This window comes from Chelonoidis abingdonii, chromosome 4 (genome assembly GCF_003597395.2).
Source record: "Chelonoidis abingdonii isolate Lonesome George chromosome 4, CheloAbing_2.0, whole genome shotgun sequence".
Classification (NCBI taxonomy): Eukaryota; Metazoa; Chordata; order Testudines; family Testudinidae; genus Chelonoidis; species Chelonoidis abingdonii.
In genome coordinates, this window is record NC_133772.1 from 31,803,707 (window position 1) to 31,938,544 (window position 134,838).

At 54.1% G+C, this 134,838-nt stretch overlaps 10 protein-coding genes across 26 annotated transcripts in view; 5 read left to right on the forward strand and 5 right to left on the reverse strand.

Annotated features, from left to right (window-relative positions):
- The window catches only part of VWCE (von Willebrand factor C and EGF domains), a 15,205-nt gene extending 13,231 nt beyond the window's left edge, over positions 1–1,974 (reverse strand). Inside the window, exons 1-3 of the mRNA XM_075065013.1 lie at positions 1,749–1,974; positions 659–753; positions 60–149 (exon numbers count right to left, since the gene is read on the reverse strand). Coding sequence (XP_074921114.1) covers positions 60–149; positions 659–753; positions 1,749–1,858 — 295 coding nt within the window. The 5' untranslated portion in view covers positions 1,859–1,974. The remainder of the gene's footprint in view (positions 1–59; positions 150–658; positions 754–1,748) is intronic.
- Positions 1,975–11,218: 9,244 nt separating this feature from the next.
- Positions 11,219–34,299, reverse strand: DDB1 (damage specific DNA binding protein 1). The gene is made up of 27 exons (XM_032776415.2): positions 34,088–34,299; positions 33,423–33,571; positions 33,144–33,260; positions 30,016–30,237; positions 26,036–26,150; positions 25,825–25,922; positions 24,153–24,311; positions 23,584–23,667; positions 22,564–22,680; positions 21,938–22,040; positions 21,642–21,717; positions 21,452–21,560; positions 21,084–21,262; positions 20,833–20,996; positions 20,630–20,737; positions 19,919–20,126; positions 19,272–19,367; positions 18,836–18,947; positions 18,019–18,142; positions 17,485–17,649; positions 16,867–16,961; positions 16,523–16,693; positions 15,600–15,709; positions 15,186–15,355; positions 14,319–14,421; positions 12,148–12,271; positions 11,219–11,954 (listed from the first exon to the last, which is right to left on the reverse strand). Exons 1-27 carry the CDS (start codon positions 34,146–34,148, stop codon positions 11,871–11,873), a joined length of 3,423 nt encoding a protein of 1,140 aa, XP_032632306.1. The 5' UTR covers positions 34,149–34,299; the 3' UTR covers positions 11,219–11,870.
- On the forward strand, positions 34,299–44,289 carry TKFC (triokinase and FMN cyclase). 2 transcript variants are annotated; one of them, XM_032776399.1, is made up of 18 exons: positions 34,299–34,347; positions 35,081–35,172; positions 36,036–36,225; positions 36,562–36,672; positions 36,764–36,945; positions 38,116–38,194; positions 38,594–38,683; positions 39,099–39,133; positions 39,210–39,294; positions 39,370–39,459; positions 39,917–40,033; positions 40,498–40,617; positions 41,329–41,466; positions 42,092–42,198; positions 42,471–42,574; positions 42,781–42,814; positions 43,136–43,225; positions 43,828–44,289. In XM_032776399.1, exons 2-18 carry the CDS (start codon positions 35,167–35,169, stop codon positions 43,987–43,989), a joined length of 1,740 nt encoding a protein of 579 aa, XP_032632290.1. In that variant the 5' UTR covers positions 34,299–34,347; positions 35,081–35,166; the 3' UTR covers positions 43,990–44,289. The 2 variants fall into 2 exon arrangements, with proteins under 2 accessions (XP_032632290.1, XP_032632291.1); XM_032776400.2 differs by lacking the exon at positions 34,299–34,347 and having other exon boundaries at positions 35,090–35,172; positions 41,332–41,466.
- Positions 44,290–47,068: 2,779 nt separating this feature from the next.
- Positions 47,069–59,576, reverse strand: CYB561A3 (cytochrome b561 family member A3). Of its 8 annotated transcripts, XM_075065015.1 has the most exons (7): positions 59,263–59,281; positions 58,799–58,858; positions 51,725–51,931; positions 51,426–51,634; positions 51,160–51,314; positions 50,328–50,484; positions 47,069–49,759 (listed from the first exon to the last, which is right to left on the reverse strand). In XM_075065015.1, the coding sequence occupies exons 3-7, from the start codon at positions 51,906–51,908 to the stop codon at positions 49,745–49,747; spliced, it is 720 nt and encodes a 239-aa protein (XP_074921116.1). In that variant the 5' UTR covers positions 51,909–51,931; positions 58,799–58,858; positions 59,263–59,281; the 3' UTR covers positions 47,069–49,744. The 8 variants fall into 8 exon arrangements, with proteins under 8 accessions (XP_074921116.1, XP_032632292.1, XP_032632298.1 ...); XM_032776401.2 differs by lacking the exons at positions 58,799–58,858; positions 59,263–59,281 and adding an exon at positions 59,351–59,576; XM_032776407.2 differs by lacking the exon at positions 58,799–58,858 and having other exon boundaries at positions 59,263–59,378.
- On the forward strand, positions 59,502–66,358 carry TMEM138 (transmembrane protein 138). Of its 2 annotated transcripts, XM_032776410.2 has the most exons (5): positions 59,502–59,600; positions 60,884–61,148; positions 61,852–62,023; positions 65,238–65,313; positions 65,626–66,358. In XM_032776410.2, exons 2-5 carry the CDS (start codon positions 61,021–61,023, stop codon positions 65,736–65,738), a joined length of 489 nt encoding a protein of 162 aa, XP_032632301.1. In that variant the 5' UTR covers positions 59,502–59,600; positions 60,884–61,020; the 3' UTR covers positions 65,739–66,358. The 2 variants fall into 2 exon arrangements, with proteins under 2 accessions (XP_032632301.1, XP_074921117.1); XM_075065016.1 differs by lacking the exons at positions 59,502–59,600; positions 65,238–65,313; positions 65,626–66,358 and adding an exon at positions 65,015–65,121 and having other exon boundaries at positions 60,935–61,148.
- A 1,808-nt stretch (positions 66,359–68,166) lies between these two features.
- On the forward strand, positions 68,167–73,577 carry TMEM216 (transmembrane protein 216). The gene is made up of 5 exons (XM_032776414.1): positions 68,167–68,231; positions 71,037–71,138; positions 71,645–71,737; positions 72,149–72,350; positions 72,887–73,577. The coding sequence occupies exons 1-5, from the start codon at positions 68,219–68,221 to the stop codon at positions 72,900–72,902; spliced, it is 426 nt and encodes a 141-aa protein (XP_032632305.1). The 5' UTR covers positions 68,167–68,218; the 3' UTR covers positions 72,903–73,577.
- A 325-nt stretch (positions 73,578–73,902) lies between these two features.
- LOC116822495 (fascin-like) lies at positions 73,903–83,476 on the reverse strand. Of its 3 annotated transcripts, XM_075065018.1 has the most exons (7): positions 82,669–83,476; positions 78,382–78,631; positions 77,707–77,988; positions 76,247–76,365; positions 75,538–75,694; positions 74,751–74,921; positions 73,903–74,144 (listed from the first exon to the last, which is right to left on the reverse strand). In XM_075065018.1, the coding sequence occupies exons 2-7, from the start codon at positions 78,500–78,502 to the stop codon at positions 73,945–73,947; spliced, it is 1,050 nt and encodes a 349-aa protein (XP_074921119.1). In that variant the 5' UTR covers positions 78,503–78,631; positions 82,669–83,476; the 3' UTR covers positions 73,903–73,944. The 3 variants fall into 3 exon arrangements, with proteins under 3 accessions (XP_074921119.1, XP_074921120.1, XP_074921118.1); XM_075065019.1 differs by having other exon boundaries at positions 74,755–74,921; positions 78,382–83,476; XM_075065017.1 differs by having other exon boundaries at positions 78,382–83,476.
- Positions 83,477–84,416: 940 nt separating this feature from the next.
- On the reverse strand, positions 84,417–106,005 carry CPSF7 (cleavage and polyadenylation specific factor 7). Of its 5 annotated transcripts, none has more exons than XM_032776394.2 (10): positions 105,949–106,005; positions 105,480–105,593; positions 94,914–95,132; positions 93,814–93,917; positions 93,165–93,310; positions 90,876–91,281; positions 90,464–90,582; positions 90,215–90,383; positions 89,850–90,023; positions 84,417–86,530 (listed from the first exon to the last, which is right to left on the reverse strand). In XM_032776394.2, the coding sequence occupies exons 2-9, from the start codon at positions 105,531–105,533 to the stop codon at positions 89,855–89,857; spliced, it is 1,386 nt and encodes a 461-aa protein (XP_032632285.1). In that variant the 5' UTR covers positions 105,534–105,593; positions 105,949–106,005; the 3' UTR covers positions 84,417–86,530; positions 89,850–89,854. The 5 variants fall into 5 exon arrangements, with proteins under 5 accessions (XP_032632285.1, XP_032632284.1, XP_074921121.1 ...); XM_032776393.2 differs by having other exon boundaries at positions 84,417–86,586; positions 105,949–105,982; XM_075065020.1 differs by having other exon boundaries at positions 84,417–86,586; positions 105,898–105,958.
- A 43-nt stretch (positions 106,006–106,048) lies between these two features.
- On the forward strand, positions 106,049–109,048 carry SDHAF2 (succinate dehydrogenase complex assembly factor 2). The gene is made up of 4 exons (XM_032776396.2): positions 106,049–106,106; positions 106,207–106,430; positions 107,937–108,046; positions 108,754–109,048. The coding sequence occupies exons 1-4, from the start codon at positions 106,083–106,085 to the stop codon at positions 108,876–108,878; spliced, it is 483 nt and encodes a 160-aa protein (XP_032632287.1). The 5' UTR covers positions 106,049–106,082; the 3' UTR covers positions 108,879–109,048.
- Positions 109,049–115,299: 6,251 nt separating this feature from the next.
- On the forward strand, positions 115,300–127,123 carry SAXO4 (stabilizer of axonemal microtubules 4). 2 transcript variants are annotated; one of them, XM_032776389.2, is made up of 13 exons: positions 115,300–115,729; positions 116,633–116,750; positions 117,212–117,365; positions 118,763–118,891; positions 119,240–119,303; positions 120,833–120,936; positions 121,512–121,571; positions 121,976–122,062; positions 122,628–122,759; positions 122,848–122,942; positions 124,039–124,203; positions 124,299–124,386; positions 125,146–127,123. In XM_032776389.2, exons 1-12 carry the CDS (start codon positions 115,417–115,419, stop codon positions 124,384–124,386), a joined length of 1,509 nt encoding a protein of 502 aa, XP_032632280.1. In that variant the 5' UTR covers positions 115,300–115,416; the 3' UTR covers positions 125,146–127,123. The 2 variants fall into 2 exon arrangements, with proteins under 2 accessions (XP_032632280.1, XP_032632282.1); XM_032776391.2 differs by lacking the exon at positions 118,763–118,891.
- The last annotated feature ends 7,715 nt before the right edge of the window (positions 127,124–134,838 follow it).

The window sequence follows — 134,838 nt, forward strand, 5'->3', positions numbered from 1 at the left end:
ATGAATGGCTCTGACTGCAGATAAAGGGCAACAAGCATTCAGCGAAGGGATCTGGTTACCTGGGCAGGTGATGCCCTGCTCTCCATCCCGGCAGGAGCAGACGTTGGGGGCGATGCACCAGCCACTGCCACAGCCAAAGGAGCAGAGTGCTGTGGGAGAGGGGCCGGGAGAGAAGCCAGTTAGGACACAGAGGGACCCCTCGGTGACATCTCCACCCGGGGCAGCAGCTCTTACACACGCAGCCTGGCATGGCCCAGTAGGAAGAGCAGGCACTGCCTGGAAACAGCCCCTCAATCCCCTGCTGGACAGACAGGCTGCAGAGCCCATGGGAGAGCATTGGCCGCTGGGGGCAAGGGATGGTGGGGACACATGAAGGAAGCAGTTGGGGGGAGGAATGGATCTCTTGGGGAAGCAGTTGAATACAGCCCCCTCTTGGCGATGGGAAGAGGGGCAGGAGCCATGATGGGCATTTCTCTCATGGGTGGCCTGGTCAGCAGTTGCCATTACCACCACCACCACCACCCCCTCCCCCCAGATGCCATTGTGCCATGGAGAGGCAGAGTACCGGGCACATAGGGGGTTAAAAGGGGAGGCGCTGTCTGTGCTGCAGGTACCAGGTGGTGGTGGTGGTGGGTCATGGAGGGCACAGGATACTCACGCAGAGTGCACTGCCCGCTGGCTGGGGATGGCATCCATCCGGGGCAGCATCCACTCCCAAAGCCAGAGAGGCAAACATGCGGCCCCACACGGTGCCTGGGAAGGAGAGAAACATCAGATTCTCTGGGATGGGGCTTCAGGGTGGCGAGAGCGACCCCACAACAAAGGTGAAGGGGGGATATAGGGAAGCATGGGAAGGACCAGCTGCCCCTACCCCTTCTCCTGCTGCAGATGCAAGGATGACCCCTCTAGGCAGGGACTCAACTAAAGCCCCAGTGGGGGTTAGCACCAGGCAGCAGGATGCAAGGCGTGGGGTTTCTTGGCTTTGCATGTTCCCTTGAGCCCCTGCTTTCCCGAGGCTGCGACTCCACCAGGGCCCCACTGGGAGCTGCCTCTAGGAGACAAGAGTCTGAGCTCTATGCTGGGGAACAGGGTCCTGGGACTGACATCCCCTCTGCTCCCAACAGGAACTGCTGGGGGAAGGGCAGCCTAGGATTCCCTCATTCTTCTCCCTGCCCTGGCAGGGAGCAACAGCGCAGTGACACACACCCCAGAGCAAAACCCAGGCGTGTGACCTGGACAGACAAGCAAAGGGGAAAGGCACAGACAGACCCACAAGGAGACAAGACACTGAGAGGTACAGCCAGACAGATGCACACAGGGCATGAGGGCGGGGCATGGCGATCACACGTGGACAGACACAGGCAGGAGGACTGAGTGTTCCACACACACACCCGGAGCAAAGGCCAGGAGTGTGCCCCGGGCTGACAGACGGATGGGAAGGGCAGAGCCTGGGAGGAAAAGGACCCGAGCCTTGTACACCCAGGACAGGCGCAGGGCAGCGAGCCAGAGCCAGGCGCAGCGCTCACACGCTGACACGCCCCGCGCACGGCCGCACGCCCAGGGGGCAGCCGGACACGAGGCATGGTGCACACACAGCGGCGTGCGGGACAGACGGACCCCGAGCTCCCCCCTCCCCCGGGGGCGGCGGCACAGACAGACGCAGGCGCTGGGGCCACGCTCTGCTGCCTGGCTTGACCCCCGCGGCAGAGGGCGCCTGGGACTTGGCTGCTAGGGGCTGGGGTCGGTACCTGTCCGCGGCAAAGCTGTGCGGCTTCTTCCTGCCGGGATAGGCGCTGCCCGGGCTGCCCGGGAGGACCAGGGACACACAGGCAGCCCCCAAGAGCAGCCCGGCCAACATGACAGGCGTGGCCCGTCCGGAGCCCCTTCCTTCCTCCCGCCCCGGGCCCTCGCCTCCTCCCCCGGCGGGCTGGGGGCGCCCCACGAGCTGGGGACCCGCGCGCACCGATGCGCCACCCCCAGGGCGCAGCTCTCCGGGGCCCCCAGCAGCGGGCGGGTGCGAGCGAGCGCCGGAGCGAGCTTCCCCCTCCCCACGGCGGGCAGAGGCACCGCACCGGGGGAGCAGCAGGAGTGGGAGGGTCCAAGCCCAGCCGCCCTGTCGCTGGCAGGCGTGGCGGGGGGAGGCGCAGCACCCCCTCGTCCGCTTTCCCACATCTGGCACGGCTGGCTCCGGCTTCCCCTCCCCCTGGGCTGCTTGCCCAGCCCTGCCTGCACAGGGACCCACGCGAGATACACGGCTTCAGGCCTGGCGCCCATCGGGGCTGAGCCAGCTAGGTATAGGCTGTGGGGGGAGCGGGCACTGATCGGGCCCCAGGCAGGCAGGGGCCAGGGTGCCCGCCTCCCCATGGGCTGACAGCATGTGGCCTGATTTTCATCTGTGTAAATGGGGGCTGCTGCAGTAAAACCAGGGGACCACTTTGCCTGACCCTCCTCTTTTCTTCTCTTAGGAGCTCCCCCACCCCACCAGCAGCCTGAACCACTGGGCCTAGGAGCCCCAACACACCCACCTCTCCAGCTGTGAGAGGGTGGTGTTAATGCAGCCTGGCACTTGGGGGTCACAGCACCACTTGTGTTTGGCCCACCCAGGACCCCAGTTCCTCTGCCTGTGATAAAGCAGGCACATGATGTTTCCAGCTCAGGCAGCCAGGATTGTTAGTGTAAGGCAGTGGTTCTCAAACTATTGTACTGGTGACCTCCTTTCACATAGCAAGTCTCTGAGCGTGACCCCTCCCCCTTTATAAATTAAAAACAGGTGTTTTTATATTTAACACCATTATAAATGCTGGAAGCAAAGCAGGGTTTGGGGTGGAGGCTGACAGCTTGTGACCCCACATGGAATAAGCTCATGACCCCCTGAGGGGTCCCAACCCCCAATTTGAGAACCCCTGGTGTAAGGGGAGGGCTGGGATCAGGGCCCCACTGTGCCAGGCAATGTCCAGACACACACTGAGAGACCGGCCCTGCCTGACTGAGATCAGGGCCCTTTTGTGCTAGGAGCTGCCCAGACTCCAGATTTCCTGCCAGAGGCAGGATTAGAACCTAAGCCACCTGCATCCATCTCCCCTGCCTCGCAGTGAGTGAGTGATAGAATTTAGGATCTCCTCCTAAACAGGGGGTTCAACAGCCTTCTTTCTATAACTAATCTCTGCCTGAGATTCCAGCCAGGGAAATTAGGCCCATAGTACAACAGGTGATTACACCTAGCTCTGGGGAGCGATTTGGAAGGAACTAGAGAGCTCTGTAAGGGGATACATTGAAACCAGAGGCCTGCTAGCATTCTGCAGTGGGATGAAGGATTCTGCAGCATTTGAGTGTGCATGACTGCACAGCTGCCTGCAAGACCCCTGAGCTGGCCCCCTCTCCTTTGCATGGGTCAGAGAGCAGGTCAACCTCAGTGAGCTGTAAATAGAAACTGACATTGTGCATTGGGCTGCTCAGCTAGAGATCACACAACTACATAGGGAAAAACTCCTGAAATGCAGCCACCTCTGGCGTGGAACAGGGCAGCTCATTAACAGCAACGCTGCACAATAGGTTGGCACAGGAAGTGAAGGATCTTGGAGCCTGTTGACACAGCAGAGAAAATTTAGGGAGCAGCCCAACTGGAAAATGGCCAGAGAACTGGGATTAACACACCTTTGACCCTGCAAACACCACAGCAGGACTGTCAGCAAGCACAAGCAGATGGATGATCAGTGTTCTGTTTATATTCCAGTAGCACCTCGAGGCCCAGCTGAGATTTGGACCACATTACGCTCGACACTATACACATCATACGGGATGGTGCCTGCCTGGCAGCCCTTGCAGCCTAAACTGACAAGACACAGGGTGGGAGGAGAGGAAGGATTATCACTCCCATACAGATGGGGAACTGAGGCACAATGACTTGCCCAAGCTCACATAGGGAATAAACAACAGAGCTGGGAACTGACCCCACATCTTGTGAGTCTCACTCCACTGCCCTCCCCCCTAAAATGGCACCTCCTGCCCCATAATTACTTCCATACTAACACACTTTTGAGCAGCATCTAGATTTTGCTAGACTGTCTCCCATTCAAATGCTGGCTAGGCTTGACCCTGCTTAGCTTATAAGAGCCAACAGAACACACAGGATCCTTAGAGCTCAGTCCAGTACAGGTCAAGCACAGCATGTCAGGGGGCTGCAGAATCCACACGAGAACCCATTCTTGTTTTGAATGGTCCCTTCTATGGTTAGTCGTTGCTGAGCTGTGCAGCATCTCCCTCTTTATAACAGATGTGTCCAGCACAATGGGGCCTGGTCACTAAGTGCCACTGCAATAAAACTGTTACTAAAGATAAACACCACTTAGCAAGCAAGCTGCTGAGTTCCTCCAGAATTCATTCGTACAAGTGACCTGCCAAGGAAATGCTTAATGGCGCTTTTTTCCTTTTCTAGCTTGTTTGCGATGGATAGAGGTCTGAAATTCTTCCCCATTGCCACTGGGTTTTGCACTAGAAATTCACATCTTGTCTCCCCTGAAAGACTCTATGGATCACTGAAGAACAGGGTGGTTGGATAACATCACAGGTACAAAGGATGTAACAATTGTAGAAGTGGGGGGGGGGGGGTATGCAGACTGTTTAAAGCTCTATTTAATTCAATTACCCTGCAAATATTTGGGAGCAAAGATAATTCAGTTCAATAAGGATTCAAAACAAACAGACAACATAAAATTCCTTTCAGGCCCTCTTCTTAGCATAAAGGGCAAAAGCCAGACTTATTTCCCCACACACACTTTTAAAGAATAATACTTGGAAGATTTGGGGGCCTGATGAGTACTGTTGAGTACAATGGCTCATAGAGAGCATTGAACAGAAGCACATTTCCCAGGCAGCATTTTGCAGTGTAAGGCACGTCCCCTCATTTGTGTGCATTTAAAGATCTATCAGTTGTTCTTTATCGACTCAGCTTTCATTTAAAATAAAGGGGAAGTGACCAGCTATCATTGCAAAGAAAACCTCCAAAACATGATCTGTGCATAACTGATGTGGCAATAAGTGCCAGAGTTTGCAGAGAGCCTGAAACAAGCGCTCTGAAATGTGGCTGCCCCCATCATTTCAAAAGGCACTCACTGAGATGCTACTAATGATGCCTTAAATGTCAATATCATCAATTCACTGCTCAAAGCACATAAGGAAGGAGAGGAAACATCACATTAACATCAACAGTGATGTTTCACAATGCACAGAGAGTGCATGCATTGAAGATGCAAACATTAAGATGTGTAGCTAAGATGTATGGCAGAGCTGAAGCTGGGCCACAACTGGTTTTATTTTCCTAAGGGGGAGAAGGGGCTCAGTTTCAGTCATTTACAAAACTACAAAAATGATAAAAACAATGAGGACTCCATTGGCACCTTAAAGACTAACAGATTTATTTGGGCATAAGCTTTGGTGGGTAAAAACCCCACTTCCTCATTTTTGTGGATATTAACTAACACGGCTACCCCCTGATATTTTAAAGAAAAGACCTTACCCCAAGCAACAGGCATAGCAACCATGAAGAAAACAGGTCAAAGGTCATCGTGGGGAGGGAAATGCAATGATCAAAAGCCCGAGATAATAAAAAAAACAACCAAAAAACCAGGCTGAGAGCAATCTGACTGTCTAGGCACAGAATCCAGACTCATTTCAAAGGTTCATGGTCCACTTCTTTCTATCCCTAAACATAGCCTTTCTAAATAAAGACATTTCCAAATATGGGCTTTTTAATAGTAGATTTTTCAAAGACACAATGGCAGGGCAGATCTGGCTGAAAATTTCAGATTTGTAAAACCAAGCCTGCAAGCTTTTATAGAAGCTCATGTTTCAGAAACACCACCTACATCTCTGTCTGCTCATCCCTCTTGGTTAGGTGATATGCACATGGGCTTTTTAAATTAAGCTTCTATTTTGAGGGGTTATTCATATGAGAGTCCAAAGGCACCAGCCAAAATCAGTATTCCATTTTACTAGGCACTGTACACACAGTAAAAATCCCTCTGCTTGAGATCTTACAGTTTAACTAGTGGGAGAGAAAGCAGTAGAGGTGAAGAGACTTGCCTAAAGTCTGAACTGGGGAACAGAACTTTGGCTTTCTAGGCCGGTGCCCACCCTGCTAGCCCATACTGCCATCCCCAGGCAGGCTTAATACTTGGCATTTTTCATCCAAGGATCTCAAAGCACTTATTAAGCCTCACACTACACCTGACCTATTAGCGCCTCTCCACAGATGGGGAAACTGAAGCTAGCAGAGACTGCAACTTATCCAAGTCAACAGAAGGGGTGGGAACAGAACCCTAGACTCATGACCTTCAAACCATTTCTTCAGGGAGAGCAGCTAGTCCCTTTGCAAGTCGCCTGTTGTGAAGCTACTTAGCAACTCACTACCCAAAAGGGTATAGCTTCCTCCTAGGTTAAGTGGACCCATTTTGCCTGCCAGGGGACAGCCAATACCCATGATCTTGCTCAGTGCCAGCTGAACATCTGTAAGCAGAGTCAGAATGAGCTCTACCCTGACATCTGGTGGTGAATTATAGCAAGTGTGGAAAAGAATTTCAGGGACTGATCTTGTTTGCATAGGCACACTCACCCCACCTAGCATAGCCCATGGCAGCCTAAAATGGTCACTTTGACAGCTGTGGGATCCTCAATTTCTCTGTTATTGGGGCAGGAGGAATAAAGTGTTGTTACCCTGATTATGTGAATGAGGGACTATGAACCTGTTTTATGACAGAGGAGCTCACCATCAACTAGTATGACTCACTAGACAAGGGAGCCAAAAGCCAGTGAATTGAGAGAGGCTAGGGATTGTTATGTATATGGGCTTCTTTTGAGGGCCTGGAGCACCAATTGCCCAGCCTTCTTTCTCCACTGTTAAAGAGCAGAGCTAATTTTGATTCTATTATGAATCTACCTAGAGACTGCTAAGCTGAATTCACTTTAGGCCCATGGTACACCCTACTACAAGCTGAAATCACTAAAAGAGCTAAACTTACTGAACTGAGTGCAGTGTTAACTAGTGGAGGAGCCTGAAAAGCTATTGCTAAGCAGCTAGCAGAGCTGAGCAGTTTGCAGGATGGTTGGAGTGGCCTATGGAACAGTAAGTGGAGCCATTTGCGGGATGGTTGGAGCAGCCCACAGAACAGTGAGTGAAGTGGAGCAGTTTGTGGGATGGTTGGAATGGCCCACGGAACAGCGAGCAAGCGGAGTGAAGTGGTTTGTAGGGACAGCTGGAGTGGCTCATGGGTCAGCTGGAGGAGCAGTGCAGCTGGTGAGGTGGAGCCAGTTATAGTGAAGGTTGCAGCAGAACTCCAAGGAGAGGTGGGGCAGTTGGCCTCAGCCCACGTAAGGCCCCTTAACACCCTGTGTGTGCCCCCATTTCCACCCAGGCTGGTGGGGGGTAAAACTCTGCAAATAAACTTTTGAACTCTGGGGCGGCACTGAGGACTTTGGGGTGATTGGACTTAAGACCCTGAGGGGAAAAGGACATTGCCAAACGTATTTGGGGGTGGGTCTTTTGCTCACGGATTATGTTATGAATCCTGTTTGTGGTATTTCCCCAATATGATGCCACATTGTTTCCCTCCTTTATTAAAAGGATTCTACGACTCTCAGACTCCGTGCTTGCGAGAGGGGAAGTATTGCCTCCTAGAGGTGCCTGGGGGGTGGTATGTAATTGTCCCAGGTCACTGGGTGGGGGCTCTAGCCAGTTTTGCATTGCATTATTGAAACGGAACCCCTGGATACTGAACCCGGCCCTTGTTGCTGCCAACTCAGAAGGGCAAAAGGGTTACACACCATTGGCAAGCTCAGATCTGTGCAGGGACTCCTTGAGAATAGCTTGGGTGTGATTGTACTATCCCTTTAGCCAGCCAGCTATACTGGTCTCAGAAGCCTTCAGGAAAGCATCTAAGCCATGAAGCAGCAATTGTACAGCTACACTAGATAGGGCCTGGTCTCTGGGCAAACACTATGCATGAGGTTCACAGTACAGAGGCACAAGAACCTGCTGACCTAACAGATCTAGGAGAGTAGTTCCTTTCTATCACCTGCTGCAGAGCCAAGAAACTACACTTTGTTTCTTCAGGCTCAAGTGCCTCTGTTGGGTAACCGGGGACAGCTCCTGCTGTGTAATCAAATCTTGGTGAGTGTGTAAGTGATCAGGAATGGTTAACCACTCTCAGACAGCCTGGATCACAGCCAAGGTGCATTATAGGGGGCAGGTGGAGTGAAGTAGCAAGTTCTAAACCACTGCAGGACATGGGCAATCAGAACAGATAGGAACAAAGATCTGATGAGTTTGCCATCACTTACAGCCGCCAGAGTAGATAGGACCAAGGGTCTAATACAGTGTGGCACCAGATCAGATACCAGACTAGAAAGAATCACCGGTCTAATCCAGAGTGGCAAGAGCTAGAATTAGGGTGACCAGATGTCCCAGTTTTATAGGGACAGTCCTGATTTTTCAGTCTTTTTCTTATATAGGCTATTACCCCCCACCCCCTGACCTGATTTTTCACATTTGCTGTTTGGTCACCCTAGCTAGAATACTAATGTGGAGGGGACAAGCAGGCTGAACTGGGATGGAGGACTCCTATGTTCCAAAGATTCACTTTATAATATTGGAGATACCAGGTGTATGAGGTAATATCTTTTATTGGACCTTCTGTTGGTGAAAGAAAACTTTTGAGCTTACACAGAGCTCTTCTCCAGGGCTGGGAAAGGTACTCAGAGTCACAGCTAAATAGGTGAGACAGATTGTTTAACACAAGGACATGGGCGGCAGGTATATAGGCAGGGATAGGCTGTGCCTTCCCAAACAGCCTAGAATGGTCCTACCCCCACTCTGCCCCCAAAGCCGGCTGCCTCCTGCAGTTTCCACTCTGCGTTAAATGGCCTGCCTCCAGCAGGGAATCAGAGGACTGGTGCGGGCGCTGCAGCAGTATTGCCCAGCCTCCCAGAGCTGGCCACAGCACCTGAAGCACCGGGGCTGGGGCCTCACCTCCCCAGCAGCCTGGCACTGGGGCTGCCATGGGGGTTCTCTGGGCTCCAGTTGGATCACCGGCCACCCATGCACACGGAGTTCACGTTACAAAGGACCATTGACGGTGAAGTTGGCAGTTAAGACCTATGCAGTTATAGGACAAAAATGGGGGTTAGTGGGTTGTAGAGTGTTGTAATGAGCCATAAATCCAGCATCTTCGCTGAGTCCATGATTTTTAGTGTCTAGCAAAGTTATAAATGTAAGCTCCCAGGTTCATCCTTCAAAGGCGTTGTGAAAATTTCCTTTGTGGGTGAGGACAGAGGGGTCAGCTATGGAGACACTGCTTTGTGAAAAGCGTTCTCTGATGGGAAAGATCGTGTTTTTGTCTTTTATCATTTTTCTGTGTGAGTTCACACATGTCCGAGTCATATGTATCAGGGTAACATCTACAGTGCCAGAGATCACGGTCCCAAAGTGCACCGTGCTGCACATACTCATAGTAAGAGAGAGTCCCTGCCCACACACTAATAGTGAACAGACAAATGGAGAAAGGAAGGATTGTCATCTCCATTTTACAGAGAGACTAAGTAACTGGGCTGAGGTTACATGGGCAGTCAGTGGAGTGGAACCCAGGCCTGCCAAGCCCCAGCCAGTGCTGTAACCACTAGACCATCCTGTCCTCTGCAGAATTACTTTTGCCCAATGGATTGTTTCATTAGCTTAGGGGAGAAACACTGACTGCTCTGCTGCCTGACCCACACCCCTCCAGATCTGCTGTCACCAATTTCCCATGGGAGATACTAACAGCAGAGTCCCTGGCCTCACACTTCTGCCAATGTGCAAAGAGGTACTGGAGCACAATGGACCAGCCCCCACGCCACACTGAGCCACTCACAGTTCATTATTTCATTCACAAGCAGCAAGACTGGAGGGAGATGGGCTGCTGTGAAAGCAGTTCAGTTTGATAGACAAAGCTATTATCTCAGCCACATGGTGACCCACAGTAAGGTGCTGGGGTGAATCTACAGAGGAGACAATGCAAAGTGAGCCAGGACTAGGTTAGGGCAGGAGTTCTGGCACCCTCCTCTGAAGCATCTGCTGCTGGCCACTATCAAAGAAAGGAACACTGGTCTGAGCCAATCTGATGATCTCATTGTTCCTAACTGCAGAGATACTTACACTTGCTCATGCTACTGGGAATTGTTGGCACAGCTTCCAAGCTGGGGAGGACTGCCCTTTCAGGCATTTTGTCATGGGAATATACTGCTCCTCTGCCCCCCTGGCAGCAGACTGAACCCGAGAAATTCATCCCACACAGCTTGGCATGAGACAGCCAGAACAGTAAGCCAAGAGGCAGGGCAGGTGGGAAGCTCCTTAATAGGTGCAAAAAGGTGATGGTGAAACTGTCCTTTCAATTCTATAAAAAAAAAAAAATCCAGGGATTCATTGTCAAAAAAATGGGGTTCTCAAACTGGGGGTTGGGACCCCTCAGGGGGTCACGAGCCGTCAGCCTCCACCCCAAACCCTGCTTTGCCTCCAGCATTTATAATGGTGTTACATATATAAACAAATGTTTTTAATTTATGGGGTGGGTGGTCTCAGAGGCTTGCTATGTGACAGGGGTCACCAGTACAACAGTTTGAGAACCACTGGTCAAGATCATTCCCATGATAACCTTAACTCTGCTCTACAGAGGGGATGGACACATTCTAGAAAGGTCTCCAGGTCTTACTTTTCCCTTGAGTATTTGGGTAACATTGGAGCACCATACGTTTAGGTACATGCCTAGATCTGTAAGAGCATGCACAGTAATGCCTTCAAAGCACTCTGCACGAGGCAACACCCACATTCCTCAGTATGAAGACAAGTCTGAGATGACTGTCTCCAAAGTGCACACACAGAAGAATGCATCTGGGAAAGGTCCTCACCTCCTTCCCCAGAATCTGATCAAGCCACTCAGCTGCTCAGCTCTGTCCAACTTCCCCTGCAGACTGTGTGTGAGCTGAGATAACCAGGGGGAAGTTTAAGCCCAAAAGGATCATTTCTGGACAAAGCTCAAAGCAATGGAGTACAGGGATGTGGAGTGAGAGTTCCCTGTGGAGCATAGCAGGGATATGGCTCCTGTAGCAAAAGCCCACAGAGCAGGGAGGGCACAGCACTACAAATCAGCCCTGTGGCAGAACGGAGGGACAAGGAGAAGGCAGGAGCCAGATCTTTCCTCTTGGACTCTACTTTATTTGGTAAAACTCAAACCAAACCACAGAGATTTCACTTTCCAGACCCTTCCTCTCTGAGCACGCCACAAATCCTGTGGGGAGAGAGAGGCCTTCTCTACCCTTTGAGCTTCACCACCCAGACAAACAGGGCACCTCCAAAAGCCAGCCTGGTATCTCCCCCATCTTCCTAGCACCAGAGAAAAGGCGCCAGCCCATCCTCATTACAGAGGCAGAAGGGGGTGCAGGAGGCTTCCACTTCAAAACACACTGAATCAAAGAAAATCAAATAAAAAGATACTAAAGACAGTGAACGAGTGAGCCACAGGGGAAGTCCAGGCAGGGGTGACCCTTCAGCCAAGCGCTAGCAGTTATCCAATGGGAGCAATTGGCCATGACCAGTCCTGGGTTGGGAGCCAAGGTCCACAGGATTGGTGAACCCAAGCAGGAAATGACATGACGCCCAGCCAAAATCACATCCCCAAGTCCCTAGCGAGATGGCTTCAGTTCAGAGGTTCTCCCCTTCCACCTGGGAAAATAATCGCAGCCTCTGGTGTCATAGTGCAACTGGCTAGGGACCCCCTGGCTGCAGGTGGGAAGAGACTCCATATTCTACCATGGAGGAAGATGCTAGGAGATGAGTCCGAATCCTATTAATGGATCCGGGTCAGCTCCTCCACGATCTTTATCAGGTCATCCACGGTGGCCTCTCTCTTCATGCCACTGCCATCGTCAATCTGCAACAAGGGACAGATGTGTTACAGCAGCATGACTGGGGGGAGAGGAGGAACACAGCTCCTATAGAAGCACCCCTGCATGGACCAGGGTGAAGGAGTGCCATTCAAAAGACTAGTACCAGAGAATAGTTTCCCAAGATCCTCTGCTGCTCACCTGGAACTGACTGATTCTCACACCCGGACCCCATCTCACCTGTAGGTTTGCTACCACCTCCTGCATTTTGGGCCGGCTGATGTCCAGGAAGCTTTCGATCAAGTCACCGTCAATAAACCCTGTGGCTGGCTCTGTCTTGCGCTCAGTGTGAAATGATCTCCAGGTGCAAGTGAGAGTCAAGGAGCAAAACCCACTTAAACTGCATCATCCTTGGACTCCCTTAAACACCACTCAGAACAGAACTCCACCCCCAGGCATGCACAGCAGCTTCGCTGGACACACTGCCCTGCTTCCCACACATACATGCTACATCCACGACCAGTGCAGCATTTGATTTACATCACGGCCCAGTATTTGAGAGAGAGAGAGAGAGAGAGAGACTGAGACTGTGAGCTCTTTGGGGCAAGGACTGTGTGCCAAGCCCAGTGGAGTCCCTGACCCCGACTGCAAAACACCACACACGCTGCCGGCTTCATCCTGCTACTCTGCAGAGCAGGTCACAACATTCCCCCTACCCACTGGTAGAGTCCCTAGCACAGTGGTCTCCAACCTTTTTTTATGCACAAGATCACTTTTTGAACTTAAGATCAACCCAGAATCTACCTCACCCCTTCCCCAAGGCCCCTTCCCTTCCCCAAGGCCCCAGCCCGCTCACTCCATTCTCCCCTCCCTCCGTCGCTTGCTCTCCTCCACCCTCACTCACTTTCACCAGGCTGGGGCAGGGGGTTGGGGTGCTGGAGGGGCTGCAGGCTCTGGGCTGGGTCCAAGGGGCTCAGAATGTGGGAGAGGGCTCCAGGCTGAGCCTGGGGCAGGGGGTTGGGGTGTAAGCTCTGGGAGGGTGTTTGGGTGCAGGCATCATATGGTCACACTGCACCTAATCTTGTAGAATCCACTGGACATTTCATGAGTTTTACTTTTTATTAGTGTCATTTGTGAATTATAGATCCAATATCCTTCAGGGATTGCCACAAATCAGTGTAACATTCTCAACTGTAGGGTGTGCATTGGCTGAGCCTGGGGCAGGGGGGGTGGGCTCTTGGGAGGAGTTTGGGTGCAGGAAGGGGCTCCGGGCTGGGGCAGGGGGTTGGGGAGCAGGAGGTGGGCGTCGTTGGGAGAGTTTGGTGCAGGAAGGGGCTCGGTGGGGGCAGGGGGTTGGGGGGCAGGAGGGGTGGGCTCTAGGGAGGAGATTGGGTGCAGAAAGGGGCTCCGGGCTGGGGCAGGGAGTTGGGCTGTGGGGTCTGGGAAGGAGCTCTGCCTAGGGTGCAGGAGGTGGTGCGAGGTGCATGCTCCAGCCAGGAGGCGCTTACCACAGGTGGCTCCCAGTCAGAAGCGCAGTGGGGCTCTGGCAGGCTGCCTGCCTGCCACAGCCCCATGCCGCTCCCAGAAGCGGCAGGAGCCCGGGTGGTGGGAGAATTTATGGAAGTTCATCAGATCTTTGTGTAACTGTGACCCACTGTGGTGAGCTCTGATCACTTAGACATGGTGTCCCTGGCACCTTGAGCTTTGGCACCAATACCCTAGGGCAGTGGTCACCAACCTGTCGATCACGATCAACTGGTCGATCCTGGAGCCTCAGCCAGTCGATCGCAATTTTGATGGAGTGGGGAAGAGGATCTCTGTGCACTGCCCGTGCCTGCAAGCACCATTGCCGCAGCTCCCATTGGCCGGTTCCTGAGGATGGTGCTGGGGGCAGCCCGCGATGCCACCTCCCCTCTCCCTTCCCCCAGGGGCCACAGAGACATGCCAACAGTCAGCCCCTTCCAGGAGCGGCATGGGGCCATGGCAGGCAGGCAGCCTCTGAGCTCAGCTGCGTCGCTGGACTTTTAGCAGCCCGAAAATTGCGATCAACTGGCTGAGGCTCCAGGATCAACCAGTTGATCGTGATTGATGGGTTGGTGATCAAGCTTGAAGTGCCAGGGACACCATGTCCAAGTGATCAGAGCCCACCACAGTGGGTCAGACTTACACAAAGATGTGGTGAACATCCATAAATTCTCCCACCACCCAGGCTCCTGGAAGTCACTCTAGGCTTTGGCTCATCAATTCATGAGTCAGCATTCTAGCACTCGCTTTGTCAGCCTCTATCCCACTCATGGCACAGCCTAACATAGCCACAGTTTAGGTGACTGCCACTGTAAAGGCACCTTCATTGCTAAGCTCCTAGATCTGCTCGAGAAGGTGGCACAGAGCAGGAGGATGGGGAAGGATATAAGGAGTGCTCGATCTTGCCCACACTCTTGATGACTTTATTGAGTCTGTTCTGCACATCCAGCAGGAGGTTGTACCAGCTTTCTGACAGTGACGTCACCAGCCCTGCAAGAGAGGAGAGGGCAATTGGGGCAGGGCTGGATGCAGCAGTTTCCTGCCAACCCTTGGACCACACTGTTGCAGCATCCAGCAGGCTGGGAATAGCAGGCTCTTGCCTGGCAATTAATGAGTAGAGATGGTCACAAGTGCTCCCCCCACCCAGGAAATGTAAATGGAAGTGAAAAAAAAATCACTTTCTTGCATATTTTCCACAGAAAACTTCATTTTTCAGCAAAAATTCAAACCCAGAAAGATTAAAATCCAGAAAACTGGTGCCTCTCAGGAGCTGTGGTTCAGGTACCTTATGCTCCCATTCAATGTAGGCCAGGCTCCCTGATGAGACTACATCTCCCATGATGCACCACAATGTCCCCTCTTTGAGAGGGATGGCAGCACATCATGGGACACGTAGGAAGGCTGGGGAGCCCAGCCAAGGACACAAGTGGGAACATGAGGAAACTACAACTCACATGAGGCACCGTTGCAGCATTTCTAAATAAAAAATCCTATTTTTTTTTTAGCAGAAGTATTATAATTGCCCCCAAAAAATCAAAATTTGCTGGTGAGAGCAGACACTGTGCAAATATTTTAAATTTTTCATCAAAAACCAATCTGCCCAACCCAACTAATGGCTCCAGGAGGGCTCTGCTATTGAATCCACTTTAGCAGCTTTCTTTCAAGGCCCATGTTAGTGACTCCTCCAGGATCTGAGATCCCACACAACAGCCCTCAAAGCAGGGCGAGAGGCAGCCGCGGAGCTCTCCCCTTACCGATCATTCCGTTGACCGTGCCGAAGAGCACCGAGCCCTGCGTCGGTGTGGAGGTCTCGCCCAGGTTCTGCATGACCAGGGAGCCATGGCAGAACACGTTGACAAACTCCCCCAGGTGGAACAGCCCCACTTCCTGCAAGTGCTGGCGCTCCTCGTCAGTCGTGGCAGCGCTGAAATGCAAGGACCCTGGTAGGCAACGGGGTGAGAACACAGAGCAGAGGCACGAGAGACATGTCCCTCTGCACACAAGCACACTCCCCACCCCAGTACTCTGAGCTAACACATGCACCTCCCCACAGCCACATTCCACACACAGAAGAAAGGCAAGTCCTACCAGTTAACACGCACCTGTAAAGGAAGGGGACGATAAGATGTACCACCCCACCACCATCATCACGCCCAGACCCAGCTTACCTGTCCTTCTGGCACACAAACAGGTTAAAAGCATTCTCTGCTCCCAGGAAGTTGTCATCGTCTAAGATCTCCACGGCACTCATCCAGTTTGGGTTGAAGTCTCGAGCAATCTTAAAGGAGATGACAAATACCAGGGGAGATCAGGCCCTGCTGTGAGCCCCCAAGTGATATCCTCATGAAGCCACCCTGCCCCACCCAACACCAAGGTTACAATGGCATGGGGGGATCCCACCCAGCTCTCTGAGCCCAGTGATGAAGTCAGGTGGAAGGAGAAAGCGCCAGCCCATGTCAGAGCTAGAGGAAGGAGGTTTGCACATTCAAGAGGCCCCTTGGAGGAGTAGCAGGACAGCACAAACTCCAAATAGTTGATGGGATCACGATCTCATTTCCCCAGGAGAGGGACTCTGTGCCAGTTTCCTGCAGATGTGGCTCTTTCTGGAGAAGCCTAGGAAGGTGGGGCCTTTGGATGAAAAGGCAGACTGATCCCTAGGAGGACTATACCAGAGAGCCAGCTACCCCAGCAGCACATTCCCTACCCCGAGCACGTAACAAGGATCCTGGCAGGGCAACCCATGTTGCTTGTGAGGGGGGCTGGTCTCTCATCAGGACACCTTGTACTACCAACCTTGCATCCCACCACTGGAAGCCAGGACAACCCACCTCGTGGCCCCATGGAAGGCACTGAATCAGAACCAGCCTGTCTCACAGCGGCCCACAGAGATCTGCCAAGGAGTGGCTTCAGTAGATCCTGTTCTTAGGGACACTGTGCCTCAAAGGGAAGCCCAGCTCTGTTGGCTCTCCTCCGGACAAACTGCCCTCTCCTCGCCCCACAAGCTGCTCTCCCTTTCCTGAAAGTCCCTTGCTGTACCACAGGATCGAGACCCCCATCCTTTGGATCACCCTGGGTGGAAGAGTATCAATACCTCCTCAAAGTTACCCTCCATGGGCTTGTAGGCAAGAAGCAGGACAGAGCGCATCAGATCTCCAACCAGGATGAAGTCCCCTTTGATCTTCAAGTAGAGAGCCATGATGTTATTGTAATGGTTACACTCTGTGCGCTGTTCCTTCTCTGCCGTCCACTCATACAGACGCACCTGAGGGAACAGACGTGAACCAGGGCCAGCACACAAATGCGAGAGGCACACAGCAGCCCAGAATAGCCCAGCACACCAGAGCTCTAGAGCTCTTTCAGTCTCGTGGCTGAGCAGCCTCCCAACTCTGGAAGAAACTCTTCCCTGGGATATCCAGGGCCTTGCTGGAGCCTTACCGTGCTGTTGATGCTGGCTAGGAGCTTGCCGTTGAACTCCACCATGGAATACACAGCCCCTTTCACTTCCTTCTCAGCCAGACTCTGCAGTTTCCCTGGAACACACCAAGAGACTCTTTGGTTACCCTGTGTCCCCCAAGAGCAGCTACAAGACCCTCTGTGGAACCCAAACAAGATGCTCTATTCAAGTCTGTTCTCTCTCTAGAAAGGATAAGTCCATTTCTCAGCCAGTCTGTGGGCAACTCCTGGCCCAGTGACAGTAACGGAAGGATGTGAGCAGTAAGACTGGAAAGACCATGGGATTCAGATTCTGGTTCCAGAAGGAAGTTAGGGTGAAGGATTACTGTGTCCTAATGGGAGATGGGGAGAAGTTACCATAATTTAGAGGTTGGTTCACAGCACAGCAAAAACCCCGAAGCAGCAGAACAGCCTGGGGCCACAAGCTTTCTCATGGACAACTGGCAACCATCTGTCAACAGGCCAGTGAGGGAAGCCAAAGTGCCTGTTGCAGTGATGTCCATTCCCAATCCTCTGGGATTAGGTGGTGACCTCCCTCGGATGATTGGAGTGCTGCCAGGAGAAGGACCTGGTACAGGAACTCAGCCTTCTCCCTCTTACCATCTGAGTAGTGGAAGACTACAATGCGACCCTGTTTCGGCTCAGCCTCCTCAGGATACACCATGGCTGTGCCCACAATGAAGTACGTGTTGGGGTCCTTGCCCAGCTTGCAGGAGACCAGGCTTAGGGCGTATTCATTTTGCAGGAACTGGTGAGCGTGGAGCACTGGGCATAGGAAAGAGAAACGCAATTGGGTTGTGACCAAGAGCCCCCTCCCCTCTCATGCTACTGGACCAGCCTATCAAAAGGAATTAAGTGCCTGCTCCATGTGCCCAAGTGACAGAGCCAAAAGCTGTCCTGGAGAGCCCCTCTTTTCCAGCCTGTGCTTCTGCTTAATATAACCCCCTTGGCCTTACACTCAGCCCTCCTCCAGGAGTCCCCATCCTTTTGCCTTTCCTTCTGATAAAGCCTCTTTTTCACAAAACTGCTGGTCTCATCCACGCCTCTTTGCCACATGTGCATTGCAAGGGAAAGTGTTCAGCAGGTGAGCTGGGCCCCCTCCTGGGGGCAGAAAGGAGTATTTGGGGCTGGTACCTTCAAAGGTGTGCTGGTCTATGATGAGTAGATTGTGCACCTCCACCTCCTCTCCGAAGGATGTCTCGTGCGGGGCGGTGCTGCTGGAAAACAGCTTGCTGGAGCTGACGCTGCTGGACAGGGCCTGGGACAGAGAGCGAGCGATCACACCCTCAAGCTACTCGCAGCGGCCTGGCACACTGGGAGAGCAGAGAGGCTGAATGAGAGAGAAAGCTGGAAATACAGGGCAGGGAGAAGAAGATGAATGAGATCCCAGACAAGCCTCTTGGCCAAATGGGCCACTGACGTGGGGGAACATTTCTTCCCATGGGAAAATCCAGATGCAGTTGCTCAGGGGCACATTAGCACATTGGACTCTTCCTCAGAGAGTCTTCTGAAGCCAGACTGATGGAACAGCAGAACAGAATTCAGGCTAAGGGACACACAGAATGATAAGATGGAAGTTTCCATAGCAGTTTCTGAGAGGCCCTTTGTCTCAGACATGGAGAAAAGGAAACATCCCAGGATGGATCAGCGATCCCATCTAATGAGCAATCTGAATGGTAAGGCTGAGAGAAAAAGGGAACATGTAGCAAGGAAAGCCGTGGAGTCTGCTAGAGATAAAAAGATTCAAGAGTCTAAGACAAGAGTCCCACCCTCCCTCCTTCCCAGACTGCCATGGGGTAGGGCAGTGGGGTCCATATACTCAACCTTGGGATGACAAGATGGCCAAGGAAAATATGTATCGCCATTTGGCTTGAAGAGTCATATTTCCAACAGCTGCTTATCCAGCAGCCCAGCTCTTAAGCCCACATACCTTCCCAGAGCTTCCTCTCACCTGGGTGCTGGCACTGGGTCTCAGTGCAGTGGTGCCCCCACTGGCATCCTGCACCTCAATGCGACTTGAAAGCACGCCAAAGCACTGAGAAACCTCCTGGTAGCAGATTTTCCTGCAGGATAAATAGAGCAAGCTGTGTGGGCAAGGACTCCTCAGGGGGAGGGGGAGACAGCATGGTTGAGGCTAAAGAGAACACAGAGCCTCCTGGGACACTAGGTTGTCATATTGCTCAATTCCCAGACATTTCCTTGCTACAGTCCCCAGGCTGCTCTCAGAGTGCCAGCCACCAATCTCATTGATTCATCCATCTCCCCACTTCCACACAAAAGTGGAAAGGTGGAGTGGCTCCTCTTTGGAGAACAACGAGCTGTGCTATCGTCCTTCCCCACTCATACACAGGGTGCAGACCCAGAAACCGTAACACCCCGCTGCTCACCTGGGTGACTCATAGAGGGGAACCGTGCGGATGTGAAGCTTCTGGATCTCGTCGATGGTGCCGATTGTCAGGGTGCTGTTGTTGGCTAATGCCAGACTGTAAAGAAAGGAGACAGTCAGTGATCAGGCTTGACTAGGTGCCCAGAGAGGAAGTCACTGACTCCAGGGCTCTGAATAGCTAGGATGCTGGGAGAACAGCCAGACTGACACAGCACTGATCTCCTGATTCTAAGGGTTACTGGGACCCAGCCTGCGCGGGAAAACCCAATGCCAGTATATGGGGAGGGACAAAGTAAGCAATGGCAAGTGTCTTCTCGTTCAACACCATCAGGGCAGCAAAAGAGCTGGATTGATTGTGCAAGTGAGGAAGAAGAGCGAGTCTGATAGCGTCTAGAAGGAGGGTTTCCCTTTCCCATTCTCCATGCAGCTGCAAGCTGGCCTGTAGGTATAGTGCTCACTGAACATGCCATCATCTTCCACCTTCTTGTCAGCCAGGCCTGAGCAAGGAAGGCACGTGGGGGCGTTGTGCCCTTCAGACACTAGATCAGGTAGAAGGATGTAGCTAGGAATCCTCAAGACATGCTGCTCCTTACCTCACTTGGGCCAGTGCAGAGTCCCCTCTGGCATGGGGGGGGGGAGCATGCTCACCTGTCAGGGTAGCCATCCGAGTTGAGGGGACACATGTAGTTCACCTCCTTGAGGTTGACGTTGGAGAAGACCAGCTTGTGGTTACTGCTGTAGATCACAGTGGGGCGGTCAGAGCAGGCAAAGACATTGGTGGTGGAGAGTGAACGGAATGTTCTCAGGACAGTGGGCTGGGTGCCCAGCGTCACTTTCTTACGGTCACTCAGCAAACCTATAGTAAGGGAGCAGCAGTGTTAGGAGCTGCGCAACCAAAGGGGATGGGAACTTTTGGAAGAGTGGGATTAAACCACAAGGCACACTGGCTGGAGGCCAGAGGCCACATGGAGGCCAGAGGCACTATGCTGTCGGCAGAGGGTGGCTGTCAAAGGGTCTGACACAAAAAGCCACCTCATGTCCCCTCCAGGAGAGGGAAGAGTAGCTCTCCCTCAAAAAGCAGGCAAGGGCTGACCCCCTCCTGTAGCAGGAATCCTGATCACATCGAGTATCTGAACAGAACCTGCCCATCAGACTCTCAAGGGATGTCAGGGTTGTTACAAACTGGAGAGACCCCTGCCCTGTCGGGGCGTGGCCTGACCAGAGTGGACAGGGGTGGGGCCATCATGCCATGGAGCCCAGCCCACCTGGGATCAGAGAGAGGATTCAGAAGGGGGAGAACGGGCATCTGATCAGTCTCGTCCCCCTCAAAAACCAGAGAAGGAGGGGCCATGTACCTACCCGTCTCAATGCTGAGCCCAAAGTAGAAGAGAGCCCCATCTCCCAGGGCGCAGAGGAGATAGTGGCTGCTCTCAAAGGTGGTCATCAGAATGGAGCGGGGAATGATCTCTGTGGGAGTGGGGAAAAAGAGAAGTTCCCATTAAGTGTCACACACAGCTTTGTTCACTGCTCCCAGTACAGAATGCCCCGCAAGCAGCACCTACCTCCTCCCAGCATCTCCTTGTGCAGCAGCTCAAATGAGGGCAGCTTTAGGATGCGGGCTGAAATGTCAGTCCAGAGGCCGATGGCACATAAAGGGGACATGCCATTAGAGTCCCCCAGTGGGGTGATATCCAGGCAGGCCACCTCGTGCTCCATCTCAGTGCAGCTGGCAGGCAGGCAGGAAGGAAATGGACAGGTCAATAACCAGGCTGGGGGCCAGAGGAACCAGACAAGGCAAGGGGATCACACCCACCTTATTTGCCTGAGCTCCTGGGGCTGGATCTCCAGGTAGTAGAGTGCTCGCCCCACAGCCACCACCACCTGGCTGCTGTTACAGGAAGCCACGCTGATGTTCTTCCCCTTGGGCTCTTTCCATTCACTCACCAGGGCTTTGGGCTCCTGAGTGACCAGCCGCACGGAGGCAGAGGTGATCTGGAGAAGCAGGAAACACTCCAACTCAGACGCAGGGCACATTCACCCTCAATGACACTCGGCCCAGGTGGAATTCTGCCACCATCCCCATTTCTGGGAGCTCATTCTGTAGGCCTCCTCCCATGATACCTCACAGCCCTTTCCATTCCAGCCAGAAGCCCCCTCCTCTCTCACTGGCCTAACCAGTACCTGGATCAGTTGCTGATGAGCCACATTGCCACAAAAGAAGGTTTGCTGATCATCCACAAATCCTGTCAACTCAGTTTCCTCCACTTCCTCCCCGTTTAACATCAGAACTCTACAAGAGGGAGAGAACTCTTTAACTAGGTGCACAGCACACAACCCAGAGCCTGCCCCAGCATTAATCCCAGAGCCTTACCTGGTCTGGCCGACGAAGGACAGCACCAAGGTGTTGTCGGTTTCATGATGTGAATCTGATCTCAGGGGCCATAGGCCTGCAAAGGGAAAGAGCCCACTATTACTCAGAGTAAACATCTCATCAAAAAACTTAGTAGATGCCCCTTGACACACCCCATACCCCTGCCCAGCCTGCATGCAGGACATGTCCCCCAGTCCCTTCTGAAGCTGTGGGTCACAACCACACAGACTTGTAGAACAGGCTGACAGAGCTGAAGGCTGGCACGTATGCTCTGTGCTCCCAATGGATTTACACACCTTTAATCCCTGGCAGGTCGATGCTGGCGTGTTCATGAATCCCAATCCCGTTTCGGATGATCCTCAGGGAGCCCTCCTTAAAGGCACCAGAGCACGTGACCAGCTAGAGAGAGCAGATACCCATTTACATTCCTCCAATTCCTCCCAGCTAAGGTCTTGGGGTGGGGGTGGGGTATGCGGGGTCATCTCCTCCCACTATGAGAAGAGGCATTCAGGTAAGGGTCTTGGTAGAGGGAAGGGGTCTGGTGTCCCCTACGTCCCAAAAGAAGTTCTTTGGAGGTGGCTCATCACCCTTTCCCCATCCCAGAGTCTGATCCTCCAGAGCAGTCTCATGGAAGGGCTAATCTTCCCTCATGAGAAGGGATCCACAGGAAGCACCCACCTTAAGACCCCTGCTTTGCACTCACCAGCTTTCCTCAACAGATTTCAAAGCACCACCATTCGCTGCTCCCAACACAGAATACCCCACAAGCAGTACTTCCAGCATCTCTTTGTGTAGCAGCTCAAACAAGGGCAGCTTGGACGCCCAGCATGGAGCACAGTCTATTCCCCCTTTGCAGTGGGCATGCCCCCGTCTGGAGCAGATGCACTCAGCACTAACAAAGGGAAGGCCGAGCCATTATTACCTGCCCTTGACCCTGTCTCTCCAGATCCACCACACACATGTCCACGATGGGGCCCAGGTTGGTGAAGGTTTCCATGGCCACTACATAGGAGCCTTGTTCATTGCTGTCCACGCTGAGCTGTGAACACAAAGTCATTAGCTCCCAAAGTAAATGCAGGGAGCACCCAGAGGTGGGCAGCAGGTGGGGAGGGATCTGAGCTGTTAGCAGATATTAAACTCCCATAATGCTTTGTACATAAGTCCCAGAACACTGTGGGGCATGAATCAAAGTGCTGGTATTCTGTATCTATACACCTAAATGTTCTCTGTACACAGGTTGAACCTTGGTGTGTGACCAAAAGTGATGGAATGTGTGTAAACTCTTGCTATGATCCTGTCAACCCACACAAAAAGTCATCAGATATCTAGGAAACCAAGAAAAGAGATCACTTGTGACTGACGAAGGATATTTGTTATTGCAGGTGTGTTTTGTGATTGATAAGATGATAAACTATTGAGATGTTTTTAATTCATCAGGATTTGCTTGTTGTCAGAGACATTTTCTGAAAGAACAACTTGGTTCAAAATACCTATGGGCTTATCAATCACGTATCCTGAAATACCATAAAGGAAATTTACAAGTAATTAGGCTATTGAAAAAGGAATTCCTTTGTTTCTCTTTGTAAAGACCCGTGGCACATAAGGAGCTGAGGTTTTGAGACTTAGTTGAGAGTGAAACAAGAACATTTCTGCAGATCAGTTTGGTAACGTACAGCCTTCCTTTCTGTATTCTGTAATGTGCTATATCAATCCTTAACTAATAATCTGATTAATAAATACTGACTGAGCCTGTTTATTAAACCTCTTATCAATAACAGAACCAAACCTCCAGCAAATAGAGCAGAGAGGCCTGTGAGAGGCAATGGGAAGCAAGTCAGAGGCTCCCCTGACCCATCCACGCCTCTTGGGATCCAGCAGGGAGGGGAAAGGTGAACAAATGTGGCTGTAGATAGAATTAGAACAAGAGAGGGCTTCTTCTCACCTTCACGAGCTGGGAGTCCCCAAGTCGAGAGCCGACAAAGACAACACCATTATCTAGGTAGGTCAGGCACTCTGCAATGGATGTCTAGACGAGGAGACAGATGGACCAGTAGGTTAGGGGGAAAGAGGCCTGTAGCAGATACACAATTCAAGCCCACTGGAAAGCCCCAGGCCAGAGGTGGGCCCCCTACCCTGAAAACACAAATCCCAAACTCCAGCTCCACAGGAAAGCTCCTGGAAGGCGGTTGAGATCCAGAGCCTGAAGGAAAATCCTTTTAGAGAACCACCAAAGAGTACACGCTCCCTTAAATGACAGACCAAAGCACCAGCTCCAATGCAACCTGTGAAGGTGGGGACGCTAGCAAAGGACCCACACTTGGTCACTCCCACACACATCCTGGTGCCTCAGGAGGTTCGGAGCTATGAAAATGGCAGGGAATTAAATCCCACCCCATCCCAGTGGAGACTCGCTTCCCTCTATTTAAAGTCCCTGAGCTGTGCTTGCAGCTCATGAACTCCCCAGCAGACAGAGACCACACATGGCACAGCAGCAAGGGGGAAGAGTGCTACCTCTCCAAGCAGCTCCACACGCAGGTCCTTCAGGCTGACCGTGCCATCCATCTGCTCTTCCTTCTCCAGAAGCAGCATGAAGAGACGGCCCTCCATATCCCCCAGGAGGTAACGGGACCCATTGGGATCCACACGGTTGTGGCACACGATTGTACTTTGCTGCAGAGAGAGAAAGAGGTTGGAGTTACTGGGCCCCCTAGCTTGGTGTTCAGGTCCCAGCAGCCGCCAATGCTGGATGTGTCAGAAGAGTGAATACACCCACAATGCACCTGGCCAATGGTACAATCCTGTGCGAGGTGCTGAAATCCCCCAACCCTTGTGGCAATCTTCTCGCTCCTTGGGGCAGTGATTTGACTCCCCGCTGATTATATTGTGCCAGTGACTATATGTGAGTCTGTGGTGGAACTTCCCCTTTATCAGCTACTCAGAACTGTCTCAGGAATTACAAGTCAGGCTGAAACTTCTTAGGCCTATTCTCAGCTCAGGAGCAACCCCCTCAGAAACCCTCATCCTGCTGACTGAGCACTCTCAGCAGATAAATTGTCCCGATGCTGTTTTGGGCCCATACAGTTGCATGCCAGCTTTGTCTCAGGACTCTGAACAAGTGGTTTTCTGAGTGACAGATGCTGCCCAACTTCTGGTCAAGACATTTGGTTTGGGATTTAATGGCATGCTCCTGCAGCCCTTACCCAAGCAAATCTCCCATTGACTTTCAGGGCAGATGTGCCTGTGCTAGGGCCGCAGGACAAGGCCCTGAGAGACTCCCAGGCAGCATGTTACTTTTCTTACTAAGGCAGCAGACATCAAAGCATGGACCTCCAAAGAGCCTAAGCTAACAGCCTGTCAGACACTCAAGTCATGATGCTGTATCTATTTCCCAGAGATCTATTGCCACATTCTAGCCTATTGTTGTCTCAGCCTTCAAATGATCTTCTCATCATATCTCTGCTTTTCTTTCAGTCTAACACATAGTTACTCCCCTTGTTGCCTCTGTGATCTAGTTGATGCTTCCTGTACAACTTGGGCCAGGAATCATACTCCTCTGATTAGGATCAAATCCCCTGGCTCAGACACCCCACCTGGGCTCCCCTCTTCCCAAACCAAGCATTTCCTCACATACAGTGTTGTATTCAAGCTTCAGATCTTTCACTGCTACAGATCCTACCTTTGCTGTGAGCTTCATTCAGCTACATCTCTGCTTTGGCTTGAATCAATGCCCGAATCTCACAGTGCCACCTAATGTATTTCTTTCTCTGAGGCCCCAGGAGGCTTTTGGCTTTACTGCATTCTACCCGGCACTCAAAGCAGAGAGGAGACCCACCCACATGTGGCTATAAGGGGACCAGGCACACGCCTTCTTCAACACAGAACACATCCCTCAAATGTCCGAAGGCAGGGATCAACAACTGTACCAGACACTCATTCATGCACCTAAAGGCCACATCCCTACATTGTCACATGGGAGTAGAGGAGTCCCATCCCACAGATATGCAAGGGGGAGAGAGCAGTTTAAAATCCCAGCCTGGAGACTCCTTAGTGCAGGTGGACCTTAGAATTTACGACACGCAGTACCTAGGCACAATATGGAAACTGAAGTGCAATGGAGCCAGGCTCCAAGAGCAGTTGTATCCATGACCCTAGGGATCAGCATTCTAGAAAGAAACTCTTTCACCTTTATGATGGGTGGGGCTATAGCCAGATATTTATCGCCATTGTGGTAGGTGATGGACTCTTGCCCAATGATGATAGCTCCTCCAAAGGGCTCGGGCACTGCAGAAAGGGAGAATGCAGACAGCCTCGTTAGAGAGTACCTGTAACAAGGGTGAAGCACCGCCACTGAAGCAAGATGTAGTAGGTAAGATCTTCTATAAAGAAGAACTGACCTGCAATTACCATGGACGCTTCTGCTTCTACATTCTCCTGTTTCCAGGGACCCTTGTTGAATTCCTTCTCTCGCAGGGATACCTCGTACGTTTTGACATGGCGGCCCTGGGGATCCTGCAGAAAGAGAAGCAAGAGAAATCACCGCCACAGGCAGACAGACGTGTGTGTGTGTGTGATCATGAACATAGTGAGATTACTTGCAGAGTAATAAGGAGGGTGCAGGGCCGTAATGTCTGATTAGGGGCCACAAAACAGCAGGAAGCATGGAGTCTGCCCCTCCATAACGAGTATCATGTTAGAGTGGAAATGCTTAAGCAATGCCCTAATCACATTATCTGATTCTCTCAAATATAATACTATTTTCTATAACCTTAGCTGCATGTGCATGCAGTACCTTTTAGAGCTATGCTACTTGACATGCCCAGAAGGCAATGAAAATACAGACTGTCTTGTTATATTTCACTATTTTCTTTGTCACAGTTTCTCTATCCTGACAGTCTTTTTAAAGTCGCCTCTTCTCTCATGATATTTATGACAACACTCATTATTTGTACTGCAGTAGCATCTGGAGCCCCAATCATGGATCAGTCTATCGTACTAGGTCAGATGTAGGCAACCTGCGGCACGCGAGCTGACTTTCAATGACACTCACACTGCCCGGGTCCTGGCCACCCGTCTGGAGAGCTCTTCATTTTAAAATGTTTAAGAAGCTTCATTTAAAATTAAAAGTCTTGTTTACTTTATATAGAACAACAGTTTATATATTACAGACTTAGAGAAAGAGACCTTCTAAAAATGTTAAAATGTATTACTGGCAGGCAAAATCTTAAATTAAAGTGAATAAATGAAGACTCGGCACAGCACTGCTGACAGGTTGCCGATCCCTGTACTAGGTGCTGTACAAACACATAATAAAAACAGCACCTGTCCCAAAGAGTTACAGTATAACAATTTGAGAGACAACAGGTGGATACAACAAATAGAAGAGCACATGGTAACAATGAGATGATACTGGCTAGCATAAAAAGCAGTGGTCTCAGCAGACCCACTCTCTGACCATTATCCAGTTTAGTCATGGACTCTGCTCTTCTATTCAGCCAGCAGGGCAGCCTTCCACAGATGCAGTTTAGGAGATCAGGCAGTTAACTAACACCCTAACGTAGCTGCAAACATGCAAGCTAGTGTGACAGGCAGCATGCTGACTGAAACACCAGAGGGACTGAACCAGCGACCTCCGAAGTTAAAATTGACCCAGAGGCTCATGTTCTGAGTAGCCGGGCCTGTAACAAACTCATATCCCCTGTGGATTAGGCACAGGGAGGGTCATGTAACACACACTGACTAATGTTTATTTGACACACAGAATAGTGCTCTGTACTATCAGGTTACAGAAAACCCACACAGCACTATTATTTCAAAACTGTATGGGATCCAGGAACTACAGACTGTATTGTAATGATGCAGGTGCCCAAATGGGCAGAGTTAAGGTTGTAAGCATGATTCTATTATGAAAAATGACTTTTCTTTTTTTTTTTTTTTGTCAAAGGGCACTGTTAGGCTCTCTGTGTACTCTGTCCTGGCAATTTTCAGATCCAATCAACAGTTTCTAAGGAAAAGATATTTACAAACTGCCTGCTCTGCAAAGTCAAAGTTAAGCTGGGTTCTTTCTGGCTCACATTTCAACAAAGATTATGCAGCAGGAACTTAAATCACTCGGTTGGCAATGCTCTAACTCAAGTCGTGTGAGCTGGATTCTCTTCTGACTGTGCTGGCAAACCAGTGTCAACCAGAGTAAAGAGCAGTAAAAACTTAAGTTTATCAGTAAAGCAAGAAGCAATTACAAGAAATACAAATGGGGAACAGATCTGATTGTAAAGCCGCTGTTTTAACAATACTTTTTCAGAGTAAAAATGCATTTTAACTCTGGCATGTCCTTTCAACTGGGATGTTTTCTTAACAGTCTTTCTTATGTAATTTTATTCATATTTGTGGTATCTGCCTTTGGCATTAAAAAAAAGAAAAAGGACACCCACCAACATTTAAGAACATGCACTGCAATTCTGTTCAGTCCAAATTCTCTCATTAGGATAAATAAGTTTAGAGAGAATTAGACACGAAAAATAAACTTGGAAACCTCTCCCCACCTACATGCACACAATGCAGAGAGACAGGAACCAAACCAGGAACCAAACCTGAATTAATGAGTCAGACAGAATGCTCATCTCACTCTGCTGCAAGGGCAAAATTTACTGTGCTGCATTAAGTGTTTTTTGGCAGACACAAATCAAACCAACCCTCCCTTCTTATACCAGGGCTGTTTGTTTATTATAATCAGGGCATTCATAGCGTCACTCAATCAGAAATGTTTACAACCCCTAGGTCTGTGGAAACAAAGCCCTGTTTTGCTACTGTCTAAATGAAAGACCAAAGTCCCCTTGTCTCTGCTGCTTTGGGAGAAAGTGGCATGTTGTGAGTACAAACCTGGAATTCCTGACTTCTTACCCAGGCTCTGACATGGACTCTATGAGCTTGGTCAAGTCACTGCCACTCTCTGCCTCAGCTTCCCCATCAGCACAATAGGGGTAATGCTTTCCTAATCTCACAGGGGTAATTTGCGCTTTAGAGAGTGTTGTGTAAAGGCCATTATTTATACTTATTGGCTTTAAGGAAGCCACAAACATCCCAAACTGGGTGCAATGCTTACACAAATCCCATTGCTGTAGCATGTGTAAGTTTTATGGAGCACAGACATAATAAAAGTATTTCAGGCAAATGTCATGACGGAAGGGTTCAAAATCACTGTGGTTACATGGACATGCCCTGAAGAGGTCATCGCTAAAGATGAGGAGGAAGCTCAGGCTCCCTTAGCCTCTCTGCTCAGACTTTGGCCTCTCTGCTCAGACTGCCAACAATTAGCACACTGTGGCCTAGCAGACAGCCCACTGGACTGGGAGTCAGGAGACATGGGTTCCATTCACAGTTCTGACACAGACAGAGCATCTCTGTCATGTCTCTCCTATGTGTCTCAGGTTTGCCCCCTGTAAAATGGGGATAATGTTAGTGACCTCCTTTGTAAAGTGTGCAGATCTACTGATCAAATGCACATTAGAAAAGCTAGATTATTATTATTATTATTACTACTTGTGCTCATGACTTTTATGTGATCTAGCCATTAAGAACTAAACTGAAGCTACCAAACTCATTTCGCCCAGGCACCAAGAAGCCATCAGACAGCAATGACTTTCAGTCAGTATCTATCTGCCTGGGCTAGATTTGCACTGGCAATGTAAAGACAGAGGGCTCCATGCCCTCTCACCAATTTTCTCATTCAGCCAGCCCACAGGAGTTGGTTTGTTTAGAGATGTGTAAGTGGAGATTTAACAGTGCTCAGAAACGTTCCCTTTGGGAGACTATCCCAACAGTAAGACAGGCTTGAGGCCCCTACAGAAATGAAAAGTAGCCCTAACTTATAGCTGAACAGGATTTACTGACTCCTTGCAACAACTGAGAAGGAGGCAGATCAGGGCCCAACATCACCTTCTATAAAGAAATAGCCAGAGCCTGTAAACCCAACCTGAGCTGCTCTCAACCTACCCAATGCATGCTGAGAGACATTTCTGTTAACCATTTAATGAGGAAAAGTCATATCTGAAGCACCAGTCATCCAAGAATCTCAATGCTCCTAAAGAGGGAAGACTTGACCTCCCATGGAGTGCTAATACCCATGTAGCACAGACAGAGAAAGCGAGGCAGAGAGAGGTGAGGTGGCGTTCCCTAGGTCACACAGTTAGTCAAGTCCTGACTCCCAGCCTCTTGCTCTAACCACTAGACTACAATGCTGCTTAGCACAGGTTCCAGGACAGCATAAATGACTTGGACAATTACAAGGACATTCAGGGGCTCCAACTCAGACCAGCACTGCCCAACAATTTCCAATACCCTCCATTCAGGGACAACTCAAGGAAGTCATCCAGGGTACCTGGTAAACAAAGCAGATGGTAGGAGCCTGGCAGCCATAGAGGAACTTGACATCGATGACCTGCAGCTCCTCCAGGCGGATGTTAAAGGCCTTTAACTCTTTGTTGTCCCTGTCCAGAGGAATGACCTTGAAGAGGCCATCATAGAGCCGCAATCCAATCATCCGACACTCTGGGTCAATGATGCCAATTATACCCGTTTCTGAGGGCCGACCAATGCGATCCTGGGAGAGAAGAGACTACTATCAGAAAGAGACCCAAACAAAGAAGCAAGAGAACTCTCAGTGAGATCAAGAGACAAGGTCAACATCCCACAGCTGAGAATGGATTTCCTGCAATCTATTTAATAGGCTTTAGCATATTATCCAGCAAGCAAAAGGTGACTTGGGTATTCCATGTCCAAAGTGGATGTCCTTTCCACCAATGAGCCATGACTTCCTCCAAAGATAAACAGCCAGCCTCAATAACTAGACTCTTAGGTTCCTGTAGCACAAACACTTCACAGTCTCTTTTCTAGGGAGGCAACATGGCTTAGTAGATAGAGCACTGAACAGGCACACACAAGACCAGAGGTCAGTAACCTATGGCATGCGTGACAAAGACAGCACGCGAGCTGATTTTTAATGGCACGCTGCTGCCTGCCAGGACTCCAGCGTGCCATTAAAAATCCTGCCTAGCCCAGCGTGCTCTCCTCTGCCCTCCGCTCCCCCTGCAGGGGCAGGGAGCAGAAGCATAGGCATGTACACAGGGTGGGCAAATGGCCCCACTCTCCCGGTGTGGCAAGCCTCAGGGTCCGCGCTCCCAGGCCGGAGCGTCCGGCCAACAGCAGCAAGCTGCCAGCCCCTCCCCCACATCCTCCTCTCCCCTGGAGCCCTGCCACCGCGCACGCAACGCTTCGGGGGCCGGGGTTTCATGCTCCCGCGGGGCAGTGTTTGGCTCCACAGGGAGGCAGACACGCTCCCTGCTCAATCGGAGCCCTGCCAGAGCGCTCTGAGAGGCAGGGCTGCACAATCCCACGGGGCAGTGTGTCTGGCTCTGCTTGGAGCCTCATGGTAAGGGGGCCAGAGCTGGAGGGGTTGGATAAGGGGTGGAGGCAGTCAGAGGACAGAGTGGGTTGGAAGGAGGTGAGATCCCAAGTGGGGTGGTCAGTGGCGGGGGGGTCTCTGGAAGGGACAGTCAGGGAGCAGTGGGGGTTGGATGGGGCATGGAAGTCCCGGATCTGTCCAGGGGGGGGGTGGATAGGGTTCAGGGCAGTCAGGGCCAGAAGGAAGGAAGGTCTGAGGGACACAGTTAGGGTGAGATTCTCTGGAGGGGTAGCAGGGGACAAGGACGGGGGAGTTGGATGGGTCAGGATTTCTGGGTTCGTCAGGGGCGCGGGGAAGCAAGTTAGATAGGCATGGGAGTCCTGGGGGTCTGTCTGGGGGCAGAGGTGTGGATAAGGATCGGGGCAGTCAGGGGACAAGGAGAAGGGAAGCTTAGATAGGGGTTGGGGTCCTGGGGAGCAGTTAGGGGCAGGAATTCCAGGAGGGGGTAGTCAGGGGACAAGGAGCAGGGGGGGAGGTTGGGAGTTCTTAAGGGGGCAATTACCCAGCCCTCTGCCCTGAGCCCTGACCCCCCTGCTCACACACACCCAGCCCTCTGCCCTGAGCCCCACACCTCTACATACCCTCCAGCCCTGAGCCCTATACCTCCTTCATACACACCCAGCCCTCTGCTTGACTCCTTCACACTCCCCCACAAAACCCTAGCCCTGACTCTGGCACCCCGCCCCCACATACCAGACCCCCACACCTCATCCATCTGCCACATCCCCACCCCTTGCACCAAATGGGCTCCTGCACCTCCCCACCACACACACATTCCCACCTGCACCCCTCGCATCAAATGGGAGCTGCCCAGGTAAGTGCCCAACACCCAAACCTCCTGCCCCAACCCTGAGCCCCCTCCCTCATTCTAGCTCCTGGCCAGATCCTTAACCCTCAGCCCTGTGCTCAGTGCACTCCCACCCTCACCTCAGTGCAGAGAGAGGAAGAGAATGGCCAGAACCAGGGAGAAGGTAGGTACCCACTGTATGTGGGCAGGGCCGGGACCCCAGACTGACAGCGGGCTGAGCGGGTACAGCAGCCGGGATCCCAGCTGGCAAGATACGATGGATAGAACCGCTGAGTGGCAGTGGGCTGAGCCGCTCAGCCCACTGCTGGTCTGGAGTCCTGGCCGCTGGCCTTGCACAGCCTGCTGCCAATCTGGGGTTCTGGCTGCCAGACCCTTGCCAGCTGGGGTCCAGGCTGCAGGCCCTGCTCAGCCTGCTGCCGGCCTAGGCAAACAGAACCCCCGACCACAGCGGGTTGGTGGCATAAGATCAACATTTTAATTTAATTTTAAATGAAGCTTCTTAAAAATTTTGAAAGCCTTGTTTATTTTACAATACAACACTAATTTAGTTATATAATATATAGACTTATAAAGAGACCTTCTAAAAAACATTAAAATGTATTACTTTCACGCAAAACCTTAAATTAGAGTGAATAAATGAAGACTCGGCACATCACTTCCAAAAGGTTGCCGACCCCTACACAAGACCTGTGTTTTAATCCTATGTCTGCCTGGATGGCTCAGACATGTCACCAACCCGTGCCTCAGTCTCCCCATCAGTAAAATGACAATAATGATGCTTACCTCTTTTATAAAGCACTTTGAGATCTGCAGATTAAAAAAAACTATCTGAGACCTAGGTATTATCTGTAGATCTCTTAGCACGTTACAGGTAGCAAAACTGTGGCACACAAAAGCATCTTGGCCAAGGACACACTCAGCAACTTACTGGCAGATCAAATCTCCTAACATCCAGACTTGTGCTCAATCCATTGCATCACAGCTGCCAATTATACTTCAAGATTTGAAAACAGATGAAAGGTGCTTTGGCTTGAAAACTGGTGAGGAGGGTTTTGTCTGAACACTAGTGTAAGAGACCAGGCACAGACACAGAGTCAGTTGCAGAATCAGGACCTTGAGTTGCAAGCTCCACAAGGCAGAAACTTGTAATTATAGTTTGTCTATGTCAACAGCAAAATAAAACCAGCATTCACAAAGGGAACCCACCAGCCTTTTCTGCACTGCCCACCCAACTTACCTGCACATTGCCATGGGCTCGGGTGATGATATCAATGCTCTCACCACTTTGCTTGTACTCAAGGATACAGGCATTATATTTGGCTGTCAGGATGAACAGCAGGTCCTTACTCTCACCCTAGGAAGAGGGAACATGCTTTCAGGAAAACTCCATACAAAGGAAACCCATCCAAACTCCTGGCACTGAATCAGAATGAATTTCACTCCTCATTCCACAATCTCATCCCTTCAGCACCCCAGTCGGCACCATACCCCACCCACCACCAGGCACCACACTCACCTTTGGGTGGAAAAGCTCCATGACTGCGATCTTGCCATACATGCCCACCTCCTTGACAGGCCGCAGCCCCTCTGCCGTGACCACATAGATCTCAAGGCGGGTGTTCTTCGCTATCAGCAGGTTCAGGTCCTCCGAGGAAGTGAAGTGCCCTGTGAGATAAAGCATCACAAGGCTGCAAACCAAGGGAGCGAGCCAGCAGCTCCGTCTCCCCAGAGGGGCTCACACTACACCTCAAACACCCCGCTTATTCCCTCAGCGCCCTGCTCACCCCCTTAACTCCACTTGTCCCCACTCACCCACTTGCTCCCCTAGCACCCTGATTGCTCTCCACCCCCGGGAAGCCCAGAACGGGACCCCTGTTCACTCGCCCCCCACACACACTGACTGCCCCCCATCCTCCCACTGCCTCCCCACTCGCCAGCCCGTCACTCTGCTCGCCACCGACCCACCAGCCCCCCGCACCCTCACCCCCACGCGGCGCCCCAGCTCCCCGCCCCACAGGCAATAGCCGCACTAAGACCCGCTCCCCACGAGCAGGGGCCAAGGCCCAGCTGTCACCCCTCGGGCTGCGGGGCCTGACACGCCCCCCCCGGGCCCTCGCCTCAGCCCCAGCCCCAGCCAACACCTACCCCCCCCGGCCCCTCACCCCCCCGCGCGGCCGGTACCGGTGACGCAGCCGTTCACGGCCGTTGGCTTCTGGGCCGTCACCACGTAGTTGTAGGACATGGCGGGGGAGGGGCGGCCGAAAAGACACAGAGAGCGAGGCCCGCGCAGCCCTCACCGCCGCCTCCCGCACCAGCGAGATGCCGCCGCCAGAGCGCCGCCGCCAGAGCGCGGGGCACCACGGGACGGCCGCCGGGAGGACCCGCGCGTGCGCACACGGGAAACGGGAGGCGCGCGCGGGCCGAGGGGGCCCCGGATGAAGGTGACGCTCTGGGTCGCCTGGAGGACCCGCTACGAACAAAAGAGTCGGCGAGGGGGAGGGACGCGGTGCAGAGACACCCCTCGCTCCCCCCTTTGTGGATGGCACCGTGCTCCCGCCGCCCGTTACTCTGCCCCTCTTCCCGGCACCGTGCCTCTCGCGCTGCCCCACATCTGCGTGACACCCGCTGTGGGCGGCTCCCGCGCGCCACGCCCGTGCTGGGAGCACCGTGCCTGCCATCTCCGCTGCTTTGCACCGCGATGCCCCTGGTGGAAAGGGCCGTGCCCGCTCTGTCGGCCCCATGGCCGCCTGCCTCAGTTTCCCCACCACCATGGCCCCTCGCGTTCCCCTCCTGCCGCCTCTCCCTGAGTCTCTGCCGGCCCAGCGAGCGGGGTTGCGGTTTTACACCGAGGGCCAGGCTTGGCTTTTGGGTTAGGGGCATGGCAGGCAGTAGAGGGGACGCCCGTCTCAGTGGAGCACTGAGCAGCGCCAGGTGGGCGTATCCCTGGGATCACCTCTCCGCAACCTCCCCTTCCTGGCGCCAGGCAGAGTTTGGACTTAGGTTGAAGTCCGTGGCCCCGAGGCAGGATTCAGGCTGTTCTCAGTCCCACAGGGCTGTTTTGCTGTCCTGTTCAGTATCCCGCTCCCTCCCTGTCCGGCCGGAGTGAGACAAAAATTCCCCTGGATTCACCCCCAGAGCTACGTCTCCTATCTGCCCCCCAATCTCTTGCCCCAGGTGAGGGCAGCTCTGCTAGGAGGAATCGGGTCCCTTTTCCTTGCTGGGATTCGCTGTGCCCACAGGGGTGCCTCAATCTTGCCCCCATGCAGGTGAGTCCCAGCCTCAAAGGAGGCAGGGGTGGCTGGGAGGGGCTATCGCTGGGAGGGGGGCATTCACACTGCAATGGAGGTGTAAACCTTCTGTCCTGCATGGGCTGACTTGGTCACGTGCCCCTCCAGCAGCTAGAGGAGTCCTGGTATCCTGCTGTGATTGGGAATCCAGAGTAGTTGTTGTGCTGGCTGTATTTGACTGGTTTCCGGTCCCAGATCCTGTTCCTGAGGCCTCTGGGAGGAACTCAGAGATTCGCCTGAGTAAGCGCTTCACAAAGACCTCAGAGTTTGGTCTCTGGCTGGCAACAGCACAGCCGTGTCCCAGACACATGGCACAGTGGGGCTGTATGAGCAGAGGCTGGTCAGGCGGGGGCCAGTCCCCATGCAGTGCAGGGCTGGGATCTATTGGAGAGGCCCAGGGTTGTGCGAGGACGGGAGTGTCAGCATAGAGCAATAAGGGCTGGGGGTGTGGAGATAGGGATGGTGTGGTAATAGGGACTTATGAGGAACCATGGCTGTACTTCCCCTGTAACAAGGAACTCCCAGTGTCCTGCAGGGGAAAGGCACCATATCCCATTCCTCAGCCCCCTGAGCCAGCCAGTCCCACTGCTCTGGGTTGGATGGGAGCCAGCACCCCCTTGAGAGGAAAGGTCCCATGATCCATTTCTTCCTCCCCTACCAGCCAGCCAGTCCTCCCAACAGAGCAATGTTGTTTGAGCCCCTGCAATTGTGTATTCAAAGCACATCTTTTTCCAGTGACTCATCTACCCCTAACTACCCAGGTAACACCCTTCCACGCCAGCCCCTTCCCACTGGCAGTGCAGTCAGGAGATGCATGACTTCCTTCTCTCTCTGCCTCCCAGGTCTCCAAGAAGCTGGTGAACTCAGTGCCAGGCTCTGCGGACGATGCTCTGGCTGGGCTGGTGGCCTGTAACCCGGACATCCAGCTCCTGCAAGGGCACAGGGTAGCACTGCGATCTGACCTGGAGAACATTCGGGGACGGGTGGCGCTGCTGTCTGGAGGAGGGTCAGGACACGAGCCCGCACATGCAGGTATACGGTGCCAGGAGCAGGGAACTGGGCCAGGCTGGAGGTGTGGTTGGGGAGCAGGGGAGCCTGAGGCTGGGTTACCAGCCTAGGGCCCAGGAAACAATCTTATTGTCCAGCATGGTGAGTCACTAATGCAGAGTGGAGGTACAACTGCAGGCCTTTGGCTGTGGATGGCAGGGCCCTGCTACACAGGAGTGTGCCGGGGTTGGCACTACTGGAGGAGCCCATTGCTGAAGACATGACAGGAACAGGGAGGTCAGAGTGGAAGCAGTGCATGCTGGAAGTGAGGCTCTCCCGCTGAGGCCCCTATCTGGACACACTCTCTGTCCCCCTGCCCAGGGTACATCGGGAAGGGGATGCTCACCGGAGTGGTAGCTGGTGCAGTCTTCACCTCTCCCGCAGTAGGAAGCATACTGGCAGCGATCCGGGCAGTGACGCAGGCTGGCTCAGGTATGGCAGCGCGGTGTCAGGTGGGAGGGTCCCTCCTCCTAAGAGTGACAGAGAGTAACTGGGGCACCTCACTTCCTTCTGTCTCCCTCAGCCGGGACCCTGCTGATCGTGAAGAACTACACTGGAGACCGGCTAAACTTCGGGCTGGCACTGGAGCAGGCGCGGGCAGAGGGGGCCGACGTGCAGATGGTGGTGGTGGGTGATGACAGCGCTTTCACCACGCAGAAGAAGGCAGGGAGAAGAGGGCTGTGTGGTACGGTGCTCATACACAAGGCGAGTGGGATGGGGCAGCTCCCCAGTGCCAACTAGCTGTGCCGGGGCTGTGCGGCACAGCATTCATAACACTGTGAGCAGATCAGTCTCCAGTCGCCACTCACTGTGCAGGGCCCACTGCAGGTCAAAACCACCAGCCCTCAATTACTTTCCCAGCAGCCTCGGATCTAGCTCTGCCTGCTGGGGTCAAATCTCCTGGATAGACTGAAGGGGGCTGATCAGCCGTTCCTGTCCAGGGGATTTAGTTGTCCACATCCAGGGCTCCGGTTGCAGTGCCAGAGACACTGCCATGTGAGGATGAAGCCTCAGACCCTGGGGTTAAAAGATAGTCATGTTATCAGTCAGATACACAGGCATGTGACCCTGCTCCCCTGGAGCTGGTGGGGTTGTAACTGACCCCATCTCTGCTCTCTCAGGACAGTCAGCCTGGTCACTTCCACTTGTGCATCTAGTCAGGGTTCAGTGGAGGCTTTGGGGCCAGCAGGAAGCTGTGATGTTTGGGTTGCAGGCTCCACCCACCCACCAGGGAGTGTTTGAATCCAGGCACAGAGCTGTCTGCAGTGAGTTTGTTGCGTTAAGTTAAGGGGAATGGTTCTCTGTGATGATTAGCTTGGTGAAATACCCGTCCCTAGACAATCACTACTGCAGTGGCTTATTTGTATCTCATAGCAAGTAGGGGCCAGAAAATCAGGGCTTCGTTGTACCAGGTGCTCCCCAGACACAAGGAGACTCCATGCCCTGAAGGATGCATGATGGAAATGCACGAGACAAGCCAAAGAAGTGTCATTATCCCCCTTTTGCAGAAGGGACCTGGGGCGATTCTCACAGGCAGTCTGTGGCAGAGGCAGATATTGAACCCAGGTGTCCTGGATCCCAGCCCAGTGCCACAGTCACAAGACCTTGTCTGTTTGCATCTACTTTGTCTCATCCATGGATTGGGAGCTCTCAAAGGACAGGACCATCTCTTTGTTGTGTGTGTGTGGTGCCCAGCATAGTGGGCCTGGTCCAGTGTTGGGGCCTGTGGGTGCTACAGCAGCACACATGGTAATCAGATGCCTTGCTCTGTGTTGGGGTTTAGCCCTGGCTGTGGCCGTGCACCATGGGATCAGGGCTGGCTACAGGGAGGAGCAGCCTCCTGAGTTGGCACTGACAAAGCCTTTCTCCTGGCAGGTGGCAGGGGCGCTGTCGGAGGCAGGGGCAAGCCTGGAGGAAATTGTTCGCAGGGTGACGGCTGCTGCAGGAGCCATGGGTGAGTGCTTAGGGACTCTTGACACGGGCTGGGGTTGGCACCACCTCCTGTCATAGTGCCCAGGAGCTGCCAGTTGGTGAAGGAGGGGATCTGGGAGGGATGTGGCCCCACAACAATAGGGGGCTCCCCCCGGGGATGTCTCAGCCAGGAGATCCTGCTCTCAGGTCCCAACCTAGATGGGTGCCCCCACGCCTAGATGTTCTTCTGGACCTGGCACCTGCCCCAGCACAGCCCCAGGCCTGCCAAGTAATCTTGGCCTTCCTCTCCCTAGAGGGCTCAGTGCTGATTACAGCCTGGAGTCTTTCTCCCTGAAAACATGGAAAGATCCCTCTGGCGCAGCTTCCGTGTAACTGTCACTGGCGAAGGTGGAATTAACTCTTTCATTCCCTCCCCATGCAGGTACCTTGGGCGTGAGCCTGTCCCCCTGCAGTGTCCCTGGCTCCGGGCCTACCTTTCAGCTGGCTCAGGATGAGCTGGAGCTGGGCCTGGGTGAGGAATTACCTCTGCATTTGTCTGTCTGTGTGTCTGTCACCTTGCACCTGTCCTGAGTTTGGCTGCATCCCTCTGCCCTTGTCTCCCTCCAGCCTGTGGCTGTCTCTCTGCGGGTGGGGACTGGGTGCTTTGGTCCAAAGGGGGTCCAGGTACCCATCACCTATAGGGCCCAAGTGCCCATGGGCCTGAAATGTTCATTGTCAATGGTGCCTAAGAATCCACTGTTTAGGGTCCTGGGTACGGTCCGGGCGGCCATGCTGCCTGGAGCGGATTACGGGCCAGGGCCACATGGCTCCCACTGATCACTGTTGTGGGTGCCCATGGCCCAGGCCCCATCTCTGGTTTGGGATCAGGTACTGGCAGAGGGGATGGGGGCAGTCAGATGCCTTGGTGACCCCTGTTGTCTCCACAGGGATTCATGGTGAGGCAGGCGTGCGCAGGATGAAGGTAGGTTGGCTCCCCCCTCGCCTGCCCTCGAGCCTGCCACTGCCCTGCTCTCACCCATCTCCTCCTTTCCCCGCAGATGGTGCCGGCGGACGAAATCGTCAAGACGATGCTCGATCACATGAGCAGCCCTTCCAATGCCTCGCGTGTGGCCTTGGAGCCCGGTGAGTGACCCCCTCCCCTGACCTGCCTCCCCCTGTGCAGGGCAGGGCTCACACCCACTCTCCTCTGCCTTCCAGGGGCCTCCGTGGTGCTGGTGTTGAACAACCTGGGCGGCCTGTCCTTCCTGGAGCTGGGTGTGGTGGCCGGTGCGGCCGTACGCTGCCTTGGTGAGTGCCTGGCCTGGCCCAGCCCAGAGCTGGTGGGGTGGGAACAGGCACAGGACAGTGCAGAGGGAGGGGCTCAGATGAGAGGGGACGCAGGGGGTCTCTCCCCTCCTCCCCATGGGTAGAGGCTGTGCCTGGGTTGTGTGTATAATGCTCCCCAGCTGTGTGGCTAGGGCCGCTCGGCACTGCACCCTGGACTTCTCTGCTCTGGATTTCTGGGCTTGGATCATCCCACGAGGTCCTTCAGCTTCCATTCTCCACCTCCTGATCTCCCTGCACAGTCCCCTGCTTTGCCATCCTGCTGAGGGTGGGGGAGAGGGGACTGCTTCCTTCCTTCCCTCCCTCCCCCTCTCCAACCCCTGGTCCATCACCCCTGAAACCCCCTTGCTGTGTCCCCCCTGCACTCCTGAGCTCTGGTTCCTGTTCCACTCCTCACTGTCTCCCCTCCCTCTCGCCGCAGAGGACCGAGGTGTTCGCATCGCCCGAGCTCTGGTTGGTGCCTTCATGACGGCGCTGGAAATGGCTGGTGTCTCCCTCACCCTCCTGCTGGCAGACGATGAGCTTGTGGGACTGATCGGTGAGACCCTGGAGCATTTATTTCCCCCAGCATTGAGCTGGGGGTTATACAGGAAATAGGGGCAGGGGAGGTACCCATGGTGCTGAATGACTTTGCTGTGGGGGAGGTGAGGCTTTCCCTCCTGGCATGAGGGCTGGGGATGAAACGGGGGTTGATGGCCCTGGGTGAGGGGCTGAGGGTCCATCTTTCCCCCATGCTGTGGGGTTCCAGAGGCTGGTGGCAGTGGGCCCCCTTCTGGCACACATGTGCAGAGTAGCTGATGCCCAGCTCCTCAGGCCCTTGGCCTCAGTGCCTTTGGTGGTGGGATGTCATGGGGCTGGGCATCAGCCACAGGTATAGAGGGCCCCGTGTTCCCTGGCTAACCCTGCGCTAATCCCTCAGCCCTCCCAACCTGCCATCTGGGAGCCAGGCCCTACAAGGGGCTGGGATTCTGGGCCTGACCCTACCGTCTTACTTCCCCCTAGATGCTAAGACTACAGCTGTGGCCTGGCCCAACCTGGCTCGAGTGCCTGTGACAGGCCGGAGCAGAGTGCTGGCTGCACCTGAGGAGGGACCTACGGTGGAGGAGCCTGTCCCAGCTGGAGGTGCGGTGTGGTGCCCCTGCTCCTGGCCATCACTGGACAGGACTTTGGGGATGCTGGCTGAGGCCCTGCTATCACCCTGCCTGCTGAGGGCAGAGGGAGTGGGTGTGGCATTGAGATGGGTGGGGAGACAGAGACCAAGCAGCCCTGGTATTCCTGCTGCAGGGAGGGAGCATGGGACTGAGGAAGGGCTGGCCATCAGGACTCCTGAGTTATCTCTTCAGCTCGGGGGGAGCGGGGTTGGGTTGGGTTGGGTCTAGTGGGTAGAGTGGGGGGCTGGAGGCAGGACTCCTGGGTTCTATTCCAGCACTGGTTGGGGAGTACAGTCTAGTGGGTAGAGCATGGGGGGCTGGTGTTCCCATCTGAGCAGTTGACACTCTGTGATCCTAAGCAATTTACTTCTCCCCTGTGCCTCAATTTCCCCATCTGTAGGACAGGGTGCAATTGGTTCCTTTCTGCCTGGCTGGGAGAAATGGGGGTCTGCGCTCCTGGACTCACATCTGTCGTGTGCTGTGCGATGCCAGGACAGAGGGCACTGGGCTGAAATGGGGGTGAGGCTGAGTGGAACACACAGGCATGGGCATGCGTGTGTCACAGGATCTAATGCCCAAGCAGTGTGTGTGCAAGGGCACAGATGTGAGTGTCACAGGATCAGCCCCACATGCCGAGCCAGACACCTTCTCCCCCATCTAACCAGCCCCCTCTCTCCCTCAGCACCAGCCTCCCCGCAGGTGCGGCTGATTCTGGAGCGGGTGTGCAGTACTCTGCTGGGCCTGCAGGAGGAGCTCAATGAGCTGGACCGCGCGGCGGGGGACGGTGATTGTGGCAGCACCCATGCCCGGGCTGCTAGGGGTCAGTGCTGGGGCCCAGCAACTGTTGCATAATCCATAGCAGCTCCCTCGGGCTGGGGCTCACAACAGGCACAGGGATCCCAGCTTGCTGGCTTCTGGGGGGTGGCCTCCTTCCCTCTGTGGGAGGGCAGAGGAGCTGGCGGGAAGCATCTCAGTCCAAAGTGGACGGTTCTGATCCAGTCCTGGCCAGGAAGGACCAAACCAGCCCCCTCTGATAGAGGAGTCTCCATCCGCTTCCTGGCCACCCCTCAGTGCCCACAGCCACAGGGACTGGGGCTCAGGTACCCTGCGTTGGGGGAGGGGTAGTCACCCTGGCGCTTCCTATGGTGCACCCACTGATAGCATTCTGCCTGCTCACCAAGGCTAAAGTCACTTCCAGGAACCATCTCCATTATCCCCTGGCCATGGGGCTCCCCTCCTCCACATCACCACCCCAGGGGTACAGGATCCCTGGCTGGCTCCCCCAAGACTCCCATAGAGCAGGGGTCCCAGGCTGGCTCCCCTGAGTTCTTTGGATTTCAGGATCCCTCCGCCCCCCGAAGCCCTCGCTCTCCCTGGGGTGAGGCCGGTTGGTGGGAGCCAACCCTCAGCCCCTTCGCCTCTCACCCGAGGTGTCGTGTCTCCAGCCATACAGGAGTGGTTGAACTCGTCGCCCCTGCCTACCCGGCCATCCCAGCTCCTCTCCACCCTGGCCAGGCTGCTGCTGGAGAAGATGGGGGGGTCCTCGGGGGCGGTGAGTGCCACGGATGGGGACTTGGGTAGTTTTGTCCCTGCTGAGCTGATCCTTGCCCTCTCCCCCTTGGCGGGGGGCGTGTTATGGCCCTTGTGGGAAGATATGAGGCCTGCGAGGAGGTTGGGGTGGTATATGGATCCTGTGTCCCATCGCCCCGTGAGAGGGATGGTGTTTCGTCACGCCGGGGGGGAGTAGGAGCCCTGCTGTCTCTGTGCCCACAACTCTGCGTCAGGGCAGCACTGCTGCTGAGCAGCCTGGCATTTCCCTTGCAGCTGTACGGACTGTTCCTGACGGCGGCTGCACAGCCCCTGCAGAGCCGCAGCAACCCCGCGGCCTGGGCTGCTGCCGTGGAGGCTGGCATCGAAGCCATGCAGCGGTGAGTAGAGCCCACAAGGTGGGTGGGAGAGTCACGCGGGGCCAGGGGGAAATTGCAGCTGTGCCTGGCCCTGCCAGGGGAGGGGAGATCCTAAGTGGGAAGGACAATGGGGCATTCCCACCCCTACCAGCGGCCCATGACCCCTCCGCGGCGGGTCTATGGCACTGTTCTGTGCTCGCTACTGATCTCTTTGCTTTCTGTGCCAGGTACGGGGGAGCTGCGCCCGGGGACAGGACCATGGTGAGTGACAAGCAGCTGCCCTGCCCCCTGGGCACATGGTGCGCTCTGCTCATGCCTGTTACTGCCGTTGGGGACCCTCTTGGTGCTGGGCCTGCTCCCACCTACAGGCAACACTGAGGGCAAGGGAAGCCATGCAGTGCTGATACAGAGGGGTATTCCCTATCTGGCACTGCCCCTTGCTGGCTCAGGCAGGCACTGCCCTCCGGTGAGCCTCAGAGGGATCCACGGGGCAACCTCAGCTCAGTAACCGCCACCCCAACCATTTGCCCCGTCTCCCAGGGGCCCTGCCCTCACCACTCCTCCCACTTGTGTCTTGGGCAGCTGGATTCACTCTGTGCTGCTGCTGTGGAGCTGCGCGCCCTGCAGGCCCCTGGCGCCAACCTGCTGCCAGTGCTGGCCAAGGCAGTCCAGGTATGAGAGCTCACTTCCCACTAGGCCCCTCTCCTCTGGTGAGACAGGGAGGAGCTAGTGAAGGGGTGGAGCCTGAAGCTGAGTGGGCCAGTGAGCAGATTCCAAAGCCACATGAGGGGAGTTGAATGTGGGGCTGTGACCCTGTTGGTCTTATGAGCAGAGTTGGGGCAGGCTAGCGCTTGGGCACCTTGAGAGAGCTGCAGGAAGGGAGGTGAATGGCTTTTAGCAAGAACTGAGCCAGCTGTGGGGCTGTGCTCATCTGGGGAGTGTTGTGCTCATAGATGGCTCTTTGATGGAAATATAAAACACAGGCCCCGGCTATGTCTGGGCAGGAAAATTCCTATGGTGCGGTTTGCAAAATCAGGGGGTGATGGGTGTCAGCAGAGCTCTGGAGGGGCCGAGATAGCAGGGGAGCTGTGGGTCAGGATTTGAGGGCATTGGCACAGCTCGGGCCGGGGACAGGATGGAGGGGCATAGGGAGAGTTGTAGAGGGAAGCCCCTCTCCCCCAACTCCTGGCTGCATGCCCAACCCAGTTGCATTCCCTGTGTCCCTTGGGGACACTCCCGCCCATGACCTGCTCCCTCCCGTGGTCTCTTGGCAGAGTGCAGAGGCTGCGGCTGAATCTACCAAGAACATGGAAGCAGGTGCTGGCAGGGCCAGTTACATCAGCTCGGCCCGCCTGGAGCTACCGGACCCAGGGGCCGTGGCAGCAGCGGCCATTCTTCGTGCTGTGCTGGAAGGGTTACAGAGCCAGAGTGCGTGACTCTGCCATCTCCCTCACTTTACCCTCTTCCCCCCGCAAGTCCCTGGGGCCCTCCTGTGCTGACTTGCACACCCTTTGGAGGCAAGATGAGCAGAAGTGATGTTAACGGCAGTCCTCGCAAGAGCTGACTCACTGCTCCTAGATCTGCCCGGAGCAGGATCTCAGTGGCGGGAATGGGGGCCAGCAGGGAGACGGGGCCAGCCCTGTGCCCACGGGGTAGCAGGCCCACTGGCCCCCCAGTTCATCTCTGCTACTGGGTGTTGTGAGTACAGTGGCTGTAATAAAGAGCCCTGCCCCAGAGGTGATGGCCTGTTCCTTTCTGTAGCAGCAGCGCCTGCCCTGCCCGCCTCATTCTCACAGCACAGAATAGTGTCGTTTCCTTCCTCCCCCGCCTCCCCCAGGGTGTTTCTGGCTTTGGAATTGCTGTGCCTGGCTGTATCCTCTCCCCCTGCCCTACCCCCAGAGGATCTCTGAGCACCTCGTTTCAGTTGTTGGTGAATGAATTGTCCCCACCCCAGGAAGCGGGGTCAGGTAATGCCCAGACTTCCTATTGCATGGAGGGGGAAACTGAGGCACCTAGTGCTGGGTTTCAGCCCTGGCCCATGCCTCCTCATACAGTGCATGTGGGTGTGCCCAGTTACCAGGGCCATGTGCTACATCAAGAGGGAACAGGGCAACCACTGACCTGAGCAGCAGAGTTTCCAGTGGAGCACAGGAGCCAGGAAAGCCACTGGCTGTGCTCATCTGCCTCCCCAACCCTGGCACAGAGAGCCAGGGCTGAGCTGTGGCAAGACCCTGACTAGAGCGCACAGAAGCTGGTGACAGATGGGAGGAATGGGGTGGCACATGGAAAGATCTGTATCTGTCTGAGCTTGGCTAAGGGCTACTGGGGCCACACACACGCTCCAGCAGCTGTAATGGCTATTTCACTGTAAGCGCAACACCAGCTCCTGCCGCCTGACAGTGAATGGGCTCGATCTCTTCCTGCTGTCCCAGCTGGGGTCTCCCCATGCAGCTGTCAGGCTGGGTCTTACTGAGGAGGGATCTTTCTTCCTTTGTGTTCTTCAGCTCCTCCTAGCAGGGGTGTCTTTTCTATGTGCCTGCAGGCTGCTCCTGGGCTGGGAACACCCCCCCTTGATTCTCCCTTCCTGTGGGGGGAGAGCCTGGCTCCCCTGGTGTGTTTGCTCAGCACTCCCTGTGCCGTGAGGGAGTGCCCCTAGACTGTCAGGGCTATGAATCCTCAGAGCAGCAACTCAGCAGGTCTGGAGAGGGGAAGGGATATGGAGGGAGGTAAGGTATGGAGGGGTCTCTGCATACACTGGGGCTGGGTAGAGAGGAGGGGGCAGGGGCGGTGAGTGGGAAGCACTGGGATAAAAGAGCAGAATGAGGTCATGGCTCAGCTTTATAGTGAGATCCAGGGGGCTGTGGGGGCCAATTCCTTACACTAGTGGCGTTCAGCCCCTGCAGAGGAGTACAGAGGGCCAGTCTGCCCTGGTAGGGGCAGGTGACTTGGGGGGTCATTGCTCCCCACGACAGCACCCTGCCAGCCCTTCAGGGCTACCATGGAGACATTTTATGCTATGTAGCTCTTTTGCTGGGGTTTTATTTATTCCTCAGCTCTAACCTGTTAACTAAGTGTTTCAGACTTTGCACCTCCTCAAAGACAGTCATTACCTGCCCTCTCTGAGGGCTTATGGTTACTTTAACTCCATGCCATTGCTCTCTCCAGCCCTGCCTTGATGAAGGGATCATGCTGGTCCTCACAGCTTATTCCTGCCCTGTGGGGCCTAGCAGGCCCTTTTTCCTCTGGGTAGAGCCTTTCCCCAGGCTCTCTTCAAGCTCTCCCTGGGCTCCCCTTTGCCTCCGTAGGTATAGTTCTGAGCAGGTGGCACCTGTTTAGTCTTCAGGGACATTGGACCTGCTTCATTTAAGGGGCCAGCCCCCCGAGATAAAGGGCCTGGAGCAGGTGTCTTCTGTATCTCACTGTCACTTGAATCAGGGGCGGGGGGGAAGAAGTGCTGAGGCCAGGCAGAGGTCTCCTTCCACAGATCCTGAGCTGGTTATTCCAGCCCAGTGTACCACCCTGAAAGCTGCCACCAGAGAAACCCACTCAGCCAATGTGCCCTGGGAGAGCAGGAGCTGGCACCAGTCCAGCTGCACAGGCCATATAGCACTGCTGGAGGATTGCCCCAGGCCAAGGGTCATCCCCACCCCACCCAGCTGGCAAGACTTGCAGGCTGCTATGGGATCATGAAACAGGGCGAGGCACTGCCAGCATGTGGTGTGCATTGTCATGAATCCAACCAGGCAAGGTCTGCTTCCTGGAGCATGGACCAGCAAGGGCCCAGCACCTGGAGGGACCAGCTGGATGATGCCATAGACTGGGGGAAGGGCCAGAGCTGAGCAGAGTCCAGGACCAGGCTGAAGGGACCTAGGAGTGGCAGGGAGATTCCTTTTCCTGGATCGGCATAGAAGGGAGACTGTGGCACTAGCTTTTACCTGGCAGAAGCAGCTCTTCCACCTGCTGGCACAATTCATAGCTCCAGCTAAGCCATGACATGGCAGCATTGCTGGGGGTGAGAGGGGCTGAGACATGAGCCCAGGTAACTAGCACAGGGGAAAGTGAGCAACCAATGTGCTAGAATTAGAGCAACGAGGAAATCCAGCTCTGGGCAGGGCTGCGATATGCCCCCGCACCCTCTTCCTCTCTCCTGGAGCAGGGTTTGCAGATGAGCATAGGGTACGTGAGGCAGAGGGCTAATTCATCAAGGCAACATATCAGTGCACCTTGCCAGCACCAGCCAGTTCATGGAGTTGAACGGCTAAAAGGAGTATCTTCACCCCAGCAGCCTGCACCACTAGGCTCTTAGTCCTGCCTTGCTCTGAGGAGCTGGATCGATAAGGGTGGCCTTGCTCCCAGACTGCTAGAGCTGAAAGGCCAACCTCCCTATTGCCTATGCTCAGCTCCAGCTCCTTACTCCCAGCACTAAGCCTATTGAAAAACAGCTGGTTTTTACGAGGATCAATTTTCACCCCTCCCCTGATTTCCTCCCCCAAGAAGACACCCCCTTGATTCCAATTCCAAAAGATACTATTTATTAAACAGAGGCCCCAGCATTTCAGAATAGCCTATATAAGTGTTCGGTTTCCCAGAAAGACATCAGAAGTACCCCAGATATTGAAATGGCTAATGCTAGAGATAGGAGACAAAGCCCTGGGGAAGCCACACACTTCAGCCAAGCTTATGAGAGAGAGAGACACACAGCAGACTGGAAATACACTTCCTAGCTTGGAGCTTTAAGTCATGAACTCTTAGCAAGGACCCAGCAGCCACCTCCTCTCCCTGGAGTTAGGTAGATGTCCAGGCTCCACCCCATGACCTGTCTGCAACAGTCACTCTAATTCATTTCCATAAACCCCAGAACTCAATGGGATGGTGGTGGATTGCACTCTTCCTCTCCTTGGTATAGGGGCAGTTACTCCAATTGCTCCCATTGTCTGCTTTGCATCCAACAAAGTGGGTATTCACCCATGAAAGCTCATGCTCCAAAAGTCTTTTAGTCTATAAGGGTGCCACAGGACTCTTGGCTGCTTTTACAGTCCAGACTAACACGGCTATCCCTCTGATACCTGATTTTTCAAGGTTGTCTACAGAGCTGGTTGGACATTTTCCACAAGCAGTTTTCCATCAGAAATTGCTGATTGACACAGTCAGTGCATTTTGGGAATGCCTGGAGTTAGCTGAATGTTTGACAGGGTTGATTTTCCCCAAACGTTTCACTGTTCTAGGTAACAAGTCAAACTGAAATCCTCACTGTGCTTTGTGTCACACACAGTCCTGCCACCGATTTAGCATCCCAGCTCAGGACAAAGCCAGAGGTTTGGAAGTCAGAGAATCTCCCAGGGGACAAAAAACTCAAAATTCCAACCAGCTGTAGCTGCATTCCACCTCTCTAGTAACATGTACTGAGCCTCTGTGTGGATGCTATCAAACCCCCTGGGGCTGGGCAGCTTCTCACATACTATACAACAAATACATTTAATTGCCTCTCTCTGGAAACACTTCTAATGAAGCCTCCAATGTCTTCCTATGATGTCAGCTTGAGCCACGAGGGCTCACTCCCCACCTACCGCAATAGTACACAACCCCAAGAAGCAGAACTCACAGCCATAGAGGATAGGAAGAGCCACCCGTCCTACTCCCCTGCAATCAGTGATGGGGAAATATTCCCCCGAGTCAACTATACTTCCTGTCTGCCCTTCTCTGGGGCACTGAACCCTTCCTACCACATCCCCATCTGTTACACCATGTGGGGATGGGAGGAATTAATACCTGGCGAACAATTTAGCCCTAATCCTGTACATGAATCCTTAAACCAGAGTGAAGTATCTGCTTTGTGGGGACCCCACACTACCCCTGGCAGATCCAGTGCCCAGAATGGACAGGATCTTGTCTCAAACTTCTGAGCAGCTCGTGGCAGATGCCACCAAAGGACATATAAGCTATGAGTCCATTTTGCTTAGTGGTGGCTGGGTCAGGCAACAGCAGTGAGTCTGTTGTACAGCCCCCAAATTACATCATGCCCATGGTAGCACATAAGCACTGGAAGGAGAGAGAGCTCACGGTGCCTGCCCCCGCTGAGCCGGGACCTGGGAGAGGCCAGCCATGAAGACTGAATTGGCCAGGCACTAAGCCTCCAGGCCCAAGCACTTGGAAATTCTTGCTGGGGTGGCTTTCAGCAGTCAGTGCTGCCGAGGCCAGAGCCAGACACCCCACATGAGGTAGGAAAGGCAGACCGCGCCTGGTGTAGGACTGCAGGGTGGATCTGTGATACAGCCCCAGAGACGGCAATACAGCCTAGATCCAAACAGAGAGCGGCAGGGGAGTGGATTCTGGGCCTGAGCTGTTCGAATAGTCAGAGAAGCTCAGTACAGAGAGTTTATCTGTGGAACCTGGGTAGAGGAGTGAACAGCATGGCCCTGGACAGCTCCTCCCACCTTAGCATCCCCAGGGCAGTCGGGGGCACTGCAGCAGGACTCCCTGGTCCACCTGCACATCTCAGCGATGCATGGACAACGGCTTCCTGCTCTGCAGCCCTCTCCTGGCAGGAGGAAATGTAACTGCTTCCTCCCCTCAAAGAGCTGGGACAAGGGAGAGGGAGTATGACCAGGGCTGGAAGCAAACCCCATGGAGAACAAATGCTCTGAGCCCTAGCAGAGTCTCCCTGGGTTGCAGGGGACAGTGCCAGAGAGCAGAAGTGGGTGGCAGATCTAGGCAGGCAGTGGGAAAGGGAAACTGGCTGGAGCTTGGCACGTTGATGCCCCGGGCACATGCACACTGCTACAGCTGAGTGTCCAGCACAGGCTCTGGCCCTCGCCTCCAGCAGAGCCAACACCAGGGCAAGCGCCACAAAGCAGGCTTTTATTTTAGTTCGGGCCACTTGATCTAGGCCGTAGCATCAGCCAGGGCCCTTAAGGCACAGCAGCACAATGGCAAGAGGGGCCAAGGCCGCCTGGTGAATCCCAGGAAGAAGCAGCATGTGCAGGAACCCACAGCAGAAGGCAGGGGAGTGGCAAGAGCCAGGGATCCGAAAGAGCAGCCAGGTGGTGAGGGAGCACGGAGAGCACCTCCAACCCTCGGCTCCGTGCTGGCCAGGCTCCGGAGATGGCTCACCGCCAACAGCAGGAGCACCGAGCTGCCCTTCTCACCAGAGAGTCTGGGCAGCAGCTCCTCCGGGCAGCTGCTTCACTTGTCCTAATGGAGCAGGGGCTGTGGAGAGAGAAATCATGAGCAAGGCACCCCCCTCGCCCAGCACTGAGTCAGCTTCCAGCACCACAGCCACCCACATCTTGCTGCTCCCCCAGGGTGGCTCCAGAACCGCCTTGGCCTTTGGTGCCACCATCCTGTACTGGACATTCCTGTCTGATCACTGCCCCCATCTGCTCCACTGGCTGAGCCACCAGTTTCCTGGCTCCTCACATTAGCAGGTGTCTTCCCAGGCAGATCAGCTGCGCGTTGACTCGTTATTTCTTACCCATGTTTCCAATCTCAACTCCCACCCTTCTCCTACCAGCCCTTCCCCCACACCGAACCCCTCAGCCCCACATCACCTCCATATTGGTGCACATAAAGTTAATTCTGCACGTGGATGTAAAATATTAGAGGGAACATTGCACCCACTCTTCCCCTTCCCATCCGCCCTAAGCCTGGCCTCACTGCAACACTCCACATGCCCAACTCCTCCCCGATCCCCAACCCCACAGCATCCCCTCTTGCCCATGCTGCTACTCCTCCACAGTGCCTATGGCCTGAGCCACCAGGAACGCTGACTCGGTACCTGTCGGGCCTCCAGTGACTCTGACTCTGGGCGCTTCCAGGCTGGCATGGCAAGAGCCCACAGCACCAGCAACCCAAAGACCAAGATCAGCATCCCCAGAGAATTGGCGAACCAGGCCTCAGGGGGGAGTTTGGTATAGGGAACTGTCTTGTTCGTCCTGAGAGAGAAGAGATGGAGCCACTGCCTTCATTCAGAGACAGCACCAGTGCAAGCACCCTTGCCCCTTACAATCCCAGCTTCCTCTGGAGGGGGCAACCCTGCCAGCACCCCCACAGATGAGGGAAGAGGGGCCTCTTCCATTTCCTGGAGCATCCACTGGGCCCTGTGAGATCCGACCATGCCTCAACCCATCTCCAGGGCAGGAGGTTCTAGCCCTTTCCTGGGCAACCTTGCCCAGTCATCTTCACCACCTACTCCTTCCCATAATAGCAGCTTCCCAGTCTCTTGAACAGCCACCTAGAGCTGAGGACGCTTCCCAAGTCTCCCCTTAGTCATCCTCTCTGCACCGAGCCTGCCCAGCCCTTAGATCTTCCCTTCTGGGGCTGTCACCATTCAGCCGCTTGCTGGCATCTATCACTCACACAGCGCATACGTGTGGTGGAGGGAGGTGACCCTACTCATGCTTGGGGTGACTAACATAAGCCAAGATGGGAAGACAGGGTTGGGTCACTGTGCTGTTCTGTGCACTACCCTGAAGCTCTGGTATAGGCCACTGTCAGAGACAAGACACTGGGCAAGATGGATCCTGATTTGGCCCAGCTCTTAGGAGTGGTGGGGGAAGCCCTAGGCCGAATGGAGACCCACACACCCCCACACCAGCTCTGGCACTCACAGGCTGAAGAAGAGCTTCTCGTTGATGCCAGAGATGGATGCAGCCATGGCCAACGCAAGGATGGTGGAGCCGAAGAAGACGTGAACAGGCTTGTAGATGATCCGCAGCCAGGCAGGGGACCAGGGTAACAGGAATGTAGCGAACCCCATGAGCCACTAGAGAAGAGTTTGGGACACAGAGTGGATCACGCCATGGCACAGGCAGTCAACAGCAAGAGGCGGAGCCAGGGCAGAGCTGGGCATCAGAGGGGGAGGCTGGGCACCCACCTGGCAAGAGAAGAGCAGCACAGCTGCCAGCCCCAACCAGCTGTGCAGCGAGTACATGTTGGGGATCTTCTGGGCATTGTGGAACCCGAAGACGGCGACAAGCCCCAGCACAACCAGGACAAAAGCTGCCAGGGTCAGCGCCGCGTGCAGCAGCTTCCACGGGAGCTTAGGGCCCACCCAGGAGCTGGGCACCCGGTACACCAACACCGCTGCAGGGGAGAGAGGCCAGCACACTCAGAGAAACCCTTGTATCCACGTCCCAGCTCCCGACACGCCACCCAGGGACAGCACCCACTTACCCGCCCCATACAGCACCAGCATGCCCGTCACCATGAAGAGTGGGTGCCAGTTAAACATCTTGGCGGAGCCATCCCAGGCAAAGCCTCCACGCCAGTGCTGGGACCAGAACCCTGTGAACACCACACACAGGAACCCCAGGGTGCCCAGCACCGCCAAGAAGGGCAAGAACTGGAAGGTGGGCATCACTCCAGCAGCAGGGACTGCACCTGAGGGGGAAATACCACACCAGCTGATTGTACTGCCCAGCCTGTGCCCTCCTGCACTCTGAGCAAATCGCTGCCCCCCACGCCAGACCCTGCACAGCCCATCAGGCTCTGCTGCCTCTCACCCACCCACCCTCCCTCCCTGACCTGCCACCCCTCACCTGCCCTCCCTTTCTCTCCTCCGCTAGGCTCCATCCACCCCTCACCCGCTCGCCCATCCTCCCCCACCAGGCTCTGGCCACCCTCACCCGCCCATTCGGCCTCCCTCCTCTCCAGTCACCCCAAACCTGCCCACCCTCCCTGCCGGACTCCGTCCACCCCTCACCTGCCTGCCCAGCCTCCCTCCTCTCCAGCCACCCCTCACCCACCTGGCCTCCCCTCCCTCTGCCGGGCTCCAGCCGCCCCTCACCCGCCTGGCTCCAGCTGCCCCTCACTCGCCTGGCCTCCCCTCCCTCTGCTGGGCTCCAGCTGCCCTTCACTTGCCTGGCCTCCCCTCCCTCTGCCGGGCTCCAGGTGCCCCTCTTCCCTCCCTCCCCTCCACCAGGCTCCATCCACGCCTCACCCACCCACCCTCCAACAGGCTCTGGACACCCCTCACTTCCTCCTCACCGGCCCACCCTTCCCACCTGGCTCCGGACGCCGCTCACCTTCCACCCAGCTCCAGACACCCCTCACTCTGCCTCTCCACTGGGCTCCGCCACCCACCTTCTGTCTTTCCTTCTCCAGCAGCCCCTTGCTCACCCGCCAGCCCTCCCTCCAACCTCCACCTGGCTCCAGCCGCTCCTCATCCACCCGCCTGCCACCCTCTCTCACCTCCACCAGCCTCTGCCAACTGCTGTCAGCCAGTGCCCTCCTATCTCAGAAGGCCGGTTATAGAACCAGGAGCAGGCGGAGCCTCAGAGTTAATCAGACTGGATGAATAGCTGCTTTAAGTGCAGCCTTAAGTAACAAGCTGCAGGTGGGCGGGGAGGAGCAGCCAACTGCCCTGAGCCCAACCAGAACGGATCCTGCTGGGTGGGAGTCAGCTGGGAAAGTCCCCAGAGACAGAGATGATCTTAGATAATTAAACTCCTGCAGCCAGAGCTCAGAGGGCAAGAGAGGCCTCTACCCACCCTGCAGACTTCATTCCCCTTCCCCGGGAGGACAGCAGGGATCCCAGGTTCCCAAGTAGAGAAGAGCCCCTTTCTCCCCCACCCTCCCCAAGGAGTCCCTGCCCTGCAGCACTCACACACTGAAGATCCGTGCTGAGCCAATCAAACCCAAGAGCTGGGCTTTGGGGATGCTGTGCCCACGCGCCAGCCACCAGCATGACATGGACCCAGCCCCCGCAGCACCGAAGGCTCTCCCACCAGCTGCCACGAGTATCCACAATGGGCTGGTCAGATCACCATCTGGGTCCCAGCTAGCACCAGAAGCACAAGCAGTGCCCAGCAGCCTTCCCAGCTGAAAAATGCAACCTGATCAGCCACAGAGAGGGAGCTACCTCCAGCCCAGGGGTTTCAGATCCTCCAAAACACCACCCACTCCCCCAGCACCTAGAGAGAAAGGAAGGGCCCTCGTCACAGTCACTGAGCCTCCTGCCTGCCACCCTGGCAGCTGCACCTATGCTTGGCACTTCCTGTGGGGAGGCAGCGGGTCATGAGACCCTCCCAGCTTCTGCTTTCAGATCAGCACTGCACAACTGCTGGAAGGGGGAGGAGCACAGAGCTAAAGGCACCTGAGACCAACAGTAGAAAGCTCGGGCGAGGGACAGCATACATGGGAGTGGGGCTGATCCCCCTGCCTCGCTCACCCAATGCTCAATCCTGCCCCACAGCACCCCCTGCTATTCCCATCCCTCCCCAGCTCTGCACCCCATTTCTGACAGTACCCCACTATGCTGTTCCTGTATACCCCTCCCCCACTGGAGAGTGAGTCTTTAAAACCAGAAGGGATGATTAGATCATCTAGTCCAGTGGTACTCTCCAGTGGTTCTTTTGGACTGGTGACCCCTTTCACACAGCAAGCCTCTGAGTGCGACCCCCCGCCTTATAAATTAAAAGCATTTTCAAATATATTTAACACCATTATAAATGCAGGAGGCAAAGCAGGGTTTTGCGTGGAGGCTGACAGCTCGCAACCCCCCATGTAAATAATCTTACGACCCCCAGTTTGAGAACCCTTGATCTAGTCTGACCTCCTGTGGAACACTGGGTGACAGTTCTTGGGGGACCCAGGACTGAGTCACCTCCAGCCGCCAGCAAGAGGGAGCCTTGCTTGTGCTTAACTGGGTGATAACTCCCTGACAGCGCCAGCCTGTTAGCCACCAAAACCATCTCCGCTGGGCTAGGCCAGTCCTCACTTTGCCTTGCAAACAATCAGTGCATCCCAGTTCCCAGGTCCCTTCAAAGCTTCCCCTGTAAGATCCAGCCTCTTCTCCACTGAACACCTACAGTAATACCAGCTCTGCTGTCCCCACGGACCAGCACGCACACCAGCTCTGGATCAGCTCCTGATCTAATACCAAAACACTGAGATATATTTATAGTGGAAATAAGGATAAACTACTCAAGATTCAAGAGATTGTGACTAAGGATGATGGAAACAAAAGGGTTACATATAAAATAAAATCATAACATGATTCCTAGAGACTCAACTGAGCAGGCTAACTTTCCATCTAAAGATGTTTTATCTCACCCAAACATCCTTCGCAGCATTTCAGGCAAGGCTGTGACCCCGTTTTTGTGAAAGTAACCACACTGCCCAATTACTTCCTAGGTGCAGGAAAAAGGGGTGTCTTCCTTGCCTTCCCCAGAGTTCACTATTTGTACCCGAGTCAGCATAACCTCTGGGGCTTATTGTCCTGTTTTGCTATCCTATTGTTGTCATATCCCCGTTGACTCTGTGACTGTGGTTCTCCACTGTCAGCTTACACTGCTTGATTTAGATGTCAGAAGACAGGTGACTAGCCATGCCTGTGTCCAACAGAAAACCCAGACCTGAAGAAGAGCTCAGTGTAGCTCGAAAGCTTGTCTCTCTCACCAGCAGAAATTAATCTAACAAACAGGTGAAAATAAGCCAGGATGGCGTACTGGTAAAAAATGGCCGCTGGTACTGGCCAGTAGCAGCTGATGTTAAAGTGCTGCCACGGCAACACTTTAAGCAGGGCCCTTTGCCACGGCAGCACTTTAACATCGTTGCCCCTTTTGCCCCACCTGCGCTGCCACTGGGAGAGGAGTGGGGGCAAAAGGAGCAGCTGCCGTGGAACCAGCGATTTAAAAGGGCCCAGGGCTCCAACCGCTGCTGCTGCTATCACAGCAGCAGTGATCAGAGCCCTGGCCCTTTAAATTGCTGCTGGAGCGCTAGGTGGCATGGGCCAGGCAGCACGGATGAGCTGGCAGGGGGACACTGAACCCTAGCCCCACCCCTTCTGCTCCTGTACTGGTAAGTGTTGAGTGTTACTTTCACTCCTGCTAATAAAAGATATTACCTTGCCCACCTATACACACCAGGATTAGGATATTCTTGTAACCCTGTGTCAAGTGGTGCTGAAGGGTTCTTAAGGTCACACGTAGGCCATTATATTTCACCCTGGTACCCCTGTGTGGAACTAAGTAACTTGTAACACTGCCCTACAGCACTCCCAGTCTGGCCTTGTGCTGAGCTGATGCCATCAGGAGAGACATCTCTCTGCGATGGGACAGACTCTCCACACAGGGTTGTGACTAAGTGCACACTAGCAAGTTCTCAGGAACTGGAGGGTGGCATCTCATTTGCTTAGAGAGCTGCATCCTCCACCAAAAATACACCCAGCCACCTCAAGGGAGGAAAAGAGCTGCTCGTGGGTGAGATTACCAGCAGTGAACACTTCAGCCTCCAAATGATCTCTGGGAATCAGTGGCTGCAAAATCCAATAGGCCCTGGGCCTCACTTTGTGTAGCTCAGTCTAGTGTCATTCCTCTCACGTCTGCAGATGCAGTGACCTTCAGTCCCATCCACTGTGCTTTACGCAGATGAGCACACATGGACTAACCGTGAGGTGATACAGGGTTTAATGTCTGCAGCCACAAGAATCCTGCCTGCTGGATGGTCAGCAGTTAAAATGCCTGGAGGTCAGGAAAGGAGTCTAGGAGTTGAAAGTTCTTTAGGACAAGTTTTACGCCCTCTTACTTGCATCCAGTGCTCAGCACACTAGGACACCGGATTCTGATTGGAGCTTCTGCAATAATGGTCACATACATGCTGAATAAGAGCACCATTTCCTAGTCAGGATCTCAATGTGTTTGTGCATTGAGAGGTTAGATGAGACTGCTAAGCAACTGGACAAAACAGCAAGTACCTCTTGGCAGGGACTAATCGGTTTTAGTCGGCGTCATGCACAGCTGTAGCATTCGTGATCATTTGCACCAACGGCTCTGCCTCGACTCACTCTGTTGCCTGTCAGCCCCATCTTCCCCACCAGAAAAACGGGGATCGTGATGCTTGCCTGTTGCCCAGGGAGGGCTGGGATGCATAAAGCACTTTGAGAGAGCTGGAGGGAAGGTGCTATACAAATATATTGTCTATTACACCCAGACAGCAAGGCAGTGCTGGGAACAGCATCCAGGAGCTGGTGGTTCCCAGGCCCCTGTAAACCCACAAAGCCTGAGGAAGGATCAGCAGGACTCCTGCTGCCCCCCACCCAAATGGAGCAATTCCAACCCAAACTCTTCATGAGAGGATGCTCCAGAGATGCTGGGAGGATTTCAAAGGGACAGAAAGCCCAGTCCCATGTCCAGTCTCACACAATAGCACCAACTCCAAGCATTCAAAAGTTAGAGGTCCAGTCCTGAAAAATCATGACACTGGCTTAAAAAATGATAAGGCCTTTAAAAACATATATATTTGGGGAGAACACGCTGGTGGGAGAAATCTGAAGTGCGAGAGAAACAAAAAAGAATGAATGACTCAAAAGAGCTTGAGAGAGCAGGTCATGATAATGAGAGCATCAAAAAACGGACACAAACAGGCCAAAGAAGGCTACAAAGGCAGTTGCTAAGGCAAGAATGGAGGCTAAAGAGGAATTAAACAGAAAGCTGCAGGAAGATGATCGCAGGAAATCGGTTTTTGGGTTGGGAAAAAAAAGAGGAACACTAAAGCACACGAAATGAAGAAATCTTCATATGTGAAGGATAGGTACTGTGTGGTGACTAACCCCAAACAGGTGGTAGGAGCTATGGAAAAAATATTTCTAAAGGTTGTTAAATTAGAAGAGAGTTGCAAATGCGAGCACTGCTGATAATTTTGGGGAAGCCTCCAAAAGTATAGAAGAGACAGAAGCAGCACTGAATAGGATGAAGAATGGTAAGGCATTTGGAGAAGATGAGATAACTGTTGGTATGATCAAGGTAGTTGGAGACACTGGAGTAAACTTACTCAGAGTTTGCTGGGATCAAGCTAGGATACCAGATGATTGGAGAATAGGGTTGATTGTGCCTCTCTGGAAGGGTAAAGGTGATGCAAATGTTTGATCTGAACAGCTATCACAGCATCACCTTGTTAAGTCAGCCTCAAAGTCCCGGAGAGAATTTTGAAGGCAAGGATGGTGTGCAAGGTGGAGGAGAATATAGGAGAGGAGCAACATGGCTCTAGGAAGGGAAGGAGCCAATAGACACAATATTTGCAATGAGATAGAAGTTTACAAGAATAATAAGTGGAGGGCATAACTGCTATGTAGCGTTTATTGATCTTGAGAAAGCATATGACTTGGTTCCATGGGAGCTGGTGTTTGCAGTATTGAGATAGATGGGCAGAGGTGTTCAAGAAGTGGAGATGATAGACAAGCTGTATCAAGGGTCAACAGCTAAGGTGAAAACAATACACACTATTTCAGAATGTGGAGGTAACAATCAGATTAAGACAAGGTGGTACGCTGAGTCCACTTCTCTTCATCCTAGTTATGGAGTTAATTAGTATGAGAACCAAGTCTGTGGAGACACAGAGAAAGCTGACGTATGCTGGTGACTTGCCCCTTTTGGTTGACAGCAAACAGGAATTAGTAAATATCCTAAGAGTGTGGGCCTCTGTGTTTTAAAGTAAACATAAAGATAACTGGAGTTGTGCAAGCAGGCAAGGCTGAAGAAGAGCTGTTGATAAAAGTTTCAGGAGAGACGCTGAATCAGAAGAATTTGTGTACTTGGGAAATACACTTAGTACCACTAGAGAGAGACATGGGGAGAGGAAGGGGAGGCAAAGAACCCAATGTGCATGGGCAGCAGTGAAAAAAGTGGCAGGATTACCGTGGGGGTGGCAATTAACTAACAAGCTGAAAGGAAAAGTGTATGCTGCCTGCATTTGTCCCTGCCTGCTCTACAGTTTGGAAACAGTGGGTCTTACAGAGATGGAAGAGAAAACAAAAGATATAGGAAGCAGAAAATACTCTACTGAGGAGACTGGCAGGCAAGCAGAGAGTAGACAGAGCACACAGGGAAGAAGATAGGGGAAACTGAACTTGGGACTCTTAATGATAGATAGGCAGGAGAGCACCAGAGCCTGTTTGAAATGGGCTGGGCGTGTGATAAGAATGGGAGAGCAACCAGCGAAGAAAGCACAGGAGGAAGAGAGCAGCAAGAAAGGGCACGGAATACCAATGGTACAATGGAGTCAGTCAAGAGAAGTTTGAAAAAAGGGCTGGAACTTCGAGTCCTAGACCTACAAACCCAAGTCATGGACCCAAAGGAGTGGCAAAGAATCATGGGCACCTCTGGGTCTGTGTAAATGGAAAAGAGGTCAGGAAATGAAGTGAATGAATGCGAGGCTCACTGTATTTGCCTCGTGTTGTATGAGTATCCGGGCGCACGCGTGGTCATGATTTCCAGATTTTCTCTGCAACCATGACGGCTAAAAACTTACTTAACTCAGAAGGGCTGATTCTTGTGCATTCTCCAGCAGCTGAGGCCTCATGAGCGAACACTAAGAATCACGAGACTCCCAGTAAAGCGGTGAGCTGGCACCATTTAACAGGGCAGGATTGGGGGCAAAGCATTGGCGATGCGGGGGTGCTATCCCCCAGCCTGTAACTGGCCCCTTGTGAGCGACCCAGGAGCCGCACAGTCCCCTGGGGGCAGCCCTGGGGCCAACACAGCGTGAAAACTGCGCCCCAGTGAGACGGGGCTCCCTGCAGGCAGCCCAGCCCCACGTGCCTCCATGGGTCAAAGCCAGGCCCGGCTGGGGAACTGGGGCCCTGTGCCAAGGGAGTGCTGCTGGGGCCATGACACTGGGCTGGGGAGGGGTCACCTGCTCTCCCCCCCATTGCCCCTTGGACCGGTCCTCTGACCCCTCCCCCGTCCCCGTCCCCGTCCCCGTCCAGCTCGCACCTCTCGTCGCGGCGCGGTGCACCCTGGGAGCAGTAGTTCCAAGGGTCCACAAATCCCCCGCGGCTCACCAGCCGCGCAGCTGACTCACCTCCCCCCTTACAGCCACGCCCGGCACTTCCGGCTCGCGCCCTCTCCTGCAGCACTATGGGAAATGGAGTCTTCGCCGTCCAGCGGCCTGCGCAGGTCACAGAGACGGGGAGAAGAGAACTCAGCGCCACTCTATGATCCAAGGCATCCGGCGGTGCCCCCGCCTCTATCTGAGCGCTTCGGGTTCCGCCGGCCGGGCCGGTCGCCAATGGTTGTGCGGTCTCCATGGGGATGGAAGATGGCGGCCCGAGGTGCGTGCGGGGCTCGGCTCGGGGAAGGCAGCTGCGCCCGGGGGAACCGTAGGAGGCGCGATCGGGCCGCTGCGCCCCTGGTTATGCAACCAAGGCCCGGGGGGGTCCCTGGTGGGGGGCGGGGATCGGGGGGTTCCCTGGGCGGAACCAGTGGAGGGGGACCGAGGTGTGGAGGCATCAGTAAAGCTCCTGGGTCCCAAGTCCCCGGAGGCGCGCAATTAAGAGGGGTGTCAGTTACGATGTCCCAGAATCGCCTTCCGCCCCTGTAAGTGGTGGCAGGGGTTCGCCCTGGCCTTCCTGCGCCCCCCTATTGCGATCCCCTAGTACTGTTGCCCCTCCCCCTGGGGGTGACCCAATTTGTTACCCCCACCCCTAGGCGGTGTACGGTCCACACACACACACATGTTGTAGCAATCAGAGATGGGGGGAGCGGCTGGCTCTGAATTGTATTTTCTCTTTTTCCTATGGACAGACCCATATCCCCTCCCCACGGGTGGGTAAAACCTCATCCCTGGTGTGGCAACCTGCCCCAACTCCTATTCCTTGTCTCCTCCTTCCTGCCCGGAGTGATCCCGAGTCTCCAGGAAGGATCCCTCTGCTCCAGTCTCAGGCTGTGCGCAAGTTGCCCCAGACAAGATCACCCCATCGCTCTAAGCTCAACCCCTTGTCCCTTCACACCACTACCGTTGTGGCTGTGCCCCTGCTGGCTCCCAACCCCAAATGTATTTATGATCCTCTTCCCTTATGGGCATCTGTAACCCCCCCAAGATTCTGTCTCCTCTATTCTTCCTCCAGGATGATGTCCCCCCCCCCATGCATTCTCTGCCAGTCTGTGACCTGCCATAACCCTGAAGTAACCTGGGTCAGACAGAACGAGAGCTCTTGAGCTCTCTGACTATGACCCACAGGGTAGAGAGCACCCTAGGTTAGGGCATGGCTCTGCATGGAGCCCTTGAGATCCTCTCCCTGGTATGCGTGCAGCCCCTAGTTAGGAGAGCGCCTGTGTTCTGGGTGAAGGGATTCCAAGATTATTGCTATGACCCTTCAGGGTGTCCGCTTGTAAGCATCTGTGCTCTCTAGCCTGGAGCTTGGCTGCTGGGTAGCTGAAACTGAGAAGGTCCCACGGATTTAGGTCCAGGTACTGTCTGGGGCATGTGAAGAAGCTTGGGGAGAACCCCTGGCCAAGCTGGGCTCTTGGTTGAGCTGCAGCTTCACCTCTAGGTCAGGTAGGCATTTGCCACAGGCCCTGCTGGAGATAAACCCTTTCTGACCTTCTCTTCCAGACTCCAGAGCTCAGCTGTAGGGCGCAGGGAGAGGCTGTGGTGCAGGAGGGGAGCCTAAGCCCCTCTGGCCCTGAGGATGAACTGGCTCCGTTCTCTGGAATGCACACGCTGAGGGACCACAGCCCTGGGAAAGGAAGATGCTCCGGACTAGTAACTACAGCCTGGTGCTCTCCCTGCAGTTCCTGCTGCTCGTCTATGATCTCTTTGTCAACTCCTTCTCAGAGCTGCTCCGTATGGCCCCCGTCATCCAGCTTGTGCTCTTCATGTGAGGCGGCAGGGGCTAGTGGCTGGAATTGGGAGAGCTGGGTTCACTTCTCAGTTGTGGGAGGGACTGTAGGCTAGTCGTTAGAGCAGAGGGCTGGGAGTCAGGAGCCCTGGATTCTCTTCCAGCTCACTGCTACTGTACCAGGAAAATGGGGAGGAGGGGCACAAGGGGGAAGAGAGGAGATACTGAGGCAATGAAGTGGAGGGGGAGGACTTGGGGAAGGTTTTGTCCTCTTTCCCCGCAGTGTGCAGCAGTACCTGGCTGCCTTCCTCTGAAGCATCAGTTACTAGCTGCTGGGGAAGAGGGGGTGTAGCTGCAGGGAGAGTCTGGTCTGTGGACAGTGGCTCCATTCCCAGAGCCAGCCTGTGTTCTTGGCACTAAGCCAAATGTCTGTTACATAAAGATCTGGGGAGGAACATCTGTGTCTGCCCAGATCAATTATCAAAGCAGCGAATTACTGCACTAGGAGGGGCTGCCTGGGCCGGAGGAACCACGCAGAGCTGGCTGCCTCTCCTCCCAGGGGCCTGGTGCATGGTGTTGTTCCAGCACAGGCTTTGTGTTTTGCTGTGTAGGCCAGGGCAGCTGGGACACGCCCTAGGACAGAGGACAATGCTTGTGTTGGCCACTGTGTCCAGCACACGGCCCCAGCGAGGGCTGTGGTCTCTGGAAGTGTTGTGTGCTCATGGCATCTGTCTCCCTGCAGCATCCAGGATATCGCCGTCCTCTTCAACATCATCATCATCTTCCTCATGTTTTTCAACACCTTCGTCTTCCAGGCTGGCCTGGTCAACCTCCTCTTCCACAAGTTTAAAGGGACCATTGTCCTGTCGGCTGCTTACCTGGTTCTGAGCATCGCCTTCCACATCTGGGTCATGGTAAGGCAGGACTGGGCTCTGAGGGTCTCAGGGGGCGTAGGAACAGCTGTACACATCTGTCTAGATGGGTAGCTTACCCTCTTCTGGAGCAGCTGGGAGCCTGGTGCATCTGATATGATACTCACTTCCGGCAATTCCAGAATCACCCACTGGCTTGATGGCCAGCCCCAGCTGGACATGGGCTCATCTGCTCTGCTAGCCCCCGCCCCGGCATGAAAGTTTAGAGACTGCCAAAATTCCACATCGTGCACCAGGCCAGTCCTGCCACACTCTGTAAGCGGTATGTTGTCTTGGCCTCCTGCTGGAGAGCAGCTTATCCTGAGGGAGGAGGGCTGGCTCCTGAGCCTGGAATGGTCAGAGCTTCACTCAGGGCCCCTCTCCCCTTGCAGCTCCAGAGAGGGAGATTGCTGCTCTGTGGAACGTTTCTGTCTCCCAAGGAGGCAGCAGTGCATCTCTGGAGAGTGTGGGGCACTCTAAGGAGAGGAGTGAGATACAAGGAGCTGCTGCTAAGCATCCTTACACCTGGGCCCTCGCTGATTGGGGGATTCACCCCATGCTTCAAGCGGGGGGATTGGGCCTGGTGTAGAAGTGGGGGAGGGGTACAAGACCCACTTCCTCTCCTCTCCCTTGGAGGGAGCTTAGCTTGGCTTTGTGCAGCCCTTCCCCAGAACCTTCCTCCCAGCTTGTGATGGGGAGCATTGTTCCTCCCCAACTCAGATCCTTTCTTTGGGGGCACATGTGCCTCCCCAGCATCCCCCTCTCTTTTTGGAGTTTGTCCGTGAGGCTGGGCAGAAACCTGCCCCATCTGCCAGATTTGGGGAGAGCTGCTTCTTCCACTAGGCAGCATAGTCAGCTATGGCTCTTCAGGGACCTGATCTGACGTGGGTCTGTGAGCAGCCCTCCCAGCCACTTCAAGCAGAGTCCCCACTGCTGAAAGCAGGAGCAGGGCCTCACACAGCAGCCTGTTGCATGGCCATCGGCAGGTGCTGGTATCCTGGGCCTTGTGCTCTGTTGATGCCATGGTCGGAAACATGGCCGGGGGATGCAACTCCACAGTGAGAGTTTATTTGGACAGGGGATAGTTTGGGATTCAAAGTACATTTGAATCCAACTCCTCCCTTGGCGGCTGGGGCCAGAGGATGGCAGAGGCATCGGTTCTGCCCTGAGAAGCTGTCCCGGGAGTGATCAGAATGCTCACAGTGTGTTCACTCCTAAAGGGGTGGTGGAGTGGCTGCACCTATCCATCTAGTCGGGTAGCCCACCCTCCCGCAGCACAGCTCGGGCCATTGGCCAGTCTGTTAATATCCTATCACTTCCTCCCAAAGGGATTTTGCTCCATCTAAAAACCCAAATCACTGCTCAGCAGAAGTCAGGCCTCAGAGAACACCCTCCTGGCAGGGGACTGCTGGAGCTAGGGTGGAGACTGACCTGTGTCCTCAACTGTGGTACCAATGAGAGGGCAGTACAGCAAGAGCCTTTCCCTTTGAAATCCCCCTTCTTCCCTTTTCAGCTCCCCCCCTGAGCAGCAGCCCCTGGTCTCCCGAGTTCTGATCAGGATCCAACAGATGAACAAGTGCATCCTGGGTTGGATCCTGTGTGGGAGCCCTAGGGAGTTGGGTTTACACAGATGCCTGGCCTCGTCGGTACTTGCCCTGGAAAGCTCCCAAGCCTGCTTTAGAGTCTTGCTGGAGTGGCTTCCCCACCAGCAAGGCTGATCCTTGGGTGAGCAGTGCCAGTGTCTGTCCAGGACATTACATGGGATAAATCCCCGCCAGGAGCCAGCCGTCAGGGGTGCAGCTGGTCGCAGCAGCCGCAAGCTGCGAATGTCCATCCCAGTTTGAGTTGGAGCAGCTTGTGCCCTGCCCTCCTGGGAGGAGAAGGGTAGGGAGGGTTGCTCTCCTCCTATCCTCAAGACACCCACCATCCCCTCCTCACCACTTCCGTTAAATCTTTCCTGCCCTGTCTCTTAGGCACTGCGCCCTCCCCCCTTTAATCTCACCTGCTGCTCAGAGTCTTGTCTCTGCTACCTGCTGCGACATTGCCAGTCTCTTAAAGGGCTAGCTCCACAAATATCATTTCTCTGCTGGGGCTGCTGCTTGGCTCTGAGATGCCAGGGTGAGCACTGGGGTGACCGGCTGGCTGAGACTAGTACCTGGCCCAAAGCCACGGGATAATAAACCAGCCTCTTGTGTTGGATTCAACCGTTTGGTGCTGCAGAACATCAGTAATAAGAACCACTGATGCTCGTAACCCACTGGAACAGAGCATCATGGTGAGGCACTGCCAGCCAGATACCAGATACCTTTGCTGCCATGAATGCTGTGGTCTCGCTCTGCCCTGCTTCAGTACCCCCCAGCCAGGGATTTCAGAACACCTGCCGTCCAGCCCCCCCCATGAAACAGGGAGCCACCAGCATCATCTCCCCTCCCTCCCTCCCCCCCGCCACTGCACAGAGGGTGACACTGAGGCACAGAGAGGGACCAAGGGTCAAATCCTCAAAGGTATATACTTCTAAGGAGCTGGGCCTAGGTGACTAGCCCAAAGCCACCGAGTTAGTGAGCAGCTGAGCTGGGAACCCCACCCAGGTGTCCTGACTCCCAGCCCTGTGCTCAGACCACCAGACCCCATCCCTCTGAGGTGCCAATACAAGTAACTGGGAGGGCGTCTGCCTGGCAGCTTCCCCTGGCTGGCGCTGCCCATGGGCCATAGCTGGGCAGCGGGATTTAAGAGGATTTTCTAGGATCTCTGTTGGGAAGCTCAACTGGGTCTTGGTGTTCTGTATAAATCCGATGATCTGATTAACCTTTGTGTGCTCCCTGAGCTGCTCTCTGCCACTCACACCCCCCCTCATAGGGAGGAGGAGGGAGACCTCTAGATGGCTGGGCCCCAGGGCCGGGCTCAGAGAGGGGGATGGTTCTTGTTGGGAAAAGGTTGCTTTGGAAAGTAGATCAGTACGGTGATGATGCAGTTCTCCCCCTGCAAGGGGCTCAGCCACTAGGGGGAGTCCTCTAACCCTGGGGAGATAAGGAGCTGCTTCCTACTGGGGATCTGGAGTAAGTGACATGGGGAGGTGACTGAATAGAGCAGCCCGGAGAAGAGAGGAGCAAGGATGTGAGTAAAGGGACCCAGCGTGCTGAGCTCTGTGGTGGGCTGAGCAGGTGCTCGCGTGGCCGTTTCCTGCCTCTGATTTCCCTTGTGCCTCTGTCTCCTTCAGAACCTGCGCTGGAAAAACTCTACCCGCTTCGTGTGGACGGACGGGCTCCAGGCCCTCTTTGTGTTCCAGAGGCTGGGTAAGGGCCAACCTCCATCATGGACCCCAACACACACACACAGACCACAGCCCCAGAGCAGGCAGTGGGCTGGCCCCATCTGCCTTCCCTGCAATCTCCCTAGGCTGGGCTTGGGTTTGTTAGGGAATGGCAGCTCTACGTTCCCATGAGCTATACCAACCCTTTCCCATGGGTGCTGGATCTCAGTGAGGCTCTGCCCGTCCTGGAGGTCCTCAGGGCACAGTGGGGTGATCCAGCAGGTGGAAGATGGGGTGGGGGAGAGGACATTCCCCAGCCGGCTGTATTGTCTCACCTTCCTCTTGCTGTCCCCAGCGGCTGTGCTGTACTGCTACTTCTACAAGAGGACGGCCTTGCACCTGGGGGACCCCCGCTTCTACCAGGACTCCCTATGGCTGCGCAAGAAGTTTGCTCAGGTCCGCAGCTGATGGCTTCCTCCAGGACCCAGAGCCGTGGCTGGTCCGTGGCTGCTCCCAGCTGGCTGGCATGGAGCCCCCCCGTTCCACCTGTGCTTTCTATTGTCTGTCTGAGAAGCCAGTGTCTCTCAAACTTGGTCTCTCACTCCGTCCCATGAACCAAACAGGCTGGAGAGGTCCCATCAAGAGACGTGTCATCCTCGCACTGCTGCTTTGCAAGTTGCCTGCTCAGGCTCTCCATCATCCCTGGTACCTCATTCCATTCCCCTCTTGCAGATCAGTGAGCCGTTCCTGCCCCTTTCTCTCTGGACCCAGCTTCAGCTTCCCTGAGGAGTGATCCAAAGTGCCAAGCAGGTTTGGCTCAGCAGTCCTGTAACTGCAGCATGGCTCCTCTTCATGCAGAAAAATCCTTCCACCAGCCCTACGCACAGCTCACTCGCAGCCTGACCAGTGGGGTCCTGTTCGTATTGGCTGCATTCAGCCTCCGCTTTGCATATCTGGTGGGATGAGGTGCCAGTACTCAGCCTGTCCTAGCCACGCAGCGTTAGGCCTGTCCTGGTGGTAGACCCTCCTTTTGTATCTGCGTATTTTTGTAAATTATGAGACAATAAATTGGCTTCATTTTCCAGAAACCTCCTTGTGTGTGCATGGTTTGGATGCAACCTCCTTACCCCAGGCCCTGTTCTATCCTAGGGGTATGTATCCCACTCCCTCCCAAAAACACTATTCTGTTCTAGCCCACTTTGCACCTAATTCCTCTACTGGGGGCAGGAGTCCGATGGCCAGGACACACACTCACTCTTTTCTTTCTTTTTTTCTTTCTTTCTTTTTTTTTCCTTCGGTGCTCCAGTGGTGCAATTGGTTAGCACACAGTACTTATATGGTTGTCCTAAGAGGAGCATGCCTCACCTCAATTTTCTGAGGGGGGGAGTGATAACTCAGCGGTTTGAGCATTGGCCTGCTAAACCCAGGGTGGTGAGTTCAATCCTTAAGGGGGTCATTTAGGGAACTGGGGTAAAAATCTGGGGATGGGTCCTGTTTTGAGCAGGGAGTTGGACTAAATGACATCCTGAGGTCCCTTCCAACCCTGAGATTCTATGAATGCAGCTGCTGAGCTGCCTGTGGTGTTTAGTCATTCCCCAGTCATGGATTAGGGTCTTGCTGAGCCAGCCACTGCAGAAACACAGAACAAAGATGGCTGCCACCCTAAAGAGCTGACAATCTAGGCAGGAGACAATAAGACAATACTGATCACCTTGACTGGCAGTGGTAGCAGTAGGGTCTGTGTTCCTACCACAGAGTGTAGGCATTGCTGAGTGGGCAACCACTGAATTCCTCCATCAGCTTATTGGAGGGCTGGGCAGGGTACAGAGCCTTGGTAAAGGCCAGGGCAGAGGTGTGTATCGAGAATGGTGCCATAACATAGGGTAGGCAGAATTACATGTAGACCCACATAACACAGCCCTTGTTTCCCATGACATCCTGATCTTGGAGGGGTGAGAAGATAAAGCACTTGCTAGTCTAATGATCTCAGCTGGATGGAGAAACCTCTCAGCTTGCCAATGAGCTGTGTTTTCAGCATTGGTTTATTTCCAAGCTGCCTGCTCCAGAGGAAGGGGTCTGGGTACTGTCTTGTGATCAGAGCAGAGGGAGTACAGCTCAGGAGTTAGTTATTCAGAAATAAATTCCATAATTCAGAACTATGGTATTTCCTTTTTCCAGACACTCTGCGGGGCTGCACTGCTGTGGGGAAGAGGTCAGACAGTGACCCAGCTATGCTGCTTAGGGGAAGGGAATGAGGGTCACTGGTGAGGAATGGGGATTACACCAATGCAGGGGGACGGACATCTCCAAATGACCTGTGTTGTCTGTGGGTGGGGGTGCTGAAGGAGGGAGCAGGGCCTCGTTGGGAAGTGGTGCCAGGCGTGCCGCAGAGTGACCCGACTCGCTGTTAGAGAGGGAGATCAGGGTCCATAGGGGACTGTGAGGCCCCCAGTATTAGCCATGAGCCCGGGGATAGGAGGAGGAGCCAGTGGCAGCCTTGCTAACTCTTGTGATAGGACAAGTCTTGTCCTAAAGCTCCCAGAGGCAAGAGGCTGGGGGAGCATCGCAATGTCGCCAGGCGCGGGTGGGCAAAGGCAGCGAGCCGCACAGACAGGAGACGGGCTTGGAACCCAGGAGATGTTAAACCCATGATCAGTGGGGGGGGGGAGAGTGTCTGAGCCCGCAGGCTCGGGGGGGCCCCGAGGCAGTGCGGAGATGCCGGGACTCCGGGAGCTGGAGCTTTACGCAGAGCCCCCGCCCAGCAGTCCCGCCTCCCCGACCCAACGCGGCCGCCGCCGCACAGCGCCCGCCGGGTCCTCCAGCACCATCGAGCCGCGGGGCTGAGCTGGATGGAGCGGCGCGAGCCCCTCTGGGCCCGCACTTCCGCTTCCCTGGGCCGCGGTCCCGGAAGCGATGTCGCTGGGTGACAGTTTCCATGGAGATGGAAGATGGCGCCCAGAAGTAAGTGCGGGGCTGGGGGAGGGGGTCCTGGATTGCCTCTCCCTCCCCGCCCCCCCGCAGGAGCCTTCACCGAGTGCGGGACGGCAGCATCCCTGGGGGGGGCAACTCCGGGAGGGGCTGTGCCATGTGACTCCTAAACCTTGCGGGAAAGACACGTGACCTCCCCATTCCCACCTCTAGGGGCGCACGTCCCCCTGCCCCACCTGCTACATGGGATGCCACGTGACCCCGTCCTGGCGGGAAGGGCCCTTGACCTTCCCCTCCACGGGGGGAGGGGCACGTCCCTTCCCCCAATCCGTCCCAGACGAGCACATGCCTCCCTTCCCCCCCATCCTCCAGTGGTGATGGAGAGGGTGTCCCTGCCCAATCGCCCCTCCTGCGCCTTCAGGAGCTGGTTTAAAAACAAAATGAGCAGATTTTATATCTCAGGAAAGCACCGAGCACCCACTCGCCCACCCAGATCCACTGACCCCGGCTGGCTCAGAGGGTGCTGGAAAGCTGCTCGCCCTCAAAGCCCAGGCCTGGAAACTTCCCTGCAAAGCACAGAGCTACAGCCAGCGGGGGCTGGAATGGAAACAGTCAGGGGGCAGGTTAGCTCTGGCACTGAGATCCATTCTCATCACTAACCTGATTATGATCTATGGGTACCTTGAAAACACTGCATACCACAGGGTTCTGTCATCTCACAGGCTTTAAGAGCAGAAGGGACCATTATGATCATCTAGTCCGGGGTGGGCAAACATCTTGGCCTGAGGGCCACATCTGGTAATGGAAATTGTATGGAGGGCCATGAATGCTCACAAAACTGGGCATTGGGGTGCAGGCTCCAGGTGGGGGTGCGGGCTCTGGGGTGGAGCCAGGTATGAGTTCAGGGTGCAGGAGAGGGCTCTGGGTTCTGGGAGGGGGTTGTGTTGTGGGGGTACAGGCTCTGGTATGGGGCTGGGGATGAGGGGTTGGGAGCGCAGGAGGGTGCTCCGGGCTGGGACCAAGGGGTTCGGAGGGCAGGAGGGGGATTAAGGCTGGGGCAAGTGGTTGGGGCATGGGAGGGGTCAGGGGTGCAGGCTCCAGGCAGCACTTACCTTAAGCAGCTCCCAGAAGCAGTGACATGTCCTCCCCTCTGGCTCCTACGCGGAGGCATAGCCAGGTGGCTTGGCGTGCTGCCCCATCCGCAGGAGCTGCCCCTGCAACTCCCATTGGCTGTGGTTCCAATGAGAGCTGTGGGGGCGGTGCTTGAGGTGGGGGCAGTGTGCAGAACCCCCTGGCTGCCCCTACGAATAGGAGCCGGAGCACGGACATGCCGCTAGTTCCAGGAGCCACGAGGAGCCATGGCACATGTGGAGCTGGGCAAATCTGCAGCTGGAGCGGGGCAAGCCCCACACCCCGCTCCCTGGCAGGAGCTCAAGTGCTAGATTAAAACATTTGAAGGGGGAGGCTCCAGGCTATAGCTTGCCCACCCGTGATCTAATCTGACCCCGTGCACATTGCAGGCCACAGAACCTCACCCACCCACTCCTGAAATAGACCCCTAATCTCCTGAAGTCCTCAAATCATGCTTTAAAGACTTAAAGTCACAGAGAATCCACCATTTACAGACATATTTGTGGGAACTTTATTTCACCCGTCAGTGCTTCAGCTTAGCCTGAAGCACCAAGCAGCTAGAAACAGCCAGCTTGGAGAGTGCAAAGCCACCTCCTGCTGCTGAATTTCACTCCTTGCTGCCTGACACCCTGCTGTAAAGTGGGGCAAGTGGCATGCTACTGTGCAGCTGGGCACGTGCAGGAGCTCTTTGATCTTAGTTGGGCCTGCTGCTCTGCCATGTTTTCTCTTTAAATACATTTCCTGTTCTCAAAAATCCTCTTCCTGCCAAGGGTGGCACCAAGCAGTGGGAATAAAACCAAAATATAGTGGAGCAAGCTCTTGCCTGCAGACAGAAGGTGGAGAGGCTTAGAGAACCACATGGCCTGCTTCTAGTGGAGAAGAGCTGACCACGAAACGATGGCTGGAAGCTGAAGCTGGACAAATTCAAATTAGACAGTAGGCCGACGGTCCCAATAGTGAGGGGACAGAGCACGGGAAAAAACAACCCAGGAAGTGGGGGATTCCCATCACCTCTCTGGAAGATGCTTTAGTCAAACACAAGTTACTGGACTCATGTCAGATGTGAGGTCAGCCCCAAGTGGCAGCTCGCCCGGCCTCTGGGGTAACTTAGCACCCTGTGCTCTACAGGAGGTCAGGCTCAGTGATCCCTTCTGGCCTTAGACATTGTGAAATCACAATAGCACCCAGCAGACCCAGCTGAGATCAGGGCTCCATTATGCTGCACTAATCCATTGCGAGAACCAGCCCCTGCCTCAGTGAAACAAAATAGACAAAAGCTGGGAGAAAGGAAGAATTCATATCCCCATTTTACAGATGGGAAACTGAGGCCCAGAGAGACTCAGGGTCAGATTTTGAGGTGCCTAAAGAGGCAGGTGAGTACCTGTCTACATCTTTAGGTGCCTACATGTCTTTGTAAGTCTGCACTCAGTGGCTTGCCCAGGGTCATGGAAGGAGCCTGTTGCAGAGCTGGGAAAGGATCCAGGCCAGTACCTTGACCACCTATTCTCTCAATCAGTCCCTTGTTTTTAACATATCTCAGAGAGCCAGACAATCACTCATCCTATGAGGTCAGGGCTCCCACAGGGCGTTAGGGGTTAATGCAGCTCAGGCCCTTCTGGCTTCCTCTGCCCCTTTGGGGAGAAAAATCAGGCCGGCAGACCTGCATGGACCTCACCCATTCATGCTGTTCATCTCGCCATCCCCTAGGCCGCCAGCTCTCCTCTACACCGCTGGAAATCCTGCTCTTCCTCAATGGATGGTATTATGCCACTTACTTCCTCCTGGAGATCTTCATATTCGTCTATAAAGGTGAGTTCCCTCCGCTGCCATTCCAGCGTCCATTTCAGATCACCACAGACTACTACAAAACAGCGTTTGGCAGCAGAGCTGCCCTCTGTGGTGTGGCATCAAGTGCCACTTGACTGAGGGCAAGGCAGGCAGGACAAGCCCAGTGGCGTACCAGCTACCTTATTGCACCCAAGCCCCTCAGGCCTCCCAGCCTGTTGCAGGCCTGCATCTGGTGGGAGGAGGAGTAAGAGGAAGCCATTAGCATTTGGTTCTGATACTGTGCAAGGGCTGGGACCCATTAGATGAGCCACTATCTGCACTGCATTTCTGTGGTCCTGCTGGCACCTCTCTGGGGCTCTTCCTCAGACTTGCTGTCCCTGGAGGAAGGCCTTCAGGCTGAGAACCACTAGCTATTCACAGCCGTCTCCCCTTCCTTAGGGGCCTGTCCTGGTGAGGGACTGTGGCACCCCAGAAAGAGGGTTTGGAGGCCTTGCGCGCGTCCTGAAACAGGTGACTTGTGTCCACAGGGCTGCTGTTACCATACCCCTCTGCCAACCTGGCCCTGGATCTGGTCATGCTCTTCCTCTACCTCGGCATTGAAGTCACTCGGATATTTTTTGGTGAGTGCCTAAGATCTGGAACAACAGGGTGAGCAGCCCCCAGGGGCAAACAGCTCTCAGAGGGCTGGACTGGTGCCTGATTTCACTGGGCTGCCAAGCAACCAGCACATGACTGAATTTGATCACTCAGCTTGGAGATGGATCAGTGCCTAGAGCTGAAGAGCTCTTTGCCGGAGCCAGCCAGGTCTCTGGACCAGGAGCCAGATTGGAGCCAGAGGCCTAGAGAGGAAAGGCTCCATGTCCCATTCCTTGCCCTTGGGCTGGATTGGAGCCTGTGCCCTAGAGGGGATAGGCTCCATATCCCAATCCCCCAGCAGTCTGTTGCCCCAGTTGTGCCCCTCCAGGAAGCTGCGTGCATGGATGGCTGCAGGGGATTGGGATAGTTGCCTTACTAACTGTGCCACTTGGCAGGCTCCAAGGGGAACCTGTGCCAGCGGAAGGTGCCGCTCTCTATCAGTCTGGCCTTGACATTCCCGGCGGCAGTGATGGCGGCCTATTATCTGCTGCTGCAGACCTACGCCCTGCGGCTGGAGGCCATCCTCAATGCCATCCTGCTGCTTTTCTACGCTGTCGAGCTTCTCCTGGGCATCCTCACCCTGGCCTCCTTCTCCAGGTACCCCCCTCCTGCCCTGGGAGGCACTAGGAGACTGAGCAGCTGTGGGCAGCGTCTGGAGGGGTAACGTGGGAGGAGCTGGGGTGGACAAACTGGCCAGGAGGGAGACAGGATCCAAGGGGTGAAAAAGCACTGGGGTTGGAGGAGACTGGACCATTCATGGGCTAGTGGAAATGAGGGAATAACTAGGTTATGGGCAAAGAGGGAGGCTGTGGTGGAGACAGGATGAGGGAGGGAAAGTGGGGAGAGAAAACGCTGATGATACAGAGAAAGGCTGGGCAGGTGGTTCATGCACACGCCTGGGGATCATTCCTGACTGCTCCTGCCTCCGTTTCCTCATCTGCACTCCTCTCCTCTGATTGGCTACTACAAGGGCAGATTCCCGGGGGGGGTGGGGAAGCAGTTAGGGTGACAGGGTTGCCCAGGGATGTGAGGGATCGTCCCCCCCAGCCAGAGCCATCTGCAGGGTGGGGTTGGAGAGGCTGCTGAGGGTCTGCTACTGACGGCCAGGCTCTCTCCTGTTTATCTCCCTCTAGGGTGGATTCATACTAAGGCTCCGTCCTGGCTGTTCCGGGCCAGACAAGGCGACGGGTTGCCCCAGTGCCTGGGACGGAGGCCACGCATTCCCTCCCTCCACGGCTGGTCTGATGGCTGCATCTCAGCCCCTCGGAGCAGAGCTAGACCCAGCCACAGCCTCGTTCCACATCAGCCCCTCCTGGGCAGGAAGCCACCACTGGAAGCCCAGCAACTTGGAGAGAGACTTTAACTCGCATCCCACTCCTGGCGCCTCATGAAGCAGCCATTCCGTGTGCCCAGGCATCACTCACCCGCTGCAGGCACCACCCTCCCCCACCTGCCTGGCAGTCGAGGGGGAGAGGCTGCTGGGAGCCGTCATGGATTCCATTTCAGCCCCTACAGCCAGGGCTTAGAGTTTGTCCGAGCCCGCACACACAAGGCCAGGTGGCCCCTGGGCCAGACCACACCCCCATGGATCATGCCTGCACCTTCTGTGTCCTCCCATTTCAGCAAAGGAGCAGACACCCAGCCCCCCGCCGTAAGTATTAATAAGCTCCTGTCTTTCACATGTGTGACTGATTGGGAGGTGCTTCCACCCGCTCTCCCAGATTCAGTGTTATTTGCTGTAGCAGTGACTCATTGCACTTTCCCCCTTCCTCTGGCATCCTCCGAATCAATACTATTTTCCAGTAAATATTTATTTTTCTGCTACTGCTGCTGTCTGGAGCCTTTTCATTACAGTAGGGCTTCTTCCAAGGGGGAGCAAGGAGGCACCTCCCTCCCTGGACCACTAGGGGGCAGCAACAGCCAGCCTGCTCCCACTTCAGGGCACATGAATGCTCCCTGCTCCACAGAACACTGCTCTGGCTGGGAGAAGCCCCATCAATTCGCCTCCCTCCCCCTGGGCCACATCTCCACCCAACAGCCGGCTCCAGGTGGCAGGCCAGGCCCATGCCAGCCTGGACCAGCTGCTCCAGCCTGGACCCACTCTTCCGGCAGCAGGAGGGGAGGGGTCCCAGTGACAGGCTGGCAGAGCTTGGACAGCAGAAGAGAAGTTTATTTCAGGAGCTAGAGACTCTCAGTAGTGGAAGGGTGTGGCAGAGGCTGCATTTGAGGCCCCTGCCCACAGGCGGCCCCCTGCCTCCGCCACCAGGTACTTGCTGTTGGGAGCCTTCAGCACAAGGCAGTTGGAGGAGACGAACTGGAGAACGAAGTTGCTGGGGTGGTCTCCACTCGCCATGACCAGCCCATCCTGGTCCAGGCTCCAGTACTTGTTGGCTGTAGGCCAAAGGGAGCAGTGTAGGGCCAGGTGACGTGGATCATGGCGGAGGAGGCAGCCAGAGTGACAGGGCACACTTGTAACCTGGGGGAGGTGCTGCCGCCACAGGATGTTATGGGTGGGAGCGCTGCAGGAGATGCACACCAGAGCCTTGCTGCAGAGTGGCCACTAGCTGGGGCCAGCATGGACTCTGCTCCTAGAAGGATTATGGGAGGGGCAGGTGGCACTTCCCTCTTTCTTCTGAAGTACTGGCTACTGAACCAGATGGGAAGGGGAGAAGCTGGGGGGCTTCAGCAGCTCATTGACTGTTCCCCCAGTGATGGAAGAGGGCATTTCCAGCCTGGGCAGGGGTACCCTGGGCAACCCCCCTTTCTAAGACATGGCCAAGGGCCCCTCCCCTCACCTCCAGTTGGGTTCCCCTAGCACTTCCTTCCCCAGGGATACCCCAGTGCCTGACATCCCCTTATCACTCTGCACTCCCACACTCCAGCCCTGGCACAGATCCCCTGCCTCCTCCCCCCATGCCTGGTACTCCCCAGCCCCTGGTATCCCCAACCCCCTAGTGTCTCCACACCCCAGACCCTGGCAGGAACCCTGTGCCGCACCGACTCTGAAGTGGCAGAAGCCGTCCTCGCCGAGCGTCAGGGTGCTGGCATCGTAGACTGGTCGGTTTCCATCCAGGCGCTGTGTCCCGGGGAACAGCCCCACAAAGCCAGCCTCACTCTGCAGAATCAGCAGGGGCCGGTTCACCAGCAGCAGCAGGAACTCCTCCTTGCCTGAGGGGACAGATCCCAGCAAGCAGCGTTAGCTCCATCTGGCCCCACATGGGGCACAGGATAGAGGCTACCGGCCCTGCAGAGGCACTGTGCGGAGGCAGAAAGGGCCAGAGATCTGTCAAGTCAGGTCAGGAGGGGCTGCTGCTGAGAACCATCCCTTCGGTATATGGGGCAGGCCAGGGCCCAGTACCCCGGGGATGGCAGGAATGGGGGTGATGCTCTAGAGCAGGGCCCTGGACCTCCTCTGCCCCACCCCTCCAGGGCAGGGATTGAGCAGAGAGGCCTAAGCTGCTGTGTGCCCAAAATCACCATCGCTGCTGGAGAGCAAGCCCTGGAAAAGGACGCTTTCCTTGCAGGGCAGGCCTGGCCCCTGCCCCAGGGCCTCCTCCTTCCAAGGACCCTGGCTGCAGCCAAGGGAGGCAGTTAGTGCCAGTGATCTGGGCAGACACACCCTGGCCTCACATCACGTGAGCCCCAGAACAGCCACTGCATGGGAGGGATTTATCAGCGCCACCCCGGGGCAGGATGGGAGGTGTGGGGCAGTGAGGTGAAGGGCCTCTATCACATTGCCACCCCTCCTCCCCAGTTAGAGGTATCAGCTGCGTCCTGCCCCTACCTGCCGCCTCAGGCACCAGCAGCAGCTGCCCATTGGGCCTGGTGGCCACGTGTCTGCCGTCAGCCATTCGCAGGGTCACTCTTTGCTCCTGGTACTGGAGTGAGAACCAGACCCCCTTGTCCTGGGTGCTGGTGCTCACCACAGAGTCCTTGGGGCCCTGCAAGGAGGCAGCATTAGGGGGTGGGGATGGGTGCTCAGCCCTCACATTCCCCCTTCAGGGGAGACCAGGAGCTGCTCCCGTTCCTAGTGGAGGTCTGGCCACAGGCCCAGTCTTTGGAGCCATGTTCCTCTGCCACCACCTGATGCCCCCTAAGAGAAGGGCAAACATGGCTCTGGGGCAGGGCTAAGGAGGGCACCAGCTGGGCAGAGGAGGGACAGAGGAACTGAGATTCAAAGCTCTCCTGCCCAGGCCCCAGAGCAAGGGGGTTTAACCCCTAACCTGCTGGCACCCTCTGAATAGGCCACTCCTGGAATGGGGCAGACTCTAGCTAGTGGCTGGGATTGGATTGCTGGGCAGGGGAGAGCCAGGGCCAACCTGCCCTGTGCTGGCAGTTGCCTACATCCCTGTCCCAGCGATGCACTTGCCCCCTGCTGGTGGATGGCCAGAGCTGCACTGCGGCAGGCAGCAGCTGCAGGACAAAGCAGGTGGTTCTGTCGATCTCCCCCATGGGGGGATGTGCGCCAATCCCCTGGGTCTGGCCACACTCACTGCGGCCAGGTAGGTGCCGGAGGAGCTGCGAAAGCAGGCCTGTTTGGTGACATCGTTCAGCAGGAGCTGGAAGATCTCTGTGTTGCCGACGGACATGGCATTGGCATAGATGTCAGCCCCTGCAGGCAGCAAGAGACATATGGTAAAAGAGCAGGCAGTGTGGTGCCAGCCCAGAGAGTCAATAACGCCCTCCCCATGGCCCAGAGGGGCCAGTGTGGGTACCACTGCTGCCCTATGCTGGCTGCAGCCGGACCTACTCCACTTAACGGCAACTTCCATCCACCCCAGCAGATGGGGACACGTTGGCCCTCTGAAGAGATCCCAAGGGCTAACTGGCACCCTGTGGCTGCCCACATAATGCAGAGCCCCCTTGAAAATGTGAATGGAGGGTAATTAATAATGGGACACCTGCCTGAGGCTGCAGGCAGACAGCTTGAAATAACAGCTAGGAAAGCTGATCCAGCAGCTGATCCAGTAGCTAGAAGGACCTTTAAGCATGAAACCTACTGACTGTCTGTCAATGCCAAACCCCACTGGCCATGTTCAACATGTGGGGGCAGCCCAGTATACAATGCTTTACACAAAATAAACAGCACAGTGCAGATTTCCATATCCCACTGGGTGCAATATTGCAAACAACTTGCATCTTTGTCAGAAACCACCGGATTTTGCTGCAGAATTCAGATCACACCGTAGTTTAATACAGATTACAACAATAGGGACCTGAACCAAGATCAGGCCCCATTGTGCTAGGGGCTGTACAGACACAGTGACAGTCCCTGCCCTGCAGATCTCACTGTTTCACTACACAAACACGGGAGAAAGGAAGGAACATTATATCCATTTTGCACATAGGGAACAGAGGCCTAGAGAGATGCAGTGACTTGAGCTAGGTCCCACAGGGAGCCAGGAAACGAACCCAGCTCCAGTTCCAGTCCAGTGCTGCAGCCACTAGGCCTTCTATGTGCACCGTGCCCCAGAGTACATGGGTCCTGGCTGCCAGGTCTGGTCCTGCTGCAGCATGTGCTACCTGTCCAGAGAGCAGCCTGGAGGTGCGGTGGGGCGGGGCTGGAGTGGGAGTAGCAGGCAGGGGCGGCTCCAGGCACCAGCACACCAAGCGCATGCCTGGGGTGGCAAGCAGAGGGGCGTGCCGGGGTGGCCTGCCAGTCGCTGTGAGGGCAGCAGTCAGGCTGCCTTCGGCGGCATGCCTGTGGGAGGTCCGCTGGTCCAGCGGTTTCAGTGTCAATTCAGTGGTGGATATGCCGAAGACGCAGGACCAGTGGACCTCCCGCAGGCATGCCACCAAATCCGCATTACCAGCGGACCTGCCTCAGGCATGCCGCCAAAAGCCGCTGTGCTTGGGGCAGCAAAATACATAGAGCCGCCCTGGTAGCAGGAGCCAGCAGGCCAAGTGGTGCCATCTGGATGCAGCACCAGGTTCCCCACCCTGCCCCGCTCACCTGGCCTGCAGCAGACAAAGCGGCCCCCAGCAAAGGTGCGCAGCGAGACCTGTGCGGCGCTGGGCTCCAGAGCAAAGAGCTCGTCGCGGCCCGGCTTGTCCGTCTTGAAGGTCTTGACGGTGCCCTCACGCCCAGTCAGGTACCTGCCGTCCGCATCCCGCAGGGCCAGCAGGCCTCCCTGGAGCTCCAGGGAGTAGAGTGTCTGAGGGGACAGCTCGGCCTGCAGCGAGCCGTCGGCAGCCAGGAGGCTCCCAGCTCCATTCCGCAGCCCATACTTCTTCTCTAGAGACAGGGCAGGGAGGCAACGTTAGAGAGAGAGTCACCCTGGCACCATGCTCCAGTGCCGCTGGCCTAACAGTTCTCGGAGCTGTACGGGATCCGAGCCACTGGCGATCCCAGTGATGCTGTGGGCCTGTGGGACACGTGCAATGGACCAGCATGCACCTCACCTCATCTACACCTACATTCCCCATCCCACCCTGGTGCCCTGGCCTCCCACATCCTTCCCCACCCACCCCAGCGCCCAATACCCCACTCCCCTGCTCACATCTTCCCCCTTCCCTCTGATCTGCTCCCACATGGCACCCTCACCCCCTTACTCTCCAGTACCTCCCCTCAGCTCCCCCCACCCCAGCAGGGCAGAGCACCCCTGAGGCAGGGGGAGGGGCTGCCCACCTTTGAGGTCGAAGTGGAGGGTGATGATGGCCTCGGGCCCCCAGGGCAGATCGCGGTCACAGCGCATGTGCCCGGTCTGCTGGTCACAGCGCATGTAGCGCTGCTTGCCAGGGTTCAGCATGTGCCCGTTGGGGTGCTGGGCCAGGTGCAGGCTCCACTTCTCGCCCTCACTCACGGTCTGGGCAAAGCAGGTGACGTTGTCCTCGGCCCCACCCAGGTACCGCTGGGAGAGCTCGCACTGCAGGGACACCTGCCAGGAGGGGCAGCCCGTCAGTGCCAGGGCGGGGTGGGTACAGACAGGTCTCCCTTGTGGGCAAAGCACATACCCAAGCAAGGAGGGGCAGGTGCCAGCATGGCTTGGGGGGCAGTGCTGGCTCCTCCAGTGCAGACCCTAGCACAGCACTCGAGCGCCCCAGTGTGCGTGTGGGAGCCTGCGGGGGAGCCACAGGAAGACCTGGGTGTGTTGGTACATGGAGGAGAGAAGCCAGCACTGTCACATGAGCCACGCTCAGGAGCCAGGCTGGCTGGAAGAGGGCCTGAAGAGGGGTACGTAGACCTCTCCCACCTGGGCTGCAGTGCAGTAAGGGAGCCCCAGTGGCACCCACGTCCTTACCTTCTGTGGGACCTGGTCCCTCTGTCCATGCTGACACGTGAGCTTTGAAGGCTCGTCTTCTGCCTGCTCTTCAGCCCAACCCATGGGCAGGACCTGCTTGACCCCAAGACCCCTGAGCCATCATGCCCCTGGCTCTGCTTCAGCCCACATCCAAAGTAACTCTGTCAGTCCCAGCTCAGAGGCTCCACTAACCCATCATGCCGGCCCCATGGCTTGTTCGGAGGCTCCCAACCATGGCATCTGAGATATGGGCTCCTGCCCCGCTGTGCCACCAGGTTGAGATGCCTACAACTTATCTGCCTCAGACCCCTCAGCAGCTGGCCCATGGGAAGGCTTTTGGTCACTACCAGCTCCGGTCAAACTCCAGTCACTGGCCTGGAGGCAAAAAGTGCCTCCCCCTCCCTGGAGCTTACAGTGGGACTAGCGCCCTAAAAGCAGGCCCCGAGCCAACTGGCCCTCAGGGAGCACCCAGTCACCTCCAGCCAGGGACTTGTGCTGTAGTGACACAGCAACTGTGCCCACAGAAAGGGGCATTTCTTGGGGGATGCATGGACCCCTGGTGGCTGCAGGGTAGAGGATCTGAGCAGGCACAGGACTAACTTCCTTCCTAACTCACAGATGGTGGGGACAGAGATGAGCTCACCCATCCTCTGTTGTAGAGATCCACTAATGGTGGGCTGAGGCCATGGTCATTCTCCAATATAGCACGGTGCCTCTAAGGCCTTGGCCAGAGCAAAGGGGTTGTTCAGTGGGAGAGCTAATTCTGAGTTGACATGGCACTCGAGCTCATCTGCACTCCCTCGTGCCCTAGCTCACTGCAAGGACCTCCATTGATCTGCGGGGAGCCCCTTAGCTTTAATGATGTTTGCCAGTTGAGCCCCAGCCAGCTTTGCTCCTCCCCCAGCTATCAGGTCTCCCTAGGCGGGACGCTGGGGGATTGCCCATAGGGAGGGCAGGGGGCTGCAGGCTCTACTGTCAGATGGACTGATATGGCAGTAGTGAGTGAGTGCTAGGTGCTGGAGCAGGTGGGGGCTTACACCTTGCCCTCAGGTCCTGCCGCAGCAGGAGGGGGACTCAGGCTTAGTGGAGCTGGTGCCTGGGGTGTGGGGCAACAGGGAGCTCTGGGTGGGGGTGGAGTTTGCACACCTTGCCATCTGGGTACTGCCGCAGCAAGAAGAGGGCACCCAGGCCTGGGGTCTCCTGGTCACAGGTGACTTTGCCGTTGGGATCAGCCGCCAGGAAGCGCTGTAGAGAGCTGAGCAAATGAAGCCTCTGCTCACTCTCCTCAGCCTGTCCAGCTGCCCCAGCTCCCTGTGAGGGCACGAAGCGCAGCATCCAGACCTGGCGGAGCCGCAGCACCAAGCCCGTGGCCACCACCTGGAAGCGGAAGGGCTCAGCGCTCAGGTAACGGCTGGCGGCATTGATAAGGCCACAGGCCAGCGAGGGAGGTACAGTGGAGTTAGCCATGGGGCTCTGATCACTCCCACTTGTCCCACCTGGGCTGCTATATGGCACTGGTACTGCTCAGACACGCCCACAACAATGGGCACCAGGCAACTGGGCAGTCACTGCATAGGCCCCACCCCCCAGCACTAGCCCCACCCACTCCACAGCTCCACCCCCTGTCATCTAGCTCCATTCACACCCTGGCTCCACCCCCACCTTATAAGCCTCACTCAGGCACTCACGGCTTCACCCCCAACACGCACACGTCACTAACAGAGCAGCATCCACAGTGGAGGGGCCATAGCTGTGCTCCATCCCTACAATCTAGGGGGATGTTTAACTTGCTGGTAACGGCTTTGCCCCCAGCCCTCTCAAGGACCCCAGCCCAACCCCCACCCTGGGTTAGGAGCAGAACCCCTCCCCCAGGCCCTCCAGCTGCAGCCTTCGACTCCAACCTCAAGCGCTGGTAGGCCAAGCTGGTGGCAGGTAAGGACACCCTGCCCCAGGGGGAGGGAACAGGAGACAGTGAAGCCATTGAGAACAAGAGTGCACATGCCACCGCAGGGCGAGCGTGTCAGCCAGCTCCTCTTCCTACACGCTCCAGAGCATCTCTGTGACAGCCTCAATTATTGGGGGGATGGAAAGTTGGGGGGTCAATAGAATGACATCAGAGCCATAGCATCTCATGGCCCCACGGAAGTGCTGGAAGAGGACAAGATTGAGCCTTGCAGGACTTCACAAGGGAGGACCTCAGAGTACCAGCCGCAGCTGCCCATCCTCCTGCGATCCCCAGAATGACCAAAGTCAGTTCAGGCTGCCCCAGCCACTCTGGCCTGGTCTCGCAGGCAGGACTTCACACTCACCAGGTGAGGCAGCAGACTGAGCAGTGTGAGTACAAGACACCTGACCTTTGGCCACAGCCTAAAGCTCAGTGCTACCACACCTGGTCTGAAGGGAGCAGGGCTAGGGGATGCAGTCTGATCACCACTGGCACTTCAGCCATACCTGGGAAAGAGAGGCCTGAAAAGGCAGCAGCTTACAAGACTGGCACCATGCAGGGCTGCTTTCTTGATCGCTGCCTGAAGGATGCCTCAGAGAGGCAGGCAGGCTGTTTCTCTGCAGAAGCCACCAGCTAGCCCTCATCATCCCTGGTAGGATCCAATTCACATGTGACCTGAACATAGCTCAGCTTCCCAGGACCTCAGTGATTGGTCCAAACTCCAAGAAGGTATTGTACCCTGGGGCCCAGCACATAACATTCCAGGGGCCGTCACACTGGGGCCAGATGAAGCAGCCCTGCATCTGTCTTGTTACATGTGCTCCGATCTACTAGCTCAGAGGGGCTCTGGCTTTTTCTCAGCAGGGTGGCGGAGGATTCACATTCAGTTTCTACCCATCACTCTGGGGGGCTCTCAGTGGACTTCATATGTAGCTGGTCAATGTAGGTGCAAAAATCACAGCTAAGCAGGGCAACTGACTCCTATCATAGCAAATACTTCCCTCCTTGCCTCTTCCTCCCCCAAATCCTGCTGAGGGCCACAGCTTCTTCAGCATGGGGAAGGGGACCGCCCCCAACAATAGAGTCATTGAGTCAGAGTTCGAGGCCAGAAGGGGCTACCAGATCATCCAGCCTGACCTGTATGCTCCAGGCCATCACCACCAGCCTAACTGGATGTGCTCCATTCTTTCCTTCCCCTTAGCTTGGGTTCTCCCTCCCTCCTCACACATACAGACACCACAACATGGTGCTTAACAAACCAAGAACCAGTTCATAACTGACACCAAGTCCCAACCACTTGTGCAGGGCTGCCAGAAGCCTGCATTTGCCAAGTGTCTTCCTTTTACAAGGAACCACCCCAGAAATTCAACTTGGGAAGGGGCCAATCCGGTCCCACTTAGTCCATCAGTATTGGTCTCAACAGGAGATCATCTAGGAATCTGTCCCGTGTCTAGTTTTAGCTGTCTTCAGGGGTGGGGTTTCCCCAACTTCCCCTGGGAGATTGTTCTGCAGATCTCACCTCTGTGTGGTCCTCTCTATAGGGAAGTCTGCAACTAGCCTTGTGCCACACCTCACTTGAGAGCTACCTCCAGCTCTGCCAACACTCCTCCAATCCACCCGACAACTCATGTTAGCTGCTTTAGCCAGAGAGCTGCCTCAGGGAGGGATCAGAAGAGATGTTCTTGAGGGAGGAGAGTTTCGAGGAGACTCGAAAGGGTTTTTAGGTTACCTGATATTTTGCACGGCCCTTCTAAACTTGATGAGGTCTCTTGCACCCATTGTAACAGCAGGGTTCCAGCCCGAGCCAAAGGCTCTGAGCAGCAGCCAGGAGAGGGAGGATTTTGACTAGGACCAGGCGTGGCAGAGATGTATGAATCTGTAGGTGGTTTCAAATGGCGCAGGCCACGCCTATGAACTCCATAGCAGTCACAGTCCCGGGGGGGTATGGGGGGGGACCTCTGCTCCCTTCGGCCACAACTCCATCTACAGAAAATTCCACACATTATAAAAAGCCGTTGACAAAAACTTAATTTCCCAACCAAAAAACCCCCAGTAAAGTTGTAAAGGAACCATGAAGCTGCCTTCTGGCAATGAAATCATTAAACACTTGAAAACCAGGAAACATGGACATAGGTTTAAAAGGTTTGAATAGCACGATTTTAGAACACTGTAGTTCAAAGACATAGAAGCCAGCCTTTCTGGGAATTCTATAAAGTACAGTCACCAACCTTAACAGTGTCCCCAACCACCATCTACTTCTGAACCAAGGACCACAGACCATCACCCCGCTGCAGAAAACAGCCACTACACTGCCAACCCCAGTGCTGGCAGTATGAGACAAAACCCCCACATTACCCTACACATGATCTATCCAATATCCTGTCCTCATCCACTAAAAAGAGCTCTGCCCCAGTCACCCTCCCAAAGAGACCCAAGGCCCCCACAACAATCCAGATCCAAGCCAAGGCCAACTTTCCCTACATTCATCATGGACATACAGGCCACTACCCCTTTATACAGGGCACTAGACCATCAACAGAAGTCTGTATTATTGTAATGCGAGCACTCAACAGAGAAAACAGCTGACAGTGGGTAGGTGGCCAGGGGAGGGTAACGGAAGGCAAGGGGGGCCGTTTGCATTGACATGTACACCCCAGTGTTTATTTCCAGACTCTGGCATTTAGAGTTTCATTCTCAACCTCTGATTTTCCTACTTCTGATTATTTTAACCTTAACTCAAGCCTACCCAGAATGGCGCGGTTTCCACCTGCCCAAAAGCACCACGACGTTCAGATCCTCTTGGATAGCAAGGACTGACGCACAGCCTGAATTATGGCTTGCTGGAGAGCACCCAAAACTTTGCCTCTGTCCCTTTTGAAGAGTGGATCTCAAAGCATCCCACAGGCACTGATCTGACCTCCTGGGGTGGGTGGCAGCTTTCCCTACACTTCACAGGGCATGGGACTGGCCTGCTGAGGTCAACAGTGCTGCCTAAGGGCAGTGATAGTAGGTATTTTTAAAGCACTACAGCCCTGAATGCTGTCTTGGCTGAGAGGCAGAGATCCACAACTCCCAAACGCTGCTGCTGGCGAACGGTGTGACCTTAGACGGTCAGAAACTGCAGAAATCTCCCCTACCTGGGGAGGAGGCAGCCAGAGTGAAGCCATGGCCAAGAGGTTGCTTTCAGTCCCAGCCACTGCTGCAGAGTAGGGAACAGGGGGCTGGGCTGGAGGTGTAGTTTAAGAACCACAGACATCAGCCTTGGCTGGGGGAGGGCGTAGCTGGCCTAGTGTCCTAGGCAGCCTCCTAGTATGCCTGACCATTAAACGCTGGTGCTGGTTCCGAGGACTCAGCGCCTCTGAAAATCAGACCATAAGCAAGGCCAAAAACCCAGAGTCCAGAATCCCAAACCCTAGATCCCCATTCACAGCACCAATACCACCATGACCCCAGAGAGAGAATATTTTTCAATGCAGGTTCCGTAAAACAGCTCACACCCCATTTATTATTTAAAATATTTTGTTACAAAAGGAAAAAAAAGAAAACATACAATGCAGTATAAAAGATTGACAACGTCATCAAGTTTATTACACAATTTCCAACCTATCAGAAAGAGACAAAAATCAAATCACTGAGAACTGGGGGAGGGGAATTGGGGCGTTGCTTTTTATTTTATTTTTATCATCCCTCCTCCCCCTACTATTCTGAAATAAACTAAAAATTTGTCATTATGTAAAAAAACAGAACACTCTCCTGTCAAAGGGTTTTCTGGTATTTTACACTTCTTTTTAATGTCACCTCACTTTAAGTTTCCGTTTTGTTTTTTTTCATTTTCTTTTTAAAAAGACATCCAGAGCTGGCCATTGCTCACTGATCACAGTTCTCATGGAGGTGTCACTTCACTTCGCCAGCCTCCAGGCAGGCTGTGCACTCTCGTCCCCTGCCACCCTCACTGATGTGCCCAACTTGAGACCCCTGCTGGGGGGATAGTGCCCAGGTTTTGCCCAGCTGTGTCCACAACTTGCCAGGAGGGCCACACTGAATGGCATGAAATGCAACCGGTGGTTGCTGTCCTGTCTTACATAAAGGTGCAGGCTTTGGAGACTACAGGTCCAAGCATGCAATGTGTTATAGCACATTGTGATTGGAGAACTGCATGCTGGGATGTGTAGTCTCCACAGGCTGCCGCTCAGACAGGCACAGTCTTGCAACATATGCAGGCTGCTCTCTGGCCACCTGTCCCCTACAGCATCCTTTGCTTGAGGGAACATGGCTCGTTCCACACCACCTATCCTACCAGCCTTCAAGAATCACCAGCTGAAGGCTGCGGTGGAAATGGTGGTTATGTTTCCCCCTGGACCTTCAGACATCACACTGTCGGGTACAATAAGCCCCATGTGCTGGAACAGACACCAAGACTACTTAGCTAGATGCAGACCAACTCTCAGCTACCTCAAACCCTTTGCTCACCGTCGCACACCACAGAGCAACAGCGAGCAGCGGTGCTGTCTAAAGAAACCCCCCACACAGCGCTTGACTGGGAGCTCCGATTCCTAGAGCGTTTATGAAGAGGCTGGAGTCTCCAGCAGAGTTTCTCCATCCCTGGAATCAATGCACCTTCCGCCACGCAAAAAGGCTAAGCAGCTTGCCAGGTTACCAGTGGTTGGGCTCATCCAGCCAGCCCGCAGCCCACCCGATCTCCATCCACCAATATCACAACACTCAAGTCTCTGCCCATGCCGCTTCCTCTAAAACAAGGAAGGCAGCCTCTCTGGGAGGAGGCTTGCTCTGGAGAAACAGGTGGCTGGGGCTTGCGGTAGGGAAAAACGTGAACTGGAACGGTTATTGCATGAGATCAGCATGGAGAGCCAGAGGCGTTGAGTCCAGCCGAGAGGGGCCACCTCTGTTCTGGACAAGCCCCCTAGAGGAGCCGGGGCAGAATGCAGAGGATTCAGAGGTGCCCACAGGAACGGCAACTGGGAGCAGAAAGAGGTGATGGGAAGTAGCAGCCAGCCTGCACTCCATGAGGTGGGGGGAAAAGGAAATGCTGTTATCTAAGCTGAGTATAATGGGCCAGCCAAGTCAGGCCTGGAACTGGCTGGGAGAAGGGATCGCACTCCTCAGGAGAGCTCCCCCACATGGGACAAGAAGACACTGCACCATGGAAGGACACGAATACTGGCCCCAGTGAGCCAAGCAGGCCAGGCGCCAGACACCATGCAGGGATATCTGCGCCCCCACCTCCAACCCTCCCCAGCACACACAAGAGTGATGGATTCCCTTCCAGCTGTCCCCGGAAGGGCCACGGAGAGGAAGGAGCTCACAAGCTTCCATGGAAAAGCACCATTTCTCTTTGGGTCCAAGTATCCGTGGACTGGAGCACTCCCTGCTCACAGTGGCCCCGATGCTATCCCTCCCTAACTCCACATCTTCCAGCATTTCCCCAGGAAGCAGCAGCAGCAGCGAGTGTGGGTCCCGAGGCCACCGTGCGCCAGCTGGAGTCCCGCAGGAGACGTGGCTTTCCCTGGGTGCCTGGAAGGAGCTGGGGGCAGTGGAGAGGAGAGGGGTGGAGCGGCCTCCGTCCTTCAGTCCTGATCGAGGTGAGGAGATACAAGTCCATTAAAAACACTTACTGCCAACCAAACTCCTGGAAGGGACAGAACAAGACAACAGGTCACAGTCTCCCTGCTGCGCTGACCAGGCAACTGAGTCGCTGCTGAGGCCAACTGCTCAGCAAGGATCTGCCTGGGCCCCAGTCAGCCTCCCCCACCGGAGGCAAAGGCCCCCCCACGGACCTGCCTTTTAACATTTGTCTTCCTGCAAGTTTAGTGCTGACAGGATCAAAGTACAGGATTCACAGCCTTCCAGAGGGAAGTCCTCCACCCCCAGGACAGGCTCCATCAGGTCAGGCGCCTTGTCCCTGCCCCAGTGGCCACGCCTAGGGTCGAGGCAGGCACTCCATCTCCACAGCCTCATTCTGGCCTCGGCTGAACAGCTGGGAACACCAAGGAGGATAATTCATGTCTAACAGAACGTGGGCTCTCCAGCGAGGACACTTGTGCACTAGGAACTGGACTGAGATCAGCCAAACTTGCACAGGTCAAATCGCCAGACAGTCATGGCCAACCCAGGCTGGATTGGAACCGATGACCTAGAGGGGAGTTATTTCGCCTAGAATATTTAATGATACCTAAAGTACATTCTCGGCTGATCCAGAATAAATCCTGCGAGCCCCACAGGTTCTGCTGAGAGGAAGCTTGCCCGAGGCACTTCTCTACACCAAAGGACATGCTAACAAGACCGGGTTACACTGGGCATTTCTAGAACGTCTTTCAGACGAGGATCTGAGCGCTTCACAAGGGTAATGGGTTAAGCCAGAAGCACGTGGCATGTAGGCAAATACTACTGCCATTGGGGGGGGCGGGGGCAGGGGGGGACTGAAGCACAGAAAAGGGAAGTAACTTGCCAAAGTTCACTGTCAATCAGTGGCAAGGAGAGCTGGGCTCCATTCCTAACTCCCCCTTTCTTTGATTTAACCACCAGGCCCCCATCATGCCTGGACAATGCTCACGCTAGAAACATTTTGGGGTCGGGGATGACTGTTTAAAAGCATAAGGCAATCGTGGGTCTGAAACCCAGGGCTCCCCAAGAGACCAATGGTTTGATCTGGGTAAGAAACGCACAGCTGCTGGCCCAGTCACAGTGGGCGGCCTCTTGGTCTTACCCTGGTACAAATCAGTAGTGTGTCGGGTCTGGCAGTGCTCAGAGGTGAAGGCACCCCAGCAGTAGGCAGATCATTTAAGAGGCACCAGCCCACTGCCAAATAAAATCGTTAAAGCAGCACAAAATGCAGAGCATTCCCCCCGCAACAGACTAAAGACCCCACCATCCTATGTCTCACCCAGAGGCAGCCCAACTGGTGCACTGAGTCCTGCAGGGAGAACTTTCCCACACAGCAGGAATGGGAACAAAACACCATGGCCTCTCGGGAGGATACTGTAGTTCTAACGCCGCCCATCTCAGTACAGCTAGAGGTAGGGAAGGCAGCAGAAATTCTGGCATTAGTTCAGGATGAGGAGAGCTCCCATGGGATGTTATGTTTGCAGGGTTGATGCTTTGTAATTTCTGAGTCAGCTGGTTCCTTAGTGGCAGCCTCTCTCAGAGGGGAGCAGGGGCAGCGTACGGGTCATGCTGCTGGGCTATAGTCAAGACCTTCAGTGGCAAATCTAGTGGGTAACAGTTTTTAATTCTTTAGGACCAAGTGCTGTACAAAAGCCCCGACGCAAAGCAGGAGAGGCTGTACACGTCGGTGACACAGGGGAAACTGTGTCGTGCCCCCCCATTCCCCTCACCCACCAAGTGATTCTGAAATAGTAGGAGTGACAAACTTTTTGTGGATTGAAAGGTGCATATGGCCTGAAGCTGGCGGCCCTGACCCATCAGCCCTAATTTAAGAGGTCGCATTGCCCTCTCCAGTAGAGCTATAATAGAACCAGAGACCTGTAGGGTTAGAAGGAACCACAAGGGTCTAGTTCTAGTCTGACCCCCTGCCAAAATGCAGGATTTGTTGTGTCTAAGCCATCCGAGACAGGTGGCTGCCCAGCCTCTTTTTGAAAACCTCCAGTGAAGGAGCTTCCACAACCTCCCTAGACACGACTGTTCCACTGTCCTCCTGTTTTCAGAATTAGGAAGCAGATTTAATCTAAATCTGCAGTGCCGTAGCTTAAAGCCATTGCCTCTTGTCCTGTCCTCTGTAGCAAGAGAGAACAATTTTTCTTCACCTTTTTTATGGCAGCTTTTCAAGTATTTGAAGACCATTATCATGTCCGCCAACTATTGGGCGGGGGGACATGCTATTGACACTTACATCCTAAAATCCAAGAAGCTTTCGTACTCTGCCCAGCTACCAACACGTGGGCAAAGCCACTTCTCCCCAGCCAAGCCACCCACCAACAGCAGAGCTCAGTGCCCCTTGGCTCTGAAGATGGTTAACAGAAAGTGAGGACATCGCAGGGTGCTGTAATCAGCCAATGAGGGACTCTGGCAGGCTAACCCCAGAAGTGAATTCCACAGCTAGAGGATACCTGCCCAAGGAAAGCCCTGTCCTCACACTGCCCGCACTGAACCTAGAAAGGAGGACAGAGTGCAAAGGGCAAGGAGCTCGCTCTCTGCTGTTTGGTGTGGGCAGTGTAGGTTCGCAGCCTGCTACAAATCAATCAAACGAAGACACTGAGGGTATGGCTACACTTGAAATTTCAAAGTGCTGCCGCGGCAGCGCTTTGAAGTGTGAGCGTGGTCGGAGCACCAGCGCGCTGCATGTAAACCACATCCTCTACAGGTGTAGCTTGCAGCGCTGGGAGCGCACAGCGCTGTATCTTGCAGCGCTCAGGCAGGTGTTTTTTCACACCCCTGAGCGCGAAAGTTGCAGCGCTGTAAAGTGCCAGTGCAGCCAACCCCTGAAAGGAGAGGAATGGGACTGGAAATGACTCTGCTGATGCATGTGAATGAGTAGCAGCACCAAGCTGTTTGCAGTTTCAATGGAAAACCACCAATGGGGGACTTCAGTGCTGGTTATTCAGCAGCAATCAGAGGAGATATGGGGACATTCCCTTCTCTTCTCCCCTGGGGCTTTCCCCCTTGGAACACTCGCTGCGGGCAATGAAAGATCATTTGTTGCTTGAGATCCAGAGGGCAGCCACTGACTGTAGTTATGACACTAACTGGAGGGGCTGCCATGTTAGCCAAGACAGTCAACTGCTAAAAGCCAGGGGAAATGGACTGCGTAACGTCCAGTCTGCACCCCTAGGAAGTTGCCATGTCCCTCTAGGGGAAAGGGTGTTCCATCAGCAGCAGGTAGATGGCCCCGCAGCATGAAGGGGATAGAAGGAGCAGGGCCTCGGGCCAGCTCACCTTTCTCAGTGGTGCCGGTCCCTTTCTCTGTCCCTGTCCCGATGTCTCTCATGCTCCCGGTTCCTTTCTTGGAAATAGTCCTCGTGCCGATCCTCATTATGGAGCGGGTCCCGGTGCCTCCTGCTGCTCTCACGGGACCGACTGGGCGACCTCTCCCGAGATCGGTGTCTTTTTCTGGAAGACAAGGCCAGGCGCTGAGTATCTCCCAAGTGACCCCCTCCAGATCTTCAGATAAAGGGGCTGCTGCCTCCCACTCAGGTCTTCCCCAAACGATAGTGAGCTGTGCCTGCCCCTGAAATCTCCACCAGAGGCCCAAGATGAGAGCAAGGAGGTCTCCCCTTCTACTCTGGTTGGCAAGGATTTACCTGGAGGAGCTGCTGCTGGCACCCATGCTGTAGGACTTGGCTTCAATCCCATGAAGACAATCCTTGAGGGAGGAGATGAGGACGCGGCACCGCTCGTCGTTGGCTACGCGGGACTGTTTGATAACGGCAATGGCCGTAAGCAGGGTCTCTATGGCATCACTGTAATCCCCTGCAGGAGATGAGGAGAGGGGTGAGGAAAAGGACCGGGCAGGGGATGGAGGATGATAGGTGTCAGGGGGACGCTGTTACCTGCGCTGGCTCCGGACACCGCTTTGGAAATGGCACTGCTGGAAATCGCTCGGTTCCTGTTCATGATCTCCTCGAACTCGGCTTCGCTCACCGGGGTAGGCAGTGGGCCCAGATCTCGACTGCACAGAACAGAGCATGCGCCTGTCAGCCGGGCACGAGGAGAAGGCTCCCAACCCTGGGAACTGACTAACATGTGCTGAGGGACAATGCCCACCTTGCAGAGCTCCCCAGGGGCACCAACCAGGGCGCATCCCAGGCTCACTGCCCACCTGGCAGAGGTTCCCCGGGACACCAACCTGGCACCCCATAGCAACACCTTTTGCCCTCTTGGGGTCCAGTAGACCCAGATCTCCTGCCCCCACAATCCCAGCCCGTCCTTTCCAAATGCAGCAGAGGCTGCAGCTCCTCTCACCTGCTGTGGTTATATGCTGCAGAGGTCTTGTAGGTATCCAGCGGGGGAGCCAGTGCTGCATTTGGCGGGGGGAAGAAGGCAGGGTTGAGGTGCAGGGCGGGAGGGACTGCTCCTGGAGGTGGCACAGCCAGGTGGGGGGGCAGTCGAGGGGGAGGGGGCATTAGATGCTGGTAGTGGATTCCTGGCGGGGGAGGCGGCACTCCAAAGCTGGAGGAGAGAGGTGGTGGGGGAGGCATCGGGGGAGGGGGCAGAGCCATGAGGGGCATGGCAGCAGGGGGGCGGTTAAAGAAAGACAGCACGGAAGGGGGCTTCTCCACACGAGGGGGCGGCACGGCATTCTCTGTTGGCGTGGCTCGGCCATCCATCGTATCCCAGGAGTCCCGGGAGTGAGCCCTCGGCGGCACCCCTGTTAGCCAGCAGAGAAAAGGAATGGCCTGTGAGCATGGGGGTGACTTCACCCATAGGAAAGCCACCTGAAGGGAGCCAGCTGGTGCAGCAGCCCCCCACAAGCCTGGGGAGGGGGGAAGGTGGCGGCGGATGGAATGACCCAGTGACTGAGGGACGGACATTTCGTCCCCCGGATCCTGCACCAGCCCCGGTCACCTCCCCACCTCAAGATCGGGGCACCCATCTCCCACAGCCACACGCCTGATTTCAGCGGAGTCTGAGGTGCCAAGAGAAAGATCCAGCCAGCCAAACGTAGCCTCCACTTCCATGGGCCTCAGCTAGGGTGTGCTTGCTCTCCACCAAGACATCAGGAAAGCTTCCAAGGCAGTGCCCCAGTGAAGAACACAGGGGATGGAAGTTGCAAAGCAAATTGATTACCTGGGCAGAAGCCAAAAGCCCTGACAAATGGCAAGAGGCTGCAGCGGAGAGGTCACCGGGCACTGCGTGAGTCAGAGCTTGCCTGTTTGTTGGTTAATACAGCTGGTTTGGGCCTGCACAGAGGCAGACACTGAAATCCTGCCAATACTTTAAGTGAGCCTGACCCAGAGAGCCTGCAGTCCCCTAGGGGAGTGGATCTGGAAAGGGCTGATGGGATTATAAGGTGAACAAACTTAGAGGGACATAGCTTGGATCCAGAACTCCCATGGCTACCAAGTACTGGAGAACAAGTAACCAGATGCTGACCATGAGTGAGTCTGAGGGGGTTAGATCTGCAGCAGACATGCAGATGTTGCTCATCTGCAGCCATGGGAACAAGCCAAGGGAGATTACTACTGCAAGGAAACTTTCCCTTCTCTAGCCCCTTTCAGTCCAGAATCAAAGGGCTGGAGACACACTGAGGCCTTGCCTGTTCTGGTGAGTGGTCCTGTAACAGTCACTGGTGCAAACCCCCTAGTGTCCATGGTAAACTGCTATGAGCTGGCCTGGTTTCATCCAGGTAGAAGCTCCATTAATGCCAGGTGTTAGTCGGCTCCATCACAGCTACACCAATGGCTATAGCCAGGGCAATTCCCCAGTGCAGACAAAGCCACAGCCTCACAACAGCCCTGTGAGGTAAGGGACAGAACACAGGAACCTCTCACCTGCCACTGAAATGCAGCCAGCAGCGGTCTGACAGTGCAGAGCACTTCCTTTTGACAATTCAGGATGGGCAGTGGAAAATTTGGTGTTTCACTGCAGCTGTCTGGGCCACGTGAAGGCTGCAGGACAGTCGCCCAGTTGAAGTTTGTCCAGGGCACTGGGGACAGTAATTCTCCTCTTACGAAACGTGCCATGTGATCGACAATGACCACAGGTGGCCAGTTTCGCCATGTGTGTCCCTGGAAAGATGGCACCTCCAGCTGCACAGCGCCCCCTAGCTGGGGCTGGGCTGAGATGTTGGGCCATCAGACTGAGGAAAAAGGCCATTGTACAAGGCCCATGGTGAGGCCCCAGCTGGATTACTGCGTCCAGTGTTGGGCACCTTACCTCCGCAGGGATGTACAAATTCTGGAGAAGGTCCAGAGAAGAGCTACTAATAGATATGGAGGGTCTTAGCTATGATGGTAGGCTGAAGAGCTTAAGCCCATTCAGTTTGGAGAGGAGGAGGAGGAGGAGGCTACGAGGGATCTTCGCAGTCTATGAGCACCTAAAATGGGATCATAAAGACTCGGTTCAGGATCTGGTCAGACTCAGCAGCAACAGGAAAAACACGCAGAGACTCCTGGAAATTCAGCCCCCACCCCAGGGTTTTGGTTGGTTCAGGCTGCTGAAGCTCTGCTCAGGATCTCAAGGGCCCAATGGGAGTCTCCCCTTCCTCATGCACCCTGCACCCAGCCCTGGCGGCGGGCCTGTCCCACTTACGTTTCCGAGCCTGTGCCTCGAACTGCGACAGGTTCTGCCGGGTGGCTAGTCTCACCTCCACCTTATCCCCATTGAGGATCTTGCCAGGCAGCAGCTCCAGGAGCTTGTGGACTGAGTTCTCAGAGGCAACTACCACCTCTGCATACCTGGAGGGAGCCAGAGACAAGCAGATGATGGCAGGCCAGTACCCCATCACATCAAGGGACCAAGCCTGCCCTCCTCCCCCGACCATAATCTGTGGGGACAACCCAACGAGCCACCATGGGTGCTTCAATCTACACCTCTCCCCATGGCCCAGGTAGCATAGAGAGCAGCAATCCACACCTCTCACTATGGACATCCATCTGCAGCTGAATCCAGCCCACCACCACAGGGTAACCAGCATTCCTATGATCCTCCCATCAGCTCCCCACCACCTCTTTGCTACCTCGTCCTCTGTGCTTTGGCACACTAGATCCATTCACACAAGCATCTTTCAAGCTTCCACACAGCTCCACAAGAAGGCCTGCTGACACCTTGCCCACGGGGAACAGGCCAACAATCATGGTGACAAACCCATTGAAGAAAAGGTCTAGGGTCTCCCCCAACAGTGTTCACTCTTTGGACTGGCCCAGTGCCAGAAGGCCTTGGGTCCCTTCAGAGCTCTCACCCTTTGGATTGCCCATTGGCTCGGTTCTCCGCAAATTTCAGCTCCACCACATCGTAGACCCCCACTGAGCGAATAATCTGGATCAGCTGCTGGTCAGTTGTCCACTGATTGAGAACAGGTGGAAGAGGACAGCGTTAGCAGCTGAGGCCCTATGGCGGGATCTCTGGGCCACACACCCTTGTTCCAGGACTAGCATTATCTATCATTCATCACCACCATGGCCCACCCTGCTCAATATCCCCCTAGGATCTTTAGTGTAGGCTCCAGTTTCTGATGCCACAAATGCTTTCAGCGGGAAGACAATACAGCCCAGCCTAGTAATCCTGTCTGGGAGACATCAATCCCCAGGGAGGCAGCTGTAAATGACAGTCGTAAGATCTGAGAAAAGGCATCATTGAGAGCTGTGGTGATTGAAGGGCTGTGCGTACAGAGTTTGAGCAGTAAGGTAAGATTCACCCCCATGCCACTCCACCAACAGGTCTGGAGCAAGAAGGATCACAGGGGTTGTGGGGCCAGAGCTGAGTCTCCAGGCCCATTCAGTCCTTGGCTTTTTTCAGGGACTACCAACAAAGGGGACAATTAGTCCTTACCATGTCAGTGGCTTGTGTGGTGGGGACATCTGTTCTTCACAGAGCTACCACCTCACGTCATTAAGTCAGCACACAGCCACAAGAGCACATAAGCTGGCCCAGAGCCATCACCCTCCCACTGCACTAGCTCTGAAGTGTTAAAAGCTCCATATCCCAGTCCCATGCAGTCCACACCATGAGATCACCATTGGCCACAGGTGGTCAAGGTCTCTGTTCTACCACACTTCACTAACTGTTTGATAGCACAGCCCTTGCAAGCCCAGGATGGGGCACTGGTTCAGTATTGATACAAAGGAAAGAGAGCCCCCTATACCACACCCTTTTCTACTGAACATGGGTTTCCTTAGAGGATCCCCATCCACATACAGACCAAGCTTGATTTCACTTCACTTGACAGATATGACTGCAGCCCAGGCTGCAAGCACTGAAGACACCGCATCTGTTCCCAGTAAGTGGAGGACAGTCATACTAGGCCATGTGCTTCCAGCAGGCATCAGTGACCTAACTCACCCAGGAGAAGCTGCCCACATACACAGCAGCCCGTTTGTTGCGCAGGCCGCTGTAGGTGTACAGGATGGCAGGCGATTTGCTGTTTGGTTTGGGGGACTGCTCCTGGCGGATCTCGGTCGGTGCCTCCGAGCTGCTGGTGCGGCTTTCGGGCGGCTGCGAGCTTGCTGCTAGCACGTCGTCGTACAGATCCATCTGGTCGGCATTACTGAATTCGGAGTCCTAGGACACACAAGAGATCAGTGAGCATTTCTGTGACAAGCCCACGGGGCCAGTTTACCAGCTCGGCAACAATCAATCACTAGCAAGTCATGTCAAGGGAGAGGCTCCAGCAGGCTGGAGGTTTGCCCTGCTCAGTGCTTCTGATCTGCAGGTAAACAGCCTGTGCGCCCAAGAGATTAAACACCAAGCACAAAACAATCCTGAGTAGGAATCATTCTCTCCTGCCCAGACGGAGTTTCATTAGAACACCCACTCTCAGAAGCCAATGGGAAGGAATGCTACTGGGCTGAGAAGTACCATGTAACAGGGACACTCCTGGTTCTTCAGTCTCTCTGTGTCTTCCACATCCTAAATTTGAATTATTACCTTGGGTATAACATTTTTCCTGCCTGATTCAGACTGTAAGTGGCTTGGGCAAGGACTCATTTCTCTAAGTGCCTGCAAAGCTCCTGCCATAAATTTCAGACAACGAAGGAGTTCAATGACAGACAGGATTTTTCTCATTGCCACCAACTCTCTCTGAGAACTTCAAATCCAGATTGGTTCTCACTAGCCCCACCTCCTCTGACGTGGAACGGAGACCACAATTCTGCCAACGCAAGAGGCACAGTGGAATGTGGCTCTATCAACTGTAGCTATGTGGGTTCTGCAGCCTCATGGAAGCAGCGTGTGTGTCAGTATGCAGATGTGACTCATTCAGAGTCACAAAAAGGACAACGGCGTAGGACACGAAGTGAACACCACTGCATCCAAATGAAACTATGGGGAGAACTTCCTAACGCAGAATAGAATCTGGCTAAGGCTCCTCTTCTGATCACGAGTGTCCGAGACCTCTGTTTTACATCTGATCCCAGAGGCACAGCACCCCCAGGCAAACTTTTGAGGCACTGATTCAGCACTGAGAGGAAAGAGCACTGCCTAATGCAGCATCTGGGCTTTCCTCTGAGATCTCCTGGCCAGGCTCAACTTAGGAGACCTGAATCCGAGGTGGCAGGAGGCTTTTGAGGAAGCCGTGCATCCAAGTGGGGGACAATTTCCTCCTACCGTTATTAGACCATAAAGCATTATAGCCCTTAGCTTATTTTATCCCGGTTACTGTTACAACAAATGCTACGGTCCTTTCAAAACTCTTATAAAGCTGTTTTATTGACACCCCGGAGCAAAAAATGGCACAGGTTAACTATGCATTAGCAGCCATTTCATATGCTTGAAGTTAATTATCTCAAATTCATCAACTGCACACTTGTTCTTGTACTGAGACAATATAAGCAGGAGTGTAAATCCAGGATAGGCCAGAGGCATGAAATCAGGAGGACAATTCCTTTGAGAAAGAGAGCCATTTAAAAGCTATTACACACATCTAAGGGCCTGCTCCTGCTGCCAGTGAAATCAAGGATAAAATGGCCAATGAGTTCAGCTGGGTGGGATCTGACCTGATGCATCATTTTCACGCTAAAGTTCTGAAGTCCAGGAAGGTACATGCCTTAGTTCAGGGGATGAAACAGATCACCCCCTAGTGCCTGGACCAGTCCATTTCTCCAGGGAGGGGTGACCATCCTCCGGCCTTGGAACACTAACCCCACATTCCTATATAAGTCTCCACGGGGGACCTTTCTGGATACTTGGTCTAAAACTGCCCTCTTTCAATCTCCTTCCATTCATCCTAGCTAGACCTTCTACCATTCAGTAAGTCATCTTCAGATCCATGGTTCCCTGCAAACAGTTCTGCCTCCCCATAGTCATCGCTTAGCCAAGCCACAAATATTTTTACAACTTAATCTCCCCAGCTCCCGGGCATTTCTCCTGCCCTTTTCTGAACCCCTCCTCCTCCAATATATTGCCACCTTTTCGATAACAAAGTGCCCAGAACTGAATTTTGTAGCTTGCATCCCAACACTGAAGTTGTACAGAGATTGCCTCCCTGCTTTGTAATGGGCTGTGTCTGTAAATGCAGTGCTGCAACCACTGCTGGAATACTGTGTCCTGTTCTGGTCCCCACAGTTCAAGAAGGATGTTGATAAATTGGAGATGCTTCAGAGAAGAGCCACGAGAACGTTTAAAGGATTAGAAAGCAGGCTTACAGTGACAGACACAAGGAGCTCAATCTGTTTAGCTTAGCCAAGAGACCGTTAAGAGATGACTTGATCAGAGTCTATAAGTATCTACATCAGGAATGATGACTGGCAAGTAATTGAGATTCAACCCTACAAAGGACTTTGAATGCAATCCACTGCTTGGATCATGAGTACTCCCACTATTAACCAAGCAATCTTGGGTCACGCAACGAGACTCCTGATCCATTGCAGCCGCAAACTGGTCTGGCAAGCTCCACATTTGATAAGAAGAGTATTGACATGACTAACAAATATTTAATAATGGGCTCTTCAGTCTAGCAAAGAAAGGCAGAACATGATCCACTGGCTGGAAGCTGAATCAAGATAAATTCAGACTAGAAATAAGCCATAGATTTTTAATAGAGTAATTAACCACTGGAACAATTTACCAAGGGTTATGGTGGATTCTCCAGCACTGAAGATTTTAAAATCAAGATTGGATGTTTTCCTGAAAGATCAGCTCTAGGAATTATTCTGGAGAAGTTATCTGGCCTGTGTTGTACATCTGCTCAGACTAGATCACCACAATGGTCCTTTCTGGCCTTCGAATCTCTGAATTAATATCCAGAACCCCACATTTGCTACAATTCTTCAGTTGTGGAATTCACCACCGAATGTGCTTTCTCCCCCGACACAGAAATCCCCTTCCTTTGCATTTATCTGGGTCCAGCTGCCCTTTTACAGTGCCTGTGTCTCCCCATCCAAGTCAAAACGCCTGTCCTCCAACCAGTCAATTATTAGCATACTTTGTTAAGCAGGGATTCAAGTCCCTTTTCTTTTTGGCTACTGTTGGGATAACAGAAGGAGGATTGCAGCTAGCATCCCAAAGCAGAGCCTATCTTCTAAAGCCAGCCTCTTCCTTTCTTTAGCTTTCAGTCACACAGGGGGAGATATTCATAGATACAATTGGTGTTAGGTGCCTAACATTGGCAGACAATGGAAATTAGATGCCCGCTTTTGAAAAATCTCCCCCTTGGGTTTTCTCTTTAGTTTCTGCCTACAAATGTGTTGCTCTTGTCTATTAACCACCCCCCAACCTCCCATTAATTTAATTTAACCGGGTGCTACTGTGTGCCACATAAACCCGTTAATGGAATACTAAGGTGGCCTGGCTGTACTTTTAACATCTGCCAGAAGACCAGAGCCAGGCCAAACTCGGTATTTCTAAGGTAAAAAGCAATCAGAAAACCCTGACCTTTATAAAGGCACACCAAAGAGCAGGGGCTCAATGAAAGAAAACACCTCTGCAGATCAAACATCCTAAGGTCATCTCTGTGCCACTGCTCCTGCCCCTCACAACAAAGTCCAAGCACAGGGCAGCAGGCTGGTTCTCAAATGCAGCATCTGGCAATTCTCTTCTACAACCTCAGACACACAAGTTTCAGAGTAGCAGCCATGTTAGTCTGTAGCTGCAAAAAGAACGTGTAGCATTTTGTCATTTGTTTTCATTGCCATCAAAGTTCAGTGTGTCATTACTGACTTAGATCTACCTATGTTGTATGCAGTGCTATTATAGCCATGTTGGTCCCAGGATATTAGAGAGACAAAGCAGGAGAGGTAATATCTTTTATTGGCCCAACTTCTGTTGGTGAGAGAGAGAAGCTTTCGAGCTCAAACAGAGCTCTTCTTCAGGGCTGGAAAACTTAATCAGAGTGTCACAGCTAAATACAAGGTAGAGCAGGTTATTAAGTGTAAGTAGTTTGAAGTGGCTTGTTAACACCCCGCCAGTCACAGGGAGGAAAGGAAGGGGCAGGGGAGCAGCTGGGGTGTAGATGATAGTGGGTTATAGATTGCTGTAATAAGCCATACATCCAGTGTCTCTATTGAGCCCATGATTTTCAGTATCTAGCAAAATTATAAATTTAAGCTCCCAAGCTCATCTTTTGCAGGGGTTGTGCAGATTTCCTTTCAGGATGACGACTGATATTTTGATCATCATGGTAGTCCCTGAATATGACATACATCTTGTTATTTTATTTTTTTTGGGGGGGGTGGGGGAGACAAACAAAAAACAGCATCACCACCTTTCACGGGCAACTGAAGAAGTTTCTTAGCCACAAAACTGATCTACCTTCAAATTCTTGCTCTAGGCACGATTTAATTCTGATATATCTCTATGCTATATTTAACCTGGAGAATATGTGGAATTCCACTTAATGTGTATTTTTCATACTTATGACTTGCCTGGAATCCTAAAGTACTAAGAGTATTTCTCAGTATAAACTGCTATCTTATTTATACTGCAGTAGTGCCTAGTGGTTCCAGTCCCAGAGCAGGACCTCATTGCACGAGGCACAGTGCATCTACAGAAAAAGACAGTCCCAGACAATCAAAGTAACAAGCTGAGGCAGATATGGCAATTTCCTGAAATATTTTGTAAAAGTTCATGTATTACTGTGGGCCAGCATTGTATGTAACACCTTGGAGGGGGGGCAGGGGGGCAATGCAACAGATAAGAGACCTAGGAGTTTAAAAGACTATACTGAAAATGTCCCAGACACATATGGACTTTGGGGGACAGTAAGTGTGAAGTCAATTTCCTGGGGAAACCCCTAGGGAGAGGTTAATGCAAATTCCCCACCTCCTGTTATGCAGTTTTGAAGCTCCATCCTGAACAGATTTCAGAATGGTAGCCATGTTAGTCTGTATCAGTAAAAACAATGAGGACTCCTCATTGTTTTTACTGATACAGACTAACAAATTTATTTATAAGCTTTCATGGGCTAAAACCCACTTCATCAGATGTAAAAATTTGTTGAAGACTAACAAATTTATTTATAAGCTTTCATGGGCTAAAACCCACTTCATCAGATGCATGGAGTGGAAAATACAGTAGCAGGTATATATACACACAGTACATGAAAAGATGGGAGTTCTAAGGTGCCACAAGGACTCTCCGTTGTTTTTACCCTGAACAGAGGGTCAGTGTCTGCTGATTACCCATTACTGCAGGTCAAGATCAAAGGGCCGAGCTATGTAAAGAAACAGCTGATCTGCCCAGATGGGGGTTCTGGATCTAAGACAGATGAACTTGTAACCAGGGGGAAAACCCAGTTCTGGGTTTTGAAGGACTAAAATCTATCAGAGCCCTGGGCAGGAGTTGGGGGTGCCCTCTGGTAAGCTTCTGAGCAGTCATGTAAGGTTTTCTTATTGTTTTAATAGGTTTTCTCTGTAGTACTATTTAAGAATAAACGTAGGAGCTGCATGGTAACTTATAAGTGCTGGTAATAACACTGGCCATAGCTTTTTGGAGAAGCGCTGTTCTTCTTAGGCAGTCTGGCTTGCTGGGGATATTGCAGTGCAAGGCTGAGCGCTCTGCAAATTAAACTGGGCGCCCCACAAAGGGGAAATACAGATGCAGTTGCCCTGACCCTGTGCCATGTGTCTCTAAGGTTGCAGCAAAGAGCTGTAAGATACACTGCATTCCGTACAAAAGGAAGTGCCAAGACTGCAAGGTTAGACAATGTGAAGTTGGGAAATGCCCGCTAAGGTTCTACAGAAAAGCTATGCCAGGCGGTTGAACTCTCCTCCATTCCCATAACTGCCTCCCTGTCCTGTTCATCTCTTCCTCCTAACACCATACATTTAGCCAGCAATAGCCACCTATTTCCAGCAGATATTTTAAGAGAGGGAAATAGAAGAAACTGGACTGTGCTGCATTGTACAAAGACCTTTCGAGATATACACGGGCTGAGGCAAGGGCTACACAGCCACACTATGCTTGAGATTTTCAAAGCAGGTCAGAGACTAATATATTAACCAATCACGTTTATTATTGTAGTGCCAGGGCCAAACAAGAGGGCGGCCCCATTGTGCTAGGGGCTATACACATTATACTAAATGGCCCCTGCCTTGAACAGCATACCATTTATTTAAACAAGACAGACACAGTTTGAGGGAAAGAGGGTAGTACACACAAGCAGAGAGAACTATGTGATGACAGCAAACGTCATGTTAACGCAGCAATTTTGGGGGGTGAGCAGGTGGGTTTATTTTGGAGGTGATCAGCTAAATGGAAAGAAAGGGGAAAGAGGTGAGGAGGGCAAAGGCAGAGAAAGATGGGGTAGGTGTGGACTGAGTGAAGCTGAAGTGAAGAGTCTATGAGGGAGGGGGAGGGTTGGAGCAAACAGACAATCTGCACAGAGCTGAGAAAGTCTAGCCAAAATGTAGGACGTTGTCTGAATGCCCAGAGGTCTTTGCTTTGGCTGCTTCTGCTCCTACCAGCCAGAACTACATCTTCCATTAAAGTCCACCTGTGTGGCTGAATCCCCTATGCTGCTTTGACAATCTCAGCCTATACTCTTCAATGTGAAGGTAAGGGAGCTGTGCATGCACGTATGTGCAGTCTGGCACTTCATGAGCTTGGGAAGAGAGAGAGGGTGGCAGAGAGACACAGCATGCAACTTTCGAAAGGTCACAGCTACATGAAATCAACTCCAATTTTTGCAAGCCCTTCTCAAAAGCAAGGGCTATTTCCAAGACTAATTTCCATTTTCTGCCCCCAGCTATTTCAGTTGCAGAGGTGATTAAAAAGGTTACATGAATTTTAACAGGGAAAATAGTTTTGTACTCATTCTCAAAAACTGTTCAGCTGTTTCTGCTTAAACTCCTTCTCCAACCCCCAAAAAAGTCACCTTTGCACACAGACCAAGCCTGAAAGGTGAGTTTCAGTTACAAGTTACAAGTGCATAAAAATACGGGATTGGGAGGGAAACCATTCTGCAGCCTTAATTATGCTATTTGCTGCTGCTCCAGCTATAACATATCAAAGATCTTCCCAAGGTTTGTTCACTTTTCCATCTTGTCTCACCCCAATATTGTCTTTGCCATGAAGATAACTGGCCTTTCAGGGCCTTTCCCCACATTGCCATGTGCTGGCTGTAAAAGACTGCCTTTGTCACCTCATTCAGTAGGACAAGAGCACTTTACAGCCCATCTCCACCTGGGATGTATGGCAACAATGTTCTGCAGCTAAGATCTCCCTGCTGCAACTCAAATCCACAAACATGTCTTTATTTGAACCTTCTGAGTCTTGGACTAGTTGTATATTGATTAAGTGGTGCATTTTTAGATTTAATTACAATCTTGTGCTCTGGAATTATTTTGTGAACAAATAGCTGCAGCAGAATTTTTACTTTGCCACACGATGTAACACTTATCACGGAAACCAGGAGTAGGGGTGTCTTGTCACAGGATTGAGATCCAACATGCAACAGGATACAGAAGCCTCAACTCACTAGCCACTATTAGGGCTTGTCTACATTTACATTTTATAGCACTCTAACTTGCTGGCTCAGGGGGGTGAAAAATCACCCCACCTGCAGAACGTTTAAGCAGTTTAAAGCGCTAGCTTGGACAGCGCCCCCAGAGCTCAGAGCTATTCCCCTTATGGAGGTGGATTACCAGGAGCTATAGCTCAGTGGTTTGGGCACTGGCCTCCTAAACCAGGGTTGTGAATTCAATCCTTGAGGGGGTTATTTAGGGATCTGGGGCAAAAAATCTGACAGAGACAGAACTTTGTCCTGCTGTGAAGGCAAGGTCCCTTCCAGTCCTACACTTCTAGGAGCCCTCCCACTGTTCATGCATAACCACACACAGACGCATGTCAAAGCAATCCCGGGGCAGCACTTTGAAGTTTCTCGTGCTGACGTACCCTTAGAGAGACAAGGTGACTGAGATAATGTCTTTTATTGGATCAACTTCTGGTGGCCAACACTTGTCTCTTTCATTATCTCACCCATCTTGTCTGTCAATATCTGCGAACCAACATAGCTACAACACTGCAAACTACCCACAATCACACCATAGCCTCTTTCTCTTAGTACTGTTGCTTTCTAGGTTTCTTCCTCCCAATGAAAATGAAATTCAATGGCCCTGGTTATGCAGGATAGACTAGATGTATCACAATGATCACTTTTAGTCTTAAAAACTACATCTATTCATGTGTGCTGGAGATGTTTTATCTGTGAATGTTTTCATCATGCTCTTTACTTCCAGAGAACCACTGAAGATGTTGAGTAAGATCATATCCAATACAGATTTTTTTCTGCATCCAGTAAACATCTTCCTCCCAACTCAATACATTGCCTTTTATTACCATTCTTGGTTTCTGCTTTTCCAGCCACTTCTGAAGCCATGTGAAAACACTCACAGCCAAGCCAACCTGGATAATTACTGTGGCACAATAAGTGCTTTAAAGTGAAAATAACAGAAAGCAATCAAGTGAGGGGCTTGATTGTTTTTCTTCGTAATTCCACGATGCTTACACTGCTCATATGTCTGCTATCCTCCAAGATGTTTATAGACTTTTATTTTAATTAGGAACTGACAGACCTTCCAAACAGTAATTACCAGGGTCTCTCTTTTTCTGTTTTCTGAAGATCAGTAGCACATTTATTTTTCTCCAATTTCCTCCCCCAGGGCTTTTCAAAATAATTGCCAATGACTCAAAAAATCTGTTAGTCATTTTCCATTACCCTAGAATGCCTATAATCCTGATACACTAATCTGCATATGTTTGTATTTTCCAAGTTCTCTCATACCTACTCTCTTTATCAATAACTACTAGGTTTTCATACTGCCCAACTGTCCAAAGTTACTTTCTCGATTTTGCTTGTTAAAGGTTAACTGCAAGGAAACTAAATTAAGCATATTTCTGTGCTGAACTGTTTCAGTGGCTACATCCTTGAACATAATTCTGACCTATCATTACAGCATGGGATCCAGTGAGACTTGGATAACCATGCTGTACTCTAGGATGCTTTCAGTCAATTAAAGTCCCAAGAGGATTCCAAACAAGGGGACATGTTTATTTTAAAGTTAAAACTGCTTTCTGTGGGGGGATGAAGCCTGGCTATTGGGGGTCCTACAGCACAGAAATACCATAATTTGTACGCATTTCTTTTAAAAGGTAAGATTTCACTAAGGCGTTCAAGACCTCATCCATTTAGAACCATCCTCAATTAATGCATCTACTTCCAATCAAGCACTCCTGTTTCTCCCAGGATAGCTGTAAAAGCCTCTCACATTTCTCTTATGGTTAACATTCTTTTTTGCCACTGTTAACTTTTCCCTCAAGGCTTAACTTCTGGTATAGTCTCATTTAGTAACCTCCCACCTTTTCAGAACAGGGGGCTATTGCCTTCAAATTTCTGTTCAACCCCTCATGAGGCCACACTAGCAGTCTCTTGTTCTTTCCATTTTGCTCCTGGAAAGTAATCAAGATTGATTGCAGTTTCCTGTCTAAGAATCTCTAACCTTCTTCCATGATCTCAGACTTAGCAGTTTCATCTTCAAGGAGCTGAACTTGCTTCCATTATACCAACCTGTCCAGACTTCTTAACTCTCCAAAATTTGCTCCTCTGAAATCTAATACCTTTGGACCACTGCATTCATGTTCCTTACTACACTGAATTCAAGTAGCTCCCAAGTTTCCTTATTACACACACATTCTCAATAATTTTCTCCTTGTAAATCTGGGATAGATTTTCAGTTCCTGGTATCATCAGGGTGATTTCTTTGTAATTTAGGGACCTCTCTGATTACACCATTATTCAAGCAGATAAACTTCCTTAAGAGCTCAGCATCCTGAAGTCCGGAGTACCCTAAATCAGGTGGAGTTCATGTGACTACAGTCCCAGAGAGATCTCTAGCAGTTACCTCATCTAGCTCTCTTCTGGTTTCAATTCCTGTCTCTTAACCTTCATGTTTTGCAGAAGAGGAGGGCTAGATTCCCCATCTGTTGTATCCACCACTGCTCTCTTCTCCAACAATACAGAACTCCCTGGCTTAAGGGATGTTTCAGTCCAATAGGTACTTCCCACTTCTTTCTCCCTATTGCCCATAGATTGTAACCAGACAAGCACAAGCTCCAGCTGAAAAACACGTCCCCGCAGATTCGAGTCATGAACTCAGATAATGACTTAAGACTTCCACTCTTTGCAGGCTTCTCAAGCTCTGTGGGGATTTTCAGAGCCAACCTTCAGCACAATAATGCTCCTTTGCTGGCATACAAGCTCCATCACGTGCCTTTACCAGACGAGTAGGAACCAGATCCACCTCTGGTCCCTTGCAGCCTACTTCACAGCCTCTGAGTCTCAGGAGTTTAATATCCCCCGCAAGGGGGCCCAGCCTTCTCCAAACAGCCCCCCCTCCAGGAGGCTTCCCAGCAACTCTCTGCAAATCCCTGCCCCCCCTGCCGCGGATGGGGGTGGGGCTTTCACTCGCCGCTCACCTGGTTGAACTCTTCGTCGGCGTAGATATCGATCAGATCCACCCCCTCGGACATATTTCCAGCCACGGCAGGAGCCAGAGCCCGGGGGCACAGGAAGGAAGGAGGTGCGGTGCACTGCGGGGAGAGGCGGCTCAGTAACACGGGCCGGCCATGTGCGCCCGGCCTGAATCTACCCCACCCCCTGGACCTACCCACCCAGGCTCCCTTCATGTGCCCCCGCGGCTCCCACCCGCTTAGATCTACCCCTCCTCGGGTCTGCCCGCCAGTTTCACCCAACCCCCGGGAGAGCAGGGCCCCATCCAGCTCCCCCCGTCTCAGGGCCCTGCCGCCGGCCGACGGGCCCCTCTCCCCGCGGCCCGATTCCCGCGCCAGCCCCGCTGCATCGCGTCACCAGGGGGGGTCCCCGCCGGCCCGTTACCGCGCCGGGGCCCAGCGTCCCGAGCAGGCCCGAAGCGCGCGAACCGCTCACCGCCACAGCCAGCGCCGTCACGCCACGCCCCTTCCGCCGCAGGCCACGCCCCTTCCGCCCCCCGCCCGCCGGGACCGGAGGTACCATAGAGAGCGGGGGAGGGCGGAGTAGAGCGGCCGGGCCCAGGAAGCGGGATGGCGGCGGCGGTGGGGCTTCGGGTGAGTGGGGCTAGTTTCTCCGGGGAGGGGCGGAGCCTGGCGCCCGGCTCCCTGCGGCGGGTCCTTGCCCCGCCCCCTCACGCGCCCCCTCTCTCGGCAGCTCCTGTCTCTCTCCCGACGGGCTCTCCGCGCCCCCCGCCCGAGCTCGCTGCCCGCCCGGCGCGGCTATCGGGAGCGCTCCCCGGCCGACTCGCGGAAGGACCTGCTGGAGATTCCCTTGCCCCCTTGGCAGGAGCGGCCCGGCGAGCCGCTGCAGGCCAAGAGAGCCCGGCTCCTGTACGAGAGCAGGAAGCGAGGCATGCTGGAGAACTGCCTGCTGCTCAGGTACGGGCGGCCCCGCGCAGGGATGCCCGGATCGGGCTGCTACTTTCCCTGGGTGGATTCGCTTCCTGCCCCCTTCTTGGGGGACGGGCCGGGCATGAGGGTCTCCGCCTCCCCAGCAGCTCTCCCGCCCCTCCTTGGATCTCCCGGGCTTCCCCGTTCCCCCACGGCGGGGAACCCAGGTTGCCTTTAGGTTCCGGGCCAGGTCCTGTGTTGTTCAGTGTCAGTAGTGATCTGCAGAGCGAGGTCACAAACGTACAGAAGACACCAAGTTACTGAGGCCTTGGCTGCACTGGCGCTTTACAGCTCTGCAACTTTCTCGCTCAGGGGTGTGAAAAAAACATCTCCTTGAGCGCTGCAAGATACAGCGCTTAAAGCGCCAGTGTAAACAGTGTCGCAGCGCTGGGAGCACGACTCCCAGCGCTGCAAGCTAATCCCCATGAGGAGATGCAGTACAGTGCAGCGCTGGGAGAGCTCCCTCCCAGTGCTGGCGCTGCGACCACACTCACACTTGTTTCAAGTGTAGCCAGACCCTGAGATTAGTCAAGCTACAGGGGATTGTGTGGAACTTCAGCAGGACCGAGCCCAGCACCAGGAATGGGCAGCACCATGGCAGGTGAAATTCAGTGCTTATAAAATATTTTAATGCTGTCTTATAAATAGGTAGTGCGGCCTCGGCTGGCTAATGCGTGATGTATTGTTACCCCATCTCCAAAAGGGTATTGCCGAAAAGAGGTGGTTGAGAATGATCAAGAACATAAGAACAAGGGCCTGGAAAAACTCTCACAAAGAGAGAAATTAAAAACTGAGATTATTGTTTTAGAAAGGAGACAAGTAAGAGGGGACATAAATTGATAAAAGAATGACTGGTCTAGAAAAGCAAGGTTGGGAGCTTCTGTTCTCTCTGCCTCATAAGAACATGGCTGCCGGAGGGGGGGGCAAGTGGGGCAATTTGCCCCAGGCCCTGGCCCCCCAGGGGTCCCCATGCGAATATAGTATTCTATAGCACTGCAACTTTTTTTATGGAAGGGACCCCCGAAATTGCTTTGCCCCAGACCCCCATAATCCTCTGGACAGCCCTGCATAACAAGCACAATGGGACAGTCAATTAAATAGAACAGTGGGAAGTTCAGAACCGATAGAAGGGAATCCTTTTTCATGCCGTACATAATTAGCTTGTGGAACTCCCTACCACAAGAAGTCGGGGAGGTCAGGAACATGGTAAGATTCCCAAGTGACCTGACATTTCTATGCATAGCTAAAGTATCCAGAGTTATAATTAATGATAACAGATGGTGGCAGGGATATTAGATCTCAGCTACAGGGTTAAGCTGATCTTTAACTACTAGAGACCTGGATGAGCCCTTCTTGGGGGTAGATTATCCCACACCTGCCTGCTACTGGCACTGGCTAGAGTCATACAGGATGCTGGACTGGACGGACTCTGGCTCTGAGCCTGGGAGTTACTGTATTCCTTGTGCTTCCTGGTTTCTCTCTCGCCTCACTTAGCCTCTTTGCAAAGGAGAATCTGAACAGCATGACCGAGAGGCAGCTGAACCTCTATGACCGTCTGATCAACGAGCCCAGCAATGACTGGGATATTTACTACTGGGCAACAGGTACTGTATTGCAACAGGGCCCTCTTTGGGGGAGGCAGTGTGGCCTAGATGATAGAGCAGTGGGCTAGGGCTCAGGAGACCTGGGCTCTATTTCCAGTTTGGCTACAGGTCTGCTGGGTCATTTCCCCCTCCCCCTGCCTCAGTTTCCCCATCTACAAAATAGGGGTGATGATACTGATCTTTGTAAAATGTATAGGAGCTGGGTTTTATAGCTGGGCCCTGTGTCCTATGAAGAGATGGAGCAGAAAGCTTTCTGGGATGATGAGTGTATCTCAGCTCACCTGGGCTCCACACACAGCAATATACAATATGGGGAACAGAATAGCAACTGCAGTGACTTGCTCAGAAAATGTCCAGGGCTTCCAATCCTCATACTTCAAGGCACAGGATGATCATAAACTGAGGGCAGGAAGTAATTCCCCTGTATTGCACTAATTGAATGGGTGCAGGGTTTTAACTCCCTCTGTATCCTAGAGCTGTTTGCTGCCATCTGAGATGGGTCTCACTAGAAGGAGTGGTTAGCTGCTGTGACCTGAGTTCCCATGGTGTTTAGTGAAGCAGACTTGAAAGAGGCATTACAACTTTAGAGGGATGTGAGACTGGGTTCAGTATGACTCCTGATTGGCTGCACAAAGATGTGAAGCTGGTGACTTTGAGAAATGGGGGTGGGGATGCTGTGTCTCATCCTGTGTTCTTTCTCCCTGAAGAAGCAATGCCCACCCCAGAGGTGTTTGAGAATGATGTCATGGTGATGCTGAGAGAGTTCACCAAGAACAAGAACAAGGAGCAGAGGCTGCGGCAGCCGGACCTGGAGTACCTCTTTGAGCCCTAACAGTGATGCACCCTGTCTGCTCCGGGATCCTCTTCTCATCCCTAGCAGCAGTGGCTGAGGTGCCTACACCTATTTGACAGCGTGCAGTGCTGCAGTCCAGGCTCTTGGAATCCTGCGTCTGCCCGGGTTTCCAAACCCCACCGAATAAAGTTTCAAGCACTATCCCTGACCATGAGAATTTCTACGTGGATTTGCCCACTGTTGTACGGGTGCAGCAGTCCACCTCAGAAGTGGCTGCATTTCAGTGGGACTGTATGTATATAGCTTGTAGAGCATCTTGGTGCAAGAGAAACAGAAGGTGATAGCATTATGACATTGTGCTTTGATTCATTGTGTAATTCCTCTTGTTTGACCGTGGAGGCCTCTCTGATGGCTACAGCCTCTCCATTAACCATTCGTTGTAAATTCTTGTGGCCAGGGCCCACCAATGGGTAAATTCAGTGTAAAGGGGAGGGTTGGGGAGATAGACCCACCCAGCAGGAAGAGTATCCACCACTCACTCTTCTCTAGCCTCCTATTTAAATACACTTGCTCTAGGAAGGGAACAGCAATGCTCAATCCCTTGTGAGGTTAATGATTATGTGCCCAACCAACCCTGCAGGCTGAAAACAGTTTTGTTTAAACTCAGCACTCTCCAACCTTTTCCAAGAGTGAATCCTGTGCAATTATTTTTTGTTGCAGAAGCACCTGTGAGTTGCAGTCATGCGCCAGGCCCCCATTGTGCCATGCCTGGGGTTGTGCAAACACTGACAAGGTGGGCAGTTCCTGCCCCAAAGAGCTGCCCTTCTAGAGTGTGTCTCTTGGCCGCTCCCCTCCCGCTGGTGTTCAGATTGTGTCCCTACAGCAATTGCTGCCATGGGAAAGATGCTAGGAGTGGTTTTGATGAGTTTAACTTCATTTATTGCAATGTATCAGATGGAGAGGAGTAGGAGGAGGAGCCAATGCCATGTGACCAGCCTGTTCTCAGCTACTTCTTGGACTGCAGTCCCAGGATGCACCTGGCCTGGCTGCCATCTCTCTGTCTTGTGTTATCGGTAAGGCCCTGTTAAATCACAGCTTCAGGGACTGCATGGAAATTGTGAAATTAGCCCAATATTGTGATTTTTCCAATAAAGGGGGGAGACTGAAGTGGGGATGGAACAACTCACAGTAATGGGGTGCAGGCTGGGCTGGTGTCATTAAATGACACTGTCCATCCAGCTCAGGCTGTCATTAGAGCTGCCTGCCTGGCCAGCAGGGAGAGGGGAGCAGTGCTGACAGTGCTGCTGTTAGGAGACATGGCCCAGCAGCAGGGCCAGGGGAGACATGGCAAGGGCTGAGCCCAGGGTCTGCCACTGGGTGCATGAGATGACGTGTTGGGGGCCCTGCCCCAGTGCTGGGGAGTGGGGTGGAAAGATGGATTCCAGACTCACCTCCACTCTTTGCCAGGGCACGGCCCCCTCATGCACCTGGTTGTGTGCCAAGTGCAGATCCTAGTCTCAGCTCCTGCAGGTTTCCCCTGGGTCTGCCAGGGTCTGCTGTAGGTTGAGACGGTCCAGGGCTCCTAACCACTATGTGTTATCGGTGCTGTCCCCCTCTCCCTATCAGCCAGGCAGGGAGCAGCAGCTGCAGCCTAGACTGAGATGGGCTTGGACAGCTGGTGTCATTGGTGAAACAGCTGCACCGGCCCACCATTCTACCATGCTCCCCAGGGTAGGACTGACCTGTTGCCTACCCCCATGAGGAGCTGTGGCATCAGGCAGGAGGTGGAAGCCAGGATGCCTGCTTCCACCGCCGCATGGGAAAAATTGCAGCAGTTTGGGGTAGGGAAAGGAATGACTTGGCGGTTGTGCCTGTCCTGTGAAATTCAAACATTGAGCTGTGACAAACACCCTGCAATTTATGCAGGGCCTTAATTACAGTGACCGGGCCTTCATTCCTCCTTTCTTTGTCTCTTCTCTCATCCTCCTTTCCTGCAAGCAGCCTCTGCAACGAGGAGACCGAAGGTGCTGGCCGGTGGTTGGCTTTCAGAGGCCTGAGATTGTGAAGGGAAGAGGTGGGGGCCGGCTCTAGATAGCTGGGGACAGTAGGTTTTTAAGTATCTCATTACTACAGGGAGGGAGTGGGTCCTGTCATTTCATTGCAGGGCAGAGAAATGGGCAGAAGGCAGGACCTCTGGCTGGTGGAAAGGGGGGAGCTGGGACACACATAGCAGCTGCTCTGTTCCCTTGAAGCTCTTGGGAAAGATTCCTAGCTCAGCGTCTTTGAGACTCAACAGGAGCTGTCCCAGGATCAAGGGAGATTAGCCTCAGCTGCAGTACCAAGGAATGGCCGTGAGCTGTTGCTGCCTCCTGAATGCTGAAGGGCTGGACGCTAAGCAAGGTGAAGGCTCCCCTGGGTTTGCTACCCAATGGCCTGGCCAATCCCTCCACCACTTACTCTCAGCCAGGCACCCTGTGGCTGCATCTCCTCACCCCTTGCTTTCTGTCTGCCTAATGCAATCGTCTCTTGCTTCAGCCACAGCCCCACTGGCTGCTCTCCCTGCCTCTGTTGCCTCACAGTAATATTGGGACATGGGTGCAGCAGGCGCTTGAGTATTCTGGGCACCTGTGCCTGTGTAGTGCCCTCTGCGTGGCTCAGGGCCCATCCAGGCCAGATGTGCTGTGATCAGGCATCAGGGCTGGAAATACCTACAGTCCTCGTCTGGGATGTTGGCCTGCTTTGTGAGAGCCTGTAAAGTGCTTTGAGATCCCCCTGCAGCCTGGGCCTCTGCTCCCTCCTGCTGGAAGCTGTCCTGTTTCTCCAGCTGGTTGGTATGCACTGGTTGCTAGGATACTAGCTGTGACTGGACATGCCTGCACATTCCTCCAGCGAGCTCCTAACTCTGCCCAGCGCCTGCCAGGACCTTGCCAGAGCCTTGCCTGGGGCAGGTAAGGGGGGAGTGGGAGAAGGCTGTGGGGTGGGCAGAGCTGGGAGGTGGCAGAGTGAGCGAGGGAAGCTGCCCATGTGGTCCCTCTGTCCCCTGCACCCTCCGCAGCCCAGATAAGTGTGGATCAGCCCTGTCCCTGCGAGATTGACCCTCAGTGCTGAGGGGGGACGGCCAGGGCCGGTGCAACCATTTAGGCGACCTAGGCGGTTGCCTAGGGCAGTGGGATTTGGGGGCCGTCATTTTCTTCGGCAGCGACCGCGGTGGCCGGATCTTCGGCCGGCTGATGCTCGGGGAGGGGGCGGGGCAGGGGTGAGCTGTTTCACTTCTCCTGCCCCCCAGGCTTGTGGTACCAATCAGCTTAGGCTCCGCAAGCCTGGGAGGTGGGAGAAATGAAGCAGCAACGGTGTGCTTGGGATACTCTTGTGCTCATGGGCACAGCAGGGGTGAGCTGGGGCGGGGGAGTGCGTCAGGGAAGAGGGTGGGGGTGGGGAGCTGCTGCGGGGGGGCCTCAGGGCAGAGTGGGGGAACTGCCACGGAGGGTGGGGCACCTCAGGATGGGGGTGCGGGGGGTTGCAAGGTGGAAGTTTCGCCTAGGGCTTGAAACATCCTTGCACCGGCCCTGGGGACAGCTGGCTCCATGGTCTCTCTGCTGAGCATGCCAACAGGAGGGGCAGCCAGTGGCAATAGCCATGATGGGTTTATACTGCTCACTGAGATCCCCGAAGGCCGCCCCCCTCAAAACCTCCTCCCTCAAGGATCTGAACAGCTCTCTACCAAGGTCTGCCTACATGCAGCCTGGGGTCAGATGGGAGTCAGGGGAGGTGAAAGACCCAGAATTCTCTCCGTTGGGCCAGCCTGTGTCTCTGTTTATGGCCATTGGACTTGGCTGATGGTGGAAGAACGGGCTTCTGTCTCAGCCACATGTGGAGCTGGGCTGGGTTCAGTGGCGTGGCACGGCCCAAACTGGCCCAGGGCTCTCCCCTGGGATCTGCTTCTCTTGCTCCGTGATCTGCCCGATCACTGAACAGGGAAGAAGTCTCACTCCCTGATTTTGTACAAAACACTTTGTGATGCAGCCCCTCTAAGGGCCTCTGCCTCAGCCGGCAGCCAGCCTGGAATGATGGTTCTGAGAAGGGGCAATATTCCCATTCGTCTGCACCTGTTAACTTGGAAGCCGAACAATGCGGTGGCTGTTAACATTGTCAGTTCTTTCACTGTTGATCGAAGCAAATGAGAAAGAGATGGGAGGATCAGATGATTGCCAGCTCTTTGGGGCAGGTCTTTTTGTTCGGTTTGTACAGCACCTACTGGGATTCCTAGACACTACAATAATACAAAGAATAATGATGAGGAATTTCATAACCTACTGTGGGTAGTGCCTCCTGCCTGTGTCATGAGTGGAGGGGTGGAGCTTGGGTTGTGGGCAGAGCCTGGAAAAGTACCAACACATCTTATTCCTGTGCTGACCCTTGGAACTCAGAGGTGGGTACAAGCAACTGAGATACCCAGGCAGCAGCAGGAAGGCCAGGTGCCATGAAGGGGGTTCCAAAGAGGATGAATCTAGACTGTTCTCAGTGGTACCAGATGACAGAACAAGGAGTAATGGTCTCAAGTTGCAGTGGGGGAGGTTTAGGTTGGATATTAGGAAAAACTTTTTCACTAGGAGGGTGGCGAAGCACTAGAATGGGTTACTTAGGGAGGTGGTGGAATCTCCTTCCTTAGAGGTTTTTGAGGTCAGGCTTGACAAAACCCTAGCTGGGATGATTTAGTTGGGGTTGGTCCTGCTTTGAGCAGGGGGTTGGACTAGATGACCTTTTGAGGTCCCTTCCAATCCTGATATTCTATGATTAAGTAGTTTGGAGGGGCCTTCTCTAGGGCTTCTAGAGTTCGTAAGGACAGCTCCTCGGGCAGAGTACAGCAAGAAGATGCTCAGCATGTGCCACTTCTTTATGGGTGAGGGGGATGCACATGTGCTCCTGCCATCTGAGCCTCTAGTTGTGCTGGGCCTGACTCTCTCCGGTAAGTTCCTGGACTGTCTGCAAACTCCAGTCTGGGACCAGATCATCCTCTCTGTAGAGCCAGAGCCTCTTGCTAATCCCCAGCCTACACTGGGTAAAACTGCCCCAGAGGCGATTGGGTGGATAACCAGACTTGGGGAGCTCCACCAACAGGTGCAGGGAGTTCTCTCCTGGGGAGCTGGAGCAGAAGGGCTCAGGGAGGGGGAAAAGAAGCCAAAAAAGGAGCCTTGGGGGAGAGGAGGGAAAGAAAAATCCCCTGTAGGGCTATCACCTGGTAACTCTCTGGGTGACACTGTTAGTAGGTGACCCTCTGAACCCCTCAGTGCCAACTGGCAAAGGGTCCCCTATCCTGTAACAGCAATGTCTAACAGGCCTGACAAACTCGCTGTGCCTAGCTGTCAGGGTATTTATCCAGAAATAGCATAGTGTAAGGTATCAAATGAAAGCTGGCATCATGATGGTCACTAATACCATTGTGAAATGTACGTACTGAGCATATAAATTAAAAGTGATGTGTACATCCTGGCACTGTGTCTTAAAGTCTGTAACCAGGCAGAGCTGACCGACAGGTTTCTGCCAGACAGGAGAGAAGATGTGTCTCTGTATCACGTAAATTAAGCCAAATCTGTCTATGACATACACAAGAGGATGGGAAGACACTGGAGACTAGACTGCAAGGCCTGTCCTGTCAGGGTTGCAAAGAAAATGAACTTGGAGGGGGGTGCACATAAGGGAAAGGCAAAAGGACACCTTCAGTCAGGCAGCAAAAAGATCAGCACTTTTCCCATTAATGAAAGTTGGCTTCTGGCCTCCTGGGCTAGTGTTGCTGGGAGGTTGCCTCAGATGAGATTTTCACCTGTTAAAAGTTGTTTAGGCTCTAAGACATACATACCTTTGGTTTTATGTGTAACTGGCTGCTCTTATTACCCTTGCTCTGTAGCTCTTAAATCTTAACCTTTGTTAATAAACTTGCATTGGTTGTGCCGGTAAAGAGATGCCAGGGCTATGTCGTTATACTGGAGTGGATATTTGGTTGACTCAAACAAGCTGGTGGGTGTATTGCTCCCTTGAGAGTAGTGAACATAGTAGTTACTGTGAGGGTTCAGTGTCAGGGGCTGGACACTATCAGGGGATGATTTTGAGGAATTTGTGGTGCACCAAGTGTTGCCCTTCAAGGTAAGCGGGGGCTGGCACAGCCCTGGGAGAGTGCTTGAGGGGCTGGTGCGGTCAGGACACCCAGCTACCACCAAAAGTCTCCCTCTCACTGAGATGGGGGTAACACAGAGACTCATGGCCCTATCATGATCATAGACTATCAGGGTTGGAAGGGACCACAGGAGGTCATCTAGTCCAACCGCTTGCTCAAAGCAGGACTGGTCCCCAGACAGATTTTTACCCTGGATCCCTAAATGGCCCCCTCAAGGATTGAGCTCACAACGTGGGGTTGAGCAGGCCAATGCTCAAACCACTGAGCTATCCCTCCCTGGAATCAGGATTGTGATGCTGGGACTCAGGGCTCTGGGCCCTTCCCCTGCCCCCAGGAGATCTAGGCCTCTGCGGTCCTTCTCTACCCTGGCTCTGGCGTCCACTGGCTTGCTGCCCTAGAAGGGCAATGGGCTCAGAGCTGGGCTTTGTCCTTGCCCCTGCTCTGACACCACAGTGCCACTGGTATGACCTCACACTCCGTTGCCAGGGAGACACTGGAGGAGCAGCTGAGTCAGGCAGGGTAGGTGGCAGTCTTCTCATCCCCATGCTCAGCTGTACCACGTCCTCTGTCTCTATAGCCGCTGGCCCCCGGAGATCCAGCCCTCCCTCCACCATGGGGCGCCTCCCTCTGGGCGGTGTCTCACCCTATGTGAGGACCAGCGCTGGTGGGAGTGTGGACCCGCTGAAGTTCTATGCCACCAGCTACGGCACGGCTTACGGTAAGGGCCCCGCAGGAAGTGTGCTGTGTGCAGGGCCGGCGCAACCCATTGGGCGACCTAGGTGGTTGCCTAGGGCACTGACATTTGGGGGGTGGCGACCACGGCGGCCCGATGTTCGGCCGCCACGGTTGTCAGCAGTATTTTGGGGGCGGGACCTTCCGCCGCCTCCGTTGGGGGTGCCATTTTGGGGGCGGAACCTTCCGCCGCCTAGGGCGCCAAAAAGGCTGCCAGTGCTCCTGGCTGTAAAGGATTAGGGGAGGGGATGGTGAAGTCCATGCCAGCCCTGGAGCTGGTGCCCCAGCAGGCCGTGTGAATGACCTTCCTTGCATCCCTATGTGCTGGCCATCACTGACCTGCTGGGCTCAAGGAGCCAGCCAGCAGCACTTCCCTCCCACCATGCACCACTTACCCACACTGCACTGCTGGCCTGACCCCAGCCTCAGTATCCCAGCAGGGCCAAGACCCTGGTCAGCTTCCCTAGCAAGGACCCTGTGTCCCCAGCACTAACCCACTAAGGACTAAATCCCCCTCACAGCGCCCCACCACGCTTGGCCCTGGCCCTGTCCGCAGTCACACAGTCTTGAACTGCCTATCTGTGCTCTCTGGTCCCCTCTAGTGGCCAGAGCCTGTATAGCCATGTATGATTCCTGCCCTTGTGCCAGTCATAGGGACCTGCTGCTTCAGCTCAGGCTCCCAAGTTTAATCCCTGGTGATGCCAGCTGCTGAGGTGCCATTGCAATTTGGAGCTTGGGGATTGTTCTGGAAGAGCAAGTCCTTTCAAAAGCTCTAACAGTATTAGGGGCTCAGGAGGACTCTCCTAATCTGAGCAAGTGTCTCTCTCTCCACGAACGCCCCCATTGCCTGTGTGGCTGATAGCTGCAATTCCCCTGCTCTCTTCGGCAGGGCAGGAGAGATTCCATCCTCGCGTTGGCCACCACTCAGGAGCCGGGTACAAATCCAATTACCGGCCTGTCGTCTCTTACAAGGCCAGCCTGGATCAAGTGGATAATCCAGCCGTGGGGTAGGCTGTACTTCAGGAGATGAGAAGGGCTGGGTACAACTGGGATTGTGTGCAGGGTAGGGACTGTCCCATGGACTATAGACCCCTCTCCCACCCTGGACGTTCATCCCAACAGGACAGCCCTAGGAGTGTACCCCAGGTTGGCAGGTCTCCCTCACTGCTCCCCTCTCACCTCTTAGGGAGGTGGGTGTATCAGTGCAGAGCTGGGATCACGTTCAGGGAAGGGACTGTCCTGCAGCGTGGCCTAGCGGATGGAGCAACTTGCCTGAGTCTCGGGAGATCTGGGTTTTCTTCCCAGCTCTGTCACTGGCCTGCTTTGCCACCTTGGGCAAGTCATTTTCCTCGCCTGTGCCTCCGTTTCCCCATCTGTAATGACCCTGATCTCCTTTCTAGAGCACTGTGAGATCTGCAGAAGACCTAGCTATCATTATCCCGCACTTGTTCTCTTCCTCCCGCTCCAGACAGCTCCTTCAAGATAACTATGACACAGTGACCACCAAGCACTTCCGGCCCCTCCAGCTTCCCGATGGCAAGTACCCCCTTCCCTGGAGCGTCTACCAGCCGGGGAGCGGGTTTGTTCGAGACAAGCCCATTTCCTTCCCCACCACCAAAGCCGTAAGTGTCCAGTAAGCCCTGGCTCTGTGCCTGGCCAGCTCATGGATCACGACCCTGTCCACCATGGGTTTGCCATTGGCAATGCAGCCTGGTGAATTGTGGCTAGAGGATTGTGTAGATGGTACGTTCCATCCCAGAGCTAGTGCTGGATTGTGGGGCTGGGGGCAGAGAGAGCCTTAACCCTTTAGTAATTATAAACAATGTGACCCTTTTACTTTATTAACTACGTGCAACAAGGAAAATGGAACTTACCAAATTAGCTTTGGTTGTATCCATCTGTTGTCTCTTGTCTTCGATCATCAGGTCTTTGGGACAGAGCTCATCCTGGTTTTGTGTCTGTACAGCACCTAGCACCTTTGCGTATGTCTACACTGCACACAAAGCCCAGGTTCTGACTCAGGTTTGAGCCCAATTCCCCCTTCCATCCACACACACGTTGATCTGACTCAGGTCAGCAAGCACTCAAGAGCCAGGTTGGTCATAGGACCCTGCTAGACTTTGACTTGGGGCCAAGCCCTGGCATTTTGCAGTGTGGACTCAACTTAAGCCACAGACCCGAGTCAGGAGGTCTGCATAGTGAAGTATGGACACATTAGCACAGCTATGAGACCCTGGTCCAGTGCTTGTAAGCCCAGGTTTACAATGCCATGTGGACACTCCAGTGCAGGCTTGGGAACACAGAGCCCACAAGCCTGGGTCCCACAGACCCGGGTTTACATGCAGTGCAGACGCAGGGCCTGGTCAGTGACTGCAGCTCCTACATGCTACTACAACACAAATAATAAACAATAGCACACTTTGGTTCTGTTCAGATGGGAATATAAATAACCTGACGGTGTTAATGAGCGTCCAGAGGCCTTGAAAGTGCTGCAGTCTGTCTCCTGAGCGCAGGCTCCTTCAGGGAGCGGGTCCAGTTGGCTTGATGTGACCCCAGAGGCCAGGTTACCCAGTGACTGCTTGGTGGCCTATGTGAAATGAGGAGTTTGCGGGGAGGTCTCAGTCTGGATTGGACAGGTGCCCCTGCTACAAGCAGCACCCGCACAGCTGGGGTGGGTTGGCAGCTTCAGCAGATAGGGCAAGGACTGAATGGGCATGAAGTCTGCTCTGCCCTCTCCCCCTTAGAGGGGGGAGCAGCGGTGGGGCATTGGGGCTTGCACTGCAGCTGGGGGCATCCAGAGACAGTCAGCAGCCAGGGGTGCTGATTTAACACACGTACAGGGGTCTGCGCACTTGCAATGTTCCTCCCCTCCTTGAACACTCCCCATCTCATCCTGCAGCAAAGATCCATATAAGCCATTCCTTGGCTCTGATCACCCTCCTGTGGGATATAGAGTGGGGCTGAGTGGGGACCTGGCGCTTTGTTGCCATGGGACTCACCAGAGGGGCTCACTCTGCAGGTTAAGAAAGTCCACTTTGATACATGGGACCAGGGGCCGCAAGCCATCACAGGGCTGGAACCCAGACAACTCCCCGTCCTGCACAAGCCACAGGGGAAAGGCTCTGTCGAGGGGGAGAACGCCAGACATGTGAGTGCAGCACTGGATCTTCCTGGGCCTTGACCTGCTGCTGGCACCAGAGCAAAGGAGATGGAATTGGGAGCCACCCAACATGTCTTGGGCATTGCAGCAAAGCAAGGGGGCAGCCCTAGTGTGCCTGCATGCTGGAGTGAAGGGGAGATACCCTGGCACCAGACCAGAGGGTTCCTGCCAGGGCAGGTGGGTGAGGGTCTTCTACCAGGGTGTGTGAGAGCCCTGGGTGGGGGTCTTCTGGCAGGATGGGTACTAGGCTGAGGAGGTGGGTAGAGGCCTACTGGCAGGCTGGGTGCAAGGTTGATTTCCTCCCCCGGTTCACTCGCTCTCATCTGCTCCTTGCAGGGCCCTCTGTACATGTCCACAGAGTATAACTCCAAGTTCCGCTTCGACATTCCCAGCCAGCCAGGTATGGTCCTTCCTTGAGCCCCTCGCACCCTCCTGAGCCATGTCCTGGGGCAGCCAACCAGGCCTCTGCCATAGGCCCACTCATAGGAGCTACACCTGTACCCATGCCAATTCCCAGCCATCTCCCCTGTCTAAGCAGTACTGGGCCTAGCCAGGGCTTGGAAAGGCACACCAGGTACTCTGTAATGAGCCAGTGCCTCAGCGTGGGGCCAAGGGGCATTGCGCTACTGGAGGATGCTGTCTGTTGGCTGAGACAGGAAGCCAAGGTCCCGACAGCTTGTAGTTATTAAAGGTCCCCTGGGACTTGTGCTAAGAGCAGGACTTTTAACCCGTTTCCCAGCCAAATTCCAGTTCAGGCACTTACCTTCTGCCTCCCTAAATTCCCCTGGCAGTTTCAATTGGCCGCGCTCTTTGTTTCCCCTGCCTATCCTACGTCGTTGTGTCATGTCGCTGTAAGCTGGTAAGGACGTCCCAGCCCAGAGGTGGCTGCATTGCAGTGGCGGGGAAGTGGTCCCGTGTCTTAGTGGAAACCCCTTTACGGTCTGTTGGATGGAAAGTGCTATGTACAAGATGATTTGTTATTCTTATCCTGCAGCCCCTCTCTGTCCCCTGCCTGGGAGCACAACCCCCTGTTGCTCTAGCCTTAAGGGGTGGGGTCTCCCTGCTGATGAGCTGTCTGACCCTGGGGAAGTAGGGAGGGGGAGTTACTGGAACCCCTAACACGAAGGGAACCCTAGGTGAGCTATGCTTTCTACTGGCTAGAACCCCCTGGGAATGGTAAGGGGTGTAGGGTTCCCAGGGCAGGAGGAGCATGGGGGGCTCTCTGAATTGGCCCCCTGAGCATGAGCCATTCTGGGGTTCCCAGTTCCTGTCTCCTACACAGACCATGCCAGCTGCACAACTTCACCCCTGTCGTTCAGGTGGTTCTTTGTCCTTGCGATCGCTCTCGCCTCCACGTAGCCACCTCTGCTGAGGTGACCCTTCAGGCCGGCAGCGTCAGAGGCAGGGTTCCACGCTCAGCCCCCTATCCACCTGCACCACTACACCACAGCCAGAGCCCAGGCTCACTTGCTGTTTCTCCGGATCTTTCCTCCCCCTCCTATGTGGGCTGGTCCCTCCGTCGTCACGGCCTAGCTTATCTGAACCCATTGGTTTGTCTGGTGATCATTTCCTCTCTGGTGCTCTGAGCTCCCGTGTTTGCCGCATTTTTCATTCAACCCGCAGCCCAGTTAAGTGTGAGGCTAATGCAGACGCAAGCCGGGCTTGCCCTGTGGGAGCCCCTGTCTCCCTCTAGTGGCTAGACCAAATGGAGGTTGGTGAGCCAGCTCCCGTCTTCATTAACAGAGCTGATCTTTCTGCTCTGGCCGGAGAGGCTGATGGTTTTAGAGATGGAGGTCGGAGGTTCGAACCCCGAGGTGCAGCATTACATGACTTCAGGGGCTTAGATATGTTGGTTGTTGCCCAGCTCTGTTAGATTCCCTCTGGGAATGTGGGTGACCGTGTACTCCCCCGCCTTGTGTCCTGTTACAGATTTCTTACAGAGGAAGACGATAGGAGCCAAGGAGGAGACGGGATTCACTGAGGGCATCCATTGGAACCCCATTACAATCCTGCCACTTCCTCCGGGAGAGCCAGTAGGTGCTGGGCCCTAGCGCACTTCCCCAGTGGTCATCTCTGCGCTGGACTGAGTGGAGCACAGCACCCCCTTTGGACCTGGGGTGACCCAGCTGTGCATGCCCACACTTACCCAGGAGCCCGTGCAGCTTGCCACCCACCCCACCCCCCTGGTTTCCCAGCCACTCCAGTAGGTTTCTCTTCCCCCTGCCCCTTTTATTCGGAACCGTCTCTGAGCAGCAGCTGGGGTGAGGCTGAAGGCTCCTGTGCCCCATCAGGGCTGCCCTGGAACACATACCAAAGCTGTTTGGAGCCCAGCATCCCAAAACCCGCCCCCCCCCTTATAACATACATAGCTCAGTTACATAGGGGAAGAGAGGGGAGATCGTCCCCAGCCTGGCATCAGCCCTACCAGCCTGGGGCCCCCATGTCCTGGACCAGCTCCATACACCGGCAGATTCCTTAGTAAGGTCTCAAAGGATCCCCCTTAGATCCCAAGGGGAGGAGCTGGCCAGACCTGGCCCAGCCTGTCTGGGGAATCCTGGGCCCATCCTGCATCAGGAAGGGGCCTCACTGCCAAGTGTTTCCCTTGCAGAGGAGCCAACCTGGCATCAGCATCACCAAGACGGACTTCCTGCCCAGCGCTCTCCCCCATGTAAGAGGGACCGGGAGCGGGGGAGAAGGAGGAGCAGAGGGAGAATGGCAAAGGATGGGAGGGGTGGGAGGGTCACCTAGAGATGGGGGGGGGCAGGATGGGCACAGTGGGGGAGTCACCCAGAGACTAAGTGGAGAGGGCAGAGTTAGGGTCTTTCCTGGGCTATAGCTCCATGCCAGGGAAGCCATTTGGGGTGCCCTCTCCCAGGATCCTGTAATAGGTGGCCAAGCCCCAGTGCTTGGGGGGCTTCCAGTTCAATCAGGGCCTGAGAACCCGCAGAGGCCGGGCTGTGACACCCTCTGCCCTGCTCCCCCATGCAGGTGAGCTGGGTGGCTGCAAAGTCCTTGGGATGGGGGAGGTGACACTTTGCCCCTGGCTGCATCACTTTGTCCCACTCCTGTCAGGGCGATGAGTTCCTACCCGTGCTGTCGAAGAGCTCTGAGCGAGAGACGGGATTCAGCCGGGACAAAGACAACGGCCTCAGTGCCATGGTGAGCGACCTGCCTGCCCCACCCCATCCTGCCTGCCCCCTCCAATCCACTGGCATCCTGCCTGCACCCCCCATCCTGCTTCCAATCTGCCCCTGCCTGCCTGCCCCCTCCATTCCACTGGCACCTCCCATCCCGCCTGCACTCCCTCATCCCGCCTACAATCTGCCCCTGCCTGCCTGCCCCCTCCATTCCACTGGCACCTCCCATCCTGCCTGCACTCCCCCATCCCGCCTACAATCGGCCCCTGCCTGCCTGCCCCCTCCATTCCACTGGCACCTCCCATCCTGCCTGCACTCCCCCATCCCGCCTACAATCTGCCCCCACCTGCCTGCCTGCCCCCTCCAATCCACTGGCACCCCCATCCTGCTTTCACCCCCATCACACCTCTTATCTGCCCCCGCCTGCCTGCCTGCCCCCTTCATTCCCGTCTGCACCCTCCATTCTGCCTTCAGTCCTCCCTGTGTGCCTGCATCCTTCTCTCTGCCTGTAACCTGTCTGTGTGCTGTCTCCTCCCTCCCCGTCTGTGACTGCACCTCCATTCACCTGGTCTCCTCCCACCCCCCAGGGCCCGCTGCATGCAGCACCCCAGCCTGGGGTCTTGGGATCAGGGCCCCTAAGCCACACTCAGTTCCGAGGGCTCCAGAGGCCCCTGCAGACCCAGACCAACCTGCTGGGCCGGGAGTACGTGGGGAACAAGGTGAGTGTCAGCACGGCCTGTGCTGCCTGCCCAGCATCCCGCAGGTCCCCTCGGGCCTGGCCAGCTTAGCCCTGTGTCCCCCCCGCAGGAACTCTCTGGATTCAGCATCAACAACAAGAAATATGTGACACCCCCCTACGACCCAGACTTGCCCAACAAGTACCTGAGCAGCTACAACGCCAAGTGAGTCTGAAATACTGCCACCTCCTGCCTCTGGGGGAGCTCTACCTGCCTCCCCCAGCCCGTCCTGCCCCAAGGGGAGCTCTACCTGCCTCCCCCAGCCTGTCCTTCCCCTGGGGGAGCTCTACCTGCCTTCTCCAGCCCATCCTGCCCCAGGGGGAGTTCTACCTGCCTCCCCACAGCCCAACCTGCCCCAGGGGGAGTTCTACCTGCCTCCCCACAGCCCAACCTGCCTGTGGGTGGAGCTCTACCTGCCTCCCCACAGCCCAACCTGCCTGTGGGGGGAGCTCTACCTGACTCCCCCAGCCCATCCTGCCCCAGGGGGAGTTCTACCTGCCTCCCCACAGCCCAACCTGCCTCTGGGGGGAGCTCTACCTGCCTCCCCACAGCCCAACCTGCCTCTGGGAGGAGCTCTACCTGACTCCACCAGCCTGTCCTGCCCCAGGGTAGCTCTACCCTGCTCCCCCAGCCCGTCCTGCCCCAGGGGGAGCTCTACCTGACTCCCCCAGCCTTGCTGCCCTAGGGAGAGCTGTACCCTGCTCCCTCATCCCGTCCCGCCCCGGGGGGAGTTCTACCTGCTTCCTCCAGCCCGTCCTGCCCCGGGGAGAGCTCTACCTGCCCCCCCCCAGCCCGTTCTGCCCCAGAGGGAGCTCTACTCTGCCTCCCCCAGCCTGCCCTGCCCCAGAGGGAGCTCTACTTTGCCTCCCTGAGCCCGTCCTGCCCTGGGGGGGGCCTCTACCCTGCCTCCCACAGCCCATCCTGCCCCTGGGGGATCTCTGCCTGCCTCCCCCAGCCTGTCCTGCCCCAGGGGGAGCTCTACCCTGTCTCCCCTAGCCTGTCCTGCCCCTGGGGGAGCTCTACCCTGCCTTCCCCAGCCCGTCCTGCCCCTGGGGGAGCTCTACCCTGCCTCTCCCAGGGCTCTCCCTTCTCTCCATGTGCATGCCCTGTCTGTCTCTTGGTCTGAGTGGGAGTGCCCTCACTAGGTGTATGTGTGGGAGGGAAGCAAAGCAGGTCACCCGGCCTATGGGGGGAGGGCTGGGCAGCTGACAGACCCAGCAGGATGCAGTGCTCTTTAACTCTGTTTCCTCCCCTCTGGCAGGTTTTATGACAACACCCTCAAGGGCGTGGACCGTGAAGGATGGACCCGTGGAGGAATCCAGCCCCAACAGCCGGGCGGCTTTGCCACTAACAACCACGTCACTGGACTGGGCAGCAACCCCAATGCCACGGAGACCCTGAGGCGGGTCCACCCCCATGTCGGCAGGTGAGGCTGGCTGGCTCCCACTGCCCTCCACCCTGCCCCTGCCACCCTCCTGCCACTCTTCTTCCCCCTGTGATGCTCTCCTCCTCTGCTCCCAGGACGATCACAATGGTGGACCCGTTCTATCGCGACACTCCTCATGACAACCGCTTCTCTGCTCTGCACCAAACCGCCGTACATGAGTAGGTAAGGGGCCTGCGTGGGCTTGCTGGGCACCTCCCGGGGCAGCGGGACTGGGATTGCGCTGCCCCCCAGCTATGCAATGGAGCACCAGGGCACGCACCCATCAGAGACCTGGCCAGTCAGCTGTGAGCACTCAGTTCTGGTGCCAGGGATGGCTCCAGTCCCCAGCACACCAAGCGCGTGCTTGGGGCAGCAAGCCGCGGGGGGCGCTTTACCGGCGCCTTGAGGGCGGCAGGCAGGCTGCCTTCCAGGGCTTGCCTGCGGAGGGTACGCTGGTCCTGCGGCTTCAGTGGACCTCCCGTAGGCGTGCCTGCGGAGGGTCCTCTGGTCCCGCGGCTTTGAAGGACCTCCGAAGCCGCGGGACCAGCAGACCCTCCGCTGGCAAATCGCTGGAGGAACCTGCCTGCCGTGCTTGGGGCGACAAAATCCCTAGAGCCCCCCCTGCCTGGTGCTGGAGCTGATGAGGCCAGGTGTCAGGATCTGCTGGGCCTGGATCAGGCTTTCTGCTCCTTCCAGGGCACAGCTCATGGCATTTCCCTTCAGGGGACGCTGGGAAGGGAGTCCCAGCCCCTTATGAAGAGTGGGGAGCATGACTGCTGTGGGCTAGGCTGCCAATCCTCATCCCTGTCCTTTCCCCAGCCTTTGGGGAGGTGGTATGGGTTCCCCAGGGCCACTCCACATTCTCCATTCTCCTCTTGGGGTCTCTTCCCACACTTTGCCAGATTTCAAGCACTGCTTTGCCTCTTCTTTGCTTTCGTGCAGATCTGTGCCTCCACCCCGCAGGAGCTGGTCTCCTCTGGCGAGGCAGGGATTCTAGGGCTGGTCTCCCCCAGCGAGGCAGAGGCTTCAGCATCTCCCAAAGGACTTTACTTTTCCAAGGATATAAAGAGAAGTTATCACCCAGTGAAGGCTCATTGGTTCTCAGTGGCCTAGTTGCCAACCCCCCTCCTCTTAGATCTCATAGACCTCTCCTACTTTTCCCCATGGCCCCCATAAACTTCCCCTTCTCCTCTTCCCCAGGGACGCCAGCCCGCCTTTCCACTCCCATCCTCTGCTGTTCTCACGGGGGAGCCCTCTGCTGTGAGAGCTGACCCCAGCTCTCACCCCATGCATGGTGGCACCCATGTGCTGCCATGGGAGTCAGCAGTTCCATTCTCCTGGCATTTGGGCCCCATCCCTCACGGTGCTGAGCAGTGGGAGAGGAGGGTGCCTGGCACCACTCAGGATCAAGCCCTTTGACTCCAGACGGGAAGCTGGGCCCTGTGTGTGCAGCAGAGAATGGAGTTAACCGTTAGACATGTGCTGTAGCCACCTGGGCTACCCAGCTCACCACAGGGTCTCTGCAGGGCCTGGCACTGTCCTTGCAGGGCCCTGGGGCTGTTATCAGGGGGTCTAGGGCTGTTCTCCTGGGGGACTTGTAGCTTTCACTGGCACCAGGGTTGCCTTGATTTGGCCATTAAATCTTCGCCATCAATAGAACAAGGCTCATTTACAGCAGTGGAGGAGCTGGTGATTTGTTCTTTAAATGTAGCCCTGTTGCTAAGGTCACCCAAGACCCAGCAGAGGCTGCTGAGCTCTGGAGATGAGGGACTGAACCTACCGTGCAGAGGCACGTTTGGATCCAGTAAGGCTAGGTCATGCTGTAATGTCCCCCTGCCTGCTCGGCAGAGTCTTCACTCAACGGCTGCTCTCCAGACTTAAATCCAGGGCCCTGCACTGGCTCCAGCTGAGTAACTCTGGGTTGCCTGGCAGGATCCCCCTCTGCCTGGCTGTTTCTCTTTTCCAGCTCAATTGCAGTGCTGCTTGTGATGGGGGAGGCAGCTGTGTGGTGACGCTGCCTGGCTCAGGTGCCCCAGCATGGCGGTAATGCCATCCCGCTCATGCACGTGTGTTAGGAACCGACTGGCGAGCTTTCCCTTGTGCCCTGAAAGGAGCAGTGTTTGGCCCAGCGGCACTGTGGCGGTACCCAGATGGGAGAGGGGTAATAGCAGAGCGATGGGCTGGAATTGTCTCTTCAGCTGCCAGCTGGTAACTGTTAATAGACAGTCTGACACACCACTGCATTTCCTCCTGGTCCTGTCACACTGTTCATCTACACACGCATTTAATGACTCTCTTCCTACTGCTCCCCTCCCCATCCCAAACAGCTGGTAGCTCAATTCCCTCACCCTCAGCATGTTCCACATTCACCGGCACCGCATGGGGTGATGTACAGGTAATAGGATCTTTTCCCGTGCCCCATAACCTACTTTATGGTGTAGTGTGCACACACACAGAGTAGTCTCCACACTCCCAGCATGGTGTGACGGTACACACACAAAGCAGGGTCTACAGACACCCAGCATGCTGTGATATATATATATATATACTCGCACTCCATTCCCTGCATCATGTGATGCACTCACATACCATAGGATCTCCACATTCCCAACATGGTGCGGTGTACATGTGCCCACACAGTCGGAGCTCCACATTTCCAGCATGGTGTGATACACACAAAGACAGAGTCGGGTTTCCAGCCTCCCAGCATGGTGTAATATTATATAGATACACAGTGGGGGGTCTTTATTCCCAGCATGGTGCTATGCTCGCACACACACAGGTAGGGTCTCCACACTCCCAGCATGGTGTGATACCTGCACATGCAATAGGGTCTTGAGGCTCCCAGCTTGGCATGATGCACACACGCACAGTGGGATCTCCCTGCATTGGGTGTTACAAGACGTAGGCCTTTTTCCCTGCTTGGTGTAGTATTGACCTTTTGGCTCCTGGGGCTGCAATGCACACCCTCTGCACTCCTGCCCTTGGTCTCAGTTTCCGCCCCAAAACATGATATCTCCCTCTTTCCAGTTCTCATGTTTCTCTCTGGAGGGTAGTTTCATTTCCTAGTGCATGTTCCATGAGCTTGTGTGGGGCCTCTGACTTTGACAACAACGAGCTCAATCAGTGATACCAAACAAGCTGGCCTCATGTTGCAGGTAACACTACCAGGCTGCAGCTCTGCTTTCCAGCACACCTGAGCCTGCTGACACCTGATTCTCCCCCCCCCCCCCCCCCACACTCTGCAGAGGGGAAAGCTGGCTGGGGGCTGTAGCTTTGCTCAGCGATCCTGCTACATCTCACAGCTTCTCTGGCTACAGCTCACTCGGAGCCTTGAATTAACGTATGTAAAACTAGATATTAAAGGAGACTGCAAGTGGGAGGTGAATTCTGAGTGACCGTGTGTGTGTGTGTCATGGCCTGCATCATGTTGGTAGTGTGTGCAGTAGTGTTTAGAGATGGGTAAATCCTAGTGGTTCCATCAGCCATAGCCCTTCCTGCACACCTGGGCTAGATTCTCCCCCATAACTGCATCTAGTTTCCATGTCCCACGTGGCCAGCTTCCCACAATCTGATGGATTTCACAGCTGGGAACATTTTCCTGGTAGGCAGCCTAAATTTTCCCTCATCCCATTACTTCTACTTCCCCTCCCTCCTTCCGCCCACATCCCCGCCCCCAACCAGGCAGGATGGAGTTCACTCCTTTAATCTCTCCTCATAAACCAACCCCTCCAGCCCAGCTGGTTCTTTTTGTTATGCTTCTCTGACCTCCCTTAAGCCTCTCTGGTGATGTGGGACCCCAACTGACTACAGTTGGTCTGTCAGCAGAGCCAGATAGCCGGATCTCCCTGCCCTTATGAGGATCATAATAGGTCAGAAGCATTATCCCCATTTTACAGATGGGAAAAATGAGGCATCCAGCAGGCCAGAGCTGGGAATAGAACCGAGGTCTCCTGAGTTCTAGTTCAGTGCCCTGTCCACTACCTTTGCCTGTATAGCACAGAATCACACTGGCTTTTATTTTTTTATTTTTGCTGTCCTATCACATCTAATGTCCTGTCCCTTATAACTCAGATCTCTGCCTTAGCCTACTGGATTTCTCGTTCCTATTGTGCATCTGTCTATGGAATTATATTTCTCCAACTGGATTAGCTGCACTTTCTTAAAATGGGTCTCCCTGTGCTGCTTGCATTTGTCTTTGAGTGCACAGCAGTTCTGGATCTGACTCTGTGTGTGTGTCTGCCTGCCTGCGTGAATCCCATGCCGGTGTGCATGTTTGTGTGTATGCCTGTACACGGCAGGTGATTCCAGAGGATGATGATGCTCTAGGTAAATTACCATTGGTTCATGGCTGTTCAGAGCACCAGCAATGCCCTAGCACAGGGGAGGGCAAACTCTGGCCCGTGGGTCGGATCCAGTCAGTCAGGGCTTTCAGTCTGGCCTGCGGGATTGCCAGCCTCATGGTGCAGCAGGGTTAAGGCAGGCTCCCTGCCTACCCTGGCCCCGCACCACTCCTGGAAGCAGCCAGCACCACATTCCCTGTGGCATAGATTCATAGACTCTAGGACTGGAAGGGACCTCAAGAGGTCATCGAGTCCAGTCCCCTGCCCTCATGGCAGGACCAAATACTCGGGGAGAGGTGGGGCAGAGGGCTCTGTGTGCTGCCCTTGCCTGCAGGCACCACCCCCTGCAGCTCCCATTGGCCAGGAATGGGGAACTGCGGCCAATGGGAACTTCGGGGGTGGTACCCACAGGCAAGGGCAGTGTGTGGTGGAGCCACCTGCCTGCCCCCCGCCCTGCCCAGGAGCCATTGCCGGACATGATGGCCACTTCCAGGGGCCAGGACAGGCAGAGAGCCTGTCTTAGCCCCACTTCACACCGCTGTTACCCCGAGCCTCTTGAGGTAAGCAGCACTGGGCTGGAGCCCACACCCTGAACCCCTCCTGCCCCCCAACCCCCTGCCGTGAGCCCCCCAACCCCCTGCCGCACCAACCCCAGCCCTGAGCCACCTGCCGCATCCCACATGCCTCCTGCACCCCAGTCTCTGCCGTGAGTCCCCCTGCACTCTGCACCCCAACCCCCTGCCCTGAGCCCCCTCCTGCACCCCACCCCCTTGCCCTGAGCCTCTTCCTGCACCCCTCCCACATCCCAACCCCCTGCCCTAGCCCTACATTCATGGCCCTACATACAATTTCCCCACCCAGATGTGACCCTTGGGCCAAAAAGTTTGCCCACCCCTGCCCAAGCATGAAATGAGCATATGGGTGTGGAGCTGAAACGTATGCTGGTTGTTGACTTCATCTCAGAAGACAGACAGGGCTGTACATAGCTCTGAAAAAAAAATTCCATGTTACCTTTACAACCATCTGGAGTGAGACTCATTCAGAGCAAGCGTTACTCATGACAACGGATATATAAAGGACTGAGGAGGAGTTAGTACCAAAATAACTAGCCTGGGGACACAGCCACAGAGTGACTGGGGATAAGGGGAGAGCTGGCAAGGACTGAACCATGGTACACTGTTCAGGGGATGTATGAAGGAGGCTGACCAGCTGATGGCTCATCCCTGTAGTCAGTCACAGTCATTGCCTGGAGTAAGGGTCTGCTCTAATTCCCCTTGAAGTCAATAGACAACTGTCCATTTCCATGTGGTGGGATCAGGGCCTGAGAGCAGCGTCCACCGCAGCACAGGTTCAAGAAGTATGTCCCCGTTGTGGCTGTGTGCATACACGTACGTTTGTGTTTATGACAGGCCCTCATACTGGCCTGCGTGTGATTCAGTGTTTGCACATGCTAGCCCTGTGCTGTGCACAAGTGCTGCTTGATAAAAGTTTGCCAGTGAGAACAGGGTTAACTTCTGTCACACTTATGCCCACGGGCTCACGTGAGCAGGCCTGGCAGAAGAAGGTGCATGCTTGCAGCTACTGTTCTAGCCTGCACTTGGCTTTGTGTAATTAATCCTGCAAAGGGATGCTAGTGCGCAGGTCGCTGGCTGATGAGCAGTGAGACTGCTCTTTCTCCTTTGGCATCCTTTGCTGTGTTTAAAATGAAAATTGATCACAGCCTGAGACAATCAGGGTCTGTTACAGAGGCGCTTAGCACCCCCAAGGAAAGCAATGGGTGCACAAAAAGAAGGGTGGGCTTGGAGCTGAGACACTGGAAGACTTGGGTTCAGTACCTGGCTCTGCCACAGATGTGTGGGACCTCAGACAAGTCACTGCATTTCTCTAGGCCTCATTTCCCCATGTGTAAAATGGGGATAACAATCCTTCCTTTGCCTGTGTAGACTAGGCACTCTTCAGGGGAGGGACTGTGTCTGTGTAACACCTGGCACAAGGGGCCCTGATCTCAACCAGGACTGGGACTGCTTCTGCTGTGTGTCTGTGCAGTGCTTCACACAACGGGGCCCTGATCTCTGCTGGGACAGGGACTGTCTCTCACAGTGCGTCTGTGCAGCACCTGGCACTATGGGACCTGATTTTGGTCAGTGCCTCTAGGTGCCGCTGTTAACACAAATAATAATAGCAGAGCTCAGAGCCCGTGGAACTCAGGTGGGGCACCCAACATTAATGAACGGTTCCAAGATTCTGGGGCTCCCAGTTTTGTTACAGGTTGTTTAGTGTCTGCTCACTGTGAGTAACACCGGCTGCTCCTGGGCACTTCTTGAACAGCAGCAGTTCTTGCCTCCCAGTCATTCAGTGTGTGACAGAGTAACACCCAGGCAGACACACACACTCTCAGGCTGGACAAACAGGCAGTGGCTATTTGTTCTGGACAATGCACCATTAACAAGGGTGGGGCAGAATGTTGGGCTGACCCAAGGGGAAAAGGGAAGTGAGAGGCTGGCCTGACCTAGGGCCATGAGGGGGGGAGTAAAGGGGATAAGGGCAGTCCGACCCAGGCTTGTGACTGATCCCCCACCCTGAAGAGTGAATTCTCAGCTCTTAAGTGGGTTCCAGTGCTAGTGGTGGTGGTGGGAATGGACCTCAGACTATATAGTTTAGCTAATCAAAAATATTCTAATCACATTCTTATCCCACGGTTAGTACTGAGGTATTGTGCAATGAGACGCGAGGGGCTTGGAATCTCAGCCCCCACTACCAGAACATGGGACACTGGGTTGCCCCATCTGTAGCTGCAGCACAGGAACAAACAGGACACACATTGCGCTTTCTCCTTACTTGCACAAAACCCCCACTGATTTGGGTCCTTAGTACAGGCTCCGTCTTTAGTCTGGCAAACTCCTGTTGACATTGGTGGGAATTTTGCCTAAGGTACAGTATCCCACATGCAATTTATGGGAGATTGTCATTGGGACAGCTGCCACTGGAGGGCTGTCTGAGTATAATTTTTCCCAGGGAAGGTCTTTTGGATGACATGGCTGATTTGAAGAGGGAACTAAGGCAGGAGAGTGGCTGGATACAAAACACCTGGAGGGATGTGTAAGAGGCAATAAAAGATACACAACTGCTGAGTGATAACGATAGCTCAATGCATCTTTTGTCTTGGTGAGATGAGATGGGGCAAAAGTAGGGTGACCACTTGTCCCGATTTTATAGGGACAGTCCCAATTTTTGGGTCTTTTTCTTATATAGGCTCCTATTACCCCTCACCCCTGTCCCAATTTTTCACATTTGCTGTCTGGTCACCCTAGGCAAAAATGGAGGTAGGGGTTGGGATCTGTGGTACTAGATCAGGGGTCTTGGTTCTGCCCATGATCCTTTTCTGTGACAGCAGGGTTTCCACCTGGTACTTCAGAGCCTGGGGTTGTTAAGCTATTTCTCTAACCTGGGAACGAGGCAGGGTGTGTTGAGAGTGGTGTGAATGGATCTGGAGAAGGTGTCTGTCTTCTCCTGGAGAAGGGTAAGAGCTCACTGCCAGCCACAGGGAGAAGGGTAGAAAAAAGGGGAGGAGAGAAGATAAGCTCTCAGACTGAACCAAAGTAACTAGATTGTGCTGAGGAAGAGAAATTATGGCTTTTTTTTAGTTATTTCTGGAGGAGAGGAGACTAGGAATGTCAAAAGATGAGGAGATGCAACAGTTTCCATGAGCAGAACCTGGATACAGGAGAGGAGCCAGGACTTGGTAATTTAAAACTCACTGAATATGAGTGAAGCAACTGGTGGACAATGTTTGGGAACATTACTGTAATAAGAGTAGGTACTTGGGCTGGAACAGATTTGAGGGTGGCAAGGAATGAGCTGAGGGAAGGGCTGGATGCACAGCTCGTGTACATCTGCATAAATCCATTGACTATGTCCTTTCCCACCAGACGAGGAGCCAGACTGTCATCTCCAGCAGGGTCACCAGCTCTAGGAATAGGTACATGACGCAGACCTTTGCTGTATTCTCAGAATGCAGTGGACACAAGGTTCAGTGCAGGGCAGTCAAAACCCAGTATCTCAAAAGGGGTAAGCATGATTGAGTCTCTGGAAGAAACCAGGCTGGGTGACGTGGTAGTTTATGGACTGTCCCTTAACAAGCACACGCATGCAAGTTTGGTATGTGTAAGCCTTTGGATACCTCAGTGGTGGCATGGTATATGAATCTACACAGAATAGAATAGAAATGCATGCATGTTTGTATGTTTGCTGTATGAATTTTGGCACACGTGTTTGTGTTCAAATATGCATGAGTTTTCTGTGTGTGTATGCATGTATGTTTGGGCATGTAGGTGAATTAAATATTTGTGTATGGCATAGCTTGTGTATGGGTGTAAAGTCAGTGTGTGTTTGCATGTAATTTGAATGTGTATGTGTTCTTTACATGGGCATATTTGTGCACAAATACTGTATACGTGTGCATGTTTGCTCTGGGTACTGAGGAACACAGGTGAGTGTGTGAATGCAGATATGCATAGGCATGTAGGTGATTTCAGTATTTGTGTATGGCATAGACTGCAAATTCAGTGCGTTTTGTGTTTGCATGTAATTTTAATTTGTATGTATGTTCTTTATGTGGGCATATTTGTGGCCAAATACCATACATGTATGTATGCTTGTGTGCATATGCCCAGGTACATGGAGGTGAGTTCATCTGGTGTACAGATCTGCATGTACATGAGTTCAGCATGTTTGTGTATGTGCCTCTTGATTTTGTTGTAGGACACAGGAACTCATGTATGTAGGCATGTGGATCTCTTGTGGGCTGCATTATATGAGAGGAAGGGGATACTGAAAAGATACAGGATAAACCATGTATAAGAGAATTTTGTTTTCAGTGTGATTTGGTTGAAAATGAATGAGATGAAATGAGAAGGGGGGGGAGTAAAGGCAGCTGCTGTGACCTCTGGTAACCTCTGGGCTAATTGGCTTCACCCTGTTGGGAGATCAATAAACTCTTGTCAGCACAATTCCCATTCCAGCCTCACACAGGACTCACAACAAACCTACCAGGCCTCTGGGTAACAAACAGAAATACCCCACCCCCAGCCAAGAGTTGGGACTGGGACACAGGCCTGATCCTTCTTTGGTATCAAGACATTCCTACAGGGAGGGGAACAAACAGGGTTCATTATTTATTAGATTGTCACTGCCAGCCATGTGCTCACAAGATACAGCTATGAAGACAGTTCCACCCCTGAGGCTAAAGTGCCATAGGATTAATTGATAAAAGAATAACTCTCCTGATCTAAGGAACTTCCAGGGTATGAGCCCAATCCAAGCCATGCAAACTGCCTGCCTATTCCAAGCCATAAAAGCTGCCTGGCTTGAGAGAGCCTTCCTTTCTAAATGCCAGCCTACTCCAAACCATGTGAGCTGCCTGAGTTCCAACCAACTCAAGGCTGGTTGAGTGTATGAGAGATGGTTGGGGTCTTATGGGAGGACCTTCGTTGAGTTTGTAAGGAAGGGTGATTTTGTGGATGCACAGGAAAGCTGGTTGGGTGTATGCTGGAGGTTGTGGGTTGGATGTGAGTATGGGGGGTGGATTAGGTGGAAGGAGAAGACAGAAGTGGTGTGGTGCTGTGTGTATGTGTTGGTTGAAGGTGTGGAGCATAAGGATTGATGGGTCCTGTTTTGTACACCTGGCTGTGTGAGCAGGGATTGTTAGTGTGGTTTGAGGTATGCCCAGGGGGTTGCCATATGCAGGAGAAAGAACTGGTCAGAGAATTTTAGGAGACTGAAATCCGATGAGATCGAATAGGCTGATGACCCTCAGCTCTACATGGCACTGATGTGTCTGAAGGAATCTGGACAAAAGGAAGCTGGCTTCAGTTAAACCCAGGGAAGAGGGTACCTGTCATAAATAGATAGCTAAGGGTTAATGTTTCTTTTACCTGTAAAGGGTTAACAAAGGCAACCAAACACCTGACCAGAGGATCAATCAGGAAACTGGATTTTTCAAAGTCAGGGAAGGAAATTTTGGACGCTGGGTCTTTTGTTTGTCTCTCAGCTATGAGAAGGTTCTTTCTATCGTCTTATCTTCTGTTTCCAACTTGTAAGTACAGGTTGAAAAACAATATAGGCTTTTATGTTGTTTTGGGTGTATTTACATGTGCTGTAACTTGCTGGAATGTTTCAAATTGGATATCTTTGAATCAGACTGTTTATTCAAATATGTTCTTATAAGCAATAGCTGTATTTGTCATTGATGCACGAGTTTATATTCTTAGTGTTTTTCTTCTTTTTATATAAA

What these genes read in the sequence shown, in the direction of transcription:
- DDB1 (XM_032776415.2), bottom strand. Translation starts at nt 34,148, where the DNA reads ATGTCCTACAACTACGTGGTGACGGCCCAGAAGCCAACGGCCGTGAAC. An exon ending in TCCTTCGTCGGCCAGACCAG is followed by an intron (nt 21,561 to 21,641) that starts GTAAGGCTCTGG and finishes TCCCTCTTGTAG; the next exon opens with AGTTCTGATGTTAAACGGGG. An exon ending in TGGGCTCAGCATTGAGACGG is followed by an intron (nt 20,127 to 20,629) that starts GTAGGTACATGG and finishes CCCTTACTATAG; the next exon opens with GTTTGCTGAGTGACCGTAAG.
- TKFC (XM_032776399.1), top strand. An exon ending in GGAGCCTGTCCCAGCTGGAG is followed by an intron (nt 40,618 to 41,328) that starts GTGCGGTGTGGT and finishes TCTCTCCCTCAG; the next exon opens with CACCAGCCTCCCCGCAGGTG. An exon ending in TGCTGGCCAAGGCAGTCCAG is followed by an intron (nt 43,226 to 43,827) that starts GTATGAGAGCTC and finishes GTCTCTTGGCAG; the next exon opens with AGTGCAGAGGCTGCGGCTGA.
- CYB561A3 (XM_032776401.2), bottom strand. Translation starts at nt 59,576, where the DNA reads ATGGAGACCGCACAACCATTGGCGACCGGCCCGGCCGGCGGAACCCGA. An exon ending in GCTGGTGCTGTATGGGGCGG is followed by an intron (nt 51,635 to 51,724) that starts GTAAGTGGGTGC and finishes TCTCCCCTGCAG; the next exon opens with CGGTGTTGGTGTACCGGGTG. An exon ending in TGCTGCTCTTCTCTTGCCAG is followed by an intron (nt 51,315 to 51,425) that starts GTGGGTGCCCAG and finishes ACTCTTCTCTAG; the next exon opens with TGGCTCATGGGGTTCGCTAC.
- TMEM138 (XM_032776410.2), top strand. Translation starts at nt 61,021, where the DNA reads ATGCTCCGGACTAGTAACTACAGCCTGGTGCTCTCCCTGCAGTTCCTG. An exon ending in ATCCAGCTTGTGCTCTTCAT is followed by an intron (nt 61,149 to 61,851) that starts GTGAGGCGGCAG and finishes GTCTCCCTGCAG; the next exon opens with CATCCAGGATATCGCCGTCC. An exon ending in CTTTGTGTTCCAGAGGCTGG is followed by an intron (nt 65,314 to 65,625) that starts GTAAGGGCCAAC and finishes TGCTGTCCCCAG; the next exon opens with CGGCTGTGCTGTACTGCTAC.
- TMEM216 (XM_032776414.1), top strand. An exon ending in CTTCATATTCGTCTATAAAG is followed by an intron (nt 71,139 to 71,644) that starts GTGAGTTCCCTC and finishes TTGTGTCCACAG; the next exon opens with GGCTGCTGTTACCATACCCC. An exon ending in AGTCACTCGGATATTTTTTG is followed by an intron (nt 71,738 to 72,148) that starts GTGAGTGCCTAA and finishes GCCACTTGGCAG; the next exon opens with GCTCCAAGGGGAACCTGTGC.
- LOC116822495 (XM_075065018.1), bottom strand. Translation starts at nt 78,502, where the DNA reads ATGCTGAACCCTGGCAAGCAGCGCTACATGCGCTGTGACCAGCAGACC. An exon ending in CTTTGTCTGCTGCAGGCCAG is followed by an intron (nt 76,366 to 77,706) that starts GTGAGCGGGGCA and finishes TGCTGCCTGCAG; the next exon opens with GGGCTGACATCTATGCCAAT. An exon ending in CCGGCACCTACCTGGCCGCA is followed by an intron (nt 75,695 to 76,246) that starts GTGAGTGTGGCC and finishes GCCTCCTTGCAG; the next exon opens with GGCCCCAAGGACTCTGTGGT.
- CPSF7 (XM_032776394.2), bottom strand. Translation starts at nt 105,533, where the DNA reads ATGTCCGAGGGGGTGGATCTGATCGATATCTACGCCGACGAAGAGTTC. An exon ending in ATGTGGGCAGCTTCTCCTGG is followed by an intron (nt 93,918 to 94,913) that starts GTGAGTTAGGTC and finishes GTTCTCAATCAG; the next exon opens with TGGACAACTGACCAGCAGCT. An exon ending in GCAGCATATAACCACAGCAG is followed by an intron (nt 90,583 to 90,875) that starts GTGAGAGGAGCT and finishes TGTTCTGTGCAG; the next exon opens with TCGAGATCTGGGCCCACTGC.
- SDHAF2 (XM_032776396.2), top strand. Translation starts at nt 106,083, where the DNA reads ATGGCGGCGGCGGTGGGGCTTCGG. An exon ending in CGGCGGCGGTGGGGCTTCGG is followed by an intron (nt 106,107 to 106,206) that starts GTGAGTGGGGCT and finishes CTCTCTCGGCAG; the next exon opens with CTCCTGTCTCTCTCCCGACG. An exon ending in GAGAACTGCCTGCTGCTCAG is followed by an intron (nt 106,431 to 107,936) that starts GTACGGGCGGCC and finishes CGCCTCACTTAG; the next exon opens with CCTCTTTGCAAAGGAGAATC.
- SAXO4 (XM_032776389.2), top strand. Translation starts at nt 115,417, where the DNA reads ATGGGCTCAGAGCTGGGCTTTGTCCTTGCCCCTGCTCTGACACCACAG. An exon ending in CCTTCCCCACCACCAAAGCC is followed by an intron (nt 117,366 to 118,762) that starts GTAAGTGTCCAG and finishes CTCACTCTGCAG; the next exon opens with GTTAAGAAAGTCCACTTTGA. An exon ending in CTGAGCAGCTACAACGCCAA is followed by an intron (nt 122,943 to 124,038) that starts GTGAGTCTGAAA and finishes CCCCTCTGGCAG; the next exon opens with GTTTTATGACAACACCCTCA.